Source organism: Pleurodeles waltl, chromosome 2_2 (assembly GCF_031143425.1).
Source record: "Pleurodeles waltl isolate 20211129_DDA chromosome 2_2, aPleWal1.hap1.20221129, whole genome shotgun sequence".
Taxonomy (NCBI): domain Eukaryota; kingdom Metazoa; phylum Chordata; class Amphibia; order Caudata; family Salamandridae; genus Pleurodeles; species Pleurodeles waltl.
In genome coordinates, this window is record NC_090439.1 from 76,586,939 (window position 1) to 76,731,117 (window position 144,179).

Sequence of the window (144,179 nt, forward strand, 5' to 3'; positions counted from 1 at the left end):
TATATGTATGTCTGGGCCAGGGTGGGAGGTTGGTAGGCAATGCGTGAGAACAACAGTACGGGATAGTAACATCCATTATTACTTCACTTTTCCTCTAGGTCAGCGCCCACCAGAAGAAGGGTATTTGGCATGCCATCGCCAAGGAAGTGTGGACCCTGGGGGTCTACCATAGACAGAGCACCCACTGCCGGAAAAGATGGGAGGACCTGCGCCGCTGGAGCAAGAAGACGGTGGCGGAGGCCCAGCTGGGGATGGCCTCCCAACGTGGAAGGGTTGCCCGTCACAACATGACCCCCCTGACGTACCGGATCCTGGCAGTGGCATATCCGGAGTTGGATGGGCGCTTGAGGGCATCACAGCAGCCACAAGGGGGTGAGTACGCTCTCATTCAGCTGACTCTGTGCGCTTGATGAGGTGTCTGGGTGGTGGCCTGTGAGTTCCCCTAAGCAAGGGCAGATGCGCAAAGGTAGATCCGTTGTTTTGCAGCCTCATTCCCAGTCCAACCCCAAAGGTGGTATTTGTCCTCTACACCTAGTCAGGCTACCATGGGTTCCAGCTGTGCATGAAATGGGTCTAGACAGAGTCCCCCTTGGGCATGTGCTTTTCCCCTGCACTGTTAGTGCATGGCTTAGTGCATAGGGCTGCTCCCTGTGTGTTGTGTCCGCCAACGGTAGTGGTGTTGCATGCACTGACCATGTGTATCTTCTGTCTCCCCCCCTTTTTGTTTTGTCACCCTGTTCTTGTGTGCATTAGCATCATCTGGCGGAGGAGCAGTGGCACCGGAGCAGGAGGGAGCTGCATCCCACATGGCCCTGGAGGGTGAAGTAACAGAGTCTGAAGGCACCAGTGGGACGGAGGGCGAGGGGAGCTCCACGACGGGGACAGGAGCATACACCAGCGACAGCGACTCCTCCTCTGATGGAAGCTCCCTTGCGGTGGCGGGCACCTCTGTGCCCACTGCATCAACAGGTACAGCCGCCACCCCCTCTACCAGCACTGCCCTCCCAGCAGCCCCTCAGTGTGTGTCCCGTGCCCGCACACCGAGGAGGGTGGGCATCTCCTTCGCCCCAGGCACCTCAGCCCCTGCCCCAGTCAGCCCTGCTGCCCTCAGTGAGGAGGCTATTGACCTCCTGAGATCCCTCTCTGTTGGGCAATCTACCATTTTGAATGCCATCCAGGGTGTTGAGAGGCATTTGCAGCAAACAAATGCATACCTGGAGGGCATTCATTCTGGGCAGGCAGCCCAACAGAGAGCATTTCAGGCTCTGTCCTCAGCACTGATGGCAGCCATTGTCCCTGTATCTATCCTCCCCCCTCCAACTTCCTAGCCAAAAGGGGACAGTGGCAAGACACCAGCAGCAACATCAAAGGTGGGGAAGGGACACAAGCCAAGAGCAGGTCAGGACAGGGCACGGTGGCTCCGGCTGAGGGACCAGAGTCACCCCTTCTGTCAACCAGTACACCAACCTGTAAAGCGGTGGACACCGCCACCTACACCGCCACCAGCCCCGCCATCAGCACCGCCACCTGCACCGCCACCTGCACATCTGCTGCCTCTGCAACAGTCCCCAGCATCATCCCCAGTGGGCAGCCGTCCCAGGCTGCAGGAGACGTCCTGCTGTGTCCCTCAACAGGTACAGACACATCCACCACTGCCAGCCCCTCCGCCACAGACACCACCGCAACCACCGCCACCAGCCCCGCGACGTGCTCAGACAGTGCCACCACAGGCTTTCATCCCCACTGGGCAGCCATCCGAGGCTGCAGGAGACGTCCTGGACCCTGCCCAGCATTCATGAGGCATGACTCTCAGCACTGTTTGTACCTGCAGGTGGCAGGCAAAGTCGCAGCAGGGTGGAGTGGGTCTCTGCCTCCATGGCGTATCATGCTACCTGTTCCCAGGCAATCTCGTGGCCCACACACCCAGGTGAGAGAATGGGACCTGCCACACTGCATGTGAAGCACTCTGGGCACAAAGCCCTCTCCGGAACCAATGGAGACTGACATCCACTTAAGAAACTGTGGCCTTGCACTCCCCAGGATAGAGTAGTGGGCAAACCACCCACTGAAAGACTTGTGAGACTGTGGCTTTGCACTCCCAGGACCAAGCAGTGAGCATGGAGCCCCCTCGTGGAGCAGTGGCGTTGTGCGTTCATTCGGCTGAGATGCCCCCCCTCCCCCTCCACCTGAGGTGCCTGTTTCATTTCGATCTGATGCCTCTGCAGTGTTCTCTCCATTTCGAGTCAGGTATCTCGTATCTTATGTGGGCTTCGCCCATGCATTTTGGGACACTGATCCACGGACGATGTTTGATTAATATCCGGACTTGTGTAGTTGGTGTACATATTTGTATATACTGATTTTTATTGATTATAAACGTTAGAATAATTTCCTTTTGTCCTTGCGTTCTTCCAGGGGGTGAGGGGGTGTATATGTAATGTTGCTGCATGTATTTTGTGTGTATGGTATTGTGGGTGAGGGTGGGGGTATTGCGTGTTGCGTGTGTGTGTCACTCTCTTTTCCCTCCCACCCTCCTGTGTTGTAGGTGCAGTACTCACCATGGTCATCGACGGCATCTTTCCTTCTCCTGATACAAGAGGAGGAAGACCAGCATGGGCAGGACCTGTAGTTCGGGCTCCATGGCGTCCTGGTTCCTCGTTGGGTGTCAAGAGGTGAGTGGTTTCCGTTCCAATTCCTGTTTCCACCATGCTTTTGATAGCGTTGGTACCACCCCGGAAAAGGTGGCGATAGGCCTCTTGTAATAGTGTGGGTGGTACTTTGTCCTCTGCCTGTCTGTTGGCGGTTACCGCTGCTGTGTTTGTTTCTACCGCCGTGGAGGTCGGAGTGTTAAAGTGGCTGTCTATGTTGGCGGTTTCCGCCATGGTCGTGATTCCATTTTTTTTCCGCCGGGCTGTTGGCGGTATTACTGCTGCTTTAACACCGACCGCCAGAATTGTAATGAGGGTCTATCTCTTACTTTGAGATAGTATATACAGAGCCAACTTCCTACAATACCCACCACTCAAGGTGACTATGTTTACTTTGTATTGGACAGGTAGGGTTGGTACTTCTGTTGTCAGTTTTAGGGGCCCGTGTGGGAATGTTGGGCACTGTGACACATCCGACAACAGCCTAAATAAAACCTATCCTGCAAAACTGACCAGTGACAATTACAGATGAGGTTAAGTACCTCTGTTTCACACCATTGTGTTCTACTGGTACTCCCAGCTGACGATTTTCCCCGATAACTGTTTCACAGCCATTCCTGACATATGTAGTGAGTGAAGCATACATGTGTTCTACATTTTTGCCATACTCAGTGAATTGCTTGTAGGGGATAAGACCAGCATTTTCGTTTATCATGGAGGAACCTTGTGTGTAGATATGTGCCCCCATATTCCTCCACTCTTGTACTGACACTCTCTGACTAATGACATGGTTACACACATCACAATTCCTAAGTGTAGTAGATGTGTCACAATACACAAAGACATGCTGTTTGTGTAAGAGGTGTTTATTTACAAGTGCTGTAGTGCAATATTTACAATGTCAGTACCCACATTAGTAAAATCCATATAATTGTGACACAACACAAGTCCAGGGTCAGGGGACATGTCATGGGACATGCTTGGGTGAAGTGTTGTTAAGTGCGGAGGAACATGCCAATTTGTAGGTGAGAGACAATGACAGTCCATAGCAGGTAGGTCAACAGTGTGTCTTTGAAGAGTGCACATATCCAACTGTGCTAACACTGGCATGATTTCAAGCACAGGACAAAGGAAAACACTGGCCATGTGGCGTGGGCTGGTGATACTGGGAACTCTTACGGGTGAAGATGATCTTTTCCAAAATGCCATCCTCCGATGTGTATGGTTTCTCCTCTGCCCTTGATGATGGTGGTGGAGAGGTAGAGGGGGCCACACCCTTCAGTGTTTGGAGATATGGACTCCAAATTCCCGGCAGCTGCCATCTGTGGAACAACATATGGCATCACTGCAGCAAGGAGGAACTGTTGATTTTTATGGCTAGCAGCAACGTCTCTGTGGCAGGCAGCCATGTCTGCCCTGAGGAAGGCCACTTCCCGGTGCATGGTGTCCAGCTTAATCTCAATCACGCTGCTGCCAGTTTGGAAGGGCAGTTGTTGTGGCCTCTCCCTCATGGCAGCTGCTACGTACCTCAGACACTGCTGGACTCCATGCATTGTGGGGTGTGTGCCATATTTGGCTGCAGTCTGTTAGCCACAACAAGGCACATGCGCATACCCTCTAGAATGGCTGGCGCAGTCTGCATCCCCACCCGTAACTCTTTGGACAGCTCCTGCTGGACTCCTACCACTGTCCTCTGAAAGCTGGACCCAGGGTCCTCGGAGTCCTCAGCTGTGTCGGTGCTGGCCGGTCATACCCTATCAGGGTACTCCAGGACAGGCAGATCAGCAGGAGAGCCATCATCTTAAGCAATGAGATGGGGTAAAATTTCCTTTCCTCACCCGCAGCCAGCGCAGCCACTGGAGAGATCCTAGAATGGCATATTGCGGAATGGAAAAGTAGCCTGTGAACCCGCGCTGAGCAAGATGGTTGCGGAGTGACGGTCTCTCGGCCCCTCCCCCTTGATGTCGCGATGCTGGATGTTGGAACCCGGTGAGCGCGCTCGCATGGAGAGCGCGTCTGTGCTGGATTATGCTCTGTTATGCCCCCCCCTTTCAGATTTTCGTCAGCGGTGCTCCTCTCCCTGAATCTTGGAGATTTTCTGGAGGAATCAACGCTGGGAGAGGAAGGCACTCGGTTGTCATTGGACGGTAAAAGGCTTTTGGTGTAGTCTGACTGTATGTCTCTTTCCACGGTGCAAGCCAGAGCACGTTTCTGTCAATATTTGTAAGGTGTTGGTATCTTTCTAGGTGAATAAGTGACAGCTGGATGCAGATTGGATTTAAAGATATATTTCTGGAGGGGCCTAGGTCAGGCTTAATATGGATTTTTAACGGGTCATTAAAAGAAGCAGCGCTGCTGTTAAAGAGGGAAGCTGTAGATTGGCGAACACTAGCTCTAAATATCAGTGAAGTGTTTAGGACTTAGTTTTTGCTTGTGGAAATGGCACCCAAAAGCGTAAGAAGTGTGACAGATAAAAATAAAAAGTGGATGCCAGGCACGTGTGGCAAAAGAAGGCAGTGATGGTCACGCCATCGGGAAACAGGCTTTGGGTGGGTCAACAAAAATTGGCTGTAGGATCAACGCTGGGGCTGTGAGAGATGGGAGGGATCAATCTAGAGGTGCCCAGCCCGATAATATGCCTAAAGATAAACCGCAAAATAAGACACAACCAAGTATAACGTCCTATGAGGACTCAGGCCCCTTACCTCAGGACCCCTCTTTCCTTATGGAAGCCTCAGGAGAGGCAAGCAGTGTGGAATTGGGGGTATGCATGGAGATGAAGCCTGGGGAGAACAGCCTGAACTCTAAGAATCCACAAGATTGTGGGGAGGGGTAGATGAACGAGGCTAAGTGGCCAGACAAGAAAGCAAGGTGGTTTGATCATCTTATGGCTCATAATAACGTACAAGAGCAGGAAAGGGCAAAGGAAACTCAAAGTCTGATTGAGGGCTGCCCTGAGTCCTGTGTCAAAAAGAGGACGGCGCAGGAAAAGACATGTTATGGGGGGATGCAGATAGAAACCGGTTGTTGGAGACTGACAAAGCAGAGTATGATGGAAGAAAAGGCGAATAGCTAAAGGGAGGAGGAGATAAATTCTACTCGCTGATGGAATCAGAAGCAGCAAGCAGTGAATATGATCTGAACGATGAGGTTGGCAGTGGCTCATCGGAGGCTGAGAGTTTGGCTGAGAGGATGTCCCCTGTATTGGGACCCATGGTGCGGCCACAGCGCCGCCATCATAAGCGTATAGTGTCTAGAACCGGTTCAGGTGGCGTCATGGACTCTCCTGCAGAGACGCTTAAGTGGGATTATTCAGGAATTAGGCTGTCACACTCTGAGAGATTCAAAGAGTCCACAGATTTCCTTTGAGCAAACGAGGAGATCGCAATCCTGATTCCAAATTTCCTAGGGTTATTTTGTTTTTTTTTGGTAATTTCTTATTGCGGCAAGCCATATTTTAGAAGGCCCGTCCGGATGCCCTTCGCTGCACTGAGAATGTGACTTTTTTTGTACGACCTGATTATTGCCATGCTACAGTGGAGCGCAGATGGCGATTAAGACAGATGATTAAGCCTTTCCAAGATAGGGGAGGGGAAGCTTTTCTGTTGGCCCCTGCAAGATTGAAGACAGTAATTAATGGTAATGCCAGGATGTTCACATCAGAAATTCAAGCAAAGGAGTACCTGATGGAATTGAAGCTATAAGTGATCTAAGTAAAAGATTAGCATGCTGGAAGCTGGGGGGGATGCAAGAGGGTGAGCCGTAGGAAAGCGGCGTCATGGGGAGGGAGTAGCTGGCTGGCACTTCTGTCACCATCATTCAGGCCATTAGTGGTCTGATTGCTCAGATGGTGGGGGGGTGGGGGTGGCTGGGGTGGGGTTGGGGTTGGGGGAGGCTGGTATGGAAGGGAGGGGCACGGGTGGGGGATGGGGTTTTGAGAAGGGGGGCTGGAATGCGTGGTGGGGCACAAGGATTGGGAAAAAATGGAAAAGAAAGGAGTAATGTATGGTTCATGATTAATGGTGCAGAAAAAGAGAAGAAGAAAAAAGTTCAAGATACGATGAAAGCAGAGAGAGGATGAGGTGTCAATACCAAAGGGGTAGCGATCTTGGATCGGAGTAATAGATTAAAATTCATGAGGCAGATTGCAGATAACAACGGAAGATGGGTGGTAACGGAATGTCATTACAGGCAAGGGCGTTTCACTCTATGTTCTATGTATGGTGTAATAACGGACGATCCTGCCGTAATGGATTTTCGGGCAGTGGAGTTAGCAGGATGGCTCCCTCCCTATATTCTTTGTGGGGATCTCAACTTCAATGGATCCTGGGATGGGCTGCAGGATTTGCGCGTCATCACATCTAAGAGATACCAGGGTCACAAGTCTCGGGTATATAAAGCTATTGTAGGGCTACAGAAGGAGTTAGGGTTGGTGGACGCTTGGGTAAAGTTGTTTGCACCAGACCCCGGGTATACATACTACTCATCCCCTCATGTGAAGCTGGCTCGATTAGACTACTTTTTAACATCTCCTGAGTTGTTAGGGCGAGCTGGTATGGAATTATACCCGCGGTTTATGTGAGATCACAACCCATTAATATTGGATCTTGACCTGGATGGTTTTGAGCATAAGATGAGGCGATGGACTTTTGAGAGGGGGCTCCTTAAGGACCCCGAATATTGTGCTTACATGAGGAATTGGATAATGGAATTTTTAGGGTTCAATCGGGGGACGGCCTTGCTCGAGATGGTCTGGGACGCCTTAAAGGATGGAGTACGGGGGGAAACATTGAGTTTTAGTCTTAGGAAACAGAGATGTGCCCGAGCGTTGATGAAGGTTGCATATACCAAACTTAGAGCCGTAGAGAAACAGCTGATCTCGGCTATACAGAGGGGTGAAGACACAAATATTATTTTGGAGCAGATCGCTATCGCAAAGGCAGCAATAAATGAAGTGAGAGCAAGAAAAGTTGCCAAAAAATAACTTGCTAAACGTAGCGAAGGGTATGAATATGGGGAGAGGTCTGGCCATTTGCTGGCAGTGAGAGCGCGCCATAAAGCAGCAACCGGGGTTATCAGAGAAATCAGGGATCAACAAGGACGAATCATAGTAGATACTGATGGGATTAGGGAGCTATTTCAAAGATATTATACCGAGCTTTAGAGCTCGACATCTCTAAGTGCAGAAGCAGCAATGTTGGAGTTTTTTGACTTTATTAATACCAGTAAATTATCAGATGAAGATCACTCGAATCTGGAGAAAGTTATTAACAGTGATGAATTAGAGATGCCAATGAGAGATCTCTCCATGGGGAAAGCTACTGGTCCCGATGCAATACCTTTTGAATTTTACAAGTGTTTCAAAACACTCCTGCTACCTCTGATGATGGAATTATTTACTCAGGTGCAAAATGGCAGCAAAACTCCCCCAAATTGGGACGTGGCCAATATAGTGTTTTTTTTAAAGAAAGGGAAAACCCCACAGAACCCGGGCTCATACAGACCAATAACATTGATCAATAGCGATGTTAAAATGTATTCAAACATTTTTGCTGCTCGACTCTCTATGGTTATTGAGAAATTAGTAGTATCAAATCAACATGGGTTCATTCCCGGGAGAGATACCACCGAACATATCAGGAGGGTCATTACGCTTTTTGATGCTACAGAGGTGGCGGAAGAACCTATGGCTGTTGTGCTGTTAGATGCCGAGAAGGCGTTTGATAGGGTGAATTGGAATTATTTGTGGCAGGTATTGGAAATGTATGGTTTTGGGAAAAAGTTCATTTTGGCAATAAAAGCCATTTATAGATCCCCTGGTGTGGAGATTCAGCTGATGGGAGGGCAATCTGAGTGTATCCGAGTAGAACGGGGAACCCGACAGGGGTGCCCATGCTCTCCATTGCTATTTGCAATCTATATAGATCCTTTGCTTAGACAGCTAAAAGGGAACTCTACTATCTGGCCAGTTTGCAGGTTTGGCTGGGATACAAAAGTTCTGGCATATGTGGATGATATAGCCGTTATAACTTCTAGCCCAGATGTATCACTGAGAGAAATAGAAGAGGTGATGAGTAAATTCGGAATATTCTCCGGGGATCTACTTAATAGAGCGAAAACCCAATTGTTGGTTAATAGACATGTGAGTACACAGTACACTCGGGGAGTAGATCACGCAGTATATCTCGGTATTGATATCACCCCAAGGGTAGGAGAGATTGTTAATTTGAATCTGGACCAGATATTAGTTAAAGAAAAACAGGATTTGAATAGATGGAATAATTTACATATGTCTATAATGGGAAGATGCAATATGGTTAAAATGATCCTTCTCCCTAAGCTGCTGTACATCTTTCGGGCTATACCACTGAGTTTTCCTAACTCTTGGTTTAGAGATGGATCGGTTAGTAATGAGATTTATATGGACATATGGTAAATGTAGATGGGTGGGCAAATTTATGTCTCTACCTCGGGAAAAGGGAGGGTGGTCTCTTCCAAATTTTAAGCTATATCAGCTTGCAGCAGCTTTTCAGTATATGCGCCCATTGTTGGGGGAAAAACAAGGCGAGATGGGGATAGAATATTGCCCACACATTTACGAGCTGTTGACAGGACCAATAACTAATGGAAGCTTGTTGATTTTTCATGAACCTGGGTACTACAAGAAAGTACGATTCAAGGTACTTGAGGCCGCCTATAGATGTTGGCAGCCATGGCGCAAAAAAGATTGGGCTTGGAAGATTTAATTACTATACTTTAATAAATAATAACCCGCCCCTGCCTGTAATATTCAAGGATCAGTATGCTGCAAAATGGGCCTTTTTAGGTATATGGAGGTTAGGAGATTTTTATGATGAGCTTGGAGTGAAGTCATTCGAGGATCTTCAAGAGCAGTTTGGACTCGAGCGGAGAGATTTTTTAAAATATTTATAGATAAGAGATTTCTTAAGTAAAAAGGTTGGGAGGGCACATTGGTTTGTAAATATTTCTTTTCTGGAGGAAATAATCGAAAAACCTAATATAACAATAAGATCAATTTACTCAATGCTTATGTTAGAACAGCCTAATGACTTAGAGAAATATAGTGAGAAGTGGAAGGGTAAATTTGAGAATGGCGGTACTATCTTTTTTAAATCACTAGAGCTTGGGTGTACCATATTATTATCCTCAGCGCTACAAGCGCAGCATTATAAGACGTTGTATGATTTATATTATACCCCAGCTCATTTAGCTAAATAGGGCGGATAGGAAGGGATACATTGTCCGAGGTGTGGGATGTTTGGGGCAGATATCACCCATATGTTTGACACCTGTGGGAAACTGACGGCGTTGAAAGACGGGGTCCAGTTAGCGTTAAAAAGGAGTAGTGGGATCTGAAGTTAAGCTTACCCCTGAGATTATGGTTTTGGATATTGCGGAGAAAGTGAGGGAAATGGATAGAGCTTTTATATTTATGGCTGTGGCGGTCTATCGTTTGTGTATTGCATATGCATGGTTGGATTCATCGCCCCCTTCCTGTCAACAGTGGCTGGGCAAATTGCTACCTGTGTATCATCTTGAAATTGCCCTGTACGAACGGAAGGGGAGACGGGCTAGGACAAAAAGGCAGGTGATATGGGGGCGGTTTCAAGATTGGATCCTTTTTTATTTGAACCTGATTATGATCCTAGATATTTTTCTTCTATGGACTAAGGCCCGTATTTATACTTTTTGACGCTAAACTGCGCTAACGCAGTTTAGCGTCAAAAAGTTTTGCGCCGGCTAACGCCATTCTGAAGCGCCATGCGGGCGCCGTATTTATTGAATGGCGTTAGCCGGCGCAAGCAGACCGGCGCTGCCTGGTGTGCGTGGAAAAAAACCACGTACACCAGGCAGCGCCGGCGTTGGGGAAAATGGCGCTAGGGCGTCTTAAAAATGGTGCAAGTCAGGTTGACGCAAAAAATCGCCTCCACCCGATTTGCGCCATTTTTAACGACGCCCAGACGCCATTTACATGACTCCTGTCTTAGTAAAGACAGGAGTCATGCCCCCTTGCCCAATGGCCATGCCCAGGGGACTTATGTCCCCTGGGCATGGTCATTGGGCATTGAGGCATGTAGGGGGGCACAAATCAGGCCCCCCTATGCCAAAAAAAAAAAAAAAAAAAAAAAAAATTATACTTACCTGAACTTACCTGAATGTCCCTGGGATGGGTCCCTCCATCCTTGGGTGTCCTCCTGGGGTGGGCAAGGGTGGCAGGGGGGGTCCCTGGGGGCATGGGAGGGCAGCTGTGGGCTCATTTTGAGCCCACAGGTCCCTTAACGCCTGCCCTGACCCAGGCGCTAAAATCTGGCGCAAATGCGGGGTTTTTTGCCCCGCCCACTCCCGGGCGTGATTTTTGCCCGGGAGTATAAATACGACGCATTTGCGGCGCAGTCATTTTTTTAGACGGGAACGCCTACCTTGCATCTCATTAACGCAAGGAAGGCGTTCACGCAAAAAAATGACGCTCTTTACTCATACTTTGGCGCTAGACGCGTCTAACGCCAAAGTATAAATATGGCGTTAGTTTTGCGCCGAATTTGCGTCGAAAAAAACGACGCTAATTCGGCACAAACGGAGTATAAATATGCCCCTAAATCTCTTGTGGGACTAACTAATGTAATGAATTTTCTTTCTTTTCCGAATTAAAAAAAAAAAGGAGATGGAGTAAAATCAATCTTTCTGTGTTGTGGTAGTTGATATGTCACGTCACTGACTTGTTATTGGAGGCTCATTGTCATCTTGGTTCCCAAACATTGTTCCTATACATGATGGTTGCAGTCTATCAGCCCTTTGCCCCACCTGAGTGTCACATGAGGGGAAGCTCAGGTGGCGCAATTGGCTGCATCATATGTACTAGGTGTGATGTATATCCTTTTTGTTGCTTGACCCCAGCTTGTCATTGTTAACTCTCTCTATGCATCCATTTGCATGGTGTGGCCTTGCAATGGGTGTTGCAGTGTTCAAGCCACAGCACCACACATGGCAATACATCTCTGCCCCAGTCTTACATGTTTCACATACACCCATGCGATACTGAAACCTTGCATCACACCAGAGATGGCACTGCTGTTGTTACCTTTGATAGCTCCTCATTTTGATGTTTATGTATGTGTTCTACATTGCACTGCACACATGGACCTAGCAGAGTTCAATTTCATCTTCTGTCTGTGCAGGTAGGTGCACCTTCCTATACACCTATGCTCTCTCCCTCAATGCAGCCATCCTTGCAATATGATACAGGAGCTGCAGCATGGTGTCAGTGCAGTTTATTTGACACAGGCACACGCGTAGACCCAAGGATGGCCAGCACGGGTATAATTTTTTGCTGTGTGCAACATCATGAATGTGACAGTGCCTGATGGTAAAAGAGTTTACGGACATAGCCAGTTATCTGGAGTTGAACGTAGGTCAGGGCCTCAAGCTAGTTTGATGGTAATTCTTCAGGTAGTCATACTGGTCCCTCATTACAAGTGCGGCAGTCCTATGACCACCTGATTGCCATTGTCTATATGGCCACCCCCAACAGCGCTGGTGGTAGTGGCAACTGTTGTCAATGGGGAATGCCCCATGGGCCAAACGGCCGGGCATTGGCAAGCTTCCAGCAGCTTACAGACTGGTAATGCCAACTGTCTTGTGACACCAGACCAGTATTACATTCAACGCTACACTCCAGGTCTGTTCCTGCTTTTCCACCAGCCTTTGCATGACGATGAAAACCCCATTCAAAGGTTGGTGGTGATGAGGTGTGGTGTGCCCCTGGGTACCCCTGCACAGCCCATGCACCTGACATGGGCACTGCAGGGGGTCCCATGCCTTGCCCCTTGGCCCTTTCCACTGCCTGATTTGCAGGGCTAAGTGCATCAGGTCCTGTCACACCCAAGGCACCCCTAGACTACCACTGACTCCATTTGATCCATCAACTATGTGGTACTAAGTGCCCCACAGAGCTTCTATGAGCAGACAGATTTCTAGCCACCATCCCAACGTGTGTCTCATAATGCCAACCACAAAGGGTGCACTGCACTGGCAGTCTTGCCAGTACCAGACTTGCCCATGCACCACCCCACACCCGTCAATGTGGAATTATACACCATTATGTTCACAGTCATACACCATGTTTTGCATGTGTGTGTTTATTTCCCCATTCCTATGTGTCTCACATGGTTGTGTCAGAGAAGTTGTGGGCCCAGCCTGTAACTGTTGTGACCTACATTTTGCCACCTGTGGTACATATTTTTTGTAGTGGCACATTTCTGTTCAGCATCAAGATGTGTGGTTCCACACTACACCAGTTTAGTTGGTCTGGGTAGTGGCATGTTTCCAGTGATACAGGACCAGCCTGCTATTCCCCCAGCACCTGCTAAGATTCTTTTTCTGACTGTCTACCTAGTCTCTGAAGTCTTGGTTGTGTTGGTAGGTTTAAAATGATTATATGCCAGGGATGTTGTGATGCCATGACCAGGGGCACAGTCATTATACATGTCATCCATTCCATGTGCTGCATGCGTACAGGCAGGTATTTAGGCCTGGTGATTGACATATGTCCAGGTTGAGTATGTGTTGTGATGCATGGCACTACCAGCTGGTGATGGTAGCAGCTCCACCTTACCACCATCCGCCAGTATGGCCACATCTGGATTTCTGCCCTTCTTGTGGTGGAAATCTGGCTGTGGTCATAATTGGGTGAACGGATGGCAGCCACGGCAACGGTCTTTTGACGGCCATCGCCGCGGAGGTAGGCGGAATTGACCGCCAATGTTAAAATGATGGCCTTTATCTTTAACTTCTCCCTCTCCTAGGTCTTGTCTGGGTCCTCCTAGCTAGTTCCTGGTTGACTGGGGTCATTCTGGTGTCTCTCCTAGCTTTCTAGGTCGATGTTGCTTCTCCTTTGCACTGTTTTCTCCGTTATTGTCTGTATTTGACGCTAATGCGGGAAAAAATGGTGCATTTCCTTTTTGTGACCTGTTTACATGTTGTAAAACAGGTTAGAGTCATTTTTCCGGTGTTAACATAATTTTGCCTTAGGACAAGGCGCAATGGTTCACATCAAAAAATTTGATTCTAACATATTTTTAGCACCACCCTGCATCATAGTATAAATATGACGCCCAGGTGGCATTAAAAAATGGCGCCAGTCAGCGCTAAACGTTTTTAAGCAAAACTGTGCTAACACAGTTTTGCGTCAAAAAGTATAAATCTTGGACACAGTTTCTTACTCAGGATTAGTAATGTTTTCTTAGGTTTTTTAACAAGAACCTATTCCTCTTTTTCAAAATCTTCCTGAGGAGAATGATTCTCAGTTAGAATATCACCATATTTGTGTGCAAAATGTCTATGAACAAAATTGTCAACATCATAGCAATCTAAACTTTGATGTACCCAATTTGGTGTAATACATGTTTTAGCCTCCATTCCTCTTAATAAGAAGAAAGGAGCAAAACCTGTAATAGAGTGTGGAGTATTTAATTAACTCCAAACTTTATCTCGTAAATGTGTACGTACATTCATATTGGAGCTTGAAGCCGTTTGTATCCCTTCCTTGAGGAATTTGTTGCATCTTTCTACTAATCTATTGGCTGCTGGAAAATAAAGTGATGTTCTCACATGCTTGATGTCATTTCTATTTACAAATTATGTCATCCTTTTAGAGACAAAATGAGTGCCATTATCAGAAACCAAATTTTAGGATTTCCTTCAGAAACAAAAACTTTCTCTAAAAATTGAATAACAGAGTCAGTATTTGGAACATGTACAAAATCACAGGTTATCCATTTTGAATAATAATCTACCAATACGATCAAATATTTCATACTAGAGGGTAAACGATGACTCGGTCATAACAAATCAATTGCCACCTTCCTCCATGGTCCTTCTGGTAAAGGATTCATACTAGTTTTACTTTTGGTAAGCTTTCAATGTTTATCAGAGACAAGACATTCACTACATTTATTCACAAATTGTTCAACACTCAAATCCATACCCAGGCCACCAATAATGCTGTTGCAACAACAGACATACCATGATGACCTTTGTGAGCAATATTGATTAGTGTATGGCGCAAAACTTCAGGTGGTATAAATAACCCTTGCCTGGTTATCATGTCATTTTCCAATGTTAATTCAGCCGATATTTGTTTATACGGAACTAAAGTGCTTGAAAGATTTCTAATTGGTGGCCATCCCCTCAACATATATTTTCTTACTTCACTTAAGACAGGATCTTCTTTAGATGCTTGAATCCAATCCTCTTCTTTGATGATGCCAGACGAATGATTAGAAGCATCCACAGCAGATACTATACACTCCTGATCCTGATCAATATCAGAATTATCCAGACACTTCAAAGGCATACGTGATAGGCAGTCTGCTCTAAAATGTTTCCCACCCTGAAAATGTTTGATTGTGAAATTGTACTCTTGCAATTTCGACAATAACCTAATTAATCTATCTGATGCTTTTACCATGCCATTTCCACTCATTAAAAAGATAAGCAGTTTGTGATCAGTAATTCAATCAAATTGATGTCCCCATAAATACGTTTAAAACTTTTCAACAGCCCAGGTACAGGCTAATGCCTCTCTTTAAATAGTACTATAATTACACTCAGATTTGGTTAATGTTCTAGAGCTGAATGCTATGGTCCATTCATTTCCGTGATGAATTTGGGTAAGAACAGCCCCCAGACCAATTGATCTAGCATTAACTTTAACTACACATTTGTCTGTACAATTGAAAGGTTGCAGTGCAGGTGCATCACAAATGATTTGTTTTATATCCTGAAATGCTTTTTCTTCCTCACTTGCCCAAATTTTTGTTGTTGTTTCCTAATAAGACATCTCAAAGGTTCTACTGCAGTAGCATATCCCTGAACAAACCTAGTGTAGTATTATCTGAATCCTAAAAAATATTTCAATTAGTCATTATCATTAGGAGAAAGAGCTTTACTAATAGCCTCTTATAAATCTTGTTTAGGTTTAATACCTTGTTCTGTTATAGTGTGGCCTAGATACTTAAGTTCTTTTACAAGGAACTTACATTTATTCTTAGAAACCGTCATTGCTTTGCTCAATGTACTTACCACTTTCTCCAATATTTCATTATGTTCATTAATATCTTTAGCAAATATAAGAATATCATCTTGAAATGCCTGCACACCTTTTACACCTTTAAATAAGGAGTCCACTAGTTTCTGGAACAGGCTAGCGGCAGACACTAACCCAAAAGATACTCCTAAAAATTCAAAGGCACCAAAAGGCGTGAAAAAAGTGGTAGATTTCTGTGACCTTGTAGATAATGCAAATTGGTGGTATGCCAATAGCATCTCCTATAACCATAAGCATTTCTTGAATATTTGGTAATGGATAACAATCCACAACTATGTTTTTATTTAATGACCTCAAATCAGCACACAAACGCAAGCTTCCATTCTTTTTCCTAACCCAAACAATAGCCGAAACCAATTCAGATGAATCACCAGGTTGTATAATACCATTCTTGCACAAGTCCTCCAACAAGTTTCGTAAGCCTTCTCTAACACTGAGAGGTACAGGTCTGACCTTTTGACGTACAGCACTGGAATTCAACTTAATATCATGGATAACACATTTGACACAACCCACTTTTGAATAAAAAAAATCATGATATTTAGCTAAAATATCATTAATATAAGTAAATGGTTTCAAGTTTTCATTAGGAATTTCAACTGATGCAACTGGTAAGTCACCTAATACTATAGGTTGATCACAGCCAGGTTTTACTATAATACCCATGCTAGATAAATCACGCCAGCCAATGATATCACAACCTTTCTTTGCAACATATACTTTTGTCATAACTCTCCTTCCCAACACTGACACTGAATCAATAAAATAACCCAACACATCAATTTCTTGTCCTACAAAGGCTTTGGGATAAATGTCTGTGTTCAGAAGATCTTTCTTAAACTTTTTAGAATCAAATGTTAAATCAGATAGAATGGTTATTGGTGAACCTGAATCTGCCATGACTTTGAGGTTGAAGCCACAAACTTGAGCAGTACCTAATGGAGCTTTAACATAAGTATCATGAGGTAATACACCCTCAATAGTCATTACCAAATTTTTAATCATGTCTTCTGGACATTCTTCATCTGCAGATTCCACAGCATTGACCCTTATTTGTGTATTTGTGGATTTAAAACTCGATTTACATACGCTATGAAAATGTCCTTGTTTTTTGCACTTGTTGCATCTTCTGTTGATAGCGGGGCAATTTGGATTTTTGCCTAAATGTTGCCTGGAACCACACCTATAGCACATCAGTTTACTTGAGGATTACTAGGCCTTCCTTTATAATTTTTAAGTTGCCCTTTTTTATTGCTAATGACACAAATAGATTCATTACTTGTGTCAGTTCCTTTAATAACTTTTGTAGACAAGAAAGAACGTTTAATTCTTTTAGCTATATTAAGAGCTTCATTTAACGTAGGATTCCTGCAGGCTAGTAAACCTTCTTGTATCGTCTTGCTATAACAATGAAAAACAAACTGATCACGAAGATAAATATCCAGATTTTCTCCAAATTTGCACTTGGCAGCTATAATTCGCAAACTTGAAATATAATCCTGAATTGTTTTTTCTACCAAAAAACTGTGTCTCTCAATCATATTAGGTTGTTCCAAGAATCTTTTCTCAAGTCTTTTTACAGCTTCAGTATACACATCCCATGGTATGAACTGACCAGGCAGTGGTTCAACTTCTGGCAAATTATCAAAAATCTCCTGGCCAGCATCTCCTTATAAGCCAAATAATAAAGGTTTTTTTTTTTTGTTTGAATAATTTTTCCATCAATGGCAATTAAACAATTTTCAAAAGATCTAAACCATTGTGGCCATTTTAAACCTGGTTTTCAAGGGTTCTGAAGGAATGCATTCCTTTGTATTGGATGTATCTGGTTAGCCATTGTTAAAATGGAGAAAAGTGAAATTACTAAAATTCAAATGGCATATACTGCATGGAGATAACAGTACAAAGTAATGCTGCTGTGTATTTCCCTGTACAAATAACATTCCAGGTGGCAAATAAAGAAATAGTGAGCAATCCAAAAAGATATCTAAATGTCTAACGTCAGACGTAATTTAGGTAGCATCACAAATTTTTAATGCGAAGTTGACAGGAACAAACAAATACAATCTGTACGAGGTTATTTAAAACATGCAGGTTAGTCTTCTAGCGCAGTACATCTCTACAGCCATTATAAAACACAGCAATAACCGCTTGCAACAAAAGGTAGTCGATGTTAAAATGTCCAGAATAAAGTTACCATAATGTCCTGTTAGAGCATTATGCTTCCTCTGTGGTTCAAATCAATGGATAAATAATGTTCAGCTCGTCGCCAAATTGAGTGGTGTCTTCTTTAAATATGATGAATCAAATGAAGCCGGTGATGAGATGAAAGTAGAATATTGTTTTAAAGTGTTCAGAGATCCATAAATTCAGACCCAGGAAGAGCATTTAACAGGCCTCCGGCCAGTGGTGCAAACTCATCCAACTCCCAGTCAAGGATGTCTGAGAAAGCCACACGACCATGGCAACAGAACACTGACAAAGATTCAAGTACATACATATTGACAGCGTGGCAGATTAACATTTACAATACCTCAAAGAATAATACCAAACCCCACAATACAACACTGACCTTCAACCCAAGACTGTGCAAGCTGCCTTGGCAGAGGTCTCATACACCCCAAATCTGTGACCTACATTACCTGGAAAAATCTATGCCCACTTTGTACATCAGAACAGCATCAGATACCTGCCAATATCACAACTCTGAAATGCCCACATGAGGATGTCATGCTGAAGGTACCTGTACCAGTATAGGCTTGAAAACATACATATTACACAAATCATATAGCAAGCAACTGGAAATGTAATTACATTGCAAGGAAATAGACACAAAGAAAGCAACATCATCAAGGAGGAGATATGTCATAGACTAACTCTTCAAGCAGCCTTTAGCTGAATATTACAGAGTATCAGCACCCTAGTTGTTGTAAAACACCCAACTCCACACATTTTCATAACTACAGTTCATTGTACAGTCATGACATGATATGACATACTTACACTCATTAAAAGTAAATGTTAATGAGATCTTCCCGCATATCAGATCCTTCTTCTTCACCACTGTCAAATTCGCTTGACATTTCAGGATTCTCACCTGGTGGCACTGCAGGCTGCCCCTCCTCTCAGAAGTATGGGATATTCCTCCGCAGGGTGAAGTTGTGAGCATGCAGCATTCCACAGTGATCTGTCACACTTTGCAAGGTGAGTAGAGGATAACTCCACCAGTCCTGTTCAGAAACCTAAATCTGGGGATCAGAAGACTAGAAAGACTGCTCCGCTACCTCCTGTGTTCTTTCATGGGCCTCATTGAAGCAGACTTCCCCTGGCATAGTTGGATTCCTTAGTGGTGTCAACAATCAAGGACAGTTTGGATATGCAGAGTCTCCTGTTAAGGAATGGGGCATATGTGCAAAAATGATTCACTCACTTTATGATTGTAGCACTAGACATTGTACACACACAAACAGGACAGATGTGATTACCAACCAGCCAATGCCCTCTCTGGGTATAATTGTGACACCAACTGGGTACGGTGCTGTTCTGCATTATGAAGGAATCATGGAATGAACCAGGAAAACAGGCACAGACATGAAATGTAGAGATCTGCCAAACAGACAACTTGCACGTTGATGGAAAGGAAGTTCTTTCTGTTGTGATATACTTGTTCATTGGCCTGCAGTGGGACAAAGCCAAAATGTGTGCCATCAATGGCCCCCACCACATGTAGGATGTGTGCAAAATGATAAAATCCAGCCTTTACATGGGCTAAATTCTTCAGCTGGGGAAACTGGATATAGCTGTCAACATTACTGAGAGGACATCCTTCAACTACAGACTGAGCATAGGTTGGGATATACCATCAGATAGGGCCACTCTATGTTGGAAGGACTCTTTGGCTGGGAAGTGCAATACTGAGATGACTTGTACAATGGCTGGTAAGCTGGTTGGATATCTAATAGCTGGCTCAGATCTGGGTCCATCTGATGACATAAGTCCACCATTGTTTGCCTATCCGGCAGCAATATGTTATTATGTGCTTTTGTTCCATGTTCTCAAGGTCTGGCAGTGGACGTTAGATAGGAGTTTGTTGCATCCTCCCGATCCCTTTGTACCTATGAATGAGAAGACATGATGTGTAACATTAATCAGTCTGTCCACAGCAACATCCACAATGCATGTCAATGATATCATGTGACAAGACATTTCTGAATGGACAGATATAGCAACCAGTACACATCACATCTAGAAATAACACAAGGGTCACATGTGACCCCACGGTTTTCTACACGTGTCCACAACATGTATATGGACCAAAATCAAACATGTGCAACACAATTGCCCCTTGGAATGTGACTGGATATTCCGACCACCAAAATGACAGTCGGCGGTGATGGACTGTTCCCCATTGTTAAATGCCGTAGGTGTCCTGAAACATGCCACAATTGTGTTTGAGTAGTAGGACCTACATGACAAGACAAGGATGTTTATGAAGTCAAAAATCCTTTTCTGCAAGTGTGACACAGTTTCTAAGGCATAATACTGTATTTCAGGTCACCAAAATGGCGGCTGCCTACTCTACTGGTCATTAGGAACTGCGCGACTGCTGGCGGATGTTCTAATGGCGGTAGGCAGTTACAACTGTGCAGACACGGCCATAAGCTAACGTTGTTGCCAGTGGTGGTCGCGGGCCAATGGCTTTGTCTGCCGGAGGTGAACAGAGAGTATGTGGTGGATGTGACCTCCATGTTCTGCAGATTCACTCCCTTGACTCCTGACACTGCTGCCAGCAAATCTTCCTGACCCAAGCTGCTGTCTGCTGCCTCTGGGAGCAATCATGCCACATCCAACAAGTGATAGGGCCCCTGCCTTCTCACCAGAAGGAGCTGGAGAGGCTTGTGACTTAGGTCCTGCCCCTGTATGAACAGCTCTATGGCTCACAAGAGAAGCAGGCAAGTACCTAATGAGCACAATTTTCTCTGTACTTCACCATCCTTTCTCTCTTTACAGGCTAGAATTTGCCCATGTGTGCCAGTCAGACTACTCATGTGCCTGTAGTTGCAGTCTGTGTGACATCAATGGGATGGACAATGTGCAGGTATTGGTGGGCAGTGCCATATGTTACGTTCTATCACATTGTGTTGTCTGAGGTATTTGGAGTCCTAGATCCTCCTTGTGTTGAATGCACATAACTAGGTAAGGAGACATTACTGCCATCAACCGACATCTCTTCCCTCATGATTGCTGGAAATGTCAGACAACATGTATGTGCCTGACAGATGAGCTGTGTATGCATGTTGTATGAGTCAGTTGAGAGTCTTGAGAGCAATGTGTATAGCGCCACAGATCTTTCAAACCACATCTGCCCTTGCTGAACTGTTGCGTGGAAGGCATATCATGAGTTTCTCTGCCCTTCAGGTTGCCACACACTGCATGACAAATTACTATTGGCTACGTGATATACTATCATGCATGGAAGTGATAGGAATGGAGTGTCATATAGGTTCTGTCAGCTCAGCCTGCAGAGACCAGGGCGTGTCAAATATATATCCCAGAATGGGACCTAGTCTAGGCTGTGGTAGAGTCACTGTGGCTATGCAACTGTGGCACTGTGCCCACTCCCTGTACCCCAGCAGATCCTGTCTTGTGGCCAATATGAGGATCTAATGGCAAAACCTGCCATGAATGCCTCAATCCTTTGACTAGATTAGGAATGGGTGCAGAGGTAAATCATCAGTCTAGTCCATATGTGCATTCAGCATCATTCACACGTCCCATACTCCCACAGCTCTGTTGTCACCTTCACACAGGTCATGTTTGTCCTGTACAGGTGTATTGCATACATGACAGTCCCACAGAGCAGACTGGCCCATATTTATACTTTTTTAGTGCCACATTTGCATCATTTTTACGACGCAAAAGTGGTGGAAATTTACAAAATATAATTGTATTTTGTAAGTTTGCGCCACTTTTGCATAAAAAAATGACGCAAATGCAGCACTAAAAAAGTATAAATATGGGCCACAGTGTGTTGATTCCTGGGCGGTCATGATATGTGACTCATTAGATTGGTCACATAGCAGAAACTGTACAATGCATGCCTTTGTTTGTTGGATGCCATCTCTGTAGGATAGACACATTTGTCCAAAGCAGTGTTATGTAGTACAGGTCCATAACAAAGAACCTCACCCCCTGAGGTAGCATGAATCTGCATTTGGTAGACCAATGTCCGCACATGCACAAGGAAGACACTTTCTGTACCCACCATGCCAGCCCCTTGATTGTTACTCATGTATAATGTTGACGTTTATACTCTGGCAGTTGCCTGTAGGGACTGCATGCAGTGAGTCATTCTCACATAATGTGAATCTGTTGGTTCATTCATGTCCAAGGAGTTTACCCTACAGAAGCTACATTGATATGTATTGTTTTATTGTAGCTCACATCACAGAACAGGTTGCTGGGGCATGGTCTACCTGATGTCAGTAAGCTTGCTTAGTCATTTTAGGCCATGAAAAGGGTTGTGGGCTACTCTGCAGATGCATATATATATGTATGTAGTCATGTCCCTGTTCTTATTTGCTTGATGTTTCACACTTGGGGAGTATTTACAAATAGGAAAGTCCTAGCTTGGTGTAACTGACATGCATGCGACTCAACCATTTATGATGAAACTTGTGAATATAACTTCTTTGAATTGTCTTTTGCATCTATACAGGTTAACACCCATCAAAAAAGGGACTATGGAGAGGCATTGCAAGAAGGTGCGGACCCTGGGGGTCCACAGCCTGCAGAATGCCCACTTTTGGAAAAGCTGGGAGGACCTGAGACGCTGGGCCCAGAAGATCACAGAGGTCCAGCTGGGGATGTCCTCCCAACATGGGTGGGCTGCCTGTCAGACAATGACCCCTCTATTGGCCCTCATACTGATGGTGGCCTATCCAGACCTTGCTGGGCATTTGAAGACATCACAGCAGCCACAAAGGAGTGAGTACAAGTCACATTCCTGTTTGTCACATTGCCAAGTGAATGTGTTAGGTTCTGACAGCTCCCCCTGATGATTACGGATGAACCATGTGTACCACAATAGATGAGTGATTGTTTGTGTATGCATGTCATGTGTTGTATACTGATGAGCCTTGCCTAATTCCCCAGGGGCCTAGAACACAACTGTGCACAATCTACAAACAACTTGCACTCCAGGGATGACATATGGCTGTGTTCAGTGATAAATCAAGTACTTATTGTTGATGCAGTGGGTGTAAATTCTATACAACAGACCACTACTCTTTACTGTTACAGGCCAAAGGTAAGTAAGTGATGGATCACTGTCCTCAGCCACATGTCTGGGTAAATAAGTACTTTGGGATCTGCCACCCAGAGGCTACTTGTCTTCAGCGTATGATGGGTGCTGGTACCTCAGCAGAGCTGGAATGTGAAGACAGCCATCATACATGTGACAGAGCATACATTGTGCTTTGGATACAGCTACTGATCATTATTGTCCCTTGGTAAGTGGGGAATGTCCATTGACATGATTTATGTGCCATCACTTTTGCCAGCATTCCTTGTGCCACCATGTCAGCATGTGCCCCTTCTCATTAGCAAAACATTTGTAAGCTGCTGTTTCATCTATGGTATACGTGTGTTGGTGGGATGATGCCTTCATTCCCTCACATATATGTGCATGGCAACCTATGTGTGGGATAAGACATTTACAATGGGGTTACATGTCATGTTGTGCAACACACAGGAGTGTGGCATCCTTTTGTAGTGGCTGACACAAACCCTTATGCATCATATCATGTCATTTGGCAGGTACAACTGCTGTAGCAATGAGAGACATGACAGGTACGGCTAGAGTTTTGAGCTGTAATGTGCATTTCTATGCCATTGATGTGGCATCATGTACCAACATGCTTAGCACGTGTGAAATGGGTAAGGTTTCTAACGTGACTGTTGGATTCATCATTGAGTGACCTGCAGTTATGTTGAAATCACATGTGTTTGGGTACAGCCATTTAGCCACAGACATGTGGGTCTGCATGAACATAATAAAGACAATGATACAGCTTCCAATTGGGCAACATGTTGAGGGCCTTCAACAAGTACTTGCAAATCTTTGGGCCTCTCCAACATCTAAGCGACTGATGGTGCCTACTGATTTACTCAGAGCATGTCATTGTAAGGGGTGCCAGAAATCAGTGGTGATTTCCCTGGGGCTTGCTGATTCATTGTGTTATGGATTTTAGGGTCATGTCTCCCTGACATATTGCACATGATGTCTACAGTGTCCATTTCCATGCCATATGTGTGGCCTATCTAAGCAACATTGGTCCTACCTTACTGACTCCATTGGGACAAATATTACAGTGTGCTTTGTGGAACTGCTTCCAGTGTGACATGAGTATTTCCATGTCACCTTCTCCAGACTATTGTACTTTTGTCAGCAACATGACAGGATTTTGGAGCATCAGTTCTTGTTGTTGGGTCATTATGTATGTGACACATAGGTGTGTGCCTGAACTTGTATGGCATCTGTAGGAATGCAGTTTGCACTGTCCTACTATTGGATGACAACAGGTAACTGAGGTCTGCTCCATGGAGCAAAGCTTTGAGGGTGATGAGGTCTCCTACTAGTTCAATGGGTACTTTGATTGCATAACTTCAGCCATGCGATTGTAATTGTCTGCGATCCTGATTTCCCCCTGGGCAACTGTTGAAAGTTCAGATGGCATGCATGCATATGGTATGGCACATGTATGGGCCACTTAGTTGGAGTTTGTTGCTGGGGCCTACTTGACCTCATGGTAATGTTTGTAAATCAGCTGTTGTTCAAGTTTGATCATGGACATGTGAGGACCTTATTTCATTTTGTATTTGGAGCATCAGCCCAGGGAAGTGAAGGAGACAGGGCACAGCCGAGTGGGGAAGCATCTGACCACAGGACCTTGAGTCAAGACACCACTGACAAAGAGGGGCCCGGAGGGTGAGGGGAGTGCCAAGAGGGAGACCAGAACAGCATCTTCATCATTAGAATCTTCCTCCAGTGGACACTCCCTAGGGGTTAGGGAACCCATCAAGGCATACCCTTGTACCGTCTTTGTCCACCACTCCCTGTTCTATCACCACCCTCCTGTTGCTCCCACCCAATTGGCTGTGTCTGCTCACCCAAGAGGGTGGGCCTCTCCGTTGCCACAGACACCTCTGCCTCAGCCCCTCTTAGTCCTGCTGCCCTCAGTGAGGAGGCTATTGACCTCCTGAGGAATATCTCTGTGGGTCAGACAGACATTGTGAATGCCATCCAGGGATTGGCAACCCAACGACTCCCCTCTAACTTGCCCAAAGATGATCCCTCAAGGTGCCTGCCTGCCCACTTGATACTCCTTCCTGTGGAGGTTCCCTGGAAGTTAGGAGTCAAGTGACAGCACAGTGATGTGCTTGTGTGGAACAAAATGAACTGGCCAATGGCCTTGGACTTTTCAAGTTTGAATTTAATAAACTCAGACTGTTGTTTTTTGGGGTACACATTTGTCCTGCATTTCCTTTTCTACATTTATTTTGTTCCTGAGTGGCTTGTGTTGTCTCCCTACAGTTGTGTGTTTCAGCCTGCTTGCTGATCCATTTGCTGTTGCTTGCAGTATTAGACTTTGTGGGCAGTGCAGGCATCCACCAAGACAAGGGTATAAGTTGAATGTATGAATATGTGTGTGTAAATGCAATGGTGGTGTCATGGCATTCTGTACTGTTTGGTATGGTAAGTATGTAATCTTGTTATTGTCCAATGTGAGAATGTATAGTGTTACACTTGTCCTCCTGATATGGACCATGGATTAATCTATTGTGCAAAAGCTTGAGTTTGGTTTGTACAGACATGAGGTGTGTTCAATTGTGCTACCTTTGCATTTGACTGCGCATGTGTCCTTTTAGCTGTGTGTACCTTACAGCTACTTTATGTAGAAGTATGTCCCATGGAGTTAGAGTTGTATGTGGTTTGTTCACTTGCACTTCCACATTGTGCAGATAGACGTGTCATTTGGGTCTAGTATTGTTTGTCCCTGAGATGCATGTATGACCAGTTTCTGTGCCAATGTTGTTTAAGGGGCATGTGCAAAGCGATATGTGTCCCAGTGCTGCCTCCTTTCGTAAGTGCTACTGATGGCCCCATCCCTATTGTGCATGTATTGTTTGTATAGTGAACTTTGTATATTTGTCTCTCTGTTCATTGTGCATCCCATTGTCCTTCCATTGTGTTGCAATGTGGGTGATGCATATGTCCATTGCAGGGCTGTTTACTGGTACTGGTGTTTGTGTTCAATGCCACATCTTTACAAATATGTATTGAATGTGATGACAGTCCATGGCATGTGAGGAATGGGAGTGTGTGAGTTGTATTTATAGATGTGATGTTGCTGTGTTGTTGGTGTTGTGTGTGACTATGTTGTGTACACTTCACTGTCCCTGTGCCTGAGATGAGCAGATGTGTGTTTTTGTGTATTGTTGCGGTGCAGTGGGAGTGACCTGCCCAAAGGGGGCGTATTGTGAATGTGTCCTTCTCTGTGTCTGATTCTGACAGGGGCACAATTACAAGGTTACTTGGTCCGTGACCCACATATGATGTGGATGACGGTGCAACGATCTATTGTTGAGCATAATGACACAGGTAGATGTGTGTACTTACAGTCAGTAGCGCCGACGGCAATGTGGATTCTATGCTCCATCAATGATCATCAGCAGTGGCAGGACGTGTGTGATGGGCTCCATGGGGGCACCGAACGTGTGAGGCTGCCTGTGTCTCCATTTGTACTCTCTGTGTCCACCTGCATAGAAGTAACGGTTGGACTGCCGCGGTCACATTGGCGGTGTGCAACCTCATAATGTGTCTGGTGGCAACACAGGCTCCGCCAGCCTGTTTGTGCTGCCTCATAACCGCAGCAGTCTCTGCTGCCTGGCAGTGCCGGCCAGAACGCGACGGTCTTCTTACCACAGGCCTGTAACTCAACGGCAGTCAGACCGCTAACGCCACCATGGCAGTCCATGGACCGCCAAACTCGTAATGAGGCCCTAAGTGTCTGGGAATATGGTATGGAAAGATGTTGCAATTTAATATGGATACTTTAGTTTCCAAGACATGCACTCTCATGCAGGGACGTTCACCTTTATTTCTACCTTAGTGTGGTCGTTTAGACACTAACAAGATGATGTTGCTTCCATTTATAAACTTTTTCCCTATGATGTTACATATTAAAATTCACATGAAGCAATGTATTAGTTTGGAAACAATTATTGCCCTGTTTCCATTGGAATGGGGAAATATCGTGCATTTCTCTAGAAAGAATAAAGCTTCCCAAAACTTCAAAAAGGGTGAATTTCCCGGACTTTTCCCTTGATCACAAAGTGTTTGGAATAAGGCAAATACAGGGATGTTTCTCCGGCTCCATTCCCTCCAATTCTAAAGTTTAGTTTATTTTGGAATCTACTACGATTCATCCCTTTTCCCACAAATACATTGTTTTCATGACTCATCCTCTCAAGTTATGGCTCCCGTCAGTCATAGCTCACTCTTTGTGATTACTTCAGCCTTATTTGGAGTCTAACTTATGATCTAAATCTGCACAGGAACTTTGATAGGAATCTGAATTACATTACAATTGACCTATTTCCTTAAGGCATAAACTATGGGTCAAGATTAATTCTACAGTCCACCCAGCCAACCTCACTCCAACTCTGTATTTTTTTCTATAATAGACGGTTCTACACTTGTCAAATAAGATACTTGTTGGTGTTGAAATACTCACTCTGGTTCCTATGTTCACATGTTTTTCCTAGGTCCAACAGTTTCTGATTTCGGGGTTCAGCTTTGGGCAGACGTTGGGGCCATTACTGATATTACCACATCTTACTCATTGGATGTATTATTCGTTGGTGGCTTACACTGTTTCTGGTCTCATGATAAATTGCTTGGCAAATTAGTGGATCTCCTAATAGAGATTGGTCTACAGGTGATTACATCGAACTGGAAAATTAACTGATATTACCCTTCAGCATTGGTGGAACCAAGTCTGCCATAATCATAGACTAGATAGATACAATTTGCATTTGGTTCAATTATTTGTTAAACGTGATGCATTGTGGTCGCCACTTAATAAATACTTGTCTATGGTAGCAATACAGAATCGTTACTGGAATCAATGGCATTGTTCTTTAGTTTTGTGCAATCGTGTTCTTGTTGCATGTTCCTTCGATTCTGCTGTGCACAAATTCATATTACTGTAACGATACAAATATTATAATATGAAGTTTATACTATTAGATGCTTCTCTTTCTGTTTTTCTTTCATTTTCATCCCTTTCTCTTTCTTTATCCTTTAACTGTAGTATTTTCATATAGCTGCCTTTCCAATATTGTTTATTTATTTTGTATGCTTCAACATTTTAGGTTTACTGATTACCATTGCTTGATAGATTGATCCAAGAATTGTTTTTTTTGTTGTTGTTTTTTAAAGGAAAAGTTCCGCTGTATAGTTTGCTCTTAATTCAACAGGCATATTAAAAAAATAATAATAATAATAATAATTAGCATGTTGGCCTTGAGTCACCAACAGTGGCAATGATGTAATTAACCGTGAAAATTCTAACAATTCTGTCTTTACCTAACGCTAAAATTGTTTAGACTTGCGCCTCAGCACAAAGACAAGAGCGTAGTTTCTTACATGAGATTGGTAGTTGATGTTCCATTTCCAGTATAAGTTTGATCACGTAGACGACCACACAAAGGTCATGTGAAAATATTAATCAATTTCCCTTTGCCATTATTTGCACCTGGTTCCATCTTGTGATAGATTTCAACACAAAGCCAGGTCGCGCTGCTTTGCACCACTCCAGGAGATAAGGCTTTGTATGGGGCCGCAGTGGTGTTTTCGCTGTTCCCGCTTGGACTGCTTTATTGAGATCTTCATGCTACACAAAGACCTGCTGCTTAGTGCTACGCTTGCATTAGGTTTTAGAATAACAAAACAGTTGCGCCGATGGTGGTTTAGTTCATCTTATCTTCTTCCTTTTCCTAAATCAGTCAGAGCAATTGAAAGGAATACTCCTTACCTGCATTACTTCCACTACGACATAAAGCAAATCGTCATGGTCATGCGGTTCAACGAACGTATTTGAATGAGAAGGGTGACTTACAGACCTAGTAATAAACATTTCTGGAAGGTTTTTAAAGCGTCAGATATTACAGCTCCCTCTATTTATGGAAATCAATGCTAGAAAGAACTGAAAGATAAAACTGCAGGGAACGAACCCAGGTGGCCTTTTCCTTTCGTTTAATCCAAGTATGTGTAACCTTTGTTTTGTTGCTCTACAATGGTCCCTATCTCCGTACACTCATGCAGGCAGAAATCTACAAAATACACAATTCAAAACTGAGTGTTCCAAAAACACAGTGCAAATCTTCTGACGCATCAACAGTAAGTGACATTGGAAGTACTGTCTGATGACTGCTGTTCTGTTGTCCTCATCCTCATCCTCTGCCTCCTCATTCTCACTGTCCACAGGGTCCACTGCCACCACACGGGCATCTCCAGCCTCCTCCTCCTGCAGAAAAGGCACATGGTGTCTCAGGGCTAGGTTGTGCAGCATGCAGGATGAAACTATTATTTGGCAGACCTTCTTGGGTGAGTAGCACAGGGATCCAACTGTTAGATGGAGGCACTGGAACCTGGCCTTCAGGAAGCCAAATGTATGTTCCATAATCCTCCTGGTTCGCTCATGTGTCTCATTGTAACCTTTTTTTGCCCTTGTCCTTGCATTCCTCACAGGGGTCAGCAGCCAAGATAGGTTGGGGTAACCAGAGTCACCTGCAAATATTGAGGGACAACATTTAGCCACACACTATCCCATATGACCCACACCATACCCATACACCAACAATTACTGGATGGGGACCATGGCTCACCTATTAGCCACACCCTGTGCCTCTGTAGTTGGCAAACACCACTCCCACACACCCAACACTATATAAAACACACACCCACATCACCCACAAACCCCTACGACCAAAAATTTTGACGAAGGCCAGAGAGACTGCACAGCATAGACAACCCCACCACACAGAGGCGCACAACACCATCACCCACACAACATCCACGCACAAAACACCACACACCACTACACATCACCACACTCATCACCACATACACCACCCCACACACCACCTACACCACCCTATGGCACGGCAAAGACACCCCAGGTTCTCCGAGGAGGAGCTCAGGGTCATGGTGGAGGATATCGTCCGGGTAGAGCCACAGCTATTTGGATCACAGGTGCAGCACACCTCCATAGCTAGGAAGATGGAGCTATGGCAAAGAATAGTTGACAGGGTCAACGCAGTGGGACAACACCCAAGAAATCGGGAGGACATCAGGAAAAGGTGGAATGACCTACGGGGGAAGGTGCGTTCCGTGGTCTCAAGACACAACATCGCGGTACAGCGGACTGGCGGCGGACCCCCCCTCCTCCCCCACAACTAACAACATGGGAGGAGCAGGTCTTGACCATTATGCATCCTGAGGGCTTTGGAGGAGTCGGTGGAGGAATGGACTCTGGTAAGTCAAATCTTAACTATCATATCCCCCACCCTACCTGCATGCTATCACAGACCCCCACCCTCACCCCCTCCCCTGTCACTCCAACTCCTCACTAATGTACTAATGACACAAACCACCCATCCCAAAACCAAGCCCTGCATGACACAACAAAGCATGGACACCCCTCACTAAAGCATGCCCACTGCACATACCCATAACACCCCCCCAACCATCATCACACAAGCCCCCACACAGGAATGCTAGCACCGGGGTACACGCTCACCCACCCATTGCACACCATGACACACACACATGCAATAATCATGCTTTTACACCCCTGCAGGACCACTACCCAATGTCACCAGACAGGAGGGTCCAGACATCTCTACCCCACCCACAGAAGAGGCCCACAGTGATGACAGCACCTCTGGCCAACTGGATCCAGATGACCAGCCCGGACCATCGTGGGCCTCGGGACAGTCAGTTCCCCTCGCACAGGCACAGCCCACCACAGACCTTCCACCCTCTGGTAACACCAGCACAGCACCCACCCAGCGGGCCCATACCTCCGACCCCAGGACACGTCAATCAGCTGTGTGTCCACCACTACAGGGAACCCAGGATAACCCACCACCCCAACAACAACAGGGACCTGGGGGCAGTGGTAGTGGGCACACGGTCCAGGGGACGGAGGACCAGGAACACAGGGGAACTGGGAAGGCTGCTGTGCGACAGGGGGTGGACAGGCCAAGGGAACCCACTCTCCACCATGGGAGCATACCACCACTCCCAGTAGACGATGGCTACGGTCCTGGCCAAGTTTCAGTAGACCCAGCGCATGCAGGAGGAACAGTATTTGGGGTTCAGGGAGGAACTCAGAACCATCAGCTCCGCCCTGGGCACCATCGTAGGGGTGCTGAAGGAGATACTGAACACCAGAAGGGACACCGTGGCACTACAAGGGGCCCCTGACACTAGCATGGACGATGAACTGCCCACCACCTCCGCCGGCGCTAGTGGACAGGAGGCACCGCCACACCAGCACCCCACCTCCTGCAGACAGAGAACCACCCCACAAGCGGTCCCTGAGATCCAGGAACAGGACAGAGCACGATGGCAAGACCCCCGCCAAGAAATGAGACCACCCTGATTGTCATCCCACTGTCCCACTTTGTCACCCTGTCCATATTGGAACTGCCCCAGCTCCACTTCCTATGCCCATATGGGCAGTGCACCTGTGAGACTAATAGACTGGACTCTGCCATGGACATTCCTCCACCATCACCCCTCACCATTTTACCACCCCCCTACAATATTTAGCACTTCAATAAACACCCTTGAACCACAAAACAATCTGGAGTCAGTCTGTGATTATGAAAATGTGTATTAGCAATGACAGTGACAAAATCCGTTCTCAAATGTAATGTCAACATACCTATGTCACACATCACAAGTCCATGAGGAATGTAAGCAGATGACACACGTAGGTAACCACACCTGTGAAACCGTAATGGAAATGTACAACTCAGTTACCATATACTGCTTGAAATTGACAGACAGGATAGAAGTAGAAGTGTGAAAGTACTTGTAGTAGGCAAGAATGTGTTCTCACCTGTGTGTCACTAAAAAATATTGCTGGATGACTGAGTCCCTGTTGTCACTGTTTTCTTCCTCTGCTTCCTCCTCATCACTGTCCACAGGCTCCACAGCTGCCACAACACCGTCATCTGGACCATCCTCCTGCAGAAAAGGCACCTGGCGTCGCAAAGCCAGATTGTGAAGCATACAGCAGGCGATGATGATCTGGCACACCTTCCTTGGTGAGTAGAATAGGGAACCACCTGTCATATGGAGGCACCTGAACCTGGCCTTCAGGAGGCCGAAGGTGCGTTCGATCACCCTCCTAGTCCGCCCATGGGTCTCATTGTAGCGTTCCTCTGCCCTGGTCCTGGGATTCCTCACTGGGGTCAGTAGCCATGACAGGTTGGAGTAACCAGAGTCCCCTAATAGCCACACACGGTGCCTCTGGAGTTGACCCATCAAATAAGGGATGCTGCTATTCCGCAGGATGTAGGCGTCATGCACTGAGCCAGGGAACATAGCATTTACCTGGGAGATGTACTGGTCTGCCAAACATACCATCTGTACATTCATCGAATGATAACTCTTCCGGTTCCTGTACACCTGTTCACTCCTGTGGGGGGGGACCAAAGCCACATGGGTCCCATCAATGGCACCTATGATGTTGGGGATATGTCCAAGGGCATAGAAGTCACCTTTAACAGTAGCCAAATCCTCCACCTGAGGGAAAACGATGTAGCTCCTTATGTGTTTCAGCAGGGCAGACAACACTCTGGACAACACGTTGGAAAATGGAGCACTGATAGCACCTGCACTTGAGGGGGATCCCTGTGGGATGGCGGATAGCTGACATCAGGTCAGGCTCCAACTGGGTACACAGTTCCTGGATTGTGGCACGGTCAAACCTGTTGGTGATGATTAAATGTCGCTCCTCCGTTGTCAACAGGTCCACCAGCAGTCGGTACACCGGAGGATTCCGCCATCTCCTCACATGTCCCAGCTGACGGTGCCTAGGAAGGACAACAGCGACCACAGAGTCAAGCAACTCAGAGGTATGTACCCACAGTCTACACAGAACACGAAACATAATCCAAAAAGTTGTCTGTATGTGTGTTGAGTCCAGGCCTAGGTATGTGTGACGCAGTTGAAAATTAAGCCATGTGGGCCCCTCTAAACTGGGACAATGGGATGTGAGGTAACTGCGCTGGCGTTGTACACCGTCGAGGTAGGCGGTCGAAGACCGCTGTGCAATGCTGCATTGGTTAACATTGGACCCTATGGGTCCCAGGAGCCAATGACGAAGTGCGCCGGCGGTGATGATACGTACCACCGCGGACGTCACCGCCGCGGACGTGACCTCCATTTTCTATCTGTTGAATCACTCGATACCTGATCTTCGACAGGAGAGGACTTACACTGCAAGTGCTGCTGTGACCTCGGTCAGGAAGAGACAATGGCTCGTGCGTCTGGGGAAAGGGCCCCTGCCTTCACTGCACAGGAGTTGGAGAAGCTCGTGGACGGGGTCCTCCCCCAGTACACGCTACTCTACGGTTCTCCAGACCAACAGGTGAGTACACAGGGAGCAAGTTGTATGGGCTATGCCTGGGTGGAGAGGCCTGGTTGTAAGAAGGAAGGGGGCAGAGTTCTGCGAGCATGAAGGACTGTGAATGCATGTGCCACATGGCAAGGGTAGGGATGTGGGCCACTCACTTTGACGGTGCAGTTGGTAATGACTTCTCTTCTTCCCCTGTACATGTCATGTAGGTCAGCGCTCACCAGAAGAAGGATATTTGGCGTGCCATGGCCAAGGACGTCCGGACCCTGGGGGTCCACCAGAGACAGAGCACCCACTGCCGTAAAAGATGGGAGGACATTCGCCGCTGGAGCAAGAAGACGGCGGAGGCTCAGCTGTGGATGGCCTCCCAACTTGGGAGGGGTGCCCGTCTCACCATGACCCCCCCGATGTTCAGGATCCTGGCGGTGGCCTACCCTGAGTTGGATGGATGTTTGAGGGTATCACAGCAGACACAAGGGGGTGAGTACACTCTCATTCAGCGGACTTTGCGTGCAGTGAAGGTGTCTGGGTGGGGGAGGAGGGCTGTGGTTTTCCCTAGGCCAGTGCGAGTTCCGTATGCTAGGCCCCTCCATAATGCAGGCCATGTGGCACTCCATCCCACCTCTGTAGATTGCCAAGTACAGGTATACGTGCCCCTGTGTCATCTATGTGTTGATGTCCACCATAGCCATGTAGGCCATATCCCAGGAACTGCATCAGTAGAGTCCAACAGCGCGGCGTAGTGCAGGGGGCTGCTGTGTCTGTATTGTCCGCCAACGGTAGCGGTAAGCCATGCACTCAACCTGTCTTTCTTCTGTAATCCCCCCCCTTTTTGTGCTCTCCCTGTTCTTGTGTGCATCAGCATCATCAGGCGGAGGTACAGTGGCACCGGAGCACGAGGGAGCTGCATCCCACATGGCCATGGAGGGCCACACCACGGACTCTGAATACACCAGTGGGACGGAGGGCGAGGGGAGCTTCACGGCGGTCACAGGATCAGCAACCAGCGACACAGACTCGTCCTCCGATGGGAGCTCCCATGTGGTGGCAGAAAAATCTGTGCCCCCCCTCTTCTACAGGTACAGCCGCCACCCCCCCTACCAGCAGCCCCTCAGCCTTCGCCCCGTGCCCGCTCACCCAGGAGGGTGGGCATCACCTTCGCCCCAGTCACCTCAGCCCCTGCCCCTGTCACCTCTGCTGCCCTCAGTGAGGAGGCCATTGACCTCCTCAAGTCACTCACTGTTACCATTTTGAATGCCATCCATGGTGTAGAAAGGGAATTGCAACACACAAATGCATTCCTGGAGGGCATTCATTCTGGTCAGGCTGCCCTTCATCGAACCCTGCAATCTCTGTCCTCAGCACTGATGGCAGCCATTGTCCCTGTCTCTAGCCTCCCCCCTCCATATTCCTCCACCCAGACCCAATCCCCTGTACCCCAGCCTATCCCAAGCACACCATCAGACCAGCCTGCACACACCTCAACACACAAGGGAAGCTCAGGCAAACATAGGCACCACACATCCCACAGGCACTCACGCAAGCAACACACACATACAGACACAGCAACATCCACTGCCTCCACTGTGCCCCCCTCCGCGTCGTCTCCCTCCTCCCTCCCAGTGTCGTCTACACTCTCACCTGCATGCACTACCACTACAGCCACTAGGTCCCGCACCAGCACACCCACCACCACACCCTGCTCACCTGCACTCACCACCCCCACTACCATTTACATGTCCCCTGTGTCCTCTCCCAGTGTGTCTGTGACGCCCCCTCCCAAAGTACACAAACGCGGGCACACACCCACCCAACAGCCATCCACCTCACAACAGCCTCCAGTGTATGCACCTGCACCCAAATCAACAAAAGTTACACCTCCTACAACCACCTCCTCTTCCTCCACTCCCAGACCCCCTCCAGCTACCTGTCCCAGTGTTGGTAAGAAACTTTTCCTGAGCAACCTTGACCTCTTTCCCCCCACACCCCCCCCCTCCAATTCATAGGTCCCGTACTAGCACCTCAGCCAAAATATCGCCGGTACCAGTGGTGCCTGTTAGAGGTATGTGGAGTGCACCGGGCACCAGGGCAGCCAGTGTGACACGGAGCCACAGCACAGCCAGTTCCCCTCCTGTGAAGCACCAGAAGTTGGACAGTGCCCGACGGGAGAGGGGGAAGGCTCCAGCCGTCAAAGCCGCTCACAAGGGTCCCGGGGGGAGTGTCCACTCAGCTGTGACCCCTCCCAAGGTGGGGAAGGGGCAGAAGAAATCACCAAAGTCTGGGAAGAGCAGCACAGCGGAGAAGACCGCCATCATCCCCTCTGCCCAGGAGGCCACCGCCAGCCCCATCGTCACTGGCCAGGAGGCCACCGCCAGAGTCAGTGCCCAGGAGGGCAGCCCCATCGTCACTGGCCAGGAGGCCACCGCCAGAGTCAGTGCCAAGAAGGGCCCCGGCAGCCACAGCCCCGCCGGGCAATGAAGGACTGCCATGGCAAACACCGCTGAACAGGTCATAGACAGCAAAGTCATGCACCGCTGAACAGGGCAAGCACCGCTGAACAGAGCAAAGACCGCCATGGCAAGCACCGCTGAACAGGGCAAGCACCGCTGAACAGGGCAAAGACCGCCATGGCAAGCACCGCTGAACAGGGCAAGCACCGCCAACTCAAGCACCGCTAGCCCATGTGCGGCAGGGGCAGTGACGGAACTGGGACCGTCATGGGGAGAGTGATGCACTCTGGGCACCAGTCCCCCTCCAGAACCAGTGGAGAACAGCATCCACTCCGTCTGTCCTTAACAGGATGAAGCACTCTGGGCACCAGTCCCCCTCCAGAACCAGTGGAGACTGTTATCGACTTGAGAGACTGTGGCTTTGCACTCCCCAGGATGGTACAGTGGGCAACCCACCCACTGTAGAGACTTGAGAGACTGTGGCTTTGCACTCCCCAGGATTGAACAGTGGGCAACCCACCCACTGTAGAGACTTGAGAGACTGTGGCTTTGCACTCCCCAGGATTGAACAGTGGGCAACCCACCCACTGTAGAGACTTGAGAGACTGTGGCTTTGCAGTCCCCAGGACGGTACAGTGGGCAACCCACCCACTGTAGAGACTTGAGAGACTGTGGCTTTGCACTCCCCAGGATTGAACAGTGGGCAACCCACCCACTGTAGAGACTTGAGAGTCTATGGCTTTGCACTCCCCAGGATTGAACAGTGGGCAACCCACCCACTGTAGAGACTTGAGAGACTGTGGCTTTGCAATCCCCAGGATACATCAATGGGCATGGAGCCCCCTCGTGGATCTGGCGTGCTGCACTCATCCGGCTGAGGTGCCCCCCCTTCCCTTCCCCCTGAGGTGCCTGTTGTATTTCTATCTGATGCCCCAGCAGTGTTCACTCCGTTTTGCTCAGGTATCGTGTGTGGGCCTCGCCCATGCATTTTGGGCCCAGTGGTCCACGGACATTGAATGGTGCATTACCTGCACTACTAATTGTGATGTATATTTTGTTGAATGTGAAATTATATCTGTATATATTTGGCTACTGTATTTTGATATATTAAAATGGTTGAATTAATTTCCTTTTGTCTTTGCATTCTTCCGGGGGGCTTGGGGGTTGTTACTGTAATGTTTGGATATGCATTGGTGTGTGTGTTGTAGTGGGTGAGGGTCGGGGTGGGGGTGGGGGTGTTGCGTGTGTGTGTCCCTGACTTTTGCCTCCCCCCTCCCCTATGTCGTAGGTGCAGTACTCACCGTTGTCTTCGGCGCTAGCATTGATGATGGTCGTACAGGAGCAGGAAGACTATCGCAGGGAGTATTTGGAGTTCCGGTTCCATGGTGTCCTCCTTCCTTGTGGAGTGTGTAGAGGTGAGCGTTTTCCCATTGAAATGGCTGTTTCCGCCGTGTTTTTATCCACGGTGAATCCGCCCCGGAAAAGGTGGCGGATTGGTAGGTTGCGATACTGTTGGCGGTACTTTGTCTTCCGCCTGTCTGTTGGCGGTGACCGCTGCGCTGTTTGTCTGTACCGCCGTGGCGGTCGGAGTGTTAAAGTGTCTGTCTTTGTTGGCGGTTTCTGCCACGGTCATAATTCCAATTTTTTTGCCGCCGGCCTGTTTGCGGTCTTACGGCCGCTTTAACACCGTCCGCCAGGGTTGTAATGACCCCCTAGGTGTATTAGTGGATAACCTAGGAGAATAGCTCCTGGATGATGTAGGTGTGTGATAGTGGATAACCTAGGAAATAGTTCCAGGAAGGGACAGTTAGTGTCCATTAGGTATCCCGGTTAGGTCTGGAGGGTGAGAGTATAGAGTGGAGTGAATCAGGTAATGTGTAAAGTCTGACAGGAGGCAAAGGGACGACCAAGTGGTCGGTGTCCATTGACTTTACCTGGAGCACAGTCAGACCTTTTGTTGAAAATTTGAAAAGTGTAATAATAATGACTAAAACATGTGATGTTAACAATGTGTAGTAAGGATGATAAAAAGAATGTGATTTTTCATAATTATAGTGGGCAAGTTGTAAAGAAAAGGCAAGGATTCTCACAGAGGTAATAAAATCTGAAATAAGTGAGGAAAAGAGAGTGTGATATCTGTGTCATATTTTTGATATCCCGATAAAAAAACTGTGGGGAAACGTCAGTGCAAATAAAACTGGAGAAGTAAAATTAGATTAAATCAAGAGTAGTGGAGATAAATAAAAACCCTCATGAGTGAGATTTATAATTCCCTGTGGCAGGAAGTAGATACCTTCGATCTAGTTTTAACATTTCAATGGGTCCACGGCCAACCCCCATGTCTGTGTGACATTCCTCAGTTTCACATAATAACACAGGAAATTATTGTGTTAGAGGCCCTCCTAGATGCATTTTTCACAGATTTATATGATTCTGGGGTTTTAAATGAAGAAAGGAACGTTATGTCCCCAAATGCCAATGTTGATAAATCCAATTCATAATAGGTTGTAACCTATATTGTGTTAGGTAACAATCTATTTCCTCCCCTATAAATGCACCTACACTTGACATTGGGATAGAAGAAGTGCTATATGTTAGTGAGATTGACAAAAAGAACACATACAGAGGAGAGAAAGGACATAAGGAGTGGGTGGTAATAAAGTGTATATAGACATTTCGGAAGCGTAGGTCCTAGGGAAAATCATGGATGCTCCCCTGGAACATATGATAAAAAAAATTGTCTGACAAGAAGAAAATAAAGAAATATTGTAAGCAATGGTATGGAGATACCAAAGACCATGCTCCGCCATGGACTAAGAAAGGGACATTTGATGAGAACATAGATGAACATACATTGACTTGCATTAAATCTGAATAGCAGAAGAAAAAGAGAAAGAAAAGAGAAGCTATTTTGTTGTCATGGCGGGTTTCCTGCGATACAAAGACAAATATAAAATCGACATTGGTAGAAAGGACAGTGACACAAGTACAAGAAATATTCACAGAAGGGGCTCCAGAGGAACCCCCACGTGTGGTCTGTACCCTATTCGGCCAGCGGCTAGATATCACAATCCGAATATGACACTAAACCACTACTACCTAAACAACTACTACTTAAACAACGACTTCCCAACACCGAAAAAACGTATAAAACGAATTATTTTACAACGAAGCCTAAACAACGAAAAAAAACATTAACTAAATTATTCCTTAACAACGAACACCTATTTAACGACTACGAAAACCACTAAATCACGAATCTTCCATGAAACGACTACTATGTAAACGACGACTACCTAAACAACGACTCCACAAATAACTACTACCTAAACAACGACTACCCAAATAATAAATTACCTAAATAACGACTCCCCAAATAACTAGTAACCAAACAAACTACTACCCAAACAACGAATACTGAAACAACGTATCCTAAAAGAACTACTGCCCAAACAAATGACTAGCTAAACAACGAATACCCAAATACTATCCAACACCGAAAACGCCTAAACACCGAATATATTTAAAATGAACTCCAATATTAATAATTAATACCACAACTAAACAATAACGATTAATAAATAAAATATTAAAACCACTACATTACTACGTAAAAATTAAACGAAAACAAAAATAAATATATATTTTCTACATACAAAAACACAAAACATCACAAAAATCCAAAACATATAAACACCGTTTTAAAATAAATTAAATAATACTTAAATAATTATAAAACAAACACAACACTAAAAAAAAAAAACACATAAAACGATAGTCCTACAACACTTTCGACATGACCCAGGAAGTACTTTCTCTACTAAACAAACGAAAACGAACTTAAAAAAAAATGCAAACTACAAAACAAATACACTACACAATTATATAAATCTAACATCACAAACGAATTTGCAATAAAAAAACACATCCAAAACACATTCAATTTACAAATAAAACAATAGTAACAAAAACACATATAAATACGAACCACCTCCATTTTCTACCCATTAATACACCGAACAACTTACAGAGAAGACGAGCATATCACTACGGAAAAGAATCAAAATATAATTTATCCAATACCGCCATCTACTGAGATAACAAGGTAAAATATTCATAATAAATAAATGTAAATAAATTTACTAACCTATAACACAGCTAAAATAATATATAATTAACATACCTTTCGTACTATTTTGTTACAGGCATAAATATCAAGAATCTAACCAAAAAAGATAAACACAACACCTTCAACATCAAAGGTAAACCATTACCATTATTCAAAAACAATTTCACTAAACCATAAACAAATGCATTTTAAATATTGTTAAATAACGAATACCAAAATAGAATTAAAATATATATATAAAATATTAAAAGTACAAATCATTTTAAAAAAAAGAGAAAAATCACATATTAAATTTAACCTAAAACAAAATATTATTCACCAAATTTGAAACCTACTAAAAAAATTACTCCTAAATCAAAATAACTAAATAATTAATGAAACAAAAGAATAAACTAAATATTACACTTTTTCTTCTTTTTTACAGATTCGAAGAACCCAAAAAAACACCAGAAAAGCTAAAAAATTGAAAGAAATCAATTAAAAAAAAATAACTTCTAAAATACGAAAAAAAACTCAAAGTAAGTATAATATTTTCATTATCACATACAACCAAATTCTCTAGTTAAATAAAACAAAACAAACCCCTAACCCACACCCCCTCCCCAAAACTAAAAACGCCCCACACCCACAACCCCACCCTAAAACCTAAAATCCCCTGACCCCACACCCACTCCCCAAAACCAAAAACGCCCCACACCCCCAACCTCACCCCAAAACCTAAAATCCCCTTACCCCACACCCACTCCCCAAAACCAAAAACGCCCCACCCCCCAACCACCAGCCCCAAAACATAAAATCCCCTGACCCCACACCCACTCCCCAAAACCAAAAACGCCCCACACCCATAACCCCACCCTAAAACCTAAAATCCCCTTACCCCACACCCATTCCCCAAAACCAAAAACGCCCCAACTCCCAACCCCACCCAAAAACCTAAAATCCCCTAACCCTACAACCACTCCTCAAAACCAAAAACACCCCACACCCCCAACCCCACCCCAAAACCTAAAATCCCCTTACCCCACACCCACTCCCCAAAACCAAAAACACCCCACACCCCCAACCCCACCCCAAAACCTAAAATCCACTGACCCCACACCCACTCCCCAAAACCAAAAACACCCCACACCCCCAACCCCACCCCAAAACCTAAAATCCCCTAACCCCACACCCACTCCCCAAAACTAAAAACACCCCACCCCCCCAACCACCAACCCCAAATAATTACAAATAGAATACATTATATATTTTAATTAACTTACTAAGTGGTAAACTAAATCCACCACAAATTTAATATTAAAAACCGCAAACTTCTTTTAACCTGTTTCTTTTATATTATTTACAGATATTTCACAAATGGCATCGCAAGGAGAAGCAAGTTACATAACCTCAAGAACCGGAAACCAGCTACTAAAGTATGAAGGTTATCTTTATTGCAGAGACAAGGTTGTCAACCTCAGGAGCCATTGGAGGTGTGTACAATTCTACTCTTCACATTGTAGAGGCAGAGCTGTAACTCTAGAAAACACCGTTGTTAAAACAACAGATCACAACCACTCTGCCTCTGCAATAGAAATTGAAATAAGAGAAAACATACAAAAAATAAAAAACATTGCACATACCTCCAATGACTCCTGCGGACAGGTTATAAGGGAGGTAGTACAAAATATTCCAATACAGATTTCTGGTAGCATGCCTTCTGTACCAAACCTTAGGAGAATATTTCAACGAGAAAGACTGGCAAGTAATCCCCAACATATAACACCACAAACCTATGAAGACATTAACATCCCCTCAGAACTAACAATTACCTACTCCAAAGAAAATTTCCTCATCCACGACAACGAAAACCCTCAAAAAAGAATACTAATATTCAGCACAACATCCAACTTACTAAACCTACAAAATAGTGAAATTTGGATGATGGATGGAACCTTTAAATCTACACCCCATCCATTCACTCAAATTTACACCATACATGCCACAAAAAATAACAATACAATCCCCCTAGTGTATGCATTACTACCTGATAAACATTCCTCTACTTACAGTGAATTTTTATCAACAATCAAAAACAAAACAGTAAATAAAACACCTAGAAAAATAATACTAGATTTCGAATTATCAATGATCAATACAATACTAAAAATATATCCACAAACCCAAATTCAAGGATGCTTCTTTCACTTTTCACAAGCATATTGGGGAAGAATACAAAAATCATCTCTAAGTAGAGAATATTTCTCAGATTGCATACTACAATTTGAATTAAAAAAACTCACAGCATTATGCTTTGTACCACCTACAAAAGTAGATGAGTATTACACCACAATAACAGAGTCTAACTATTATACACAAAATGAAGAAAAATTAGAAGCCTTACCAAATTACTTCGAAGAAACCTGGATTGGACACCTAAACAGATCTGGTCGCAGACGAAAGCCAAGATTTCCAATAGAATGGTGGAACTGCTACCAAACCTGTTTAGAAGGTGGTGCAAAAACTAATAACGCCATAGAAGGATGGCATAACGCCTTCAATAAAGTAATAGGTAAACCCCACCCAAACCTGTATCATTTCATGGAAATTTTGAAAAAGGAACAAAGTTTCCAAGAAATGAGACTTGCTCAATCACTGTCAGGTAGCCTGAATCCACACACAAATAAAAGAAGCAAAATAATGACCGAAAGAATTTTGGCAATAATACAACAATTTGATACAACAATACCATCAGACTACCTCAACAGTCTAGCATAAATTCTACATTACTAACAACAACTAACCTACTTAAAAAATTACTTGCCAGTTCTAAAAAAAAAAAACACCATGAATTAAATTAGCATTTTTCAAATTATTTTTACACTAAATTTGCACAACAAATATTGTTCCTACCTTTGAAGTTTTCATGTCTTTATCCAAACACATGATGGTTAATAAATCTTCTTGATTAATATAGAAAGAAGCATCTCATACTGAGAAAACAAAAAAAAACATTAATCATCCAAAAACTAATAAAAAATATTCAGATTAAAATCTTGATACAAAAAACAACTCTATAATAACAATCAAAAAATAAAATATAATACTTCACTAAACAGGAAATTGGAAATATATCTAAATAATGTAAAATACCAAATATACTTTTTTTTTTACCAAAAAAAAGTAACAACATTTATCACATACTAACCAAAACCACATCATTTATTAAAAATTAACTATCAAGAAAAAGATATGAAAACGATATAAAGCATACTACTAACACAAAAAAAAATTAACCACATAACCTATTACAAAAACGACATTTTTTTTTATAAAACGAAAAACTGACTCCCTCAAAAATCCCAAAAATAATTTTTTCAAAAATATATTCAATTCTTTCCAACTACAACAAAAGCAGTATAAGCATTTATAAGATATAACACTGCTAAACAAATTTGTTTACTTTTACCAAACCACTATCGTATACAAAACTATACGAAAAGAAATAATTAAACATAACAAACATAACTAACACCGAAAATCTACTACCTTCCTTGTAACTACCTCCGACAACCATTTCTGTAATAAAAATACCCGACTACATACTATAAAAAAAGTTATAATCCCACTTACCTGAACGAGGTCTCCGCTTCTGTCCTATCTTGACCGCGACGCTCCTCCGACTGAATACAGAAGACGTCAAACGACGTAAACATGGAAGACCACTAAAAATAGAAAACTGACTATTTCACCCATAGACTATAATAGGGAAATTAAGAAAATAACACTAAAAATAGATAAAGAAATATAAATAAATAATGAAAAAATTTCAAAAAATATGTACAAATCAAATAATACATAAAAAAATTGTTTTGCTTTTTTTAAACTTGCTTTTGACCAAAATAAAAAATATTTTGAAAAAAATTTATGGCATTTTTTTTTGTTTCATTTAATGTGCATGGAAAAAAACATTATTGCAATTGCAAAAAATTTTAACACCTACAAAAAATACAACTATTGTATATATAACCTAAAAATTATTTTTTAACTAATTAATTTTTAGAAATAATATGCTAACAAATGAATATATATAAAAAATTATACATCCTAAAAAATAATTAAAAAATATGAAGATTATTAATTACATAACATCAAAATAATATAATAAAAATAAAAAATAAAAATATTTTTAAAAAATGCAAAATTCACAAAAAATTTTTTTATCTAATAAACATTAAAAATAAAAAAAATATAATTATTATACTCCAAAACCTACTATACCAACTACTATACTATTCAAAAATCAAATATAAATTTTTAAACATAACTATTTTAAAACGAATTTATTTTTACACCTTCAATAACCAAAAAAAATACAAAACCTAAAAATATAACACAAAAATATAATTCACCCATAATAAAAAAATATAAACTATCAATACATCTCCAAATCATAATCCACCAATAAAGCAAATTGCATCACAAAAAAAAATAACATAAAGTAAAAAAACTCAAACATATAAATAAATACATATTCATAAAAACAATACCCCAACCATAAACCCTACATCCACCATATCCCACCCCTAATTCTAAATATACTTTCAATTAAAAAAAAAATAAAAAAAAAATACAATAAATAATACCAAACTAATAAAATACAACTACTTAAATTAATACCCAAATATTTATACACTTCCCCACCCATAACTCCATCATCCCATATATCCCACACCAAAACCCACAAAAACAATTACAACATATAAAAAAACACAAGGACTTAAATTAATACCTAACTATTAATACACTTCCCCACCCATAACCCCTACATCCCACATATACCACCCCTAAACCCACAACATAAATTACAACAAATAAAAAAACACAAATACTTAAATTAATACCTAACTATTAATACACTTCCCCACCCATAACCTCTACATCCCACATATACCACCCCTAAACCCACAACATAAATTACAACATATAAAAAAACACAATAACTTAAATTAATACCTGAGTATTAATACACTTTCCCACCCATAACCCCTACATCCCATATATCCCACCCCTAAACCCACTACATAAATTACAACATATAAACAAACACAAGTACTTAAATTAATACCTGAGTATTAATACACTTACCCCACCCACAACCCCTACATCCCCTATATCCCACACCTAAACCCCCAACATAAATTACAACATATAAAAAAACACAATAACTTAAATTAATACCTGAGTATTAATACACTTCCCCACCCATAACCCCTACATCCCATATATCCCACCCCTAAACCCCCAACATAAATTACAACATAGAAGAAAACACAATAACTTAAATTAATACCTGAGTATTAACACACTTCCCCAACCAAAACCCCTACATCCCATACATCCCACCCCTAAACCTACAACATAAATTACAACATATAAAAAAACACAAGTACTTAAATTAATGCCTGAGTATTAATACACTTCCCCACCCGTAACCCCTACATCCCCTATATCCCGCCGCTAAACCCACAACATAAATTACAACATATAAACAAACACAAGTACTTAAATTAATACCTGAGTATTAATACACTTCCCCCATCCATAACCCCTACATCCCCTATATCCCACCCCTAAAACCACAACATAAATTACAACATATAAAAAAAGACAAATACTTAAATTAATACCTGAGTATTAATACACTTCCACACCCATAACCCCTAAATCCCATATATCCCACCCCTAAACCCCCAACATAAATTACAACATATAAGAAAAAACAATAACTTAAATTAATACCTGAGTATTAATACACTTCCCCACCCATAACCACTACATCCCATATATCCCGCCCCTAAACCCACAACATAAATTACAACATATAAAAAAAGACAAATACTTAAATTAATACCTACATATTAATACACTTCCCCAGCCAAAACCCCTACATCCCATACATCCCACCCCTAAACCTACAACATAAATTACAGCATATAAAAAATACACAATTACTTAAATTAATACCTGAGTATTAATACACTTCCCCACCCATAACCCCTACATCCCATATATCCCGCCCCTAAACCCACAACATAAATTACAACATATAAAAAAACACCTGAGTATTAATACAAAACCCCACCCATAACATCCACAACCCATATAATCCATGACTTAATCTACATAATATACTTAAAAAAATTAAACATATAATAATTAAACCCTAAACAAATAAAAAACAAAACACAACACTCACCTTAAAATTCATCAAAAAATAAATCACTTACCTTAAAATTCGTTGTTCTAGCATTAGTTGTTAAGGTAAAATCGTTGTTAAACCAGTAGTTGTTCAAAACTTCGTTGTTAAGACCCAGTAGTACTTCAAGATTTGTTGTTTAAGCAAGTAGTAATTCAAACGTAGTTGTTCAGGTTGTTTCGCTCACAATCCAGTACGGGTCAAATTTGAGGAAGGTGAGACAGAGGTGAAGGAGGCAGAGAGAACGCCCAGCCTAGTCCTGACAGCGCTTCGGGCCGAGCATGAACAGAGAAGAAAGGGAGGAACAATACCTAGGGTGCAAATCACTGGAGAACGGGCAGACAGATTTGAGAATGTTGACCCTCTTCAAGGGCAATAGACTACGGGCGGATTATTCTCAATTTAGGAGATACATCTGCGAATACATTGAGAGAGGCAGCAGGAGAGTGGATGTTGAAGGAAAGAAAGAAGGAAGAAGAAGTAGAAAGGTCACAATATGATAGATATTTATAAGAAACAAGAAGTGAAACAGGAGCTGAGGCAGCAGTTGAGGATTGGGATGACGAGTCTGAGGAGGGTAGATATTCCCAACTCTTTTCAGATGAATTAGCAGAATGGGCTGAAAAAGAGGGGAGAAAACCATGGCCCGACAGGGGTCTTTCCAACCCTATGATTTAGCTATAGAAGAAGACTGTATACAACAGGGACATGATGCCCCGGGTTGGGATTATCCATACATGCAAGAGCGTCTTGCAGTTTGGGAGATGTATGCCGAAGACAAACCAACTGAAGTGATACACAGTAATAGGTGAGCCTTAAGTTAACAGGCTCCCTACCTATCACCCAACTGCCTCTCATTTTTAATGGAGGACAGGCACCAACATACATGCCTTGGCTACAAATGGACAAAGAAAATTTAAAGAGAGCACTGCCCCCACTGTCTGAAGGTGCAGGAAAATGGATAGGAAGTTTTGAAAAACATACTAATTGAGTGACTCTTGCTCTGGGTAATGTCAAGAGTTTGTTGAGTTCTCTGGCAGGAGATAAGATAAATACTTAATTTATGAGAGCAGGACTTCCTCAAGTTACACTGACAAAATACACAGTTTGATGGATCTTCCTTTAATAATGTCCACCAGCATGTTTGGGATGCGCTGCGGTGGACATATCCAGATATGCCAGATAGTGGAGCTCCAATGGCAGAAAGTATTAAGCCATCTGAGGACATTGCGGAGTTTATTACAAGAATGAAAGAACGATGGATACAGGAGATAGGATGCAATTGGGAGACTACAGGAGGAAATGCACTTTTATTCTATAATGTGCTGAAGAGAGGCCTTTCCACGGAGATACAGGTGTATCTAGATGGAGTAGTGGGAATTGAGGCTAAACTATGGCCAGAAATGCAGGCTCACAGAATACATTATTTTAAAAGTAAACAAGAGAAAGATAAAGAGAGAACAGAGCAGGCAGAGAGAGCTACTGCTAATTTAGTGTAACAGAAACTCAAGAAACCAAGTACATAAGGAGCACTTGTGACAGGACCATCAGCGACTGTCACAATACCAGAACAAGGGCAAATACCAGGAGGACAGGTAGTGAGTGAAACAGTGAGAAGACAAGGAGGTTCGGCAGGAGAACAAGGAGCGATGCAGGAGAGAAGGCAAGGAGGGTACTGAGGGGGTCAGCCATGTTATTATTGCGGCAGGTCGAGTCATTTTGTAAGGGAATGCAGAATTAAAAGGATGGATGAATGTATGGAGGGGTGGCCCATCTCGCTAAGACGAGTAGCAAGGCCGCCGCAGATGCAATGGATGCCACAACAATATATGAGACAAGAGTGCCCCCAGACTTCTCAAGCTCAGTGGGTGGCACCTCAGGGGCCACTGCAGCAACATGGGCTCCAGAGTGGCAGTAACACCATGGGTGGACAAGGGCAGGTAGGAGGAATAGTGATGCAAGGAGGTAACCCCTTTTGCGCACCGCCCCAACTATGTAGTGGAGCACGGACACCTAATTATGTCCAATGACAAAGCCCACAGGTAACAACTTTTTGTCCAATACTATTGGTAACCCACAGATCAGAGGAGGAACCTACTGTGATGGTAGCCATACAAGCTCGCCACTATCAGTTTTTAATTGACACCGGGGCTACCAAATCTTGCATCAATGAAGGAACATTACCACTCTTGTGCAACTCAATGGACACACAAGGGTTTTCTGGGGCTGTCAGACGCGTTGCTTTTACAAATTCTGTAAATATGACTGTGGATGATGCACAAATCAATGGGCCATTACTATATTCCCCTGAGTCACCCATTACCCTTTTGGGAAGAGACGTAATGAGCAAATTGAATATGACCATCTTGTTTCTGGAAGATGGATCAATGGTGTGTTATACACCTGGTGTTATGCCAGGTAGGATATTATCTCTCATAGCATGGTGAAGAATCTAGACAGCATGTCAGAGCAGTACCAGTGAACACAGAGACTTTTTTGAGGGGCATACACACTCTGATAGAGCATACACCAGTGCTGCAGGGGAAAACAGTGCAGTTACCAAAAGAATTAGTATTAAGACCATGAGAACCCATAGACCCAATGACAGATCGAGAAATGGTACTGGACATATCAGTGCTTGAACTAAGGCCTTTGGCATTTGACAACGGACAGAGAATGTGGGCATCAATAGTGTTCAGAGATCCCAGGGTCAAATTAAGAGATATTTCAAATGAGGAATTGTTCAGAGAACAACCTTCAATTGGAACAGTTGTGTTTGAAATGGACATTTCTTTCAGAATGCAGGTGCAGTACAGGACAGTGTCAAAACATGTGCCAGAAGCAACAATAAAAGAAAGAGATTTGGCAAAGGGACCCAAAGTGTTATGGACAAAGGGACCCCATGGTGTGGGATTGATTAAAGGAGCTGAGCCTGAATTACATTGAAACCTGGAGCCATATTGCCGAGGATACACCAGTACCCTCTGTCCAAAGAAGCAGAGGAAAGTATTTTACCTATAATTTAGGCGTTACTTGAGCAAGGAGTGATATATGAAAGATCAACACCATGTAAAATGCCGATTTCCCCGATAAGAAAAGCCAAAGGGGGAACTTGGAGAATAATTCAGGGTTTACGCTCTCTGAAGGATATTTTTATTCTGGAGTTCCCTGAAGTACTGGAAACAAACATTCCAAAAGGTGTCACTTTTTTCTCTGTAATCGATTTGAAAAATGTGTTTTTCAGTGTTCCATTGCATAGCGATAGGCAATATTTGACCGGATTTACAATTAAAGATACACAATATTGCCATTGTAGGCTTCCTCAAGGTTTTTGCCCAAGTATTTTCAATCGACAGTTAAAAAGGACTTAGCAAACATTCAATGTAAAAGTATGCTTTTACAATATGTGGATGACATTTTGGTTTGTAGTGCCACTAAAGATATATGTAGAGACAATACCATTGGCCTCCTCTGCATGCTTGTGGACAAAGGATACAAGGTGGATACAAGATAAGTTGCATTAGGTGCAGAAAGAGATTCATTATTTGGGAAAATTGATACCTAAAAATGGGAGAAAGGTGACACCTGGCAGAATAGAAAGCATAAAGAATATGCCCAAGCCAACCACTACTAAACAGATGCAGCAGTGTTTAGGACTCTGTAATTATGTGAGGCAGTGGGTGTTTGAGTATGCTACATTGGCAGCACCGCTTCTCACTGCATTAAAGGAGTCCCATGCGACTGCACATAAAATACATTGGACAGATGAAGGAGCGACTGCATTCCTGGAGCTAAAGAAAGCGATTATGAATGCTCCTGTGTTAAGTACACCGATTACAAGAAACAATTCTACCTCTTTTGTCATTGTAATAGAATGACTATGACCGCAGTCCTGACTCAGATAACATTTATGGGACGTAAGCCAATTGCCTACTACAGTGGGCAGCTAGATCCTATCATGAAGGGCCACTATCCATGTGAGCAAGCCCTAGCTACAGCAGCATTTCCAGTTCTGAAGAGCACTACTATCGTGATGGGATCACCTTTAACACTGTGGGGGTCATTCCGACCTCGGCGGTCTTTCTTCAGACCGCCGAGGCCGGGGGAGACAGAATGCCGCCATTGCCGGCGGTATTCATGCCTCCGTATTCCGACATTTCTGCTGGGCCAGCGGAAATGGCACATCAACATTGCCGCCGGCTCGTAATAGAGCCGGCGGCAATGTTGATGTGCAGCGGGTGCAGTAGCACCCGTAGCGCATTTCACTGCCCGAAATTCGGGCAGTGAAATGCGCGATGGGGCTATGCCTCGGGGCCCCTGCACTGCCCATGCCAAGTGCATGGGCAATGCTGGGGCCCCCAGGGCCCCCCCCCAGTCCCCTTACCACCAGCCTTTCAATTGCGGTGTTTTACGGACAGGCTGGCGGTCGGGGACTCATAATCCCCAGGGCAGCGGTGCTTGCACCGCTGCCCTGGGGATTATGCCCGCAAGGCGGAAGCCTGGCGGGAAAGTGGAGGGGCCGGCGGTCTGACCGTGGCTTTTCCGCCACGGTCAGAATTGCTGGCGGAACACCGCCAGCCTGTTGGCGGTATTACCGCCAACATACCGCCGGCTGCTAGGGTCGGAATGACCCCCTGTATGTACAGCATGCGGTATCCGCTATTTTGCAAAGAGGCAAAAGCACTCTCACGACTCAGAGAGTATCTGGGTATGAAGTAATACTTTCATTACAATCTTTGCAGGTGGTTAGATGTCATACAGTCAATCCAGCCACATTCTTTGCACACTCAGTTACTGATGACGAACAAGTACGACTGTGCCAATTATGTGCCATAAGAAGAGAGTAAGGTGAAAGAAGATCCCATACTGGGGAGCGTGCTGCTGTTTGTGGATGGATCCTCTTTCACAGACCAGGAAACAGGGATTAGACATTCAGGAGCAGCAGTTGTAAGAGCCGAACAGCAGGGGTCATCTGACACACTGCAGATAGTGAGTCAAGTACCATTACCCTCTCATTTTTCAGCGCAAGCTGCTGAATTAGTGGCTATAATTGAAGCGTTGAAACATGCTGAGGGGTTAGAAGTTATGATTTATTCAGATTCAGCATATGTTACTACTACTGTGCATTCGAGCATCCATAAGTGGGAGAGGAGAGGGTCTCCAGTGATGCACAAAGATTTATTGGCAAAACTGATACATGCTTTAACCTTACCATCTAAGGTGGCAGTAATAAAATGTGTGGCACATACCAACAAGCAAGACCTTGTCTCCAGGGGTAATGCTCTGGCAAACTGGGGAGCCAAGGAGGCAGCTAAAACATCTCCAAATTATAGTGAATCAAAAGAGAACACATTGGAATTGATAAGCAGACAACAGAATGATACTGAATTACCACCCTCGTACTCAGAGACAGCACAATTAAATTTACATGAGTTGCAGGAACAGGCCCCACTACATGAAAGGGAATTGTGGGTACAGCGAGGATGTATAGAATAACCAACATATTTCATCTACAGAAGGGAAAGTACAGGGAAACCGGTAATGCCACAAGTTCTGTAGTATACAGCGCTGGAGCAACTGCATCTCCCTGTGCATACGGCTAAAGAATATCTTTTAGGTACGTTGCAGGCAGATTGGCTTATCCCACATTTATCAGAAATTATTACAATGTATATCGCTGAGTGTGCAGTATGCCAACAATACAGCCCAAGACCTACATTGAAAGTTATTACATCAACAATCCCCTGCCCAACAGGTCCATTTAAAAATCTACATTTAGATTTCGTTAACATGATTGATAGATGTAACAATTACAGGTACTTGATAGTCATGGTCTGTCCTTTTTCAAGATGGATCGAGGCAGGGCCATGTGTACATAATGATCCCAAGCAGCAGCTAATTTTTTGATAGTAGAAGATGGGGAGTTGCAGAAACGATCCACTCAGATAATGGCAGCCATTGTTAATGCCCTTTTTCAACACATTTGTACTTCTCTGGGGATAAAGCATAAATTGTCATCTGTCTATCATTCCCAAAGTAATGGTATGTGGAACGCCATAACGGCCAATAAAAAAACAAAATATATAAACTGTGTGCTACATTGCATAAAAATTGGTTCTACTGCCTTCCATTAGCTATGTATGCTCTTAGAAATCAGGCAAGAAGTGATCATCATCTGATACCCCATCAGATAGTGACAGGATGCCCAATGCCGATTCCTTTGTCGATGGCAAGGCAAAAGACAGATGCTCATAAAACTGCGGAAGTTTTTGGGGAAGGAAATGAATGGGTATTTGTCTCAATTGTTGAAATCTGCTATGTTCTTCTCTAAACAGGTGACACAGCAGCAGAAGTGCACCACCGCAGCCCAGGAGATTAGTCCAATTCCTGTGGGTCAACACGTTTCTGTACAAAACTTTGTGAGGCGATGGAAAGACAGCAAGTTCGAGGGGCCTTATCTGGTCACACAGAGCACCCCCAGTGAAAGTGGAGGGTAGGAAACCATGGATACATTTGTCGGACATTCATCTGGCCCCTGCTTTGTGTCATACATCGCCATTGGGCCAGGAACTTTTGGAGGAGAGCAAACAAAAGGAGAAATAACATTGTTCTTTTCCAAAGAGCGAGTGGAGCACCATATTAGCTCATCTAACAGACATTTTTGGACCATTGTAATATTTGTTGATTTTTTTTATATTTACTGCAAGTTTGAAGTGGTATTCTAGTTCACGTATAGTATCAAGTTTAAATATTGTGCGTTTGAGAAAGACAAACATATAAACATGAGAATATGTCTCATGTTATACACCATAGGTTGTTCGATAATATGTGGTATCAGCACATGACAGAAGTAGGGATGCAAAGTACTAATGATTCTTGTTTAGTATGTTCTTTAATTCCACATGCTAGTGATTCAGATAGATTACATTCATCTAAAGCAGTATCTTCTAATGTTACATAGGGGGTCATTCTGACCCTGGCGGTAATTACCGCCATGGCGGAGGTCGGCGGTAGCACCGCCAACAGGCTGGTGGTGCACCGCTGGGCATTCTGACCGCGGCGGTTCAGCCGCGGCCAGAAACGGAAAGTTGGCGGTGTACCGCCGACTTCCCGCTGCCCTTGAGAATCCTCCATGGCGGCGGAGCGCGCTCCGCCGCCATGGGGATTCTGACACCCCCTACCGCCATCCGGTTCCTGGCGGTTCTCCCGCCAGGAACAGGATGGCAGTAGGGGGTGCCGCGGGGCCCCTGGGGGCCTCTGCAGTGCCCATGCCAATGGCATGGTCACTGCAGGGGCCCCCATAAGAGGGCCCCACGAAGAATTTCAGTGTCTGCTTTGCAGACACTGAAATTCGTGACGGGTGCAACTGCACCCGTCACACCTTCCCACTCCGCCGGCTCCATTCTGAGCCGGCGTCCTCGTGGGAAGGGTGTTTCCCGCTGGGCTGGCGGACTTTTGGCGGTCGCCCGCCAGCCCAGTGGGAAAGCCAGAATGACCGCTGCGGTCTTTTGACCGCGGAGCGGTCTTTCGGCGGGAACCGCTTGGCGGGCGGCGACCGCCGTCCGCCGCGGTCAGAATCACCCCCATAGTGTCTACTATATATATTTTCCTATGTAGAAAGAGGGCACGGATGCAACTTTCACAAGTGCAGCAGGGAACATTTTTTAGTAACTATCACACAATATGACAAAGGGATAGCTGACATAACAAATTTTCTGACTGACCGTAAGGAAATAGAAATAAAAATAGAAGCAATGACTAGGACAGGAGCTTTAAGGTGCAAGGGGGATAGGTGGAAGGCTAGAATACTCGGACAAGGATTCCTAGGGGTATCACGATCTACTCTTCTATTTAAGGACTATGCAGCAACCCCTAAGCCCTATGACTGTCAGGAGAGACCTTATCTTAGGGCAGTGGTCCCCAAACTTTTTCAACCCGTGGCTCCCTTGACCTATTGGCAGTTGGCTGCGGCTCCCCACTGTGTTATTTTTGTTTTAGCGAGCGGGGGAGAGGGGCAGGGGGGCTTATAAGACCGGCCTCTGGAGTTCTTCCATTTTGTTCCCTCAAAAATACTTGGTAGGAACTATGAAGGTATTATAATCATAGATGCAGCAAAATAAAAAAAATATAACAGTTGTTTAATAAAAAAAGAAATCTTTCATTGGTTAAGACAGAAACAATGCTCTTCAGCACTGTGGTCTGCATAATTATTTTCTTTAAAACTATGTTTTGTTCCTTAAAAATTGCCTCCAGCACAGGGAGCTCTCCTTTAAGTCATTCTGGTTGTCAAGGAGCTCTATTATATTTCACTTTCAAATACTTTACTAAAGTACTTTAATAAATGTTCCAGCAGTCACCATTATCTTAACTCTGCTTCTGCCTCTTCTAGAGTCTTTGCACTCTCCTGTCTCAGACCTCAGTATTTGTCTGCAGTCTCTGATTCCTTTTCACTACAGTTGTGTGTCACAGTCCGTGTCAATTCAGTTCTTATTATGGTACAAAACTCCGATGGAGGTCCACATAACACCATATCAAAAAAGTAAAAACACATTTATGCATTAAACATGTTGCATACTATCACAGTTATAAGAACTTATTCATACAGTACAGAAAATGTTAAAAAGGCTTCCCACCAACTAACATTAACAAGACTAAAAACTGTGCCCTTCAGGATTAAATAAAATATATTATTAAAACAATACCACAATTTCCTAAAAAGTTACACCGTAAACATACTTAATTCCAACACGTGCCTCTGTTTTTATTTCTGCATTGCTCATAGTTTGGGTTAACTGTTCTGACAGAAAAGAGCAATTCCTGTGCTATTTTTGCATGTCACACTGCCATCTAGTGGTACTAGAGGGAGTTTCATCTTAGCAAAACATGTTTGAAAGCCAGCTTGAAAAACGAAAGAAATTACACTCAGAATATTAAGGCTTTACGCCGTGGCGCCCCTGGGTAGTTTTGGAGGCGCACCAGGGTGCCACCGCACACAGATTGGGAACCTCTGTCTTAGGGTAAATGGTTCAGTATATGTCCATGGTCAATGGCAGCATAGTGGAGTATTTGGATGTAGAGATCTCACCGTATGGAGAGGGAGTGAAAATAACATTAACACACAACAGGATTGTCAGGCTGCATGGGATGAGAATATACAAATTTAACCTGGGTAGAAACGACTTGAACTCTTCGAGTGGGTCGAAAACCTAGTGTTTTCTCCTTATGTTTTAACGGAAACCGAACAGTCTCAGTACGGACAAATGTTAATTCCATTGTCACACGATATAATGATGATATGCAATGTGGCACCTCCTGTTTAAAGGAATAATATTGGGAGTGTGGACGATGGCTATGTACACGTCTTCCTGCAGGATAAAATGGTGTCTGTTCCTTAGTTATTGTGCACACCCCCTTCTTAGTGATTCCAGTAGTGCATGTTTCAAAGTTACACGATCATCCTATGAGCCGTCCAACGACTTTGTTACACCATCATCATCGGATGAGAAGAGCTGCTGAATACTTTGGCACTGCAACATGGGCAGATGTTACACAAGAAGCATCCTCCCATTCATTCAGGCTAAAGCCACTGCTCCTTGGTTGCAAATAACCCATTGGGAACTGATGAAACACATATTCAATGGAAGATCGTTTCAACGCAATCAAAGAAGAGCTACGGGCAGTGCGAGTGATGCTTCTGAAACATAGATATGTGTTAGACTTGATTACGGCAATGGAGGGTGGGGTTTGTGCTAAGATCGGTACTGTACGCTGTACATATATGCCGGCTAACGATACAGACAATGGGACAATAACAGAGGCTATACAGACTTTGCAAAATCTGCAGAAGAAAATGTTAGAAGAGGGGGGTGCCTCCAACAAGTGGTTTCCTGGGTTGTTTTCATGAATGCCATCCTGGTTACCTGAATTGCTTAAAGGACTTTTTCCAATTCTTGTGATGATCCTATTGATGTATTGTCTTGTTCAGGTTATAGTAGGGTTTTGTAAAACCGGTACTCAGAAGCTGGGAGGGATGTTTACTAATAGGGTAGTTCATAAAGTGTGGAAGGAGAAGCAGAGCGCATACACCGAGATAGGTACACTGGGTAGGAAAGGTGAGCAGGTAGTTTAAAATTCAACTAGAGGGGGGAATGTAATAGGCCTCAAGAAAACGACAGAAGGCCTACTTTGGTCAACACACGACATAGAAAACAAATGTGCAGAAGTGTATATGATACGTGAAAAGTACAGGCCTCGGTTTGAATACAATGGTCACGTAGGGATGCAGGGACACAAAGGAGAATGAGGAGAGAGGCCAGGTGCAGGGTAAAAGCAGTCATAGTCTGACTTTGCATGCCATGGAAAATTTTGAAGGATGCATACACAAAGGAGAGTCTGAGCCACTTTCTGATACCAGGGTTAGGAGAAGAGGTAAATCATGACAGGCTGAAAAGGGAGACACAGCACTAGATCTTTGTGTTTCAAGGTTGGCAGTAAGTGGGAGACAGACCGTAAAACCTCAAAGGCTGGTACACGTGTAGGGAGGGCATATTGATAGAGTTCAAAGGGTAGGATTGACAGTCACTGTGTATGTAGGAAGATATTTATGTATTATATCTATTATAACTGTATTTTTGGAACAAGCAGTCAGATAGCGTTTAAAGAATTATGGTCTTTGTTAATTATAAATGTATGAAGGAGGTCGAACTTAGGTGCCCACCAAGGGGCATTTGTATACTCTGTTTGCACCAAATTAGAGTCATTTTTTTTACTCTCATTCGGTGCAAAACTAACTTCTTATTTCTACTTTGGCGCTAGACACGTCTAGCGCCAAATTCATGGAGTTAAAGTAATTTTTTGGAAGTGGAAACCTACCTTGCCTTAATGAGATGCAAGGTAGGCGTTCCCGTGCAAAAAATGACTCTATGGCCTTAGTGCCATATTTATACTCCTGTGCAAAAATGGCGCACGGGAGGGAGGAGGGGGCAAAGCTTGCTTTGCCCCATTTTTTAGCGCCTGGGTCAGGGAAGGCATTAGGGGAACTGTGGGTCTATTTCCATGGTGGAACACCATGAAATAAGCCCACAGGTGCCCTAACCAGTCCCCTGGGACACCCCCCCACACCAGAGGGACTGCGGAGGATAGGGGACCCCAACCCAGGTAAGTACAGGTAAGTATTGCATTTTATTTTTTAAAGTGCCATAGGGGGTCCTGAAATGGCCCCCCCACATGGCACTGGGTGCAATGGCCATATCAAGAGGACCCTAGTCCCCTGTGCTGGCCATTGGGGTGGTGGGCATGACTCCTGTCTTTTCTAAGACAGGAGTCATGTGGTATAGATGGTTTTGCATCAGAAAATGACTCTAGGCAGGTTAGAGTATTTTTTTTTTTACTCTATTCTCCCTAATGTCATTTGTTGGTGCAAAACCCCCTTCTTCCATAGCGCCAGCCCCACCCGACTAACGTCATTTTTTTAACGCTAGCCTACCCTTTTCACCGTCTTGCACCATTCCATAAATATAGTGCCTGGCTGCTGCACAGAAATGGTGCAAGCCGGTGCTAAACTTTTTGGTGCAAAACTGCATTAGCGTAGTTTTGCACCAAAAAGTATAAATCAGGGCCCAAGTGTATAAACATCGCTGTTTGTAAGAGCTGAGTTGAGTGTGGCTTCAGTTACAGAACTGTGCTGTACTCCCGGGCTCATTTTATTTACTTATAAACATACTCAATTATTATTAGAATTGTGTCACTTCTTTATTTCTGACAAAAACTCAACTACATCAGAGACCACGGAAATTGCCCACAGGAGCCCTTCCCTGTCCCCAGGGACACCCCCACCCACATCAGGAGATCACCTAAGGATGGGGAACCCATCCCAGGTAAGTCCGGGTAAGAATTTTCTTTTCCAACACAGCTCGGGGACCTTGAAGTGGGGCCCCCTGCACGGCACTGGCCCCAATGGCCATGCCCAGGGGACATTTGTCCCCTGGGCATGGCCATTGGGGTGATGGGCATGGCTCCTGTCTTTACTAAGACAGGAGCTATACCCATGGGGTTTATGTGCCAGAAAATGGCGCTACACTGCTTAGAGGCAATTTCATTTGCCTCTAAACAGCGTAGTGCCATATTTTGACGCACAAGCCCCGGTTCCCCCTTTGCCTCCCCAGCCCTGTTAGCGTCTTTTACAAGGACGCTAACAGGGCCTTAGTGCCAGCTAGCGCCATTCCATAAATATGGCGCCCGGCCGGCGTAATGAAATGGCGCTAGCAGCGCTATACTTTTTTTACGCAAATCTGCGCTAATGCAGGTTTGCGTCAAAAAGTATAAATCTGCCCCCTTTGCCCATATTTGTATTTGGTTTGTGCTGAATTAGTGTCATTTTTTTTGCACTAATTCAGCTCAAACCTAACTCTATATTTATATGCGCCAAAGTAATCACGTTTACGTCGTTTTCTGGAGGGGAAAACCTACTTGCATCAATGAGATGCAAGGTAGGTGTTCTCATCCAGAAAAGGACGATATGGCCTTTGCGCCATATTTATCCCTCCGTGCTAAAATCCAGCACAGGGATGTGACCGGGTATCCCCGGCACAAAACGCTCCTAATGACGTATCGGACGGGACCGATACGTCATTTCCGCGTCTCCCCGTTGCCGGGGAAACGCGACGAGAGCGAGGCTGGCGGACTGCCGTTGCCGGGGAAACCATAATGGTTTCCCGGCACAGCGCTGGTAAAGAGGGAGACGCGCCGCAGCGAGAGGAGTCCAGCGGGGGCAAGGAGAGTAGGAGACCCGAAGAGACCACTGACGGGCAGGAGCCCAAGAGCGGAATACTTACCTGGACCGAGGAACGAGAGAGTGCGGGAAACCCCGAGATCGAGCGGAAAGGCCCTGGAAGGAGAGTGCAGCAGGAGGACCGTGACAACGCCAGCCACGACCCTGGAGGGTCGTGGCTAACCAAGGTACGGTCCTTGTGGACACAGAAAAGGGGCACAACTGTAAAAGGGACTGGGGAGGGGATATAGAGGAGGGGTGGAAAGGGAGGATTACAAAAGGGGCACCTCGACCAGCACCTGTGTGGCACCTTTCCAACCACTATTAGTTTATGGTCACATTCATTTCCTCACCTCCTCACGGACACCAACCGCCTCTTTGTGGTTTTGGCCTTTTTCCCCAGTCCATGCTAAAGAGAGAGAAGAAAACCTGTTATAAGTCCCATACTTACCCGAGCGTTTTGTCCTTCTGTTTTCCGGTACCATCCTGGATGCCCTGAGAGGTCAAGCCACCACGTAACCTAGAAGAGACGAGAAAACAATTAGAAGACAACACCAAGCCGGGTGAAAAGCCGACGAACAAGGCCACAAGTGCGGGGAGAACAGCCACCTCTATCAAAACCCTTTTATTGCTACCAATTACTCAGAATAAACCACTTATATAAAATCAATTCCTTACCTCTCAGTTGCCTTTATACTGTTCGATCTGTCACAGTGGTGTCAGAAGTGGGATGTTTGTTTAGGACGCCGTCCCAGACAACCGAACAGTATACATCATGAGCGACACCCCCTCGTTGGAGGATATGATTAAACAACTGGCCGAAGGCCAGCGACACCTGCAGCTGGTGTGGGAGGCCCACCAGCGAGAGGCAAAAGAGGACAGGGAAGCCTTGCAGTCGGCTTTGAAAAGTCAGGCAACAATCCTTGCAAATAATCAACTAGTCCACGAGACGGCCATCAAAAAATTAACTGAAACTATTGCAGTTAGTAAGGTTCACCCCAATGTCCCAAGTTCTGTGTTACAGAAATATCAAGAAGGGGAGGACCCCAAAGCCTTTTTTACCAATTTCGAGAGGGTAGCGTCATCTGCCCAATGGCCTGAGGATCGATGGGGTCAGTATGTCGCGCCCCTACTTACAGGGATATTACAAGCAGCATATCAAGCAGCAAACCCGGGTGGAACCACACCATACCAAGAAATAAAGACTAGTATCCTAGAACGGGTGGGACATGACACTGAATATTATAGGGTCAAATTCCGGAAAATCAAATGGGGACCGAATGAAGACCCCGAACTTTTTACTATCGTGTAAAGGATTTGGCTTTGAAGTGGTTGGGACCCTCCGGTAATAGTAGAGAAGAAGTGATCCAAACAATCGTACTCGAACAATATCTTGATGCTTTGCCTACGGCTACAAAACATTGGATTCGTCAACATCCAAAAGTGAATACGGAAATGGCAATTGACCTAGCATGTGCCTATCATCGCTCGGTGGATGTAAGGAATGTACCAACTCGACGCAGCATAAAACCAGGAATATCCAATCCTAAAAACACTCCCAGAGCCCTCCCCGACGAACCCATTCCTCGCAGGCTAATCGACCATCCACCAATGACTGGACCCCAATGTTACAAATGTGGGGAATGGGGCCACATCGCCCGCATGTGTCCGAGGAAACAGGATAGTAGTGAGCCAATGGAAATCGGTGTGACTCGACGACGGGTATTGTGTACAGCCGAGGTAACCTGAAGTATAAACATACACTGAACATCAATGGACGAGCGGTAGTGGCCCTTATTGATTCCGGGTGTAGCCAGTCCGTAGTGAGGAAAGATATTGTAAACGTAGTAGACAAGGAAATAGAGCGATGGGTGAATATCTGCTGTATTCACGGGGACAAAGAGCAATACCCCTTATGTGATCTAACAGTAGAGTGGAAACATTACCGGGACGTCCTACCTATGGGGCTAATGACCGATCTAATCGAGGAGTGTATCATTGGGACAGATTATGAACATTTCCAAGAACTCCTGGATCACGTCAGAAAACCTAAATGGACACAGGAATGGAGGGGGGAAGCTCCTTTTTCTGACAGCGATATTGAATGTCCCAAAACCCGTAGGAAATTGTCACGTAGAGAGAAGCGGGCAGAAAAAGCAAAACATCAGGGAAGAGAGGAATCAGGACAGAATCTAGGTCTTGTTGCCGAAACACATGAGGTACCTGTCAGTTTTCCCCAACGACAGAGAGAAGACCCTTCTCTTGCCCAAGCCTGGAAGTCTGCTAAATCAGAAGAAACCGAGGAGGTTGGTCCTTATTTTTTAATTAAGAAAAACCTTTTATACAGGGTAACCACTACTCGTACGGGGAGACTTAAAAAAGCACCTCTAATGCCCCTACCCATCATAGACATACCTTTCAGTAGGATGGGGATGGACCTGATTGGTCCTGTGGTACCCTCAACCAAAGGTCACACGTATATCTTAGTTATGGTTGATTATGCCACTCAATACCCCGAGGCCATTCCTCTAAAGAGTATGACAACCAAAACCGTAGCCCAAGCTATGATAAATGTTTTTTCTCGAGTTGGATTCCCACATGAAATACTCACCGACCAGGGAACCCCTTTTATGTCTACACTTATGAAACAGGTGTGTAAGACATTAGGTATTTCCCAAATTCGAACTTCGGTGTACCATCCACAGACGGATGGACTGGTGGAAAGGTACAACCGAACAATAAAAACCCTATTGAGGAAAGTAGTGGAAGACACAGGAAGAGACTGGGATCAGAAGTTACCATTAGTGTTATACGCAATACGAACTCATGAACAGGCCTCAACAGGCCATAGCCTATTTGAACTGGTGTTCGGGAGACAGCCACGGTCCCTTTTGGACATGGCCATTGAGACCTGGGAAGAAGAGGCGGAGGAAGGGGGAAAACCCTTATTAGAGTATGCCCACAATTTACGTTCTCAACTACACGATTTATGGGAAACAGTCAGAGTAAATATGGAACGAGCTCAATAAAACCAAAAACAATATTATGACCGAGGAAGTAAGTTAAGGGTTTTACAACCTGGGGATCAAGTACTAATTATGCGTCCCACGTCTGAACAAAAACTAATGGCAAAATGGCAGGGTCCCTATAAGGTGTTACGATCTGTTTCTCCGGTCACCTACTTAGTTGAAATCTCGACCACTCCTCAGAAAACCCAAATTTATCATATAAATCTCTTAAAAAAATGGGAAGAACCAACCAATTCCAACACTGTCGAAGCGGTGGGCCGATTTGTATGTCCTAGAAAAAACTGGCATATCGAATTTTGCCTAACCGAACACCAGAATGGGGAGGGGCTACCCGTAATAAACGAAACCTTAACGAAATCTGAAAAGGAACAGGTATATAGCCTACTAAAACCTTTCAGAAGGTTTTTTTCTGAAATACCAGGTAAAACCACCATGATAACCCATAAAATAAGGACTACCCCTGGTAAAATTGTTCGGTTAAGGCCATATCGTATCCCCGAGGCAAGGAGACAGATTATGGAGAACGAAATCCAGAAAATGTTAGAACTAGGAGTGATAGAGCCTTCATCTAGTCCCTGGTGCTCCCCAGTTGTTCTAGTACCGAAACCTGATGGTACTATTCGATTTGTATGTCCTAGAAAAAACTGGCATATCGAATTTTGCCCAACCGAACACCAGAATGGGGAGGGGCTACCCGTAATAAACGAAACCTTAACGAAATCTGAAAAGGAACAGGTATATAGCCTACTAAAACCTTTCAGAAAGTTTTTTTCTGAAATACCAGGTAAAACTACCATGATAACCCATAAAATAAGGACTACCCCTGGTAAAATTGTTCGGTTAAGGCCATATCATATCCCAGAGGCAAGGAGACAGATTATGGAGAACGAAATCCAGAAAATGTTAGAACTAGGAGTGATAGAGCCTTCAACTAGTCCCTGGTGCTCCCCAGTTGTTCTAGTACCGAAACCTGATGGTACTATTCGATTCTGTATTGATTTCCGAAAGCTTAACGAAAATTCCATGTTCGACACATATCCCATACCTAGAGTGGATGACGTACTGGAAAAACTGGGAAAGGCACAGTATATGTCCACACTAGATTTGACTAAAGGATATTGGCAGATTCCGTTAGCCCCAGAAGATAAGGAGAAAACGGCTTTTGCCACCCAGTCCGGTCTTTAACAATTCACCATGTTACCGTTCGGACTGCATGGAGCACCAGCCACGTTCCAACGGTTAATGGATAGACTCTTAAATCCATTTCAAACATTCACAGCAGCTTACTTAGATGACGTTGTTATCTTTAGTGAAACCTGGGATGATCATCTAATACATTTACAACAGATATTCCACACTCTGGCAAACGCTGGCTTAACCGCTAACCCAAAAAAGTGCATTATAGGACAATCTGACATATCATACTTAGGATACAACATCAGTCAGGGGACCCTACAACCTCAAACTAAGAAAGTAGATGCCATTCTGAATGCACCTAACCCTACAACAAAAAAAGAATTGCGCTCATTCTTAGGGTTGGTGGGCTACTATCGACGATTCATACCTGACTATTCTACCTTAGCCGCTCCCCTCACTGATCTTCTGTCTAAATCACATCCTAATCGGTTAGTCCCTTTTTCGGAGCAACAGAAGGCTAGCTTTGAGCAACTCAAGTCCTGCCTGACTAGGGATCCAATACTACGGTGCCCCGATTTCTCAAAACCCTTCCATCTATATACGGATGCCTCTGATGTGGGGTTGGGGGGAGTATTGGCCCAACCAGATGGGGAAGGTAGGGATCACCCCGTAGTGTATGTCAGTAGGAAGCTATTTCCCCGAGAACGCCACTATCCTACCATCGAAAAGGAGTGTTTGGCCATCAAATGGGCCGTGGAGACTTTACAATATTACCTTTTAGGTCGGCCGTTTATATTATTTACGGACCATGCTCCCCTCACTTGGTTATCTGCTCATAAAGATACGAATTCGCGGATTTTGAGATGGTTCCTTGAACTCCAACCATTTTCCTTTCAGGTCCGTCACATACCTGGTCCCCAACAGGCCCCGGCTGATTTTTTGTCTAGGTTCCCGGACTCTACTACGGTCCTCGAACAGGACCTTTCGTGGGGGGGGTGTGTGACCCGGGTATCCCCGGCACAAAACGCTCCCAATGACGTATCGGACGGGGCCGATACGTCATTTCCGCGTCTCCCCGTTGCCGGGGAAACGCGACGAGAGCGAGGCTGGCGGACTGCCGTTGCCGGGGAAACCATAATGGTTTCCCGGCACAGCGCTGGTAAAGAGGGAGACGCGCCGCAGCGAGAGGAGTCCAGCGGGGGCAAGGAGAGTAGGAGACCCGAAGAGACCACTGACGGGCAGGAGCCCAAGAGCGGAATACTTACCTGGACCGAGGAACGAGAGAGCGCGGGAAAGGCCCTGGAAGGAGAGTGCAGCAGGAGGACTGTGACAACGCCAGCCACGACCCTGGAGGGTCGTGGCTAACCAAGGTACGGTCCTTGTGGACACAGAAAAGGGGCACAACTGTAAAAGGGACTGGGGAGGGGATATAGAGGAGGGGTGGAAAGGGAGGATTACAAAAGGGGCACCTCGACCAGCACCTGTGTGGCACCTTTACAACCACTATTAGTTTATGGTCACATTCATTTCCTCACCTCCTCACGGACACCAACCCCCTCTTTGTGGTTTTGGCCTTTTTCCCCAGTCCATGCTAAAGAGAGAGAAGAAAACCTGTTATAAGTCCCATACTTACCCGAGCGTTTTGTCCTTCTGTTTTCCGGTACCATCCTGGATGCCCTGAGAGGTCAAGCCACCACGTAACCTAGAAGAGACGAGAAAACAATTAGAAGACAACACCAAGCCGGGTGAAAAGCCGACGAACAAGGCCACAAGTGCAGGGAGAACAGCCACCTCTATCAAAACCCTTTTATTGCTACCAATTACTCAGAATAAACCACTTATATAAAATCAATTCCTTACCTCTCAGTTTCCTTTATACTGTTCGATCTGTCACAAGGGGTATGGGGGCCTTAAATAATGGCACTAAGCTTGCTTAGCGCCATTATTTAACACCTGGGTCTGAGCAGTCGTAAGGGGACCTGTAGGCAGATTTCCATGGTCGAGACCATGGAAATTTCCCACAGGTGCCCTTGCCTGTCCCCAGGGTAACCCCATTCACCCCCACCCACACCAGGAGGTCACCTAAGGATGGGGTCCCATCCCAGGTAAGTACGGGTGAGTATTTGTTTCTCCAACACAGCTCGGGGGCTCTGTCTTGGGGCTCCCTGCCTGGCACTGGCCCCTATGGCCATGCCCAGGGGACATTTGTTCCCTGGGCATGGCCATTGTGGTGATGGACATGGCTCCTGTCTTTACTAAGACAGGAGCCATGTCCATGGGGCTTGTGCACCAGAAAATGGCGCTACACTTAGAGGCAATTTTTTTGCCTCTAAACAGTGTAGCACCATAATTTGGCGCACAAGCCCTGGTGCCCCCCACGCCTCCTCAGCCCTGTTAGCATCCTTTACAAGGACGCCAACAGGGCCTTTGCGCCGGATAGTGCATTCCATAAATATTGTGCCCGCCCGGCATCATGGAATGGCGCTAGCCGGCACTATACATTTGACACAAACCTTCGCTAACACATGTTTGCGTCAAAAAGTATAAATCTGCCCCTAGGTGTGCCACTATTTTATTCCACATCTGTTAACCATATTTCTTCAAGTGTATATTTCCTGCATAACAATTCTGCTTCTTATGACAGCTATTACTCAGTAATTTACTTTCCAATTGCCCTACCTCACCCACACAGATCTTCTCAGATGAGTACATTATTAAACTTACAGATCTTACTATTACAAAAGAGAAAACATGAGCTTTGAAAGCTGCGCACACATTTTTGATTTTTGTGCCTTAATCTATATTTACCTTGGAATCAGTACATGGAGTTAATAGACATTAAGTAGTCTGCTGCTGTGCAAGCACCCATGTCCATTTAAAATTCCTCCAGTAAAACTGTGACTCTCAATATTTTAAATTTGAAACAGATTAATGTGTAACACATCACAATAATCAAGTTTTTATTTGCAAACAATGATCATCTTATAGTTATACATATAGTTATAGTTAGGGCTAAACTATAATAAATTGATTTGATTATCCAAGGTCAATATCCACAATTTATATTCATAGTTATAGAACTATCAAACTTACATATTTCTCCTTGTTATTTTTTTTATGGAAACAGGGGCCACAACCGATTTCAGCCAGATCTTAGACATACTAACTCTCTTTTTTATCCTCATCTGCACATATCACCAAGTTTATTTGATGCTCTTTCTTTTCCACTATAGAGAAATCTGTGCATAACACTGTGCTTGCCATTTCATATCCAGGAAAGTCTGTTCAACTCAGAGATTGATCCTTACCTGTTCAGCCTCCTCCAGCATTCCAGCTTACCAGCCCTACAAAGGCCTAGGCTACAATCTGAACTATTTCTAGGCCATGTCCTAGATCTATCAGGACCTATTATTTGCTTCCCATATTTCTTTAAAATGTTATGTTATGTTATAGAGGTTTATATAGTGCCTAACTGCCAACGGCCTCGTAGCACTTAAAACAGCCATAGCGGTGACACACTGTTTAAATTTATTCCAAGGAATTTCGTTTTTTTTGAATAGCCACGTTTTCAATTCCTTTCTTAATGACATCTCTTGAGGGTTTGCTCTCATCATAAGAGGAAGATTGTTCCAAAGCAAAGCGCCTTGATATGCTACCGATCTTCCTCCCCATCTGGCTTTCCTCGTGGTTGGAATTATGGCCAGGTTAGCTGAGGAGGATCTAAGTGGCCTAGCTGGTATGTAAGCCTGCGCCAGGGTTTTCAGCATTTCAGGTCCATTATCAAATATGGATCTATGAAAGTGGCACACGGTCTTGAACTTAATCCTTTCAGCTACCGGGAGCCAGTGTAGGGAAACGATTCCTGTCCGTATTGAATATTGTTTAGGAACATTCAATAATAGACGAGCCGCTGCATTTTGTACCCTCTGCAATCTCTGAATTACATATTTCGGGGATCCAATAAACAGAGCATTGCCATAGTCAATCCGAGCACCAATCAGTGCCTGGATAACCACTCTTCTAGCAGGGAAAGGTAAAATGGTTAGCACCTTCCTCAGTGTCTTTAGCAGAGCAAAAGCAGTTCCTGCTATTCTATTTGCATGTTGGGCCATTGAGAGAAGAGGGTCCAGCCACACCCCTAAGCTTTTAATAAGGCCTTTAGGGGGGGGGGAGAGTCAATGCTCCTCTCAATAGGCTGGAGTTTAAAGGAGGAATTTTATTTCCAAAAAACATAACCTCCGTTTTGTCATCGTTAAGTTTTAATTTACTCTCAGCCATCCAGCTTGCCACTGCTTTCATACAAGGACCTAGGGCTGAGCCCATATCTGGATGGGAATTAGAAAAGGAGACTATCAGCTGCGTATCATCTGCATATGACACTAAATTCAATCCGAAAGGCTCAACTATGCCTGCTAATGGCCTCATGTAGATGTTAAAAAGTAATGGACTTAAGGCCGAGCCCTGAGGAACACCACAACTACTGAAGGTACTCCTAGAAATATACTCCCTATCGAGTACCTGGAATGACCTCCCATATAAAAAGGAGCCAATCCAGTCTAACGTGGAACCGGCGATTCCACATCCTTGAACCCTTTCTATGAGGATTTTTAAATCAACTGTATCAAAGGCAGCACTTAGGTCAAGGAGGATAATCGCGGTTTCCATACCTGTATCCATCCTCTTCCTTGCCTCTTCTGTTATGGCAATCAGAGCAGTTTCTGTACCATGTCTAGGTCTAAAGCCCATCTGGGTAGGATGTATAAGATTCTTTTCTTCCAGGAATGTGGATAACTGAGCGTGTACATGTTTCTCAGCCAGTTTGGCAATTAGGGGCAGTAATGAAATTGGTCTATAGTTGCTTAGAATCATGGGATCAAGGCTGGTCTTCTTCAAGAGTGGCTTGACAATGGCTTGTTTCCAATGGTCAGGCACTATGCCGTCACTCAGAGAGGTATTGATAAGATTCATTATTATCGGCCCTACTGCTGAGATTCCCAAGGATAGAATTTTTCAACAAAATCGGGCTCCCCACTAGACCCTGCCCCCCCGCAGGGTCTAGTGGGGAGCCCGATTTTGTTGACCTCAATAAATTGGAAACTCTGTCCAGACTGATGGGAGTAAAGTTTGTGAAAAGGGGTACCTGCCCTACTTCTTGGCCTATTCCCTTCTGCCCTCTATTAGGGGAATTAGGAAAAGCTAGATAGATATTCTTGATTTTATCCAGAAAAAAACTAGCCAGATCTTCTACATGTTGTTGGGGGGAATCCCTAGTTTCTGCTTCCTCTCTTGGATAGATCAGATCTTTTAGGGCATTAAAGATCTCCTTGGGTGAGTTGGCCGCATCTTAAATTTTTCCTGAGTAATAGGTCGCCTGAGTTTTTTTAATTTCCCGATGATAATCTCGAATTACATTTTTATAATCCCTTTTCGTGGATTCCTCTTTAGTGCAGCGCCATCTCCTCTCTAGTTTCCTGCACTCTCTTTTCTTCTCTAATAAGTCTGCATTATACCATGAAACCGACTTCTTACGTGGGGTGCTTTTAAAGGAGCAGAGGGGTATAGTATCCTCTAGGCTGTTCTCTAAAAAAGACATGATCTGGAATATGTCTGTGCCACCATCTTTGCTCAGCACACTAAAATAATAATTCTCTCTAGACACCTAAACATTACTCTCATCAAAGCTCTTTAAGGACTCCTACTAAAGAAACACCTTTTTTATTTTACCTTCCAAGTACATCTTTAATTTCAGAACTTTACAAATGTCACAGTCCTCCATGAAGAACATATCATTAAAACCCCATGATACTGCAGGGGCATGTGACAATCAGGGGCATTCAGCTGTCTGCAAAGAAGGTCAGTTATTACATTGTTCATTTAGCAGCAATGGAGATTCCTCCTTTGGCTTCTGCTTAGATTAATTAGATTAGTCTTTCTTCAAACAAGGTTTCAGAGGCACCTCTAATTTAATTTTTAAGCAAATTGCCCTTAGCGTAATTCCAATGCTTTCTCCCACTTTGTCTATCTGGGTTGAGGTTTGCAAAATTGTCTCAGTTTCCAAGTTATTTTTCATCACCTCATGCCCACGGACCTTCTAAACTGTTTTATGGTATCACTTAGACTTGTGGTCTCCCCATCAGTCTGTGAACCATCATTGTAATTATATTTTCCATAAAGAAAGGACACAAAGGTGTGCAAGCACTACATACATGCAGTAAAAGGGGAGAACATGATTTGCTTTTTTTTAAATGGTATTGCAGTGATTTAGTGTCTATCAGACAGTCCAGAATTGTTTACCAACTGCAACTTGCATTCTGACGTACTTGTGTTTTTTATTCTAAAAACTGGCTAAAAGTTCAGAACATGCAAAGTTATATTGGGATATATGGGTCTGGTCAACAGTTACTTTGTTTCGGTGGTTGATTGTAGGAGGCACCAGCACTTATTAGTGGGGTGAGGAACTTTTAAAAGATGGTCCTAAGGGGAGTCTCTGAGCAAAATGCTCCTGGCTACCTGTTCTATCCCAGAAGGAAGTCCAGCCATGGCCCAAGTGTTGATGTTGCCTGTGAGAATGTCAGGCAGTATTGGAGTCAGTGTGATGGTTTGATAATAATGTCATGTCAAACCATTACTTTAACAGTCATGCAATTACTCTAACACTCCGTACAAAGGCAGCAGAGGAGAGCAGCCCGTCACAGTTCTTCTCTACCTCATGATTTCAGTCTAGCTCAGTTTGGGTATGGGGGGACATGTGCGCCACAGAAGTGACAAACATGACTTGCCATATTCCACTGTGACTTATCAAAGGCTGCTAGGTGCTGACCCCATACACTCCACCTCAAAGAATGCTGCATGTGCCTCTTACCCTGTGTATTTCTTAGCTGAACATGTAATGGACTGACAAGTGGATCTACATGGCACTGTGCATGGACAGCACCTGGCACTGCACCTACCAAGCTTTCTGCCACAGCAGCTGGTGCCCACCCTGCCTTCTTCTACCCTATGCCAACTTCAATCTGGCAAAGTAGTCCTGTCTGCTAATGTGCCTTCTGCTGGCACACAGTACAGATCCCTCCATTGTTTGAATGTCTGCCTGAAGCATATTTTTTAAAGCTCAAGCTTGGTTCCAGATACAACAGTTCACATTAGCACAAGTGAGGCACTCTCCAAGGTTAATGAGAATGACAGCTTGGTGAATACACTAAACCAACTCCATTCCCCATTAAAGCAATGAAGTAGCATGAGGACACAACACTTGATTTTGAGAATTAAACGTTCTCGGGCCGTACTAATTTTCCTAAAGATACATAAATAAAATGTCTTTATATTGACACACTTCAAAATATTTATATCATGTACATCCATTTCAATACAAGGCTAGACATAACATTTTCTGTCTGAAATTCTCAAAATCATGGCTACCCATCAGGCTGACAATTCAAGCTCCATCCCAAAAAATTGTGAGTTGGTACCTCCAGATTTTCTCTATGACCCCCTACTCATTACTCAACAAGGTGAACTCATTTACTTTCTATTACCAAGGAAGTCCCCTTGGGTCAGTCAGTAAGTTGGACCCTAAACCATTCCAGAGCAGCCCAAAATTGGATACCCCTGGCACCTTTGGAAGACGGACCTGGGTAACCTGGCCATATCTTGGCCCCCTGGTGCTAGACCATCATCTAAATCACCCCTAGGCATTGTTAAAGAAGCAACTATTGGCAGCCAAAATATAGCTACTGCAGAACAGACATTGCAGCTGACTGAAGACTGCTGACCCACTACTCCTCTATGGATTGATAATTGGAGCCAAATCCATAATTCATCTGACCTTCTAGGGCTCACGTTTTCACAAGCTTCATTGCCCAATATCTGGCTCCTGCTGAAAGTTAAAACTTTCACATACAATGGCAAGAACTCCCACTGGCCACCACCTCCCCCCTCCCACTGGCCCCTGCCTAAATGTCAGTGGCACATGGAGCCTCCTTTGTTCCTATTAGTTCTTTGTCTTTTTTGTTTTCTGCGCAGGTCCACTTTTTCCTTCCCATTTAGTGAAGTGTGTTTCTATTTTTACCACATCATCCATATGCTTCACCTGGGCTTCAGCACTGTTTATACTTTCATACTACTCTCTGTCCCTGTAGTTTATCTCTCCATATACCACTTTCTTTTCCTGCTCACAGGAATGCAAAATTGAAGTTTGCTGCACTTCCAAAGATTCACCGGAATACCTAGAAGACATAGGTGAGTTCTTGCACAAATGAAGTAAATTCCTGCACATGGAGAGAGGGTAGGTCTCTATAATAATCAGACCCCGTTCTACTGAAGAGTGGAGTACATTCATAGATAGAGTTTACCTTTTTTCCTCAGTTTTACATAACACAGACTTGACTGGAAGGTAAAAGGGTGCTTTACAGGAACACCAGCGACATTACACAAGGTCACATTCATTTTTTAGGCATTGGCAGGTTAAGGGACTTTCCCAGAGTCAGGGGATGTTGAGTTGGTGCTGAGACTTGATCCTTGTTTCTCACTTCCAAAGATGGCAGCACTGGCTGTAACAATCCAGCTGTGTCTCTGCATAGATAGTCTGGAACTGCTGCACAGATATAGAAGAGTTTGAGCAAGGATGGAGCTGAGCTCCTCCAGACATACAACCTCAGCGGTCTTTTTCTTAGACTGTCGAGAATCCTCCGGGCCGAAGACCGCCAGTGGTGGCGATCTTTCGCCAACCATATCATGACTACTGGCAGCCCTCCGCCCTTTTTCGGACGGAGAGTCGCCAGCAGCCATACCTGCAGTCAGCGGTGAAGTGGAGGCTGCTCCATAGTCACCGCCATGTCATCAGAACACCGCCCACCAAATTACGTCCCAGTATTCAGCATGGCGGTGTTCTGGTGATGGGGTGCTGGCGGCTGAGCAGCCCCCATGGATCTTGTTCATTCCCTGAGGATCACCGGAACAGGTAAGGTCATCGTCCGTCAGGGGAGGGGGGTGGGAGTGTGTTGTCTGGTGTGCGCGTGCATGGGGGTGTGCATGTGAGTGTGTATAGGAGTTGTGTGAACGCGTGTATGCATGCGGGGGGTGTAATGTGTGTATGAGAAATGTGACGTATATGTGTGTGTGCATGTATGCGTGTATGTGTGTTAATGATGTGAGCATGCGTGTGGAGGGTGTGTGGGGGTTTTTCAGTGGGTGCGGGGGGTGGGAGCAGGGGTGGGGGTTGGGAGGGGGAGGGGGTCATACCACCTTTGGTGGGTGGTAGGGGGGACGTGGGTGTTGGGGGATGACTCAGGGGAGGGGGAGGGGAGAGGGGGAGACCCCAGTCAGTGCCAGAGAACAAATTGCCTGGCACTGATAGTGCCTACTGCCATGGATTTTGTGGCGGTACAAAACCCCACGAAATCCATGGCAGTATGCGGGGTCCTGATACCGCCGGCGGTCTAGTGACAGCCGCTGTGCTGGAGACTGAAGTCTCCAGCCCAGCAGTCGTTACCACCCTGGCGGGGGGCGTTAAAGTGGCGGTTTTGCGTGGCGGTAACCGCCATGGTCAAAAGCCCATATTTTTTCCGCCGGCCTGTTGGCGGTATTACTGCCGCTTTTACACCGACCGCCAGGGTTGTAATGAGGGCCATAATGAAGAAGTTCTTCGAAGACAGTTTATTTCTTGCACTGAACCAGAGCAGTGTCTCTGTATACATAGAGTTGAGCGCCTACACACAAAGAGTTGTGTTGATTCATACATTGTGTTGAGCCAGTTCACAGGCAGATTTCAGCTCTTAAAGCTATTATTTCTGCAACATAAACATTTAACTTTTGTTGAGATTTGGATACAGTCACCAGTTCCTCATCTGTGGGAGTGGTTACTGTCTGGCATAGCCTGTCACTGCAAGGGAGTCAGGAGGAGAAGGTAGGCGGATGGGTGAAAGTGAAAAGGTGGGGACTGAGGAAAGAAATTGTGAAAAAAAGAACTGCAAAGACAAGATAGAGAATTATAACAGAGAAGACAGAGAACATATAAGACAATAAGGAGGGATGAAAGAGAGGAAAAAGAAATGAGAGGAGAATGTGACTGAGATGGCAAGAGTAGAGAAAACACACTTCTTTTTTTTCAAACTAGGCACTGTGTGGGGGAGAAGCTGCTGCACATATAATATACTGTCAGCTCCTGCTACTTTCACTCAGTGGACTTCTGTCAGTGGATATAACCTGTGCCATTGTCCTCCTTCTTCAGGACATCATGCACAGTGATGTCATTCAATGTCAGTCCTGCTGCTACCACTTCTCTGGGCTTGATTGCGGTAAGCAAACCCCAAATTGAGAGGATGGATGTGTGAAGCATAAAACCTGTGAGAGTAGATCAACTTCAAGGATTTAAGAAAAGGGATTTCCTTCAGCAGCCTCTGGATCCAATCATGGGTCCCTCAGGAGGCAAAAGATCTAATCACTTCCGGAGACTGCTAGCTATTCTTTTCATCTTCTTGCAAGAGATCATCAGCATCTGTTCAGGTGGACGAACATGGGCTCCTTACTTAGCTGGTGGGGCAGGTGGTACAAACTAGCTAGAGCTACAGCATTCCAACATGAGGGGGCAGAGGGTTTTCAGGTGTGCCCACACCTTCCCACATGCATGTATCTATGCCCAGTTCTCTCGGTCTCATTATCCACATATCACTCATTCTAATCCTGCACCTGTGTGTCTCGAGCTGTTGATGCTGACATAACGAGATAGAAACAAATTTTGACATAGCTTCGGCTCCTTCATAAATGTGGTTCAGGTGCAGAATACACACATTTAAATTTTGGCATTTTTAGCTAACCCTCTTTCATTCAGAGAGAAAGAAAATGTGACTGGGTGCAAATTTGGCCTTGGCAGGTACCTGTATTGTTGTGAAAGATATTTAATCTGATACTCTCAAACAGAAACTGGCTTTATAGTTGTATTTGCAATATTGGTGTTTTCCTGTCAGAGCAGCGCATAGCTATTTCAGAAAGGATTATAGTGCCAAAGACTGAAAAAAGATTCATCACCCCTCTGTATACTATTTTAAATGTTAGAAAATACCCCAGTAAAATGGTACTCAGTATCTGGACAATGATCTCTCATCCATCCTGATGGGTACAAAGCGGATGCAACACTATTAATAAATCATTACATTTTTGACAACTATGTAAATATTTATGTTATACATCACATTATTCTTTAACTCACTGGGTGCCCGGTATGAGCTGGTCTCGTCCTTGGCCAAGGTTCCCATGTGACGGGATGATACCAGCTTGTCCTGCACCCGGCCTACGGGGAGCCCTGGGCCTCCCACCCACACCCCCATCAGGGATGAAAGAGGAATCGCTTCCCCTTCCACCCCAGAGCCCGCCGACAATCTGATGAGGTCAGCGTGCTCACAGAGCGTCGACGTCATCAAATGCTGCCGGGGACGTGCTGGAAGCCATTTGCTTACAGCGCGTTGATCGGAATGGACACTCAACAGGTGACTCCTTCTCCTGGGAGTGATTGGGGGGGAAACAGACACAGGGGGAAAGGAAAGAGTTTTTTCCTTTCCACCTATGCCTGTTTCCAATGGATTCCCTTGCCAGTGGAATCCACCACTAGGCACCAGGGATGTTCTTTTTGTTTATTTTGGAGAGCGTTTCGGCCCCGCTGAAGGCTAAATCAACAGTTTTTTGGCCAATCAGCCCCCCGCGAGTGGTCAAAATCCACTAGTACCCAGGGATTATGTTTATTATAATGTTGTATGGTAGCGACCCCTTAGGCAAGGGTTGCTGCCCTGTGGGCAAGAAGTTTTTATATGTTTTGGCATCCCCTGGGACTAGATCGGCCATGTTTTCTGCGGATCTCGCCCCCGGGGGTGTCAAAACCCGCTAGGCCCCAGGGATTGTTTTGTGTGTGTGGTTGTGTGTTTTTGGTGTCTTGGGGTCACCCTTTCGGCAAGGGTCGCACTCCTAAAAGGGGTACATTTGTGATGGCCCCTTCTGCACCCCTTGGGGGCAGATCTACCTCTTTTTTTTTTAGGTCCATCTGCCACAAGCCACCAAGACGCCAGGGATTTTTTTTTGCTTTGTTTTTTTTGTGTTGGGGGCACCCCCTTTGGCAAGGGTCGCCCCCCCAATGGGGGCACAGAACTGCTGGCCATTTCTGCCCCCCTTTGGGGCAGATCAGCCTATTTCTTTAGGTCCATCTGCGCCCAAGATGCCAGGGCTTTTTTTTCCTTTGTGTTTTTTGTGCTAGGGAGCACGCCCCTTTGGCAAAGGTCACCCCCCCAAAGGGGGCACAGAACTTTGGCCATTTCTGCCCCCCTTGGGGGCAGATCGGCCTATTTTTTTAGGCCCGTCTTCCCCCAAGGGGGCTGTATCCACTTAGGCACCAGGGATCTTGTGTGTGTGTTTTGTGTGGGGGGCAGCCCCTTTGGCAAGGGCCACCCCCCAAAAGGGGCACATTACTGATTACCATTTCTGCCCACCTTGGGGGCATACCAACCTATTTTCTTTAGGCCCATCTGACCCCAAAGGGGGCAGAAGCCACTTAGCTACCAGGGAACATTTCTAAATGGTTGGTGGCGGGGTGTTTGTCAACTGGCAAAGTATTTGCATTTGTGATTATAACAATTTATTTCTCCCTTTTGTTCTAGTTCAAAGCTTTTGCTTCCTTTGCTGTGGCTCCTTGCGGTTTTGGCAGTGGTTGACCTGCGATTTGCGTACTTGCATGTTTTAGGTAAGTAAAAATAATTTACTCCAAAGGAGTATTGTTGCCATGCATGAATGACATGTTTGTAGGTGGTGTACTAAATGCAGGATTGTGTGTGAAATTGTCCTTAAATGTGTGCACAATGATATTTGTGTTGTCTTGTATCTAATTTGATTTTCTTTTTTCTTTTTAGTGGGATATCATTGGTGATTGCTGTGACTGTGCAGTGTAGTTGCTGGTGAGTCTAGCTTTTTCAGGCAAGTGAGTGGTATAGTTTTTGAGTACATAACTCTTTGTGATAAAGCCCACTTTGTTTATTACTTACTTTAGACAGTGCTGGTTGTTGCTGGTGCATTTGTCAACTTACACTTCTTATAAAGGATCATGGCTAGCCACAGAGTGACCACTCAGCAGGTTGTTGGCATGCTTTTTGAGTTGTCTTCTGACCATGATTATGAGACTGACTCTGCATCTGAGGCAGAGGAGGAAGTGCGAGATTCTAGCAGTGAGTTTTCTGTCTGGTAAGAATCTTCTGATGAGAAAGCCACTCTCACTGCAGTTGAAGGGCCTGTTTTAGAGGAGGACACTGATGTGTCAATAGTGCATCAGCCTGGGGCTGAAAAGTTTCCCATTCAAAGACTTGACACCTGGGTTGCCACAAAGATGGAGCAGCCAAATTTGCCTGCCTTTACTGGTCTCCCAGGGTGTAGAGTGAATACAGAAAACATTTAGCCTGTCAATTTCATTCAGTTGTTTATGGACGAAGAATTTTTTGAAAAGATTGTTGAGCAGACTAATTTGTATGAGGAGCAGTATTAGAGGGACAACGCTGCCAGACTTAGGCCTCAGTCCAGAGCTACCCAGTGGGTACCCACAAATCTGGAAGAGTTGAAAAAGCTCCTGGGTTTGACTTTTTTGATGGGGTTGATAAGGAAGCCGTCACTGTCTTCTTATTGGTTTACTAGTCCCTTTTTGGCAACGGCTATATTTCCTGCAACCATGACTTGTAATCGGTATTTGCTTCTTCTTCAGATGCTGCATTTTGTTGACAATGCTTTAGCCTTGCCATGAGATCACCCTTATTGTGACCGTCTTTTTAAGATTAGGCCTGTCTGTGATCATTTTGTAGGTTGGTCTTCAGAGGTCTATGCTCCAGGGAAAGAAATATCGGTAGATGAGTCTTTGGTCCTATTAAAGGGGCGTTTGTTTATAAAGCTGCACTAGCAAGAGGGCACGGTATGGAATTAAGATGTATATGCTGTCTGAAGTAGTACAGGATATGTGTATAATTTCCGTGTCTACACTGGTAGGAATTCCAGTATTGACCCCCCTGGTTGTCCGCCCACTTTTGGAGTTAGTGAGAAAATTGTGTGGGAACTTAGTAGACAACTGTTTAACAAAGGTCACCATTTGTACGTAGATAACTTCTACACTGGTGTGCAGTTGTTCAAGGAAGTGTTCAGAGTAGACACTTTTGCTTGTGGCACAATCCATTCTAACTGGAAAGGCTATCCAAGAGAGATTGTCTGTAAAAAACTTGAGAGTGGACAGTGCAGTGTCTTGCAGAAAAATGAGCTTCTAGCTCTGAAATTTGCAGACAGGAGGGATGTGTACATACTAACTACCATCCATGATGAGAGTACTTCCCCTGTGACTGTTTGAGGTCAGCTTGCGAAGTGCGCAAAACTGTGTGCATTTTGGACTACAATAAGCACATGGGTGGTGTTGATAGAGTAGATCAGAAGTTGGAACCTTGCACTGCTCTTCGTAAGTCTTACATGCAGTAAAAAGTTGACCATTCATTTGTTTCATTTAGCAACTTTTAATGCTTTTATTGTGTTCAAAGATTGTTCCCCTGAGTCAAGAATGAAATTTGTTAAATTTGATGCGTCGGTGATAGAAAGCCTTATTGTGGTGGAACAGGCAAGAGTTCCTATAGTAACAATGGTGGAGGGTGTGGCTAGATTGAAAGATCACCACTTTCCTGATCACATTCCCCCCACTCCCAAAAAAGACTTGCCTACTAAGAAATTTAGAGTCTGTGCCTGAAGAGGTATCCGGAGGGAGAGCCACATGTACTGCCCGGACTGCCCGTTAAAGCCTGGGCTGTGTGTGGCTGGCTGTTTCAGGAGTGACCACATCCAGAAGAATCACTGGGAACTACCGTGAGCGAAAATTGACTGTTTTATATTTTCACATGTTCAGTTTCACGGTTGGCATTACTGTCATGTATTGAGTTAGAGCTTTAGTGTTTGTAGTTTTGTACTAAATTATAAATTAGTTAGTGGTTTCTTTGTTGTTTAAAAAAAGTGCTGGCGGTGTGCATGGAGTGGCGCTTGGCTGGTGGTGTGCGTGGAGTGGCACTTGTCTTGTGGTGTGCATGGAGTGGCACTTTGGCTGGTGGTGTGCGTGGAGTGGCGCTTGGCTGACGGTAAATAGTGACTTGCTGTTGGCCACTGTAACACACTGCCAGACAAACGCCAGTCGACACACTCCCATCAACTTGTGTGATTGCTGTATCTGGCATGTGGGTGTATGAAAGTGATGGGCCCTTGAATGGCGCTGTCTGTTGATGCAAGTGTTGTAATGTGCTGGGCTCGTAGCTGGTGGCGTGAATGGTCTTGTGCATGTAATGCATGAAAAGTGTTTAAATGGACTGTAAAGCGGTTGGTACCTTGACATGGATTTCCAGCTCACAAGCTGTGAGTCATTGGTTCCGTTTTTTGGCCTTTCAGTTCTTAACAGTGCATTTCATTTTTGTGAAATCTCTTTTTAATAAAATTTGATTGACTGAACCAGTCCTGGGTGTGGCCTTCATCTAGAGAAACCTACCAAACCCAGACATTTTTTTTTAAACTAGCCACCTGGAGGACACCAGGGAGGTGTGGCTTGTTTGGATCTCTCAACATTTTCTTACCCAGGCTCCTCTGCAAACCTCAAAAATTGCTTACAAAAGCATATTTTCTTCACTTTTCTTTGTAGGATCACGCACCAGCACAAATTTCCTACCACCCAGCGTTCCCCTCAGTCTCCTAAGTAAAATGATACCATACTTGTGTGGGTCCCCAAAGCAGCGTTAGCCTAAAATGTATAAAAGGAAAAAATGTGCTTATCAACTCTCTGTGCTATCCCCTCAATCTCTTCAAGTTTTTGATCTTTTCCTGTTGGAGGCACCTAGGCCACCCACACAAGTGAGGTATCATTTTCATCGGCAGACCAAGGGGAACATTGGGTGGTAGGAAATTTGTACCTGCACAGAGAACCTACAAAGAAAAGTGTGGATAATATGATTTCTTTAGCTATATTTGAGGTTCGCAGAGGAGTCTGGGTAAGAAAATGTTGGGGGATCCAGATAAGCCACACCTCCCTGGACTCCACTGCTTGTCTAGTTTAAAAAAATGTCTGGGTTTGGTAGGTTTCCTGAGGTGACCGCCGCACCAGGGACCAAAAACGCAGGTGCCCCCCCCCTGCAAAAACAGGTAGTTTTGTAAGAGATCATTTTGATGTGTCCACGTTGTGTTCTGGGGCACTTCCTGTCACGAGCACTTGGCCTACCCACACAAGTGAGGTACCATTTTTATCAGAAGACTGGGGGAAATGCTGGGTAAAAGGAAGTTTGTGGCTCCCCTTTAGATTCCAGCACTTTCCATCACCGAAATATGAGGAAAAGGTGTTTTTTTGCCACTTTGTGAGGCTTGCATAGGATTCTGGGTAATAGAACCTTGTGAGAGCCCCACAAGTCACCCGATGCCTGATTTTCCTATTGGTCTAGTTTTAAAAAATGCACAGGTTTGGTAGGTTTTCCTAGGTGCTGGCTGAGCTAGAGGCCAAAATCCACAGCTAGGCACTTTGCAAAAAACAGGTCAGTTTTCTTTGGGAAAATGTGGTGTCCATGTTTTGTTTTGGGGCATTTCCTTTTGTGGGCACTAGGCCTACCCACACAAGTGAGGTACCATTTTTATTGGAAGACTTGAGGGAATGCTGGGTAGAAGGAAGTTTGTGGCTCCCCTCAGATTCCCGAACTTTCCATCACCGAATTGTGAGGAGAATGCGTATTTTGTGCCAAATGTTGAGGTTTGCAAAGGATTCTGGGTAATAGAATCTGGTGAGAGCCCCACAAGTCACACCATCCTGGATTTTTCTAGGTGTCTAATTTAAAAAAATGCACAGGTTTGGTAGGTTTCCCCAACTGCCGGCTGAGCTAGAAGCCAAAATCCTCAGCTAGACACTTTGCAAAAAACAGGTCAGTTTTCTTTGGGAAAATGTGATGTGTCCACATTGTATTTTGGGGTATTTCCTGCCATGGGCACTAGGCCTACCCACACAAGTGAGGTACCATTTTTATCAGGACATTTGGAGAAATGCTGACTGGAAGGAAATTTGTGGCTCCCTGTTGCGGTGGGCGTAGCGGTAAAGACAGATAAGACAACTAGGGTTTAGGGTGAGTTGAAGATTCACGTTTATTTGTAATACAGAGTTCTTTCTATCAGTCCATAAGTCTCTATCTCCCAGTGAGTATAACTCTTTCTCTGTTGTTTCTTGTCAGGTCCTCTTCAATCCAGTCGGAGGTCTCGTGGCGGAGTGGCGTCGTTAGAGGAACCAGGAAAAGAAAGAAGGCAAGTTAAGTCTTTGTTTCGGGGTTTCTTTGGGGTTGTTTTAGTAAAGTGGAAGGGCTTTGAGGGGGTGCAGTGAGGTGATAGGAAATCGGGGTTGTAGGGTGAATCACCAATTACTATAGTCTTCTATGCTGGCTTAGATCTCTCAGGAAAATAATTAAATCTCGAAACACCTGTGCAGGAAAGGTAAGTGTTGGTGTTAGTGATGGGGAATGTACTTAAAGGATGGGATTCTTCACCCCTTTCACCAAAACAATCAACAGCAAAACAATTCACACAAAAAAAAAACAATTGCGTCAGGTAATTCCTTTAGCAAACCTGTGTAGAGAACCACACTAGGTTTTCTTCTTTTTCTTGTCCTGTACTTTGTTTAATTATCTTCCCCTTCCTCCCTCTTTCCCCTCTCACCTCCCGCTCTCTCCTCCCTCCCCTGCAGGGCTTTAATCCCGCTCTGGAAGCAGGACCGTACCTGCTTGAGCCACGCACCTCCAGGGACGTGGCGGAGTCCTCACGTCTCTGGGCCTCCTTCCCCTTCGTCGGAGGTTCCTTCCTTGTTTAGCTTTTCCGGTCTTCTGTGGTCGCTGGGCGAGGGGTCCGGCTGTCTCTCTGCTACTTCCACGTTCCTCTCCATTCGAGAGCTGGGCCGCCGCGGAAGTCCGTCATTTATTGTTAAGGGGATCCGGATATCCGGATTCCCGTCGCATTCTCCTTCCGGGTCATCCCCGGCGGTGCACCCGGGGTATCCTGCTGCCTGCGGGCCACCATCGATGGTAGCCGGGTGTTCCGGTGCCCGGCTACAGTCCTCTCAGATTCCAGAACTTTTTATCACCGAACTGTGTGGAAAAAGTGTTTTTTTGCCAAATATAGAGGTTTGCAAAGGGTTCTAGGTAACAGAACCTGGTGAGAGCCCAACAAGTCACCAAATCCTGGACTCCCCTAGGTGTCTAGTTTTAAAAAATGTACAGGTTTGGTAGGTTTCCCTAGTTGCCGGCTGAGCTAGAGGTCAAAATCAACAGGTAGGCACGTTCCAAAAAACTTCAGATTTCAATTAAAAATGTGATGTGTCTGTGTTGCGTTTCCTGTTGAGGGCATTAGGCCTACCCACACAAGTGAGGTACCATTTTTATCGGGAGATTTGGTGAAACACAGAATAGAAGAACAAGTGTTATTGCCCTTTGTGTTTCTCTACATTTTTTATTTCCAAATGTGAGACAGTGTGTAAAAAAGATGTCTGTTTGAGAAATGCCTTGTAATTCACATGCTAGTATGGGGACCCCGGCATTCAGAGATGTGCAAATAACCAGTGCTTCTTAACACTTATCTTGTCCACATTTCGGAAAAATAAAGGTATTAGACTTGGCATCCTTGATGTGGTCTCCCCTAACTTTTTGCCTCTGTTTTCCATGTTGTTGAAGTGTGCTGGACTCTGTTTTTGCTGTTATCGTTACTTTGGGCACTTTACCACTGCTATCCAGTGCTAAAGTGCAAGAGCTGCTATGTAAAATGTATGTGCAATTGGATTTACATGATTGACATATTTGATTTACTGGTAAGTCCCTAGTACAGTGCACTAGAGGTGACCAGGGCCTGTAAATCAAATGCTACTAGTGGGCCTGCAGCACTGGTTGTGCCATCCACATTAGTAGCCCTGTAAACATGGTTCAGACCTGCCACTGAAGTGTCTGTGTGTGCAGTTTTAAACTGCCAGTTCGACTTGGCAAGTGTAGCCACTTGCCAGGCCTAAACCTTCCCTTTTCTTACATGTAAGACACCCCAAAGGTAGGCCCTAGGTAGCCCCATGGGCAGGGTGCAGTGTATGTTTAAGTTAGGACATATACTAATGTGTTTTATATGTCCTGACAGTGAAATACTGCCAAATTCGGTTTTCACTGTGCAAGGCCTATCTCTCTCATAGGTTAATATGGGGGCTACCTTTAAATGTGATTAAAGTGTAGATTCCTTTTGGGAGCAGATGGACATGTGGAGCTTGGGGTCTCTGAACTCACAATTTAGAAATACAATTTTTAGTAAAGTTGGTTTTGAGATTGTGTGTTTGAAAATGCCACTAGAAAGTAGGCATTTTCTTGCTTAAGCCATTCTGTGACTCTGCCTGTTTGTGGATTCCCTGTCTGGGTCAGTTTGACAGTTGGGCTGTTTGCACCGCTCTCTAGACAGTCACACAAAGGGAGCTGGGGTGTAGCCTGCATATCCTGATGAGCCATCTGTGCTAGGAGGGAGATGAGGATTGATCACTTACACCTGAAAGGGCTCTGCCTTCCCTCACACAATGCAGTCTCCAACCCCCTGGTGTGTGTCTGGGGCCTGGCCTGGGCAAGGCAGTATCTCACAAACAAGAGAGACTTTCCTTTGAAGTAGGCCTACTTCAAAGGCCAAAAGGGGTATAAGAAGAGCTGAAGAGCTGAGGAGAAGTGCTGCCCTGCCTGTGACTGTGCTTTGTGGAGTTAACCTGCAATTGCTGCTTCTGCCTGTAAAAGGGGACAAAGACTGGACTTTGTTGTGCATTCCTGTTTGTGAAGAAATCTCCAAGGGCTTGACCTGAGCTTGCCTCCTGTTGTTGAAGTCTTAAGGCCATCAAAGACTTCCTCTGCCAGCACCTGGATTCTCTGCTGAGACTCCTGCCCTGCCAAGTGGTGCCCTATCCAGTTCCTGGGTCCTTGAAAGGTGAAGCTGGTAGACAACGACTGAAAATCCACGCCAGACCGCCGCGAGGGGAAATTTTCAACGCACCTTCTGTGACGCGGCTGAGAAACGATGCGCCACCGGCTTCGCGGCTGAAATCTACGCTCCATCTGTATCGCAGCTGGAAGATTGATACAACTCAGCTGGAGAAACAATGCACATCACCTGCTGATGAAGGCTGTTAACGTTGCAACCCCACATAATGCAGTTTTCTGATACCCTGCAACCGGAGCTTCGAGACAAACCTCCCTGGGTGCGGAAAACCAACACAAAGCCTGCCTGGACCCGAGGTGCCTGTCCAGATCGACGCATCACTGTCCTGCAGAGAGGAAAAACGACGCACACAGACGCATGGTCTCGCTTGCATGTGAAAAATCAATGCATCGCTGCCCTTTTCCGAAGCACACTCGCCCATGCAGTGTTATTTTGATGCAACCCAGGTACCTTTTCACACTAACAGTGTTCTCACTGTTTTCTAAGTATTTAAGACTCTTATTCTTAAATAAGGGTGGGCAGGGTCCCTCTCAGAAGAAAGGGGGGGGTAAGGGTAATCAGGGGGAGTTCTATAAAGGGCCCCAACCTATTTCCCAGGGTAAGGATTCCCAACCCCCAGTGAGAAAAAGCCATGGTTCTCCAAAGGGAGACCTGTGGAAGGGTGTTCCCCACGTAAGTGTTATGCATGTGACCAAGTGGGTCATGTGTGGGGGACCCTAAATGCTCCAAGACTACACCGGCACCCACTGGTGCACAGTCCCAGGGTTTGACTAGTGTAGTGCTTGGGGAGGAGTTTCCTATAGTTAGCAACCCCTTTGAAAGGGTTGGTATTGACATTGTGGGGCCTCTGTATTCCAAGACAGCCATGGGCAACAGGTTCATCCTGGTCTTGGTGGACTCTGCCACCCGGTACCCAGAAGCCTTTCCTCTGGGGTCAATCACTTCTCTTGTGGTGGGTCGTGCATTGATGGGGTTATTACCCACATGGGGTTGCCCAAGGAAGTGGTGTCTGACAGGGGTACCGACTTCATATTTACTTATATGAAGTCCCTGTGGAAGGTGTGTGGGGTAACATACAAGTTCACCACACCTTACCACTCCCGAAGAAATGATCTGGTTGAGAGATTCAACCGCACCTTGAAAAGCATGATCATGGCCCTGTCAGAGCCCTTGAGGCGGAAGTGGGACGTCCTCTTGCCGTGCCTTCTGTTTGCTTACAGGGACGTGCCTCAAAAGGGACTTGGCTTTAGTCCTTTTGAACTGATCTATGGCCAGCCTGTGAGGGGACCTTTAAGTCTAGTGAAAGAGGCTTTGGAAAAAGCTCCTAGTACACCCCCTAGGATGTATTCAGTTATGTGCTGGCTCTGAGAAATCAGGCTACCCGCTTCAAGGGTCTCGCACAGGAGAACCTAGAATGAGGCCAGGAGGATATGAAACGCTGGTATGACCAGAATGCCACTCTGGTCGAGTTTCAACCTGGTCAGAAAGTGTGGGTGATGGCACCAGTGGAGCCTAGAGCGCTCCAGTACAAGTGGACTGGGCCATTCGAGGTAATGGAGCGCAAGAGTGAAGCCACCTACATGGTGAACTTGCAGACTCCTAGAAAATCCTTTAAGGGTCCTGTATTTGAACTGGCTCAAGCCACACTTTGAGCAGACTGAATTGTCCATGCTCCTAGTGACAGATGACGGGGTGGAGGAGGAGAGTGAGCCTCTTCCTGACCTGCTGCCTGCAGGAGAAAAAGATAGGTCTGTGGAGGGAGTGGACCTCTCCTCCTCCCTGACTGCAGAGCAGCAGAGAGACTGTCCCCAGGTGCTGGGACAGTTTGCCTCACTGTTCTCCTTGATTTCCGGGGCCACACACTTGTGCACACATGATGTGAACACTGGGGACAGTACACCCATTAAACAAAAGGTTTAAAGGTTGACTGACAAGCTCAGAGCTAGCATCAAGGATGAGGTATCCAAGATGTTAACCCTAGGTTTTTTTTAGCATTCCAGCAGTCCCAGGGCCAGCCCTGTGGTTTTGGTCCCAAAGGCCGCTGCACCTGGTGCCACTCCAGAACTCCGGTTCTACATGGACTAACAGGGACTCAATGTGGTCAGTAAGAATGACGTGCACCCCATCCCCCGAGCTGATGAGCTCATAGATCGTTTGGGAGCTGCCAAATACCTCAGCTCGTTTGATTTAACGTCTGGGTGCTGGCAGATTGCCTTGACTGAGAGGGCCAAAGAGAGGTCTGCATTCTGTACCGCAGATGGGCACTTTTAGTTTAAAGTGATGCCATTTGGGATGAAAAATGCCCCTGCCACCTTTCAGAGGTGGGCCAACCAGGTGTTTAGCTGGGCTGGACGAGTTCAGTGCCACTTACCTGGATGACATTGCTGTCTTTAGTTCCACATGGGAGGAACATTTGCAACACCTCTGCAAAGTGTTGGAGGCCCTGCAAAAGGCAGGCCTCACTATAAAGGCAAGCAAGTGCCAAATAGGGCAGGGTTCTGTGCTGTATTTGGGACACCAGCTAGAGAGTGGCCAGGTGGCACCCCTACAGCCAAAGATTGATATCATTCTGGATTGGGAGCCTCCCAAGACCCAGACTGAGGTGAGAGTCTTTTTAGGCCTCACTGGCTACTACAGGAGGTTTGTCAAGGGGTATGACACCATTGTTACCCCCTTGAATGAGTTGACTTCCATGAAGCAACCAAAGAAGGTGATCTAGACAGAGGCTTGCCAGACCGCGTTTGAGACTCTGAAGGCTGACATGTGCACAGCACCTGTGCTGAAGGCACCTGACTACTCCAAGGAGTTTGTTGTACAAACAGACGCCTCAGAGCATGGTATAGAGCAGTACTACACAGCTTAATGAAGAGGGCCTAGATCAACCTGTAGCCCTCATTAGCAGAAGGATACTTCCCAGGGAACGTAGGTGGAGTGGCATAGAGCGTCAAGGTTTTGCTGTGGTCTGGGCACTGAAGAAGCTAAGACCCTACTTGTCAGGGACTCAATTTCAGGTTCAGACTGACCACAGGCCCCTCAGATGGTTAATGCAGATGAGGGGTGAGAATCCAAAACTGTTGAGGTGGTCCATTTCCCTACAATGCCCTGCCACAGAACACTCCAATGCTGATGGCCTGTCCAAATTCTTCCGCCTTAGTGATGAGAACTCCCATGAAGTTGGGTAGTTGCTCACCACTTTCAGCAGGAGGGGACACGTGTTAGACTTGGCATCCTTGGTGTGGTCTCTCCTAACTTTTTGCCACTGTTTCCCAGGTTGTTGATGTGTGCTGGGGTCTGTTTTTGCTGTTTTTGTTCCTCTGGGCACTTTACCACTGCTATCCAGTGCTAAAGTGCAAGTGCTTCTATGTAAAATGTATGTGTAATTGGATTTCCATGAATGGTATATTTGATTTACTGGTAAGTCCTTAGTACAGTGCACTAGAGGTGCCCAGGGTCTGTAAATCAAATGCTACTAGTGGGCCTGCAGCACTGATTGTGCCACCCACATTAGTAGCCAGTGGCGGTTGGTGAAGTTTGAGAGTGGTGGGGCTGGGCTTGGCCCGGGGCGGGGGGAGGAAGAGGTTCACATTGTGGGGGGTGAGGAGCATGGCAACTTTTGGGATGCTAGTCACCATTTCAGTGTTTTCAATTTGGCACCAACCCCATTTTTCTAAGTACAATCCATGTTATTTCCACATTATTGTGGGCTACTTAACACTGATCAGTGGATGGGGGCTAGTGAAGAATCAGCTTTCCTTTGCAATATTACGTGATTACTTTAGTACACCCACTACATGTTATCCTATAGAGTATTATGTGCACTACATTGGTTAGCATGGTTTTAAATCACATATATCATGTTAATTGTACTGTCTGTTTTTACACCAACACTAAGATGGTGTCTGGAGAGAATCTGTCTCCATGGCCATACAACATGTTTGCACTAATGGATGAATCAATCACTGCCCTCTAAACATGTTAATGGGCAGTTTCAACATATACCGTGTTTGGCATGTTTTTTCGGCCACAACTGTGCGCACACTTGGCACCTTGCCGTGCAGGAGTTTTAATGGGTTTGCATGCCCTTTGGGGACTTCTAGCCCAGCGTTCACTATATCTGCTCTGTGGCTGGTTCAAGGGAGAAGCCAGAAAATTGAAACACCACACACTTCGAACAACAACTCTTACTATATGGCACCAAGCAAACAAAGCAAGTCATCACATCCCTTCCCAAAAGAGCGCTCCTGTTTTAATTGTATCCATTCCCCATTTCCTCCTTCCATTCGCCTGCTGATATCCACCATTTCATTCTGTCATTCATTCATTCTTTCATCCATCATTCAGTCTTTCACCATTCTGTCCGAACACCCATACATTTCCAGTCTATCCATTCATCTCAATATGTAGCCATCAAACCTATCCATCCATGCACCTATTATTCATCCATCCTTTCACACATCCATATTTTCAGTCACTCACTCATTCATCCATCCACCCTTTCATCAATCCATCGACCCTACCTTTCACTCATCCATCCGTTATTTCCCTCATCCATCTATCCACCCTTTAATCCATTTATCAATCCACCTTCCCTTCACTCATACATCCATACTTTCACTCAGCCATCCTTTCACTCATCCATCCATCATTTTATCTCTCATAATCTTTCCATCCATCCATCCATTATCCACCTATCCATCCACCTTTCACTCACCCAACAATTCACTCTTTAATCCATCTATCTACCATCCCTTTCACTCGTCTATCCATTTTTCACTCATCCACCCTTTAATCTATGCATCAACCCACTTTCACTCATCAATTCCTTCTTCTACTCATCCATCCTTTCACTCATCTGTGCATTCCTTCGTTCATCCATCTATCCACACTTTCACTCCATCCATCCATACCATCACTCAACCATCCATACCTTCTCTCATCATCCATCCACCCTTTCACTCATCCACCCATCCATACATTTACCCTTTCACCCTCTCTTTCATTCATCCATCCATTTTTTCATGTATTCATCCATCCACCATTTTATCCATCCATCCACCCATCCACCCTCTCTTTCACTCATCCATCCTTTCTTTACTCACCAATCCATTCTTTTACTCACCCATCCTACATCCATCCTTTCACTCATATACCCACCCACCCTTTTACTCACCCATCCATCCACCCTTTCACTCATACATCCATCCATCCTCCCTTTCACTCACACATCCATCCATCTGACTTTTCACTCAACCATCCATACTTTCACTCACTCAAGCATCCATAATTTCTCTCATCATCAATCCACACTTTCACTCATCCATCCTCCTACCCTTTCACCCTCTCTTTCATTCATCCATCCATCATCCATTCTTGAACTTAATCATCCATTCGCCCTTTTACCCATCCATCCATCCTCTCTTTCACTCATCCATCCATTCTTTTACTCATCCATCCTACATCCATCCTTTCACTTTTACCCTCCAACTGTTTACTCACCCATCTATCCACCCTTTCACTCATACATCCATCCACCCACCCTTTCACTCACACATCCATCAGCCATCCATCCATTCACTCACTCACACATACACCCATTCACCCTTTCACATTATTTATGACCCCCAGCTGACATTTTTGTTGCCTCACCTGGTGACATGGAGGGAAGCTTCAAGCCAGGCGAGTCGGGACTGACTAGTTAAAATAAACACACGCACATGCAATGTGCAACACCTTGCTCTTTGCTTCACTGTCCCCACGAGTCTGCTTGCTGGCAGTAAATCTAAGGCATACCGGAGCTCAAAAGGCATCCAGCATAAACTGCAGCGTGGGAAGCAGCACCTCGAGTCTGCGCAGTGTGTCTTCAAAAGTCGAGCTCACACACTGCGCACACTCGATTTTGTGGCTTCCTGCTTGTAGTCTCTACCCCACTCGTCACAGGGTCTGGTACCACCCCACCCTGTGACGAGTTGGAAAAGGGTGTGGTGACAATGGTCTCCTCTCACTGATTGACGTGGAGGCCGAGAGCTCGAGGGCTTGAATCTGAAACGCCCAGAGCTAACTCTACCTCCACGTCATCAGGGGGTGGAGACTGAACCTTGATGCAGTGTCTTTGCCGAGTTGTGACCTCACAGGCCTCAGGGATGTGAGATTGTCAGCCCAGCAAAATTCTCTAGACTTTGTGCCTGCCCAGGAAAGCATCACTCCACTGTCATCACTGCAAGGAGTACAGTTCGTAGTGTAGAGCAGCCTTAGAAAGATAATTTAACATGTATATACACTGTGTTCACAAATTGTTTTAAGGAAGCAGTTTCAGCTTTGCTTCCATGCATTATTTTTCACCGAGAATGTAAAGGGGGCGGAGCCCCGACGCCCTTGAAGAGAAACCGCCACTGTTAGTAGCCCTGTAAACATGGTTCAGACCTGCCACTGCAGTGTCTATGTGTGCAGTTTTAAACCGGCCAGTTTGACTTGGCAAGTGTACCCACTTGCCAGGCCTAAACCTTCCCTTTTCTTACATGTAAGACACCCCAAAGGCAGGACCTAGGGAGCCCCATGGGCAGGGTGCAGTGTATGTTTAAGGTACACTAATGTGTTTTATGCTAATGTGTTTTATATGTCCTGACAGTGAAGTACTGCCAAATTCGGTTTTCACTGTGCAAGGCCTATCTCTCTCATAGGTTAACATGGGGGAAACCTTTAAACATGATTAAAGTGTAGATTCCCTTTGGGAGCAGATGGACATGTGGAGTTTGGGGTCTCTGAACTCAAAATTTAGAAATACATCTTTTAGTAAAGTTGGTTTTGAGACTGTGTGTTTGAAAATGCCACTATTAGAAAGTAGGCATTTTCTTGCTTCAGCCATTATGTGACTCTGCCTGTTTGTGGATTCCCTGTCTGGGTCAGTTTGGCAGTTGGGCTGTTTGCACCTCTCTTTAGACAGTCACACAAAGGGAGCTGGGGTGTAGCCTGCATTTCCTGATGAGCCACCTGTGCTAGGAGGGAGCTGAGGAGTGGTCACTCACATCTGCCCTCACACAATACAGTCTCCAAACCCCTAGTGTGGGTATGGGGACTAGTCAGGGCAAGGCAGGATTTCACAAACAAGAGAGACTTTCCTTTGAAGTAGGCCTACTTCAAAGGCCAAAATGGGTATAAGAAGAGCATCCAAACCCTTGAAAATTAGATCACTTCAGGACATCAAGAGGAACCTCTTCCAAGGAGGAGAGCTGAAGAGTTGAGGAGAAGTGCTGCCTGTGACTGTGCTTTGTGGAGCTATCCTGCAGTTGTTGCTTCTGCCTGTTAAAGGGGACAAAGACTGGACTTTGTTCTGCATTCCTGCTTGTGAAGAAGTCTCAGGGCCATCAGAGACTTTCCCTGCCAGCACCTGGACTCTCCGCTGCTCTGCCAAGTGGTGCCCTATCCAGTTCCTGGGCCCTTGAAAGGTGAAGCTGGCAGACAAAGACTGAAAATCCACATACAGACCGCCGTGCGGGATAATGTTCAACGCACCTTCCAAGGCACGGCTGAGAGACGACGCGCCGCCGGCTTCGTGGCTGAAATCTAAGCTCCACCTGCATCGCAGCTGGAAGAGTGACGCAACGCAGCTGGAGAAACGAAGTGCAACACCCGCTGACGGAGCCTGTTAACGTTGCAACCCCACATAGCGCAGTTTTCTGATACTGTGTTACGGATTTTCAACGCAAACCTCGCTAGGTGTGAAACCAACACAAAGCCTGCCCGGACCCGAGGTGCCTGTCTGGATCGACGCATCACTCTCCTGCTTAGAGGAAAAATTATGTACGCCGAACCGACCAGAGGAAGAACAACGCACGCTGGTCTTTTCTGACGCACACTCACCCATGCAGCGTTATTTTGATGCAACCCAGGTACTTTTTCACGCTAAAACTGTTCTCACTGTTTTCTAAGGATTTAAGACTCTTAGGCCCTCATTACAACCCTGGCGGTCGGTGTTAAAGCGGCGGTAATACCGCCAACAGGCCGGCGGTTAAAAAAATTGAATTACAACCATGGCGGAAACTGCCAATATAGACAGCCACTTTAACACTCCGACCGCCAACGCGGTAGAAACAAACAACGCGACGGTAACCGCCAACAGACAGGCGGAACCCAATGTACCGCCCACTGTATTACAACAGGCCTATTCGCCACCTTTTCCGGGGCAGTACCAACACCATCAAAAGCACGGCGGAAACAGGACTTGGAACAGAAACCACTCACCTTTCAACACCCAACGAGGAACCAGGACGCCATGGAGCCCGAGTTACAGGTCCTGCCCATGTCGGTCTACCTCTTCTTCTACCAGGATCAGCAAAGACGCTGGGGATGACCACGGTGAGTACTTCACCTAGCACACAGGGGAGGGGGGAGGAAGGAGAGAGTGACACACACACACACGCAACACGCAACCCCCCACTCCCACCCTCACCCACAAAAACATACACACATATACATGCTGCAACATTACATTTACAACCCGTTACCCCCTGGAAGAACGCAAGGACTAAATGAAATGATTGTAACAAGTATAATCATCGAAAAATATGCCAAGATAACTTTAAATCATCAGTATATACACATATGTACAGCAACTACACAAGTCCGGATAGTGCACCAATCATTGTCCGTGGACCACTGGTCCCAAAATGCATCGGCAAAGCCCACACATGATACCTGGCTCCAAACGGAGAGAACTCTGCTGGGGCATCACATCGAAAATAAACAGGCACCTCAGGGGAAGGGGGAGGGGGGCACCTCAGCCGGATGAACGGATGATGCCACTGCTCCAAGAGGGGGCCCCATGCCCACTGCTTTATCCTGGGGAGTGCAAAGCCACAGTCTCTCAAGTCTCTCAAGTGGGTGGGTTGCCCACTGCTTTATCCTGGGCAGTGCAAAGCCACAGTCTCTCAAGTCTCTCAACTGGGTGGGTTGCCTACTGCTTTATCCTGGGGAGTGCAAAGCCACAGTCTCTCAAGTCTCTCAACAGGGTGGGTTGCCCACTGATTTATCCTGGGGAGTGCAAAGCCACAGTCTCTCAAGTTTCTGACATGTTCCACTGGTTCTGGAGGGGGCTTTGTGCCCAGAGTGCCTCATCCTGCGAAGGACTGGGGTAGTGGATGCTTTTCTCCACTGGTTCTGGAGGGGGCATGGTGCCCAGATTGCTTCATCCTGCCAAGGACTGGGGCTTTGTGCCCAGAGTGCTTCATCCTGCCAAGGACTGGGGTAGTGGATGCTCTTCTCCACTGGTTCTGGAGGGGGCTTTGTTCCCAGAGTGCTTCATCCTGCCAAGGACTGGGGTAATGGATGCTTTCCTCCACTGGTTCTGGAGGGGGCATGGTGCCCAGAGTGCTTCACAAGCAGTGTGGCAGGTCCCATCCCCTCATCTGGGTGTGTGTGCCTGGGAACAGGTAGCATGATACTCCATGGAAGCAGAGACACACTCCACCCTGCTGCGACTTTGCCTGTCCCCTGCTGGTACAAACAGTGCTGGGTGTTGTGCCTCAAGTAGTCTGTGCATGGTCCAGGACTTCTCCTCCAGCCTCGGACATCTGTCCACTGGGAATGTTAGCCATGTCGGCTGTGGTGGCACTGTCTTAGCACGTCACGGGGCTCGTGGCAGTGGATGCGGCGGTGTCTGTGGCGGAGATGCTGCTGGTGGGGAATGTGTCAGCACCTGTGGAGGGAGACAGCAGGACGTGTCCTGCAGCCTCGGACGGCTGCCCACTGGGGTTGATGCTGGGGACTGTTGCTGAGGCAGCAGACGTGCAGGTGGCAGTGCAGGTGGCGGTGCAGGTGGCGGTGCAGGTGGTGGTGCAGGTGGTTTTGCAGGTGGCGGTGTCCACTGCCATAGAGGTTGCTTTTCTGGTTGCCAGAGGGGGTGACTCTAGTCCCTCACCCGGAGGCTCCGTGCCCTGTCCTGACTTCCCTTTGCCCTTCTGTCCCTTCCCCACCTTGGATGTCGCTGCTGGTCCCTTGGCACTGTCCCCTTTTGGCTTGGATGAGGCCTTGCTGGGTGGTTGGTGCAGCTTCTCCCTACGGCATGTGGGCTCTTTCTTCACCTTGGTAGGTGGCGGAATGGGCTGATCCTTGGCCTTGCTAGGTGGCACACTGGCAGCCTTGATGGGTGCCGCCCGCGATGTGACAGGACTTGCTGAGACCACAGTGCTGGAGGATTTGTTGGCTGAGGGGCTGGACTGGGACCTGGACATCCTGGCCCTAGGGGAAGGATGGGGGAGGTGTAGGGAAGAGGTCAATGTTAGCCAGGAAACATTTCTTAGACACACTGGGTCGAGAAGATGGAGGGGGTTTGGGAGCAGAGGAGAGGTCGTGGTTGTAGGAGGTGTACGTCTGCTGAATTTGGGTGAAGGTGCATGGGCCGGAGGCTGTTGTGAGGTGGATGGCTGTTGGGTGGGTGTGTGCTTGCGTTTGTGTAGTTTGGGAGGAGGTCTCACAGACACACTGGAAGAGGACACAGGGGATGTGTACATGGTAGTGGCGGTGGTGAGTGCACATGAGCGGTGTGTGGTGATGGGCGTGCTGGTGATGGAGGTAGTGGCTGAGGATGTATTGCATGCAGGTGTGAGTGGAAACCAGACAGGGAGGGAGGAGGAGGACGTGGAGGCGGGGACACACAGTGGAGGCAATGGATGTTGTTGTGTCTGCATGGGTATGGTGCTTGTGTGAGTGCCTGTGGGATGTGTGGTGCTTATGTTTGCCTGAGCTACTTATGTGTGTTGATTTGGGAGAATGCTGGTCTGATGGTGTGCTTGGGATAGGCTGAGGTAGAGGGGATTAGGGCTGGGTAGTGGATGTTGGAGGGGGGAGGCTGGACACAGAAGTCTCTGTGTCCAGCCTCCCTGGGGAAGGTGATGAGACGGCGCATCCTCTGGTGTACAGACCCCTGGTGGCTCTGTTGACAGTGGAAGACAGACACATCATTATCACTTAAAGACTTGATCGTGCTACAATCCAGGAGCTGTGTGTCCAGTTGGAGCCAGACCTGATGTCAGCTATCCGCCATCCCACAGGAATACCCCCTCTAGTGCAGGTCCTGTCAGTACTCCATTTCCTGTCCAGTGGGTCCTTTCAAACAACAGTGGCCATGGCATTAGGGATGTCACAGCCAATGTTCTCTAATGTGTTGTCCAGAGTGTTGTCTGCCCTGCTGAAACACATGCACAGCTACATCGTGTTCCCTCAGGTGGAGGATTTGCCCACAGTGAAAAGTGACTTCTATGCCCGGGGACATATCCCCAACATCATTGGTGCCATTGATGGTACACATGTGGCATTTGTGTCCCCCCCGCAGGAATGAACAGGTGTACAGAAACTGCAAAAGCTACCATTCTATGAATGTGCAGATGGTGTGTTTGGCAGACCAGTACATCTCCCATGTGAATGCCAAGTATCCTGAATGCCAAGTATGGCTCTGTACATGATGCTTACATTTTGAGGAATAGCAGCATCCCTTATGTGATGGGGCAACTCCAGAGGCACCGTGTGTGGCTAATAGGTGAGCCCAAGGTCCCCACACAGTTTAAACAGGTGTCTGGGTATGGGAGAGTCCCTAATGTTTGGAGGATGTCTAACAGTTGTCCGTCGACATTTGCAGGTAACCCAGGTTACCCCAAACTGTCATGGCTACTGATCCCAGTGAGAAATCCCAGGACAAGGGCAGAGGAACGCTACAATGATGCACATGGGTGAACTAGGAGGATAATAGAGTGCACCTTCGGCCTCCTGAAGGCCAGTTTCCGGTGCCTCCATCTGACAGGTGGCTCCCTATACTGCTCACCCAAGGAGGTGTGCCAGATCATCGTGGCATGCTGCATGTTGCACAACCTGGCTTTGCGACGCCAGGTGCCTTTTCTGCAGGAGGATGGGCCTAATGCTGGTCTTGTGGCAGCTGTGGAGCCTGTGGACAGTGAGGAAGAGGAGGCAGAAGAAGAAGATATAGACAACTGAAACAACACCATCATGTAATACTTCCAGTGAGACACAGGTAAGAGGATGGCACTGCTTTTCACATCTTATGCTACTGTAGGACATAGCATAATTCTACATTTTTACCTCTGTGTATGGACCCTGATATGTCACTTTGGCTTTCCATTTCACAGAACTGGGTCCCACTTTGTGCCCTCTGCTATGTTTACTGCTGCCCAACAACTGTGTTACATTGGTATGTGAACATGAACAGTGACATTGCTATATTTCCGAAAGGTTGCAATTACACATTTGTAAAAGTACAGACTGAATCCAGATTTATTTGTGATTCAAGGGTGTTTATTTCTGTGCTAATAAGTGGAGGGGTGTGTGCAATGGGCTGGGGTGCTGGTGGAGGAATGTCCATGGTAGAGTTCAGTCTCTTGGTCTCACAGGTGCATTGTCCAAGGGGGCATAGGAAGGGGAGCAATGGCAGTTTAAGGTGGACAGGGTGACAAAGTGGGACAGAAGGGTGACAATCAGGAGAGTCTTATTTCCTGTCGGGGTCTTTGCAATGTTCTCTGTCTTGTTCCTGGATCTCAGGGACCATTTGTGGGGTGGTTCTCCTTCTGCAGGGGGTGGGGTGCTGGTGGCCTGTTGGTCTTGTGGAGGGGCCTCCTGTCCACTAGCGCCGGCAGAGGTGGAGGGTTGTTCATAGTTTAGGCTAGTGTCGGGGCCTGTTTGTGTGCCACTGTGTCCCTCATGGTGTTGGCCAGGTCTGCCAGCACCCCTGCAATGGTGACCAGGGTGGTGTTGATGGACTTCAAGTCCTCCCTGATCCCCAGGTACTGTTCCTCATGCAGCCGCTGGGTCTCCTGAAACTTGTCCAGTACCGTGCCCATGGTCTCCTGGGAATGATGGTATGCTCCCATGATGTTGGAGAATGCCTCGTGGAGAGTGTTTTTCCTGGGCCTGTCCTCCCCCTGTCGCACAGCAGTCCTCCCAGTTTCCCTGTTATCCTGTGCCTCTGTCCCCTGAACCGTGTGCCCACTGCCACTGATACCCAGTCCCTGATTGTCTTGGGTTGGTGGGTTTGCCTGGGGTCCCTGTAGTGGTGGACACACTGCAGATTGATGTGTCCTGGGGACAGAGGGATGGGCCCGCTGGGTGGGTGCTGTGGTGGTGTCTCCTTAGGGGGGAGGCTCTGTGATGGCTTGTGACTGTGGCAGGGGAAACAACTGTCCGGAGGTCCCTAATGGGCCGGGCTGGTCATCTTGATCCAGGCGTGCAGAGCTGCTGTCGTCACTGTGGGCCTCTTCTGTGGGGGAACTGGATTTGTCTGCCACCTCCTGTCCGGTGACGTTGGGTATGGGTCCTGTTGGGGTGTAAAAGCAACGTTTTAGCATCTTTGTGTGCCATCTTGTGCATTGGGTGAGTTACACTCTACTCCTGTGCTTGCCTTGTTGTGTTTGCCATTGGGTGATTAGTGTTTTGGGGTCTGTGTGGGTGTCTGTACTAGATATGCTTTGGCAATGGGTGTCCATGATTTGGTGTTGCATACAGGGCTTAGTATTGGGATGGCTGGGTTGTGATAGTGGGGCATATGTGAGGTGTTGGAGTGATGGGGTGAGGGTGGGGCTATGTGATGGCATGCAGGTGGGGTGGGGAGATATGGTAATAAAGATATGACTTACCAGAGTCCAGTCCTCCTGCTACTCCTGCGAGGCCCTCAGGATGCAGTATTGCCAAGACTTGCTCCTCCCATGTTGTTAGTTGTGGGCGAGTGGTGGGGGCCAACCGCCAGTCCTCTCTACAGAAATCTGGTGTCTGGATATCACAGAACGTACCTTCCCCGTAGGTCGTTCCACCTCTTCCTGATGTCATCCCGTGTTCTTGGATGCTGTCCCACTGCGTTGCCCCTGTCGACGATTCTCCGCCATAGCTCCATCTTACTAGCAATGGAGGTGTGCTGCACCTGTGATCCGAAAAGCTGCGACTCTACCCGGATGATTTCCTCCACCATGACCCTGAGCTCCTCCTCAGAAAACCTGGGGTGTCTTAGAGGTGCCATGATGTGGTGTGGGTGATGTGTGAGGGGATGTTTGTTGTGCTGTGTGAAATGTTGTGTTGGTGTGTGTTGTTTGAGGTGCATGGATATTGTATGCGTGATGGTGTGGTGTGCTAGTGGATACTGGTGTCGTGTTAGCTATTCTCTCTCTGTACTTCTTCACAAAAATGTCATTGTAAGGGTGTGTGGGTATTGTGGGTGTGTGTTTTATAGTGTTGTGAGTGTGTGGGTGTGGTGTGTGTATGTGTATCAGGGGTGTGTATTTCGATTTGGCGGTACCAACGACATCAAAAGCCTGGCGGAAACACTGCACGGAAGGGAAAGGACTCACCTTTGGAGACACCGGGAAGAATCACACCGCCGTGGAGCCCGAACTGCAATATTCCCAATGATTTTTTATGTCCTGCTCTACCGCAAACACCAACAACCGCGAAGACGACCATGGTGAGTACAGCCGCCTAGCGCACAGGGGAGGGAGGGAGGAAAAAGAGAGTGACACACACACATGCAACACACACACCCCCACCCCAACACCATACACACAATCAGCTGCAGTAATAAAACATATTTACCCCGTACCCCTGTAGAATAATGCAAAGACAACAGGAATGTGCAAAAGTGAGTGTAATAAGAACAACACGGTAGAAATACGAAAATGCAATGTAATGGTATATACATATGTACAGTTCAAGGGACACTGCCCAGTCCTCATTGTGCGTGGGCCATAGAGCCACAGGCCAAAGACCAAGGCCCCACTTGTCACCTACACCAAGACGGAGAGAACACTGCAGGGGCATCAGTTGGAAAATAGGCAGGCACCTCAGGGGAACGGGAGGCACCTAGGCCGGCAGATTGAACAACATGCTCCATGCTTGGTCCTGGGGAGTGCAAGGCCACAGTCTCTCAGGTTGGTTACTTTCCCACATGCTCTTGAGGGGGCAACATGTCCCACGCTTGGTGATGGGGAGTTCAAGGCCATATTCTCTCAAGTGGGTGACTTGCCCACTTGCTCTGGGGCGAGGCAACATGCCCTGTGCTTGGTCCTGGGGAGTGCAAGGTCACAGTCTCTCAAGTGGGTGACTTGCCCACATGCTCTGGAAGGGCAACATGCCCTGTGCTTGGTCCTGGGGAGTGCAAGGCCACAGTCTCTAAAGTGGGTGACTTGCCCATGTGCTCTGGAGGGGGCAACATGCCATGTGCTTCGTCCTGAGGAGTGCAAGGCCACAGTCTCTCAAGTGGGTGTCTTACCCACTGGTTCTGGAACGGGCTTCGTGCCCTGTGCTTCTGATCCTGGGGAGGCTGGGGATGGTGGTTGTCTTCCCCACTGGTTCTGGAGGGGACATTGTGCCTTGTGCTTCTGATCCTGGGGAGGCTGGGGTTGGTGGGTGTCTTCCCCACTGGTTCTGGAGGGGGCATCATGCCCTGTGCTTCTGATCCTGGGCAGTGTAAGGTCACAGTCTCTCAGCTGGGTGTCATACCCACAGGATTTGCCGGGGGTAGGCCCCACAGCAGCCCATGGAGGCAGGACTACATACCATCTACCGGCGGTGATGGCTGCTCTGTGGTGGTGGTGGTGCTGCTGCTGCTGGTGGGGGGAGGCTCCAGCCCATCCCCTGCAGCCTCGGATGGCTGCCCACTGGTGGTGGTGGTGCTGCTGCTGCTGATGGTGGTGGTGGGGTGAAGCTCCTGCCCATCCCCTGCAGCCTCAGATGGCTAACCACTGGTGGTGCTGCTGCTGCTGATGGTGGGGGTGGGGGAAAGCTCATGCCCGTCCCCTCTGACGGCTGCAAAACCATGGTTGGTGGTGGGGGCTCCGTCTGAGTCCCTGCACCAGGACCCTTGTCCTTCCTGCCTGCTGGTGCTGGCTCCTTGCCCTTCCTGGCAGCATCTGGGACAGGCTCCTTGCCCTTCCTGGCAGCAGCTGGGGCAGGCTCCTTGCCCTTCCTGGCTGCAGCTGGGGCTGGCTCCTTGCCCTTCTGGGCAGCAGCCGGGGCAGGCTCCTTGCCCTTCCTGGCAGCAGCTGGGGCTGGCTCCTTTCCCTTCCGGGCAGCAGCTTGGGCAGACTCCTTGGTCTTCCGGCCTGCAGCTGGGGCAGGCACCCTTTCCTTGAGGCTGCCTGGTACCCTGGATCCTTTCCCACCACGAGTTGTGTGGAAACCACTGGGCCCATGGACTGGGTGGCTGAGGTGCTTGCCTGGGTTTTTGCCACCCTGGCCAGATGTGAAGGATGGGGGGAGGGGTTTGGAAGATATCAATGGTAGAGAGGAATAACTTCTTAGGGACATTGGGGCGGGAAGAGAGAGAAGGTTTGGGAGTGGAGGAAGAGGGAGTGGTTGTAGGATGTGTCTGTCTGCTGTGTTTGGGTGCAGGTGCATTGGCTGGATGATGTTCTGAGGTGGTTGGCTGTTGGGTGTCTGAGTGCTTGCGTTTGTGTACCTTGGTTGCGGGGACATACACAGTGGGAGAGGACACAAGGGACATGTGCATGGCTGTTGTGGAGGTGTCTGCCAGTGAGGTGTGTGTTCTGCTAGGTGTGGGTGTGATGCTGGTACTGGATGAGGATGTAGTGCATGCAGGTGTGAGTGTAGACACAACTGGGAGAGAGGTGGAGGAGAAGGAGGAGGGGGAGACAGTGGAAATTGTGGATGTTGGTATGTCTGCATCTGGATGGTGATTGTGTGAGTGCCTGTGGGATGATGTGTGGTACTTGTGTTTGCCTGTGCCACTCTTGTGTGTTGTCTTGTGTACATGCTTGTCTTCCTGTGTGCTTCGGATAGGTTGGGGTTGAGGGGAATGGGATTGGGAAGAGGAAGTTGGAGGGGGGAGGGTAGAAACAAGGGCAATGGCTGCCATCAGAGAGGAGGCCAGAGCCTGGATTGATCTCTGTTGGGCCCCAAGCCAATGTGAATGCCTTCCAGGAATGCATTAGTCTGTTGCATTTGGGCTTCACAATGGTTGACTGCCCTACAGAGATGGATTTCAGGAGGTCAGTAGCCTCCTCACTCAGGGCAGCAGGGCTAACTGGGGCAGGGCCTGAGTTGCCTGGGGCAAGGGAGATGCCCACCCTCCTAGGTGAGCGTGCACGGGCTACTCGGTGAGGGGCTGCTGGGAGGGCGGTGCTCATACAGGGGTGGCAGCTGTACTTGTAGCTGGGGTGGGCACAGAGATGTCCGCCACCACCAGGGAGCTTCCATCGGAGGAGGTATCTGTGTCCGAACTGTCCCCTCCTGTCTCCGCCGTGGTGCTCCCCTCGTCCTTCATCCCACTGGTGCCCTTACCGTTGGTGGATTCTGCCTCCTGGGTCCTGTGGGATGCAGCTCCCTCTGTCGCTGGTGCCTCTGCTCCTCCGCCAGATGATGCTAATGCACATAAGGACAGGGTGACAAAACAAAAAGGGGGGAGAGACAAAGGATACACTGGGTCAATGGCTGCACCAACACCACAGTTGGCGTACACAGCACCCTCACACACAGGGAACAGCCCTATACACTATGCATTGAACTACCAGTCATAATGCTAGCCACCAAGGCCTGGTAGGGGCACATACCGCCAAATGTAGCACACCTGGGACCCACACAGCCCTGACCAGTTGTGGATGTATACAAGCTAGGTAGCAGGATTATCACTACAGAACCCTGGCCAACATGGGACCAACTCTGCAATGTCAGGCCTGGCCTAGTGGCACCCACTGACACACATCCCCCATCCGGTACCCCCCTACCATGTGTAAGTTGTAATATTGGGCATTGTACTCACCCCCTTGTGGCTGCTGTGATGCCCTCAAGTACCCATCCAGCTCCAGATAGGCCACCGCCTGTATGCGGGCCTATCAGGGGGGTCAGGGTTTGACTGGCACCCCTTCCTCGTTGGGAGGCCATCCTCAGCTGGGCCTCCGCCGTATTCTATGCCCAACATCTCAGATCCTCCCACCGTTTCCGACAGTGGGTGATCTGCCTGCCGTAGACCCCCAGAGTCCGCACGTCCTTGGCGATGGCACGCCATATACCCTTCTTTTGATGGGCGCAGACCTGCAGAGAAATACACACAGGAAATGGTGTCAGTAAGACCGTCCTGCCTGTTACACTTATGGCCCACCATACCTCTTCACATTACCATTTGCACACACATGGCCAAGCACACAAGCAGCACACCGCCCAGGGGACATCCACCCACCCCCCTACACAAGGCCTTCACACACACCACTCCATGCATTCATGCCACATGCATCATGCTCACAGTGTACTCACCTGTTGGTCTGGAGGCCCATACTGCAGTCCGTACTGGGGTAGGACCCCATCCACCAGTCGCTCCAAATCCACTGAGGTGAAAGAAGGGGCCTTTTCCCCAGTCACACGAGCGATGGTAGGTTCCAGACACAGGTCACAGCAGCACATGCAGTGTAGGTCCTCTCCTGCTGAAGGTCAGGTAGCAAGTGAGTTAACAGATAGAAAATGGCGGTCACATCCACGGCGGTGCCTACTGTCACTGCCGGCGTACATCAATATTGGCCACGGTACCCATTAGGGCCCAACATTAACCATTGAGGAGTTGCACAGTGGTTCCCGACCACCCACCGCAATGGCGCACAACGTCAGCGGAATTACCTCACTTACACCTGTCCCTCAACACAGGACAGGTGGATGCCATTTCAGGAGGGGGGCAGCCCCAGATATTAACTGCATCACAGTTAAATATAGGACATCCAGGACAAAAACAACTTAACCATTACAAATTAACATCATGCATTATACTGTTGAGGCTCCGATGTTCAGTTTGTGACTGGCTCCTCACTCTTTTGTCCCTTAGACTGCAACCACTGCAGATGAATAGGAGATGGAGACATACCCCCGTGTACAGACCCCTGGTAGACTTGGCAACAATGGAGGACAGGCACATCATCCTCACCTATAGACTTGACAGGGCCACAATCATAGAGCTGTGTGCCCAACTGGAGCCTGACCTGATATCTGCTATCCGTCACCCCACTGGGATCCCCCTCTTGTTCAAGTCCTATCTGTGCTCCATTTCTTGGCAACTGGTTCTTTGACAGTGGGCTTGGCAGCAGGAATGTCCCAGCCAATGTTCTCAATAGTACTGACAAGAGTGTTGTCTGCCCTGATTAAACACATGTGCAGCTACATTGTTTTCCCCCAGGTGGAGGATTTGGCCAGAGTGAAGGGTGACTTCTATGCAGTGGGACATATCCCCAACATAATTGGGTCGATTGATGAAACTCATATTGCATTTGTCCCCCCCCCGGCAAAATGAACAGGTGTTCAGAAATCGAAAGAGTTTCCACTCCATGAATGTACAGATGGTGTGCTTGGCGGACCTGTACATCTCCCACATCAATGCTAAGTATCCTGGGTCGGTGCATGATGCCTTTTTCCTGAGGAATAGCAGCATCCCAGATGTTTTGGCTCAACTACAGAGGCACCGGGTGTGGCTAATAGGTGAGCCCTGGTTTCCACCCAGTAGATGTTGGTGTATGGGTAGGGTGTGGGCCATGTAGGATAGTGTGTGCCTAAATGTTGTCCCTCGCTATTTGCAGGTGACTCAGGTTACCCCAGCCTATCATGGCTACTGACCCGTGTGAATAATGCCAGGACAAGAGAAGAGAAATGTCACAATGAGGAACATGGGCGAACAAGAAGGATAATCGAACTGACCTTTGGCCTCCTGAAGGTCAGGTTCAGGTGAATCCATCTAACTGGGGGATCCCTGTGCTACTCACCCAAGAAGGTCTGCCAGATAATTGTGGCATGCTACATGTTGGACAACCTTGCCCAGAGACGCCATGTGCCTTTTCTGTAGGTGGAGGAGACTGGAGATGACCACATGGCAACTATGGACACTGTGAACAGTAAGGATGAGGAGGCAGAGGATGAGGATGAGGACAACAGAACAGCAGTGATTGGACAATATTTCCAATGACACACAGGTATGACAGTGTTACTTTACATTTCATTGCCATTATTTAGATTCTCTTTGGCACTGGCATGCTGTTATTTCCCACTTCTCTACCCACTCACTGTACCCTTTGGCAACTCATTTTGCAGATGTTGGTGCCCCACTATCGCTCCTGGTGTGATCACTGCAGCCAACTACAGGTCTTTCCTATGTGAACATTACTGTAAAGTTGAATTGCAATGTTTGAACTTGGTTAAACGAATACATACTTAAAGAAGTTTGACATTCTCCATGCTTGTATTTTTTCAAAGGGTGTTTATTGAAGTGCTAAGAAGAAGAGAGGCAAGTGTATTGGGATGGGGTGATGATGGAGGAAAGTCGAGGGTATTGTTCCAGTCTATTTGGTGCACAGGTGCATTGTCCAAGGGTACATAGGAAGGGGAGCAATGGCAGTTCAAGCTGGACAGGGTGACAGAGTGGTACACAAGGGTGACAATCAGGAGAGTCTAATTTCTTGGTTGGGGTCTTGGCAATAGTCTCTGGCTTATGCCTGGATCGCAGGGAATGTTTGTGAGGTGGTTCACCTTCTGCAGGGGGAGGGGTGCTGGTGGCCTGTTGGTCCTGTGGCGGGCCTCCTGTCCACTAGCGGCAGCGGAGGTGGAAGGCAGTTAAGATGTCTGGCTAGTGGCAGGGGCCTGCTGTTGTGAGACTGCCTCCCTCATAATGTTGGCCTTTTCTGCCAGCACCCCTGCTATGGAGACCAGGGTGGTATTGATGGCCTGCAAGTCCTCCCGGATCCTCTGGTACTGTCCCTCCTGCAGCCGCCTGTTTTCCTGCACGTTGTCCAGGATCTGGCCCAGCATATCCTGGGAATGTTGGTAAGCTCCCAAGATCTCTGCAAGTGCCTCCTGGAGAGTCGGTTCCCCGGCCTGTACTCCCCCTGGTGCACAGCATTCCTCCCAGTTTCCCTGTTGTCCTGTGCCTCTGTCCCCTGAACTGTGTGTCCACTGTCACTGACCCCAGGTCCCTGACTGTCTTGGGTATGAGGTGCCCTAGGGTCCCTGTAGTGGTGGACACACTGCTGATTGACATGTCCTTGGGACAAAGGTGTGGGCGCTGGGTAGGTGCTGTGGTGGTGTTTCCAGATGGGGGAGGCTCTGTGGTGGTGTGTGACTATGCCTGGGTAACCGACTGTCCAGAGGTCTCTGATGGGCCAGGTTGGTCATCCAGATCCAGGCAACCAGAGTTGCTGTCATCCCTGTGTGCCTCTTCAGTTGGGGGGGCTGGATAGTGCTGGCACCTCTTTGCCACTGACATTGGCTGGGATACCTGTGGGGATGTAAATGCAGTGTTATTGTTTCTGTGTTTGACATATTGTGCATCAGTGGGTTGCAATCTTTGTTTGTATTTTCCCTGGCAGCTTTCACTTGTGGACGTTGGTGTATGGTGGGATGATCAGTTCTCTCTAGTGTGCATGCTTTAGTGATAGGTGTCCATGCAGGTCTGTGAGTGGTATCCATGCACTGGTATGGCATGCAGGGCTTGGCATTGGGATGAGTGAGATGTGATGGTGGGGATGTGTGAGATGATGGAGTGATGGGAGTGAGGGTGAGGGTGGGGGTGTGTGATGGCATGCAGGTAGGGGGGTTATAGTAGCATAGAGTTGACTTACCAGAGTCCAGTCCTCCTGCTACTCTGGCCAGGCCCTCAGGATGCATGATTGCCAAGGCTTGCTCCTCCCATGTTGTTAGTTGTTGGGGGAGGAGGTGGGGGTCCACCACCAGTCCTCTGTACAGCGAGGTGGTGTCTTGCTTCAATAGAACGCACCTTCCCCCGAAGGTCATTCCACCTCTTCCTGATGTCGTCCCTTGTTCTGGGGTGCTGTTCCACGGCATTGACCCTGTCCACGATCCTCCGCCATACCTCTATCTTCCTAGCAATCGATATGTGCTGCACCTGTACTCCAAATAGCTGAGGCTCTACCCGGATGATTTCCTCCACCATGACCCTTAGCTCCTTCTCTGAGAATCTGGGGTGTCTTTGTGGTGCCATGGGTGTTGTGTGAGTTGTGTAGGTGAGGGTGTGTAGGGTGATGTGTTTGCTTGTGTGATGTGGGGTGCGTGAGTGGTGTATGGGTGTAAGTAGTGCGTGGCTCTGGTTTTGTCTGTAGTTGTGGGGTCTCTCTGGTTGCAATGATTTGTAATCGTAAAGGGTTGTGGGTAATGTGGGTGTGTGTTTCTATAGTGCTGTGGGTGTGTGGGTGTCAGGTGTGTGTTAATGAAATTGACCAATGTAGTGTTGTTTTGTATATGTGTGTGTGTATTTTGAGTGCAGCGGTATGTACCGCCAATGGTTTACCACCATTGAATGTCCGCTGTGGTGATTCGCGGGTCATAATGAGATGGGCTTTGTTCTGTTGGCGTAACGGTGTGGGTTTTGATACCACCAGTTTATCACTGACATTTGGTGTGGCTGACTTGTGTCTGTGGCTGAATAGCGACAGATTGGTGTGTGTGTGTCATAATATGGTGAACGGATATCCACCTCTGTGGCGGTATGTTGGCAGCAGTCAGCATGGTGGTAAGTGGGATTTACCACCACTGTCATAATGAGGGCCTAAGTGCTCACAAGGATTGGTGAAGGTAAGCTTTGGGAGAATTTTCAAATCTTAACCACTTTTGAATGTTTTATTACATCAACTAAGTAGGAAGATGTGGAGTAGTGACTAAGTCAACAAGGGGGCACGGTTTTGAATCCAGCTTGGCAATTGACCTAAAATTGAGCATTTCTGGGCAAATCACTTAACCTGTGATGATCTGATGATGCCTTAATTGAATGTAACTGTGTGTAATTCAGAGATTTAAGCCCTCACGTGATGTATGCTATCTTGCTGCGGCTTCCATCACTCCTCATAATATACAACAGTGCATTGTTGCTCCCCAGCTAAGTCTCTGATGTAACAATATAAATGCAAATATGTTTATACATTGTGAAATTATCCTGCTTACTCCGCTCTGGGAATGCGCCTTGTTTTTTAACTCTTTGTGAGCCCCCTTAATTTTGTGACATTCAGATAGAAGTCCCATATAATTTTCTTTATCCTAGTACACGTGTCATATGTTTATTAGGGTTCATGTGAATCTACTTCTTGATGTCTGTGGGAGCACTTTGTTTTGTTTATTGGGAGATAACCATACACATCTTCTTGTTCCATGGATGTTTTTGTTTATTATGTGTCTTTAGTTGTTTTTGGTAATAGAAGACACCTTTCCAATAAGGCTTCAGTGCTTTCTTTTCAGAGTGTCAGACATGTACACATGCACATGACTCTCTCAGTGCCAGTATCTTGCAGATATCCAATGCTCACAGGTGTGGTGAATACTCTTAAGGCTCCAGCAGTGCTTAGTGTCTGAGTGGAAATTATTGCAAAGCCAATAGATCTGGCTGTAAAATGCTGATTAATTAAAATACAGACACGTTAAAATGTTGTGCATGTGTTAGCACACTAAACTCTGATATATTGGCAATGTGTCCTCTCATACTGACCCTGAGGATGTTTGTACCCACATTCCGTGATGTGGTAGCTCCACCACTGTGGCTTGAGGTACTAGCCACCTCCACCCCCGCCCACCCACCCCCGAAGTTCAGGTCTAGTACGGCCCTGCTCCCAGGGCTCACTGTATCTCTCTTGGGTGTGCAGTCACTTGCCCCCATTTAAGGAAAGCTTAGGTTGCCTCAACTAAGACAGAGTGTGGCAGAATCCTGCTTCTCTACTATGAGGTGGGCTCTGGAGGTCTCCATCAGGGTGAATGGATCACTTTAATCCTTCAAAGGCAGGCTCCAATTCCCAATTCTATGTTTATGGAGCACCCAGTGCTTAATTTGTAAATAAAAACGTGCAGGTGCCCAAAGCACTCCTCTTAAACATGCGGCTGCTGCAATTAAATGTGTGAACACGGAATACTGAGGCAGGTATTCCTGAAGCCACCTCGGGCCTCTTCAATCCATTTAAAGCCACTCCCTGCCCCTTGATCTCACTCTTTCAGCTTCCTGCTTTCTCCCATTGTGATGCCTTTTCGTTTTTCTCTTTCTCCGTCTTCCCCATATGTGTCTTTTGCTCGCAGTAAATGCTTGAGGCAGAAAGTAAGTGCTAGCCCTAAAAAATAAGTGCCGGTGCTCCGCATTGGAAACAACAAGCACAAATTAAGCACTGGGAGCACCCCACTGAAACATGGACTGCCGGCACGCAGATGTCTCAAGTTTTATTGTTGCACAATCTCAATGAACCCCTGATCTGCAGCTGGAAGTCACGGTGAGTGTGCAGACCGGTAGAAACTGGGCAAGTGTACTCTGTTCCTAGAATCCGTAACTAAGGCAGTAAATCGGCGTTACTTTACAGCAATCTCCATACTGTTAACGCACACAGTTGAACATATATATCTATACACATAACTTTTGCATCACTTTAGGCAAACTGGTATCGCAGGCATTTGAAAATATGATTTGCAGCGCGTTTTAGAAAGCTTTTGTTTTTTTGAAAGTCAAGGCTTTTTGCTCAATGGTCTCTTTCAATTATTCAAGCAGGGAAATTCAGATTGCACCAACACTGAAGATGGTTGACGAAATCAATGCCGTAGACCGTTTGCTTTGATTTTCAAAATGGTTCACTCGGCATGAACTCCGTGAGAGAATTGAGTGTTTGGGCGGCAAATGGGTACATCCATAAAACACACACGTTTAAACTACTGTACTCGCTTTGCTGTACACGGAGGGAATCACATGCTTCGGGCAAAGCCCTGCAGGGTCTCAGCGGATGTTATCGAATATTCCTTGCATTCAAAGATGTCCCGCAATTTCTAGACTAATGTCGGGCGAAGTCCCACAATGCCGTATTGTTATCAGATGTGCAGCACATCAAACCTATCTGGAATTTAAATGTAAGCTTTTGATTCTGTGCAGCAGGGAACAGCGAGGCCGTGTCTGCAATTTTAAGGAAACGGTGCTAGCTTTAAACAGCAGCAATGTGCGTCTTGGAGTCGACTGTGGTTAAGGGCCGCAAATAGCAGCTATGCCATTCGAATCCAAATGTACTATTAACAATTAAAAGCGTACCTCATTACTGCTTATTTATGTAATTTGAATGCATGACCTTTTAGAAATAAAACAAAATGGTTTGAAAGTGCAAGGATCAAAGGGTGTTGTAAAATCATAAAGTGCAATATATCCTAGTAGGTAGATGTTCTTTCCAAGCCCATAGTGTTAACGCCGAATTTTACTAATGAATACTCATGTATTTTGAGTGCTGAATTTCCACAGAAAAATAATTACCTTCGAGGAAAATAATGCACGCATTTAAAGTTGCACGCATTTAAAGTTGTGCCCACTCGAGTGGCCGTCAATCTTCACGAAGCATACTTATTAATGGCTTATTAATGTGAAATATAGAGTTTATGATTTATTAATGTAGTAATATGTCATATTGACGGTTATGTGTTATATAGTATCTTTATTAATCGTAGGCTTTAAATTAGCAAGGTTTTAGGCCTAGTTGCACGGCCTCATGTTAAGCTGCATTTCATAGGCGACTGATAAAATTACTGTTTAGAAAATTAAACTGTGATTTTCCACGGTACTGACCATGTGTTCGTAGCTGATGTTCCTTCTCATGAGAAACTGCTTACTAGAAGATGCTGTACTAGCTAGGGAAACATTGTATAATGTAGTATGTGTGAGAGTGACCTTCCCAGGAAAAGGCAATGGATGCACTGACTTGAGTATAAATTGCAACAATATTGATACCTAACAAGCCGAACGATGTGAACAGGAGAAGAGGAGCCAATGATCGACATGTGAACCGTGTAGTAGTAAAATTTTAGATTTGGGGGTTTATTTTCATTGGACTAAATGCAATCATGCGATGCTTTGACCAATAAGGACGTGGGAACTAGTTTTAGTAAATCTAACTTAGCCGGACTGCACCGAGAGAGAGAGAGGTTATTAGCTATTTTCTTCCTAAATTCCGCGATATTCTTCTTAACTGTCTTGAGTGTTTAGTAATTATTCTTTTCCGAACTGCATGAAGAGACTTTGCTTTTTCTGAACTTTAATGCTGAATCCTGATGTCTTGCTGACCGAACTGATGTCCTATTGACGAAGACTGTCACAGCTTGCTGAACCATTCTGAGGCAATGGTATAAGACGATGTTACTGATTGTTATGTCTATTTGCTTTTGATTCTAGGTACCAAACTGTATTTGGACACAGCCTTAGTTAGATGTTCTCCAAATTTGTGTGACTAAATTGTTTTGCATGAAGTCCAAACATGCGATTACAATCTGATGTTAGTTAGGGTTCTCACTGTTGAAGTTTGCTACTTATAATAACAATTGATGTATTTTCATAGCTGAATCTAAATGTATGCTATTTCGATTGTGCAGCTATTTATATTATTAATTTGTACTGTAACCTTAGAATTTGGGGTAGCTCAAGCTTTGATTAGATTGGGATCCTATTGCCGCTTTGGGCAGCCAGTATTGTTTCTGTATGTTTATCATTTGATTTTGGGACTTAGGGGCATATTTATACTCTGTTTGCACCAAATGTGCATCAAAAAGTTTGATGCTCATTCGGCACAAACCATGCCTCATATTTATACTTTGACGCCCGACTCCGCGGATGTCAAAAATCCTCCGTGTGCGTCATTTTTGGGATGCGGGAAACCGCCTTGCGTTAATGACATGCAAGGTAGGCATTCCCGTCCAAAAAATGACTTTAAGGCCTTTGCGCCTTATTTATACTTCTGCGTCATTTTGATGCACAGGAGGGGGCTGGCCTTAAAAAATGGCGCCCAGCCTTATGTGTGCCGTTTTTTAACGCCTGGGTTAGGGCAGGCGTTAAGGGACCTGTGGGCTCACTTCCATGGTCTCTGATCATGGAAGCTGTTCAGAGGTGCCTTTTCCTGCCCCCAGGGACACCCTCTGCCACCCTCTCCCACCCCTGGAGGACACCCATGGATAGGGGGACCCATCCCAGGTTAGTACAGGTAAGTTGATGTAAGTATTCTATTTATTTTTTAAGTGGCATAGGGGGGCCTAATTTGGCCCCCCTACATATCACTGTGCCCAATGACCATGCCCAGGGGACAGAAGTCCCCTGGGCATGGCCATTGGGCATGAGGCATGACTCCTGTCTTTGCTAAGACAGGAATCATTTCAATGGGGGTTGTGTGTCAAAAAATGGCGCAGATCCGGTTTGAGCCATGATTTTTGCCTCAAACCTGACTTGCACCATTTTATGATGCACAACCCCCATTTTCCCCTACGTCGGCTAACGCCAATCCTTAAATTAGGCGCCCGCATGACGTGTAGTAATGGTGTTAGCCGGCGGTAAATTTTTTGATGCAAACCAGCGCCAGCGCTGGTTTGCATCAAAAATTATAAATATGGCCCTAAGTTACATGACATTAACGTTGTTGATTTAGGGACATAAACATTCTAACTTTTACATAAAGGTGTGGTTATTCAGGGCTGAGTGGTCAAGGTGCATGAAAATTACTGACTCCTTTTGATTATTGATGTTATGTATTGCTATTTGCTGTTGATTTGTACTGATACAGGATATATTTTGGGAAGTACTCGAAACGCAGTCAAAAGCTCCATCGGCCTACACTCGTCTCCCTTGTAACTTTATTTAATAAGGTCTGACGCGCTAACAGAGATGGTAGCAGAGATTGATGGTTTGGCTCCTTAAGAGCCCATCATAGAGGCCCAGTACATGGTATGTCTCCTTAAGAGCCCATCATAAAATCCAGAGCTAGGTAGTAGAGTGTCTGGTCCCAGAGACGGTAAGCAAGTAATAACAGGTGTTCCCAGAGATAGTAGTAGGGTAAGGGTTAATATCCTACAAAGAGCAAAACAATTCACAGATTTTGAGAAATTGTTGACATTTTTGAGTTTTCTAGATTCCATGATACAAAGTGGGAAGAAAATGTACCTCTAAGAACCTAAAATGACTTTCTCAGAATCTTGGAGCTTGCCAATGATTGTTTGAGGATGTTCTTGTCATACTAGTGACGGTGTGAAGGAAGTAGGTTTTGCTCTTGCACTGCTTATGCAAATCACAGGTGATTTGTGATGCTTGTGAGGGTTTAGGGAGTTTGCATACTCCAAATGAGGTTGTAGAAGGAGTGTGCATACTCCGAACTGTGAGAGTAGGGAAATCGTCGAACTTCACATGTGTGTGGCGCTTTGTGCTCAAAAATTGTCCACTTGGTTGTTGGTATACAGACCATGCATGGTCTAGGACTCGGGAGACTATTAAAAAGTGTACGAGACACTGGGCTTTCTCTGGTTTTGTCTGGTTTAGTAGGTCGATCAGGCGTGGTTGACAAAGTCAGAGTGTGAGTCAAAGTGAGTGAAAGAAGATTTCCACTGAGATTTGGGGAGTCCTATGTGCACCAGGACAGACCCACTGATCAGTTGAGAGTGAAATTTGTGGGTTGACTTTTGCGTGCGAATCAGGGAAACTGTGAAAGAAGGAGTAGCTCCTAGAGCGAAACGCCATCAATGAAAAATCCGTAAAGGTTCTGAAGCAATTGTGTTACCTTACCTGTTATAAATGGACAAATGGGCAAATTGGGTTTTGATTTTGTTCAGTGCTCACAATAATTTTGCATTAGTTTTAGTGTGAATCTGAGGCCCATATTTATACTTTTTTAGCGCTGCATTTGCGTTGATTTTTGACTCAAAATCGTTGCAAACTTACAAAATACAATTGTATTTTGTAAGTTTGTGCCGATTTTGCGTCAAAAAACCATGCAAATGCGGCGCTAAAAAAGTATAAATATGGGCCTGAGTTTGAAAGGACAAGCCACAAGACTTTGTCAGCCGCAGTACATGTGAATGTGACATCATTGGAGCCGTGCTGGAATAGGTTGGTTAGTGAGAAGGGTCACACACGGATTGGCAGCCGTCCATGAAGCGCAATTGGTTGAGAAGGTGGGTGAAGAGATCTTCTGTGATTAAAAGTCCCTTACTGATTTGATTCAGAATAAGATAAGGGTCATAAAAATGAAAAATTTTCAAAGCTTTAAAGAGCGCTTGAAGGGGAGATACAACACATCAAGTATAGGGGATATTGCACCGCCAGAAGGTACACCGGCTTACATTGTAATCAAAGAGCAGGGTGTTGCGCCATTTCTTCGCTTAAAACAATGGTGCAAAGTGACAGAGAAGGAGGGGAGCTTAACATTTCCTGCCGACAAAACATTTAATTTGAGGAGGGTGATGTATGATCTGAAACCCCCTCCGAGGCCAGCACAGTTTGTGGCATTAGCAATCTGGGAGTTAATAGCCAGACAGCAACAGCAATAGAAATTTGACTTGAGGATGAGAAAAGCAGAGAATACACTAGCATAGGCTTAATGGGACAGTGATCAGAAATTGTGGAGAGGCATGACTTTACAGGGGATTAAATTGCTTCCTGCAATTACACAGGACAGTGAGGGAGAAGGAAGGAAAGCTATCAGAAAAACAAGCAGAAGCCCTTCCAAGAGTAGGGAGTGGAGATCAAAGGAGCCTAGGAGATCTTTGACATTTGAGGAAGATTCAGACGATGATGAGTTTATTTTACAGTTATTGAGAAATCATCCCCCACCATGAGCAGCGCAAGAGAATGGTCCGAGCACCAGTGTAAATCCTTCAGCACCGACAAAGGTTAACGTAATAATGAGTCCAGTGCAGATGAATCCTAGTATGACACAGAGCCCAATGCAGAGTAATCTTAATGCACCTATTACTCCAGTAGCACCAACCCAGGTGCAACAGTCGAAGGTACAGAGAATTTACCCTGATGTGCCTATAGTGGAAACTGCCACAAACCTAATAGTGTAGACAGGATAGGTTTTCATGAAACCAGTGTTGGTTCAGACAAAACCAACTCTACTTTTAGTGTCTCAAGTGCAATCACAAGCAATGCCAAAATACGTGCCGATAATGGAGACACAATCAGATAGGTCTGTATTGATAAGCCAGAATACAGGAATTATGCTCCCACAGAATTTGAATATCAGACCAAGCACAGATGCTGCATCTGTACCTGTCACCATTGGTCCAGTTGTACCTTTGTTTGTACAAGAGAGTAACAGTGCAAATGGACAGGGGGTTCTGAGTCAGACTTCAATGACAGGAGGACTTAATGAGAATATCCGAGTAGTCTCTCCTATGGGACAGACCTTTGACGGATCAAGATCACTACTAGACCTTAGTACATTTGAAGTTCCTTCGGATACTGTCATAATGTCGAACGTTAGTCAGAGCCCGAAACTACTGATGCCGCAGTCCATGTATACAGTGGTGCAACAAGTTCCACATGCACAGGCCAAAAATATTTTGCTGCAAGGTTTGATAACCCAACAATTGACTGAATGGCTAGACAAGCTGAATACTGCATAGAGTGGTCCTAGGTGAGAGGAGTACTTGAACTACACGAGAATAGGAATGGAAGCAGATGAGCTCACAGAAGGGACTATGGGTGTGAACAAACTAGAGTCCTACACAGAAGCCAAACTTAGATTTCTGTGCCCAAAAAAGTATGAGGAAAGTGAGCAACGTGCATCAAAGGCTAGCTGACCTGGCAGAAATAGAGAAAACAAAGCATTTGAAAAGGAGTTACAGGTTAGATTTTGACACAAAAGACTTTGAACACATGATATTTGCAGGAATGAAGGAACACCTTAGGGAATTACTTCAAAGTGTCTAGACGTAGGGAGCCTTAGACAAATGGGAAGGCAGATGGGCAAAGAAAAGAGATAAAAGAAAAAGGGATTCTGTGGAGCTGACTGCAAATGTGCAGCAGGGCAAGGATCCGCTGAAGATCTTACCAATGAGGTAGCTTCCAGGAGGGAATTTTGTTCATGTCCCTTGGAGCAGAAGTAATATTCTGTCTCTTACAAGTGACTATCCCAGGTTGAGAGAGAAGCCAGTAGAATGATGTTAGCAGACAGACAGGTTTGTGAAACATGCAAAGTGCCTGTGGGAGGACTTGACATTCTATTAGATTTAGTAGTTCCAGCTGATCTGTGGATGGAATTTAAGAGGAGTATAGATTGGCTGACAAACGAACCAGCAAGAGACCCTACTACATGTGCGCCATTTCCTGAAGTAATGGAATATTACTACAAAGTGATTGAATTTTCGAAAACGAGAATCTCACCCAAAAACACTGACTGGCAGAGAATAGACAGAACAGCTCAGTAAGCAAAAGAGTTGATACATGCGTATTATGAGAGATTGTTGCAGGATTTAAGCATTACAGTGGTACAGAAATGATCAAGCCGAAAGACATGATTCGTTTTGTGTTTAGATTTATGGAAGGATTGAGACCTGAAATTAGCCAGATGATTAAGAGTCATTTGATTTACTGGCAAGCAAAGCCGATTGATGAGGTGTTGGAGTATGAAAAGTACTGTAGTGATGAAATTGAGTTGAAGCAGAGAAAGTTGAAGGTAAAGGCGATGGGGATGCATATTGAAGCAGCACAAAGTGGGATGCGGGGACATTTTCCACAGCAGCAGCAGGGAAATGTGTTGTTTCAAAATCTGATGAGAAATAGAGGTCTTCTGAGGAATTGGATATGGAAACTATAGTCCCGATTTGAGTACTGTAGTGGTCCAGAATGATGTGCAGGGAATAAAAAGAATGAAAGTGCACCCACTTGAAAGGCCTAAACCTTCCCTTTTTACACATGTAAGGCATCCCTAAGATAGGCCCTAGGTAGCCCCATGGGGAGGGTGCAGTGTATGTTATGGTGGGACATTTAATGATGTGTTTTACATGTCCTAACAGTGAAATGCTGCCAAATTTGGTTTTAACTGTTGTAAGGCCTATCTCTCTCATAGCCTATCTCTCTCATAGGTTAACATGGAGGCTGCCTTTAATATCCTTAAAGTGTAAATTCCCTTTGAGAGCAGATAGAAATATGGAGTTTGGGGTCTCTGAACTCACAATGTAAAAACACATCTGTTAGTAAAGTTGGTTTTTAAATTGTTAGTTTGAAAATGCCACTTTTAGGAAGTGGGCATTAACCATTGTGTGTCTCTGCCTGTTTGTGGATTCCCTGTCTGGGTCAGACTGACAGTTGGGCTGTTTGTGAATCTCTTCTAGACAGTGACACAAAGGGAGCTGGGGTGTAGCCTCTATATCCTGATGAGCCATTTGAGTGAGAGGGGAAGGAGGAGAGGTCACTTACACCTGAATGGGCTGCACCTGACCTCACACAATGTAGTCTCCAACTCCCTGGTGTGTGTGTAGAGCCTGTCCTGGGCAAGGCAGGATCTGGTGACCCACAGACACTTTTCTTTGAAGTTTGCCTACTTCAAAGGCAGAAAGGGGTATAAGTAGTGGACCCAAAGCCCCAGACTTTAGATTTCTTCAAGATCACTTTTGGGGTCAAGAGGAACCTCTGCCAAGGAGAACAGCTGAAGAGCTGAGGAGAAGTGCTGCCTTGCCTGTGACTGTGCTTTGCTGGGCTATTCTGTGGTTGCTGCTTCTGCCTGTGAAAGGGGACAAAGACTGGACGCTGTTGTGCATTCCTTCTTGAGAAGAATCTCCAAGGGCTTGAGCTGAGGTTGCCTCCTGTTTTGAAGTCTCAGGGTCATCGAAGGCTTCCTCTGCCAGAACTGGTATCTCTGCTGAGACTCCTGCCCTGCCAAGTGGTATAGCTATCCAGTCCCTGAGCCCTTGAAATATGAAGTTGGCAGAACAAAAGCTGAAATCCACACACAGAACGCTGTGCAGGGAAATTTTTGAAGCACCATCTGCAACCCGGCGGATAAACGACACGCCACTGGCTTCATGGCTGAAATCAATGCTCAACCTGAATCACAGCTGGGAGAGTGACGCATCGTGGCTGGAGAAACGACAGGCAACACCTGCTTGCGGCTGCTGATAACACCACAAACCCCATGCACCGCAGTTTTCTAACACCGTGCAACCAGATTTCTCACGCATTGTCCCTGGGCGTCAAAGTCAACGTGAACCTGCGTGGATCCGAGGTGCCCTGTCCAGAAATCGACGCATCGGTCTCTTGCGAGGGAAAAAACAATGCATCTCCTACCCGACCGGAGAAGAAATGACGCATCGCCTCACTTGTGAGTAAGGAATCAACGCATTGTTTCCTTTTCCGATGCATGCTCGTCCGTGCATCTTTATTTTTGACACAAACCAGGTACTATGTGTAAAATCAATGTTCCCATTGTTTTCTCTGGAGTAAGGCTCCTATTCTTTTGTAAATTCATATCTTGACTTGTGTGTGTTGGATTTTTGTCGTTTTGGTTTTGTTTGATTTAGATAAATAATTCCTATTTTTCTAAACTGGTGTGGTGTCCATTTTGTAGTGTTTTCATTGTATTACTGTGTGTTTGGTGCAAATACTTTACACATTGCATTTAAGTTAAACCTGCCTGTTCATGCCAAGCTACCAAGGGGGTAAGTAGGGGTTAACGAGGTATGTTTCCCCTGACTAGAGTGAGGAAACTTGGTTGGACAGTGGGTAACCTGACTGCCAACCAAAAACCCCATTTTGAACAGTGACTGACTCCCCTTTGTTGGCTCACTGCAGCATAGGAACAGGATGCTTAAAGTGATGTGGAATCCTAAAGCTCAGGAGTTGTGATTCCAAGTTGATCATGTCTTGAGACATTAACTGGTTTTACTTGTGGCTTTTAAGGACAGAAGTTGCATTTGCCTAAAGTAGTATTTTTTTAACTAGTTGTCCACAGACCCTTGAGGGGACCGTGATGCCAACTCAGGGGTCTGCGACTGTTTAGAAAACTACTTAGTATCAAAAGATAATAAGGTGTATGTAAATAAAGCAGCAAAATGTAAATCTGAAAATGTTAAAACACTGTAAATGTGAAAGAATTTGAAAGTGGTGGCCAAAAAAGTTCATATATTTCTCTTGACCCATGGGAGCAGCACAAATACAGCAAATAGAATCTAGTATGAATGACTGGTGGCCTCAAATGAAGCACTGATATGCACTGACAAAAAGAGAGTGTGCATTAGGAGCAAAAAAACAGAAAAGAAATATGCTCAAGCCTCTCTTCTAGCCTATTACTTCATCTTTTTAGAAATAAAACTTAATTTTGAAAAGCTCTAACCTTCCCATTAAAATAAAAAAACTTGAATTTATATGGATGGACTGCGGTCACACCCTCTGAGGAGAAAAGGGCGGCCAGTACCAGGTCCTGAGGCACAGCACCGAGGCCTGGTGGCTCTGTTCGTCTGCCATGTCCTCCAGCTCCAGCACTGAAGCACACAATATCTAGCAGTGATCCCCCGGTGCCCACGCTGAAACACAGTAGGCTGCTGAACTGGGCAAGGTGAACGTATCCTCTATCCTCCGGTGGTGACTGTGACCTCTGTAAGCCTGCAGGAGGTCTCAGAAATCTCCCTGCACTGCCAGGTATGGCTGCGCAAGCTGAGGATATGCACCCATTATTTTGCCTCCCTCCAAACCGCCTCCTAAGCCACCTGGTGAAGCCTGCTGTGCGCTGGGGGGCCCTGCACCCTGGGCAACTGCCCCCTTAGCGCCACTGGACTCTCACAATCTTCCAGAGGGCATACTGTGGGCAGAGGCTAAGATCTGCTTCCCTCCATCCAGCAATCAGCACCCACATCAGGGTGCATTCTGGGATCAGATAGACAGCTGGACTCGCACAATAATCAATGTAGCCTGCAGGTCAGACGAGCCAGCTGCTGGTCCTAGAACAAGGGCCCTAGACCAATGGACGCCACTGCCCTTAACTCAATACTGGCCCAACCAACTATTGGCTGCAATAAAGGGACTCCCCGCTTTCCATAACCTGGGCACTACTCACTGCAGGCAGCTGTCTGCACCATTTCGAAGCAGGCCATGGCCACACATATAGCGCAGGCTCCTATGCCATCCATCTCACCCTGGGAAGAAGGGCTGAACTGCTTGAGAGAGAGCACATAAAGTGATCACAACAGGCCACCCCTATAAAAGCGGAATGGCTTGAGCCTGAAATCACGTTATAGCCCAGGCGGCTGGAGAATCTTGTCTAACAGAGTGCCCTGTTAGACTAGACTGTTAGAGGGCTGACTATTCTCCGGGTCCCCCTAGGGGTAATACCATGCAACTTACAATACTCGATGCCCACCTCGGAGCACAGCGAGGTGGCTGTCTGGTTGTCAGGTACACAGCCTCACCACAACCTTCCACCACATCTGGCCATCGCCATAGGAAGCAGGCCGACAGAATGGGCTATGTTTTCTATCGGATCACCTTCTGCCACAAAACATGGTGACTGCACAGGTAGCAAATTTCCTATACACAGGCACCTCACCCCTCATGGCCTAACCAGGATTTGAGTGTACCCCACCACCATCCTCAAGCCTCTACTCGGAGACGGGGGCCTATCACATGCTCCTTTTTGAGGACTTCATTACAGGTGGCCCCACAACTCAACCGGGCACATTGGTGCAATTTTGGATAACAGACTGGAACCCCAAAAAGGTGCTTTTCTGAGCCCTGACATCAACCAACTGTAATTCCAGTGAGCTTGGCAGATAGTGCATAACAAAATGAGGAGCTGGGGCTAATGCCCCTGGGGCACCTTGCTGCAAACCCCTGTCATGGAGCCGCCTCCTCCATCAATTAGTTTCTCTCCCTCCTTCACCCACCCACTAAAGCTTAACCTCACTGGCATGGGTCCAAATTCCTGCACATACAACCCTTACTTCCACAGCCCAAAGACCGGGAGTCACTTCCTCTCAACAACATTGATCATGGGCCGTCTGAAGACCAGCATGCCAGCACTGAAGTCAGAAATGCCTGACTCACCTCTCAACTATACCAGTCAGTCCTCAACTGGACAACATGGGTTTCTCATCTAAGCCCACCGGGACAAACTGGATCAAGTTTTGGCAGCCATCGAAAGCTCCTGGAAGTCCATGGAGCTCACCCTGGTGTCTCCTGTCTCAGAAATAAGTTTCATCAGACATTTTCAGATCGTGTGGCTGAGCGGGAGAAGAACCTAGTGGAATTACAATCCCAAACAACAAACAACCAATTTGCCATCCCGGATCTGCAGGAGGGGGACCAAACTCTGGAGGAAAGGGCTGATCTCGCAGGCACAACATCCAAATCCTTGACATACTAGAGGGACTGAAGCAAAGATCCCCTGAAATTCCTGGAAAACTTGTTCAGATCATATATTCCAACCTCAGACGGCATACCTTTCTTTTCCCTGGAGAGAGCGCACAGTGTCCTAGCTCGCCGTCTCCCACTAGGGGTCCCACCCTGTCACATGCTGGTCAAACACCAGCACTTCCAAGATCCAAACGCCATCCTGCAAGCCACTCTGACAGCAAGCCCCTTGCAACTTGGGGGCAAACTCATTATGCTCTTGTTGGAAAATACAATTGCAGTGCAACAACCATGTGCTTCATTTCTGGAGGCTAAACTGTGACTCTGACAAATGGGGGGACAGTATTTTCTGCTCTTCTTGGTACACCTCAAAATACTGAAGCATGGCAAATCACATTTCTTCACCGACTCCAAAGAATTTTGGAACTGGATATATCAACACTTGGACACCACCTTGCCAAAAACTGCAAACAGACCATCATAACCCTTTAGAGCTAGCCAAAAATGTGTGTGGGCCTCTCCCCGAAATCCTAATCTCTACAGGCCCCAGCACTTGAACAAATTATAGAAGATCGTGGACAAGCCCTCGGGCCATAGCCAATTTAGGCACTGATACTGGACTATCGGACTATGACAGTGGTTCACATATAGTTTTACTCTGAGACTCCTGTCCAACATCCACACAAACTACTCCTCCTCTTCCACAGGTGATGCCTTAAACCACTGAGGACTAAATCTGACTGAATTCTGTATACCATAATCTGCTGCTACTCCTGTCTTCTGAATGACTAATTACTACTATGCATATTGAATTTGTCATATCTTATCCCCACTCTGACAATTCGTCTCCTTGCCTTCCTGCCTGAGACAAACTCTCTTGGCTGGTTAACCCCACTGATGGCACTGCCTCATAAGCAATAGCTGCTACTCACTGCATGCCCCATGTCCCAAGCATCACTCCCTGAATGACCAACCACATGCTACCCCTTTACTGCTCAGCAGTTTACAAGGCTTATCACCTAGATCAGGTAGGGGGAATCCACTGGGGGGGTCATTTCTCTCTCTTTTAATAGCCACGCTGCTGGGCTAAACTCCACCACACTGTCAACATATGGGGTGGGTCATGTACACTCTCATCCACTCCTTTATATGGCCACCCGCACCTTTCATTGGCTACGTCTAGCATCCGGCTTAGGAGTATCACCTGTTACAGTAGGTGATATGTGTTTCTGTTTACATACTCATACCCACCACCCACTTTCCTCCTCACTAGAAACAGGAAGGAAGAAACACCGGAACAAACACTTGAGACATGGGGAATTGAGCATAGATTTGGGGCAGCGTTTGCTGACTCTCTCTGCACATATCGGGGATACACATCTTCCTTAGACATGTCATTGCTCCACAAGCCGAAACAAGATTTCTTACACTTAACGTAAAATGGATGCTCACAGCACACAAACGTTATTCTGCTTATGCATACACTCCAAGCGCAAGTCATTTTCCTTAAAGAGACTCACACCACTGCAGCAGAACTACCACAACTTCAGAAACATTGGCGTGGTTTAATCTGTGCTACTACCTACTTTGCCCTTCTGAGAGGGGCCATTATATGACCTACTTGATCACTCCCTTCCAACTCTCCTACTCCATTATTGATAAGAGGGGGGCGAAACGTATTCCTGGATGGGCAACTTGATTATATTCCAGTTCTCCGCAGGAGCATATGTGTCCCGAACAAGATGTTTTCTGGACCAAACGCTCACAAATTATGGCACAAAAGACTCACGTTCAGTGAATACTAGGGTGCGATAACAACTGTGTTCTAGATTTGAGTTTAGGTTGTTCACACCCACCATTGCCATGTGCTTCCACTTTCACCCAGGCAGAATACTTAACTAGATGGGTAACACACTGGCCTCTCGGAGAATCATGGAGGGTGCTATACCCTCCTGAGTCAAAACCTTCCACTCAGAGCCATACAATCTACATGTGTGCTGTTAGACCTAACAGCCTTAGGGTGGTTGCTGGTCACCCCCCCAACTTTTTGCCTACCTCCCTCCACCTTTCTGACACTTCTTTAGCTGGTTTTAGGACTCTGCACACTTTACCACTGCAAACCAGTGCTAAAGTGCATATACTCTATTCCCTAAACATGGTGACATTGATTCCTACCCCATTGGCATATTTAATTTAACTGTAAGTCCCCAGTAAAGTGCATTACCTGTGCCCAGGGCTGTAAATTAAATATTACTAGTGGGCCTGCAGCACTGATTGTGCCACCCACATAAGTATCGCTTTACCCATGTTTCAGGCCTTCCATTGCAAGGCCTGTGTGTGCAGTTTCACTGCCACTTCAACTTGGCATTTACAACTACTTGCCAAGCACAAAACCCTTTTTTTCTACATAAAAGTCTCCCCTAAATTAAGCTCTAGGTAACTGTAGGGCAAGGTGCTATGTAGGTAAAAAGCAGGACATGTACTGATGTGTTTTACATGTCCTGGTATCAAAAAACTCCTAAATTCATTTTCCACTACTGGGAGGCCTACTCCTCTCATAGGTTGCATTAGAACTGCCCTCATATACTCTTAAGTGGTAGATTCTGATCTGAAAAGAGTTCCAATGTCTTGTTTGGTATTGTCGGGCTGGTTATAGAAAATCCTGCTTACTGGCTAAATTGGATTTAGTATTACTATTTTAGAAATGGCACTTTTAGAAAGTGGGCATTTCTCTGCACTTACTTCCACATGTGCCTTATAACCTGTCTCCAATCCACATCTGATCTGTGCTTGTTGACAACTCCCCTTGTGCATTTAATCCAGACAACCATAAACATAGGACACTCAGGGGGTCATTCTAACTTCGGCGGGCGGCGGAGGCCGCCCGCCAAAGTTCCCCCGCCAGAACACCGCAGCGCAGTCAAATGACCGCCGCAGTGATTCTGACTTTCCCGCTGGGCGGGCGGGCGACCGCCAAAAGGCCGCCCGCCCGCCCAGCGGGAAAGCACCAGAAACGAGGAAGCCGGCTCCGAATGGAGCCGGCGGTGTTGCTGGTGTGCGACAGGTGCAGTTGCACCCGTCGCGATTTTCAGTGTCTGCCATGCAGACACTGAAAATCAATGTGGGGCCCTGTTAGGGGGCCCCTGCAGTGCCCATGCCAGTGGCATGGGCACTGCAGGGGCCCCCAGGGGCCCCACGACACCCGTTCCTACCAGCCAGGTTCTGGCGGTGAAAACCGCCAGAACCAGGCTGGCCGGAAGGGGGTCGGAATCCCCATGGCGGCGCTGCTTGCAGCGCCGGCGTGGAGGATTCCCTGGGGCAGCGGGAAGCCGGCGGGAAACCGCCGGCTTCCCTTTTCTGACCGCGGCTTTACCGCCGCGGTCAGAATGCCCCCGGAAGCACCGCCAGCCTGTTGGCGGTGCTTCCTCCGTCACCTACCCTGGCGGTCTATGACCGCCAGGGTAGGAATGACCCCCTCAGTCACAACTGCATTCCTCTGCATACTAAATGGGTCTTCCTAGGCAGGAAGAGTGGAGGGTCTCACACTTACATTTCAAAGGCCAGTGGCCTGCCCTCAGACAAAGGACTGATAATCCCCTGACAGGAATCCTGGTAGACAAGACTGGGCTGAAAGAGGAAAGTCTGCCCTTCAAAAACACTCTTTGAAGTTTGTCTCACTCCAAAGTTATTTTGGGGTATATAAACTGGGTCTCTGACCTCACCAAATCAGACACTTCTCGACCTACATCTGCACCCTGTCAGAGGAACTACCCGGCTGCCCAAAGGACTCACCTGGACTGCTTTGCTGAGAAGGACTGCTGCCCTGATTGTTGCCCTGCTGCCCTGCTGCCATGCTGCCCTGCTGGTCTCTGACTCTGTTGGAAAGACTCTCCCTTCCTCTTAAAGTGCTCTCCAAGGGCTTGGATGGAGCTTGTTTCTGAACTCTCAGGAGCAACAAAGACTTCACTTCTTCAAAAAACTCCTTGTCAATCAATCAATCAATCAATCAGTATTTGTAAAGCACGGCTACTCACCCGTGAGGGTCTCAAAGCGTTGGAGGGGAGGAGAGGGGCCTCATTTGAAGAGCCACTTCTTGAGTTTCTTCCTGAAGATGGTGAGCGATGGACTTTGTTTGAGGTGCAGGGGAGGTTGTTCCAGCTCTTTGCTGCAGTGTATGTGAAAGATTGTCCTCCAGCAGTGGTTTTGCAGATGTGAGGGACGTTGGCCAGGGCCATCTGAGTGGAGCGGAGGGATCTGTCGGGGTGTGGAAAGGAGACACAGTGGTTCAGGTAGGCTGGTCCTGCTTTGAGTATGGCCTTGTACGTGGGGTGAGAGCTTGAAGGTGATCGCTTCTTGACCAGTAGCCAGTGGAGGGTCCTCAGGTGTTGAGAGATGCAAGGTAGTTCCAGAATGCGTCTGGTGGCGGCGTTCTGGATGAGTTGAAGTTTTTTGATGTTCCTAGTTGATGTGCCGGTGTAGAGGACATTGCCGTAGTCGAGCTTATTCGTGACTAAGATGTAGGTGACTGTCCTGCGACAGTCTGCTGGGATCCATCTGAAGATCCTCTGGAGTTTGCAGAGTGTGAGCCAGCAGGAGGAGGTGATAGAGTTTACCTGGTGGGTCATGGATAGGGAGGAGTCAAGGAAATTCCTAACTTGTGGGCATGCTCAGTCGGTGCTTTGGGGGGCTCCGGGATGTGGGCCACCAGGAGTTGTCCGAAGCTGAGATGGCGTTTCCTAAGATGATGATCTCCGTGTTGTCGAAGTTGAGCTTGAGGCAGCTTTCTCTCATCCAGGTGGCGATGGCTTTTATTCCTGCATGAAAGTTCCTTTTGGCCGTGTCAGTGAGGGAAATGATGAGTTGTGTGTCATCGGCATATGAAACTGTGGCTTCTGATGATGACAGCAAAAGGGGCCATGTATACGTTGAACAGTGTGAAACTCAGTGAGGATGCTTGGGGGACTTCGCAGTTGACTCCTGTGGGTCTGGAGGTGTGGGCGGGAGTCTGGTGCACAGAGTGCTGTAGGAGATCGTGTCGAAAGCTGCTGAGAGGTCGAGGAGTATGAGTGCTGTGGTGTGGCCACGGTCTAGGAGTAATCGGATGTCGTCAGTGACTGCCAGGAGTGCAGTCACCATGATGAGATTGCTGTGGAAGCTGGACTGAGAGCTGTCCAAGAAGTTGTTAGCCTCAATGAAATTCCATAGTTGTGTGTTGATTGCTTTCTCTAGTACCTTGGCGGCGTAGTGTAGCAGCGAGATGGGCCAAAAAATCCTTAGTTCTGATGGTTCAGCCAAAGGTTTATTCAGGAGAGGGTGTATTTCGGCGTGTTTCCAGTCCTCGGGGAAGGTGCTGGTGCTGATGGAGCAGTTGAATGTGTTATGAAGCTTGGGGCGATGAATGCGCTAGCTCTGATATACATGTGGTGCAGGCAGGGGTCTGAGGGGGCTCCGGAGTGGGTGCCGTTCATGGTGTTGACTGTTTCCTCGGTGGTGAGTGTGGACCAGTTGTGGATGGTCTGGATGGGTTCTGGGGGGGATAGGTCGGTTACAGATTCCCGGTGCAAGGAAGCTGTCGCAGATGTCCTGGATCATGTGATGGAAAAAGAAGGTGTGTTTGTCACAGAGATCCTGTGACGGGGGGATGCTGGTGGCTATGCTGGTGGCTTCGGGGAGGGGGGTTCCTTTGACTTGTGTGCAGAGGAGTGGATGTACTCCCGGAGTGCGTCTTTCCTTGCAATTTTTGGTCGGTGGACAGCGGTTGTGGCTCTGAATGAGGCGAGGTCCTCGCTGGATTTGCTGTTACTCCATTTTTACTCTAAACGTCTGCAGGTATGCTTTGATTCAGTGATGAAACATCTGGCCTTCTTAGGTACACGTTTGACCAATGTCAGCCGGAGGGGGGCTAGAGTGTCAAAATATTCGGTGATCCATGCATTGAGATTGCGCATTGCTGTGTTGGCATCATCAGAGGGGAAAGAGAGGGATTTGGAGAGCGATAAAGTGAGTTGCTTGTTGGTGATTTCACTCCATCTCCTGTGGGTGATCCTGCTGGTGCGGGTGAGGCTGCTGGATGTGGTGATTGTGAAGTGTGAAGCAGTGGTCGGTCCAGTCTTGGGTGGAAATGGTCTCGATGGTGATCCAGTCGCTTGAGGTGAAGATGGGGTCCAGTGTGTGTCCTGCGATGTGTGTGGAGACCAGCTGTCTGAGGCTGAGGGTGGCAAGGTTTTCGAGTAGAGTGGTGGTGTTTGGGTCAGTGTGGTCCTCGAGGTGGAAGTTGTAAGTTCAGGTTGCTGAGGAGGAGGTAGTCGACTGATACCAAGGCCTGGGGGTAGCGATGTCTATGACATCGTCTATTAAAGCTGGGTGGGGGCTGGGTGGCCTGTACACCAGGTTGCCGTGGATGAAGGAGTTGTGGTTGGAGTAGACCAGGAAGTGAAGGTGTTCCATGGTGGTGCAGTGTTCTTCTTGGACAGCCATGACATTTAGTGAAGACTTGTGTACGATGGCGAGTCCTCCACCCAGACGGGAGGACCGGTCCCTCCTTAGGATGCTGCAACCATTGGGAATGGTGATGGCGATGTCTGGACCCAAGGTGGGCTTGGTTCTGGTCTCGGTGAGGAAGGCGATGTCTGGTCGGGTTGTGTCGATCAGGTCTCAGAGTTCGGTGGGGTATTTGTGGAGGGAACGGATGTTCAGGAGCAGGCAGTTGATGGGGTTGTGGAGGTTGTTGGTATCTTTGTGTGCAGAGAGTACCTTCGGTTTGTTGAGGTTTGGGCTGACGTTGCAATTCCTGCAAGTGAAAGGTCTGTGGGTGTCTTTGGGAGGAGATGGTGCAGCAGTTGTTGAGACGTCCGGTGTTGTGGCAGAGGAGGGTCTTGGAGTCGTAACTGAGGAAGTCCAGGGGGTGGTTTAATGGAGATCCAGGGTTCCTGATGCTGGGCGCGGTCCAGGCATGGACAGGAGCAGACAGGCTTGCCTTTGGCACTCCAGCGGCACGGCTGCACTGCAGTTGCCATTAAGAAGGAGAGGGAGGTGGGGGAGCAGTCAGCTGGGAGCTGGAGGGCAGGAAAGGTGCTTTGTGGGGGTATGGAGGGCAGAGGAAAGAAGAGAGAAAGGAAAAAGCGCTAGGGAAAAACGAGGGATAATAGAAGAAAAAGGCAGAAAATGCAAGAGTGAAAGAGCAACAGAGAGAAGAAAAGAAAAGGAAATACTTATTTGTGATGGCCACTAGACCACCAGGGATGAGGCGCAGAGACAAGCCTGTGGGTGGAGGAGGGCCTTGAACTGAGAGTCAGGAGCCTCTCAGTTTGTCCCAGGCAAGAGACAGCAACAGCAGCAGCCAGAGGAGCTGAGGAGCGCACTTCATGCATCAAAAATCACCAAACACCTGCAGAAATTGATGCAAAGCCTGCAGCGCAGCTAGTAAATAGACCCACCACTGACCAGAAGGTTGCAGCACTGATTTTCCCATGGAGAATTCAATGCAACACCTGCCTTGTGACTGATAATTCAAGGCATTGTCTACTGGATCAACACAACACCTGTTCTTTCTACCAGCGCGTCAAGGATTTTCAACGCATTGACCCTGGGCATCAAAATACCCCTGTATCACAGTGAGGACACAAGACTGCGTGCCAGAAAAATGACGCAAACTCTTGCAGACTGGAAAGAAATTAGACCGTCTGTGCTGCCCAGGAAAATCCAACGTGACACCTTATTTTTTTCATGCATCCTCCTCTGTGGTCCCTGTTCATCGTTATTTTGGACACATCACAGGCATTGTGTGTTAGAAAGTAACAACTATTGATTTCTAAGGATTGAGACACTTTTAAAACTTTTAAAAGTAATATTTCAACTTATGCTTATTAGATCTTTGCCGTTTTTATTCAGATAAACATGATCTATTTCTCTAAACCTGTGTGGTGTATTTTTGGTGTTTTCTTCACTGTGTTACTGTATGATTTACTGCACAAATACTTTACACATTGCCTTCTAAGTTAAGTCTGACTGCTCAGTGCCGAGCTACCAGAGGGAGGCACAGGATAATTTGGATTGTGTTGTGATTTACCCTGACTAGGATTATGTTCACTACTTGGACAAGGGTGTACACCTCTGCCAACTAGAGACCCTATTTCTAACATGTGCCTCAATTGTATTTTATGCTCCCTCCCTCTATTGCCTTTGATCTGCACCATGGACTATTTGGGCTCTATACTCTTGGACCACAATGCCCACACAGGGGACCTCCACACCCCCTGACCCCTGTGTGGCATCTACCCCAGAATTGCCTAGAGGATCCCACCTTTCGGTATTTTACTGAGAATGAAGGCACAGCGTTTAACACGACACTTGAATAGGATGACTTCAAGCAGTCACCCATAGGTTGTGTATCTTGTAGATTGTAGGTGTTCACTGGACCCTGAAATCTCTGAGGCGGAACAATGCCTACCACTTCTGAAATGACAAGCAGAATGTGACTTAGCAAATTGGGCTTTATTACAGGAGGCAAAGCATCAACATGCGGCTCTTTTAAGTCCTTTGAGGCTATAATCTTACCGTCTATGTGGGTAAAACACAAAAGGAATGTGACAAATCTGGCTGCCTCCTTGCTTGGCTGATCTGTCAAGAACAAAGGGATGCACCAATTCTAAAACTCAAATTTCCTGTAGACGCAAACCTGAACATACAGCATGACAATCTCATGAAGACTCATTCCTCATGTACCTACCCCCACTGCAGATCTCTACTGCAGAATGGGACACCCTTGGTGCTGTAATAACCACTGTGGGCATAAAACAGGTGATATAGGGCCTGGCAAGGAACAAGAACCCTGGCCTGCCCTTAGAAAACCACACCACTTTTGCAAGTAGCCTGGCACCTTGACTGACCACAATGTACAATGAGGCACTGCACTTAGGGGAATTACCACGCTTCCTATCGGAATCCTTACTAACATCTCGCTCCAATCCCAACGAGATCCCACTCATGCATCCTCAAACCACCCCATTGCAATCTTGGGGGCAGATTACAAAATACTGGGTAGAATACTGTGAACCAGAATTCATCCATCTGGATTAAAACAGATTTGTCCCAGGTTATAGTACATCACACAATCTTCAACTTCCGCTTCACATACAGGATAAGGTGCAGGACTGCTTCCCACACATTGAATTCCTGGTGCAGGACTTGGAAAAGGTGTTCAACTCACTAGACTGGGACTATTTGTTTCAGGTCCTTGCACTGGTAAGCACCTTTCTGCTTACACATGGCTGTTGTACACCACGCCACTTTCCCAGGTCAAGTTGGAGTTATAAATCTCTTTCCCACTCCTGGTCCAACGTGGTTCCTGGCAGGGGTGTTCCTATCCCCCCCTGCTTTTCGCAATCACAATGGAACCATTGGCCATCCAACTGCAGAGGGAAGGTCAAATTTGGGGCATTCTATTCGCAGACAGGACACATGTAGTGTCAATGTACAGAGATGATCTCTTATTATATCTTCAAGACACATGCAGAGACTTAACCCCCATACAAGACAAATAATGTTTTGTTATGTGCACTGGCTTTGCAGTCAACTGGGACAAATCAGCCTTCTACTCGCTACACCCAGACTTTCACCCATGTGCGATTTGCTTCTGTGCAACCCAGCTCATCTGGTGAGATTCCACAGTCCGGTATTTGGGCATTCATCTATATCACTCTCCACCGGACCTTCTATGTGGCAACCTCGGACAGATGCTAACAGCAATCAAGACACTCGTTTAAGACACTGGCTTCCACTAGCCACCACATGGAAGATTGCCCTGTCCAAAATGGTAATCTTGCCCTGCCTCCTATACTACTTCACTAACCTACCTGTTAAACACCTGTAGTTTCTTCTAAGAACTGAATACACTGCTGGTGGAATTTGGGCAGCCCTCATCACTGAGTAACCCTGAAAAAAAGAAATACCCATCAGAGTAGTGGGTCTGGGTGCCCTATCCTTTGAGGCTTACTTCCTAGTGCCTGCTGCAGTGGGTGGCCAGATTAATGGTGACTAACAACCTGGATAAAACATAACACAATGCACATCCCCTTACTGCTCTTACCATCCAAGGTTTCCTACTCTCACGGGTACTGCCAGATTCCCCATGTTCTTTACAAGTAATGATAGCTCACAAATGCATTGCTAGGATATGCTTCCTCACACAACACATCACACGAACACTCCTGGGTTCTCACTGCAGGTTCTCCCATACCTGGGGAAGTACCCCACCTCAGACCTGAGACACTGGCTCGATTGGTCTCTGACCACTGCTGGTTACCTCTTCTTGGGCGGCAACCTTCTATCATTTGATCACTTTCAAACAGACCACAACCTTCCACTGGGCCAATTTCCCAATTGTCAACAGATGCACAATACATGCTACATCTTGTTGTACACACAGATGAAGAACCACAGGCTCATGCCATTATTCAAGCACTCCTTGCCATGGAGGAGGGTGATCATCTGATAACATAGCTCTACCAAGCAATACAAACTCACACAGGGACCTCTCTCAGCCCCCAGTGCTTGAAATGGGAGGAGGACGCAGGGAGGGCACTGCATGATGCTGAATGGGATCAAGCACGAACCTCTCCTTTGTATCTAGGGGTTTAATATGTACAAACATTTCATTGTAGGACTTGAGATAATAATACCACTGTACAAAATGTATATCATATGTTTTGTGATGTGTATCCACGCATTACCTTCTATTCTGTGCTACTGTTTGATTTGATTTGATTGCCCAGGGATTCTCTTCTTGCATCTGAATGTTTAAATGTTTAAAAACTGCAATAAAACATATTTTCTTTAAGAAATGGATGGGGGGCAGAGTTCGTGGATACAAATCATACAATGATTTTTTTCAAAGAAAAGGTTTCTATTTAGATACAAGACTCCGAACAGTGTTGCTGCCTTTATGTATTCACAAAGAATATAGAGGTGAGTTGGGAGAGAACTAAGGATATGTTCATATCATGTGCAGGACATACACTCAGCCACATAATTTACAAGCACCCCCTCAAATTCATGAGAGTACATTGTGGAACGGGTAGCGAGAAATACTAAGGCCTGGATTTACTAAGACTTTGTACCAGGTTTGCATTACTTTTTTTTCATATAAACCAGAATGAAAGTCTACTGACATGATTTACAGTCCAACAGAAATCAATATTCCATGGGTGATGACCAGACAAACAACTATAGACAAAGTTTTTTGTCTCTCCTCACTTTTTCTTCTTTGCAAGTGTGCTGCATTTTACAAAAAGGGAAATGCCTTAAAGTCCAGTTTTTGTACAGGAAGGGCGCCTTCCTGTACAAAATCTATAATTATTACAATGAAGGCACCCTTCCACTTTGGTGCAAGAGTGTGTACGTTGGTGAAAGGCAGCCAAAAGTGTGCCAGTGCAGAGACGGAGTAGAATGGGCCCACATCTTAGTAGGTATAGTGCTGTTCTACTCTCTCTCAATCATTCAAAACAATGCAGCAATGTTACTTACTGCACTGCGTTGCATGATTTCTTTTTAAATGTGTCCTTTAGTCCTGTATTCCAGTGAATCTACAAGAAAGGCAAAAGAAACAATATTCAATAACCACACAATGGGTTTAGTTTGTGCTGGTGTTTGCTAGTGAGTACTATCAGCACTTAGGCCCTCATTACAACCCTGGCGGTAAATCCCGCTTACCTCCCTGCTGATGGCCGTCAAGATACCGTGGCCGCAGTGGAAATCAGCGACAGGTATTACGACCCACATCTCATAATCCACCACAATACAGACACCCACACAAATCCGCCACACCAAATGTCAGTGATAAACTGGCGATAGCAAAATCTACACCGTCACACCAACAAGAGTACGCCCACACTATCACGACCCACAAATCAACGCAGCGGTCTTTCAACCGCAGTAATCCATTGGCGGTACACACCATACATACACATTTCCAAAACACAGCCACATTGGGCAATTCAAAATACACACACCTGATACACATACACACACCACACACTCACACCACTGTAAAACACAAACCCACATTAACCACAACCCCTTACAATGACATTTTTGGAAGAAGCAGAGAGAGAGAGAATAGCAAACACAACGCCACCATCCACAGGCACACAACACCATCATTCATACAACATCCACGCACAAAACACCACACACCCCAACACATCACAGCACACATCACATCAACCATCACCTCACACCTAACCCACACCATATTATGGCACCTCAAAGACACCCTAGGTTTTCTGAGGAGGAGCTCAAGGTCATGGTGGAGAAAATTATCCGGATAGAGCCACAGCTATTTGGATCACAGGTGCAGCAGACATCCATTGCAAGGAAGATGGAGCTATGGCAGAGAATTGTCGACAGGGTCAACGCAGTGTGACAGCACCCAAGAACACGGGATGACATCAGGTAGAGGTGGAACGACCTACGGGGGAAGGTGCGTTCCATGGTATCAAGACACCAGGTAGCCATACAGAGGACTGGTGGTGGACCCCCACCTCCTACCCCACAACCAACAACATGGGAGGAGCAAGTCTTGGCGATTATGCATCCTGAGGGCCTCTCAGGAGTAGCTGGAGGACTGGACTCTGGTAAGTCAAATCTCTATTACTATATCCCCCACCCTACCTGCATGCCGTCACATATCCCCACACTTACCCTCACTCCCATCACTCCACCAACTCACATATATCCCACTATCACAACCCACCCATCCCAATACCAAGCCCTGCATACAACAACAATGCACGGACACCCATCACAGACATGCATGGGCACCCATCACCCCAGCATGCCCAATAGAGAGACTCGCCCAGCCAACATAATCACCACTCACATAAGGCCAAGCCGACATGGAAAGCACAATCATACAGGGAAACACACCCATGCACAAAATGGCACACACAGATACATTAACAATACATTTGTATCCCAACAGGACCCCTACCCAATGTCACCAGAGAGTGGGTGCCAGGTACATCCTGCCCCCCAGAAGAGGCCCACAGTGATGACAGCAGCTCTGCATGCCTGGATCACGATGACCAACCTGGCCCATCAGGGACCTCTGGACAGTCGGTTCCCCTGCCACAGTCCCAAACCACCACAGAGCCTCAACCCTCAGGAAACACCACCACAGCACCCACCCAGAGGGCCCATACATCAGTTTCCAGGACACGTCAATCAGCAGTGTGTCCACCACTACAGGGACCCCAGGCAACCCCACAAACACAGGACGATCAGGGACCTGGGGTCAGTGGGCACACGGTTCAGGGGACAGAGGCACTGGACAACAGGGTAGCTGGGAGGACTGCTGTGCAACAGGGGGAGGACAGGCCCAGGGAACCGACCCTCCATGAGGCACTCTCAAACATCATGGGAGCATACCACAATTCCTAGGAGACCATGCGCCAGGTACTGGCCAAGTTACAGGAGACCCAGCAGCTGCAGGAGGGACAGTACCTCATGATCAGGGAGGACCTAACTAAAATATACACCATCCTGGTCACCATTGCAGGGGTGCTGGCTGACATGGGCAAGACTGGGAGGGAGGCAGTGGCACAACAAAGGGCTCCTGACACTAGCCAAACCGAGGAACAGCCTTCCACCTCCACTGGTGCTAGTGGACAGGAGGCACCGCCACAGGACCAACAGGCCACCAGCACCTCACCCCTTGCAGAAGGAGAACCACCCCACAAGTGGTCCCTGCGATCCAGGCAGAAGACAGAGAACATTGCCAAGACCCCCAACAGGAAATAAGACTCTCATGATTGTCACCCTTCTGGCCCACTATGTCACCCTGTCCACCTTGAACTGCCATTGCTCCAGTTCCAATGCCCCCATGGACAATGCACCTGTGATACCAAGAGACTGGACTCTAACCGGACATTCCTCCACCATCACCCCAGCCCCTTGCACTTATCCCCATAATTATTGGCACAAAAATAAACACCCTTGAAACATATACCATACTGGAGTCAGTGTAATGATTAGAAAAATGTATTATTACAACATTATTAAAGCATTGCAACATATATGTTCAGTGAAATATATTACAGGGTGACCTTTGGTGGGCAGCAGTACATATAGCAGGAGCCAGAATGGGGTACACAGATCTGAAAATAAAGAATCCACAGGGAACAGTCAGTGTCCATAGACAGAGGGTAAGAGCCTGCCATGTACAATGTTGAAAAGATTACTGTAATGTAAAGTTGAGTTACAGTATCTTACTTGTGTGACACTGGAAGTACTGCTGTATAATGTTTGTTCTATTGTCCACATCTTCTTCATCTGCCTCCTCTTCCTCACTGTCCACAGGCTCCACCGCTGCCACAAGACCATCTCCAGGCTCATCTTCCTACAGAAAAGGCACCTGGCGTCTCAAGGCCAGGTTGTGGAACATACAGCATGCCACGATGATCTGGCACACCTTCTTGGGTGAGTAGTACAGGGATCCACCTGTCAGATGGAGGCACTGGAACCTGGCCTTCAGGAGGCCGAAGGTTTCCTCAATAATCCTCCTTGTACGCCCATGTGCCTCATTGTAACATTCCTCTGCCCTTGTCCTGGGATTCCTCACTGGGGTCAGTAGCCATGAGAGGTTGGGGTAACCAGAGTCACCTGCAAATATCGAGGGACAACTGTTAGACACACACTAACCCTTAGGTACAACCCATACTCAGACCCCAACTTATACAGTGTGGGGACCTTGGGTTCACCTATTAGCCACACCCGGTGCCTCTGGAGTTGCCCGATCACATAAGGGCTGCTGCTATTCCTCAAGATATAGACGTCATGCACAGACCCAGGATATTTGGCATTCATGTGGTAGATGCACTGCTCCGCCAAACACACCATTTGCACATTCATCGAATGATAACTTTTTCTATTCCTGTAAACCTGTTCATTTCTTCGGGAGTTACAAATGCCACATGTGTACCATCAATGGCACCAATGATGTTGGGGACATGTCCCAGGGCATAGAAGTCAGCTTTCACGGTGGCCAAATCATCCACCTGGGGGACAACAATGTAGCTGCGCATGTGCTTCAGCAGGGTAGACAACACTCTGATCAACACATTGGAGAACATTGGCTGAGACATTCCTGATGCCATGGCCACTGTAGTTTGAAAGGAACCACATGCCAGGAAATGGAGCGCTGACAGAACCTGCCATAGAGGGGGTATTTCTGTGGGCTGATATTTGACATCATGTCTGGCTCCAATTGGGCACACAGTTCTTGGATTGTGGCATAATCATGTCTGTATGTGATGATAATGTGTCTGTCCTCCATTGGCGACAGGTCCACCAGGGGTCTGTACACCGGAGGATGCCGCCATCTCATCATCTGCCTCAGCGGTTGTAGCCTATGGAGGAGAACGGTGATCAGAAAGTCAAATTTCCACATAGATGACACAACTGTTGTTGAATGTACGTCACAGAAGCAGTGTGTGAAGTCGAGAGTCAGTTGATGTGCAATGTCTGCTGTGACGCAGTTAGGTGGCATGCCATGTGCCCCCTGAAATGGCGGCTGCCTGACCTGTGAGGAGGGACAAAGGGAAATGAGGTAAGTGCGCTGGCGTTGTGCTCCGTTGCGGTAGGTGGTTGATGACCGCCGCGCAACTTTGCATTGGTTATCATTGAGCCCTATGGGTTCCAGAAGCCAATGGCGATGTACGCCGGCGGTGACCTCACCACCATTTTCTAGCTATTCACTCACTTGCTACCTGACCATCAACAGGAGAGGACCTACACTGCATGTGCTGCTGTGACCTGAGTCTGTAAGCGACAATGGCTAGAGTGTCTGGGGAAAGGGCCCCTGCCTTCACTGCGGAGGAGTTGGAGAAACTGGTGGATGGGGTCCTACCCCAGTACACGTTACTCTACGGTCCTCCAGACAAACAGGTGAGTACACTGTGAGCATGATGTGTGGGCAATGCATGTTTGAAGTGGTGTGGATGTAAGCCACATGTTGGGGGGTGCTAAGGCATCCTGGCTGCATGAGAGTTGGTCAGTGTATGTGCGTCAGGACATGGGTGTGAACTGGTGGGCAATGAGTATGACGGTCCGGACGGGTGAGTAATTTCCTTTTCCGCTGTCTTATCCCTCTAGGTCAGTGCCCACCAGAAAAAGGGTATTTGGTGTGCCTTTGCCAAGGAGGTGCAGACCCTGGGGGTCCATCACAGGCGGAGCATCCACTGTCGCAAGAGATGGGAGGACCTGCACCGCTGGACCAAGAAACAGCGGAGGCCCAGCTGGGGATGGCCTCCCAATGTGGAAGGGGTGCCCATCGCACCATGACCCTCCTGATGTTCTGCATCCTGGCAGTGGCCTATCCGGAGTTGGATGGGCGCTTGAGGGCATCACAGCAGCCACAAGGGGGTGAGTACAGATTCAGAAAGCTGACTTTGCACACTTTAGGAGTTAGCTGGGTGGGGGGTGGGGCTGTGGGTGCCCCTAGGCCAGGGCGATCATGACAGGGTAGGTCCCTTGTGTGCAGGCTCTGAAGCACTCCTACCCCAATGGTACAAGTGGCCAACTACTACTGGGCAGGGTCCTGTGGGTGTCAGGTGTGCAGATGCTGGTGTTAGGCATTGTACCCCATGGGCTAAAGACTTTCTTAGTGACTGGTTGGGCATGCCTAGTGCATAGGGTTGCTCCCTGTGTGTTGTGTACGCCAACGGTAGTGGTGTTCCTGGCATTGAGCAAGTGTATCCTCTATCTTTTCCCCCCTTTTTGTTTTGTCACCCTGTCCTTGTGTGCATTAGCATCATCTGGCGGAGCAGGAGAGGCACTGGCGACAGAGGGAGCTGTATCCCACATGGGCCTGGAGACCAAATCCACCGAGGGTGAAGGCCAGTGACAGTGATTCTTCCTCCGATGGAAGCTCCCTGGTGGTGGTGGACATCTCTGTGCCCACCCCCACAACAGGTACAGTCGTCACCCCCCTACCAATACCGCCCTCCCAGCAGCCCCTCAGCGTGTTTCCCGTGCCCACTCACCCAGGAGGGTGGGCATCTCCTTCGCCCCAGGCACCCCAGGCCCTGCCCAAGTCATCCCTGCTGCCCTCAGTGAGGAGGCTATTGACCTCCTGAGATCCCTCACTGTTGGGCAGTCAACCATTCTAAATGCCATCCAGGGTGTCGAGAGGCATTTGCAACAAACAAATACATACATGAAGGGTATTCATTCTGGCGTGGCTGCCCAACAGAGAGCATTTCAGGCTCTGGCCTCAGCACTGATGGCAGCCATTGTCCCTGTGTCCAGCCTCCCCCCTCCAACTTCCAACTTCCACTACCCAGACCCAGTCCCCTCTACCTCACCCTATCCCAAGCACACCTTCAGACCAGCATGCACACAAATCAACACACACAAGTGGCTCAGGAAAACATAAGCAGCACCACACATCATCTCACAGGCACTCACACAAGCACCATACCCATGCAAACATACCAACATCCACTGCCCCCACTGTGTCCCCCTCCTCTTCTTTGTCCACCTCCCTCCCAGTAGTGTCTCCACTCACACCTCCATGCACTACATCATCATCCACTACCTCCACGCCTATCACTACACACCCCTCATGGGCAGTCACCACCCCCACAACCATGTACACGTCCCCTGTGTCCTCTCCCAGTGTGTCTGTGAGCCCTCCTCCCAAAGTATACAAACGCAAGCACACACCCACAGAACAGCCATCCACCTCACAACAGCATCCAGAGTCTGGTGTCTCCCTCCACTACTACTTGCATCTGCACCACGGCCAGCACCAGCAGCATCTCCGCTGCAGACACCACCGCAAGCACTGCCACCTGCACTGCCATCTGCACCGCCACATGCCCAGCCAGTGCCACTACATCTGTCATCAGCAGAATCCCCAGTGGGCAGCCGTCCGGGGATGCAGGAGGCGGCCTGGACCCTCCACCCACCACTTGAAGCGGTACCACCAGCACCGGCACTACCAGCAGTTTGCAGCCTAAGTCGCCGCAGGATGGAGTCTGGCTCTGCCTCCATGGAGTATCATGGTACCTTATCCCTGCACATCTCGTGCCTCAGACGCCCATGTGGGGGAATGGGAACTGCCACACCCCAGGTGAAGCATCACTGAGCACAAAGCCCCCTCCAGAACCAGTGGAGCTATGCATCCACTATCACTATCCTTGGCAGGATGAAGCAGACTGGGCACAAGGCCCCCTCCAGAACCAGTGGAACATGCCACCCACTTGATATACTGTGGCTTTGCACTCCCCAGGACCAGCAGTGGGCAGAGCACCCACTTGAGAGACTTGAGAGACTGTGACTTTGCACTCCCCAGGACCAAGCAGTGGGCAGAGCAACCACTAGAGAGACTTGAGAGACTGTGGCTTTGCACTCCCCAGGACCAAGCAGTGGTCATGGAGCCACCTCGAGGAGCAGTGGCATAGTACCATCTTCCAGCTGAGGTGCCCCCACTCCCCTTCCCCCTGAGGTGACTGTGTGTTTTCGACCTGATGCCCCTACAGTGTTCTCTCTGTTTTGAGGCAGGAGTCAAGTGTGGGCTTCGCCCATTTTTTTTGCCAACTGGTCCACGGACATTTGTAAAAGGACAGTGTACGGCCTTCTGTAAATATTGTAAATATTTGTACATACTGTTGTTTACAATTGTTAACTTTATCTGCATATTTCTAAATATCACTTATTTCAATCAATTCCTTTTGTCCTTGCGTTCTTACAGGGGGTTACAGGGTGTAAATGTAATGTTGATGCATGTTTTGTGTGTATGGTGTTGTGGGCGAGGGTGGGGGTGTTGCGTGTTGCGTGTGTGTCACTCTCTTTTTCCTCCCCCCTTCCCTGTGTGCTAGGTGCAGTACTCACTGTGGTCATCGCCGCCAACTTCTTTGATATTCTGTATTAGCAGATACACCAGCATCGGCAGGACCTGTAGTTCGGGCTCCATAGCATCCTGGTTCTTCATTGAGTTTTGAAAGGTGAGTGGTTCCCCTTCATAGTACTGTTTCCGCCGTGCTTTTGATGTCGTTGGTACCGCCCCGGAAAATCTGGCAGATTGGTGGCTTGTAATAGAGTGGGCGGTACATTGACTTCCGCCTGTCTGTTGGCGGTTACAGCCGTGGTGTTTGTTGCTACCGCCATGGCGCTCGGTGTTTTAAAATGGCTGTCTGTTTTGGCGGTGTCCACCATGGTCGTGATCCCATTTTTTTTACCTCCGGCCTGTTGGCGGTATTACCGCTGTTTTATCAACAACCACCAGGGTCATAATGAGGGCCATAGTGACAGAAAAAGTTAGGGAGAAGATTCAGAAGTTAGCAAACTATTTTACCTAACTTTTTAGAAGAAAAGAAAACCTTTTCAGAACTTTGTAAAACATTTAAAAAGTTTGGAAAAACATTTTGGAAGTGACAATGTGATTGTTAGGTATAATTGTGTATAGCTCTAAGTATTGGAGTACACTTTTCTTGTGAAAAGCACCAGTAACAAAGTGGTAAAGCAATTGAAGGTACTTATCTCACCACTGCACCACCAATGTAGGAGGCTGGCCTGGTTTGTAGTGAGTACCTAAGGTATTTACACCTTATACCAGGTCCAGTTTCCCTTATTAGTGAAATGTAGTCAGTGTTCGAGCAGCTTAGGCTGTCTGGGGTAGCTGTAGCAGAGCAGCCAAGGTTGAACTAGGAGACACGGAAAGCTCTTGCAATACTACTATAGTCACACAGTACTTATACAAGATAAAACACAATACTCAGTGTTATCAAAAATAAATATACTTTTATTTAGTGACACAAGGCCAAAAATATCTTAGAGGCAATACTCCTACTGGAGGTAAGTATTATACACAATATATACACTAGTAACCTGTAGGAAGTTGGCTCTGTATGTGCTATTTAAAAGTAAGGAATAGCATGCACAGAGTCCAAGGGTTCCCCTTAGAGGTAAAATAGTGGTAAAAATAGATAATACTAATGCTCTATTTTGTGGTAGTGTGGTCGAGCAGTAGGCTTATCCAAGGAGTAGTGTTAAGCATTTGTTGTACATACACATAGACAATAAATGAGGTACACACACTCAGAGACAAATCCAGCCAATAGGTTTTGTATAGAAAAATATCTTTTCTTAGTTTATTTTAAGAACCACAGGTTCAAATTTAACATGTAATATCTTGTTTGAAAGGTATTGCAGGTAAGTACATTAGGAACTTTAAATCATTTCAATTGCATGTATACTTTTCAAGTTATTCACAAATAGCTATTTAAAAAGTGGACACAGTGCAATTTTCACAGTTCGTGGGGAGGTAAGTTTTTGTTAGTTTTACCAGGTAAGTAAGACACTTACAGGGTTCAGTTCTTGGTCCAAGGTAGCCCACCGTTGGGGGTTCAGAGCAACCCCAAAGTTACCACACCAGCAGCTCAGGGCCGGTCAGGTGCAGAGTTCAAAGTGGTGCCCAAAACGCATAGGCTCCAATGGAGAGAAGGGGGTGCCCCGGTTCCAGTCTGCCAGCAGGTAAGTACCCGCGTCTTCGGAGGGCAGACCAGGGGGGTTTTGTAGGGCACCGGGGGGGACACAAGCCCACACAGAAATTTCACCCTCAGCGGCGCGGGGGCGGCCGGGTGCAGTGTTAGAACAAGCGTCGGGTTCGCAATGGAAGTCAATGAGAGATCAAGGGATCTCTTCAGCGCTGCAGGCAGGCAAGGGGGGGCTTCCTCGGGGAAACCTCCACTTGGGCAAGGGAGAGGGACTCCTGGGGGTCACTTCTGCAGTGAAAGTCCGGTCCTTCAGGTCCTGAGGGCTGCGGGTGCAGGGTCTTTTCCAGGCGTCGGGACTTAGGTTTCAGAGAGTCGCGGTCAGAGGAAGCCTCGGGATTCCCTCTGCAGGCGGCGCTGTGGGGGATCAGGGGGGACAGGTTTTGGTACTCACAGTCGTAGAGTAGTCCGGGGGTCCTCCCTGAGGTGTTGGTTCTCCACCAGCCGAGTCGGGGTCGCCGGGTGCAATGTTGCAAGTCTCACGCTTCTTGCGGGGAGATTGCAGGGTTCTTTAAAGCTGCTCCCTTGGGTAAAGTTGCAGTCTTTTTGGAGCAGGTCCGCTGTCCTCGGGAGTTTCTTGTCGTCGTCGAAGCAGGGCAGTCCTCAGAGGATGCAGAGGTCGCTGGTCCCTTTGGAAGGCGTCGCTGGAGCAGAGTTCTTTGGAAGGCAGGAGACAGGCCGGTGAGTTTCTGGAGCCAAGGCAGTTGTTGTCTTCTGGTCTTCCTCTGCAGGGGTTTTCAGCTAGGCAGTCCTTCTTCTTGTTGTTGCAGGAATCTAGTTTCTAGGTTCAGGGAGAGCCCTTAAATACTAAATTTAAGGGCGTGTTTAGGTCTGGGGGGTTAGTAGCCAATGGCTACTAGCCCTGAGGGTGGGTACACCCTCTTTGTGCCTCCTCCCAAGGGGAGGGGGTCACATCCCTAATCCTATTGGGGGAATCCTCCATCTGCAAGATGGAGGATTTCTAAAAGTTAGAGTCACCTCAGCTCAGGACACCTTAGGGGCTGTCCTGACTGGCCAGTGACTCCTCGTTGTTGCTTTCTTTGTTCCCTCCAGCCTTGCTGCCAAAAGTGGGGGCCGTGGAGGGAGGGGGCGGGCAACTCCACTAAGCTGGAGTGCCCTGCTGTGCTGTGACAAAGGGGTGAGCCTTTGAGGCTCACCGCCAGGTGTTACAGCTCCTGCCTGGGGGAGGTGTTAGCATCTCCACCCAGTGCAGGCTTTGTTACTGGCCTCAGAGCGACAAAGGCACTCTCCCCATGGGGCCAGCAACATGTCTCTAGTGTGGCAGGCTGCTGGAACCAGTCAGCCTACACAGATAGTCGGTTAAGTTTCAGGGGGCACCTCTAAGGTGCCCTCTGTGATGTATTTTACAATAAAATGTACACTGGCATCAGTGTGCATTTATTGTGCTGAGAAGTTTGATACCAAACTTCCCAGTTTTCAGTGTAGCCATTATGGTGCTGTGGAGTTCGTGTTTGACAGACTCCCAGACCATATACTCTTATGGCTACCCTGCACTTACAATGTCTAAGGTTTTGCTTAGACACTGTAGGGGCACAGTGCTCATGCACTGGTGCCCTCACCTATGGTATAGTGCACCCTGCCTTCGGGCTGTAAGGCCTGCTAGAGGGGTGTCTTACCTATACTGCATAGGCAGTGAGAGGCTGGCATGGCACCCTGAGGGGAGTGCCATGTCGACTTACTCAGTTTGTTCTCACTAGCACACACAAGCTGGTAAGCAGTGTGTCTGTGCTGAGTGAGGGGTCTCTAGGGTGGCATAATACATGCTGCAGCCCTTAGAGACCTACCCTGGCATCAGGGCCCTTGGTACCAGAGGTACCAGTTACAAGGGACTTATCTGGAGGCCAGGGTGTGCCAATTGTGGAATCAATGGTACATTTTAGGTGAAAGAACACTGGTGCTGGGGCCTGGTTACCAGGGTCCCAGCACACTTCTCAGTCAAGTCAGCATCAGTATCAGGCAAAAAGTGGGGGGTAACTGCAACAGGGAGCCATTTCTTTACATAACCAAAATCAGGTAAGTACACAGTAAGAAAATAGTGCAAACAGTGAAAACACACAATAGGTTGCAATAGGCCCAGGAGCAACACAAACCACATGCTAAAATAGTGAAATGCGAATGACCAATCCCCCTCTAGGCAAGTGTAGTGTGTAGAGGGGCTGTGGGAGTGTAAGAAAACACCAAAGGTAAGTAAAGTACCCCACCCCAGAGCCCAGGAAAGCAGGAGTAAAGTACAGCAAGTTTCCCCTGGACACAAGTTGTGATGAAGAATTATGCAAGAACCAAGCAAGACTGCAAGCAACCAATGATGGATTCCTGGACCTGAAGACCTGTGGAGAGAGGAGACCAAGTCCAGAAGTCGATGAAGTGTCCAGGAAGAACAGGAGCCCCTGCCGATCTGGAGGAAGGTGCAAAAGTGGATCCTCCCCTCCGGTTGGAAGAAAAGTATAGAAATGCACCAAAGAAGATAGCTGTGGGTTCCTGCTTGGTGCAGGAGATGTCCCACGTAGAGTTGTTGGATGCAGGCTGTTTGCATTGCTGGATTCCACCAACAAGCCTTGGTTCATGCAAGAACACAGTTTGCGCCAAAGAGAGCCCTCAGAGGACGAGGCAGCCTCCATGGGAGTCCCAGGACGTGGGGACAAAGTAGTTGCAAAGTGCAGTCGTAGCACCACTTTCTAGAAGGATCCCACACCCCCGGAGAACAACTCAGGGGGCTGAGCATTGCAGGATAGAGTGCTGGGGACCTGGGCTATGCTGTGCTTGAAGGACTCTTGGAAGAAGTGCACAGAAGCCCAAGGAGCTGCAGAGGACGCAATGCACAGGAGTACTGTCTGGCACGGGGAGGCCAGCACTTACCTCAACCGAATTTGGACAGCTGGACCTTTGGACAGGCAGGGTCACTTTGGTCTACCACTTGTCTTCCAGGGATCATGCTCGTCAACAGGAGAGGAGCCCCAGAGTACCGGTCGTCATTGCAGAGAGGTGCCTGCTGAAGCAGGGAAGTGACTCCGTCACACCACAGGAGATTCTTTCAGTTCTTCTAATGCAAGGTGAAGACAGGCAGTCCTCAGAGCGTGTACACCTTAAAAACTGTTGCAATTGCTGGCTGAAACTGAAGTTGCAGGTCATAGTAGCCTTCCTGGATACTTTGTTGCAGTTACAGCGGTTCCTGGAGCAGTCTGCGGTTGATCTGATGGTCAGAAGATGAGGCAGAGGATGCAGAGGAGTCCTGGAGGAATCTTGCAAACCACATCTGAGGAAACACCCAGAGGAGAGTCCCTAAATACCCCTGGGAGGGGGATTGGCTGCCTCCCCAGGTATGTACCTATCAGGAGGGGTCTCTGACATCATCTACTGGCACTGGCCACTCAAATGCTTCCAGAGGGTCTCCACACCTTGGAATCCAAGATGGCTAACACCAGGGACACTCAATAGGCGCTCTGGGCACCACCCCTGGAGTGGTGATGGACATCGTGGTGGTCACTCCCCTTTCCTTTGTCCAGTTTTGTGCCAGAGCAGGGACTTGGGATCCCTGAACCGGTATAGACTGGATTATGCAAGGAGGTCACTGTTTTTGCCCTTCAAAGAACTTCCAGAGGCCCTGGGAGGATGCTCCTCCCATGCCTGTAACACCTATTTCCAAAGGGAGACGGTGTAACACCCCTCTCCTACAGGAAATACATTTTTCTTCCTTCCTGGAATTCAGACCGCAACCATGGCGCTGGCAGTCAGAAGACTGCCAGGGTCATAATGAGGGCCAAAGTGTTGCAAAGCATGGGTAGTGGAACTTTCTAAACATGGCAAGGTAATTATTTGCCTATTTGGCCCCCAATAGTGTCTACACAAATTAGGCTAATGTGGTGCAACAAGGTTCCAGGACCTTGTAACTTTGGTCCCCTGGCTCAAATATAGAGAACACCGCACACATTTGGTATGGGTGAACTGTCAGACAACAATCCCAATTACAATCACCATGTACCTAAGCCACAACCCATGATCTGAAAGTGCACCACCACAGACCAATGCAACCATACATCCAATCAGGAACACACACAATACCAGATGTTAGTCTGATACACCACTCCACTCAAAACAAATATGGGCCATGGCACCTAGCAGTTGATTAATGTGCATGATTGATACATGTTCTCACATTCCTTTCCAGCGGACCAAGGTTACAACATCCAGCCATGGGTTATGACACCTATTGGAAATCATAAAATGGATGCACAGTGGGCTTATAATGTAGCCCACATAAGAATGTA